This window comes from Lonchura striata, chromosome 20 (assembly GCF_050655825.1).
Source record: "Lonchura striata isolate lonStrDom1 chromosome 20, ASM5065582v1, whole genome shotgun sequence".
Classification (NCBI taxonomy): domain Eukaryota; kingdom Metazoa; phylum Chordata; class Aves; order Passeriformes; family Estrildidae; genus Lonchura; species Lonchura striata.
Genome location: NC_140722.1, coordinates 7,079,101 through 7,216,574, shown reverse-complemented (window position 1 = coordinate 7,216,574; position 137,474 = coordinate 7,079,101). Strand labels below are relative to the sequence as shown.

The 137,474-nt window shown below is 49.3% G+C and overlaps 9 protein-coding genes and 1 long non-coding RNA gene across 22 annotated transcripts in view; 7 read left to right on the top strand and 3 right to left on the bottom strand.

Annotated features, from left to right (window-relative positions):
- Window positions 1-4,304, bottom strand: part of SLC2A10 (solute carrier family 2 member 10) — a 6,517-nt gene extending 2,213 nt beyond the window's left edge. The window contains exons 1-2 of the mRNA XM_021540872.4: window positions 4,189-4,304; window positions 692-2,071 (exon numbers count right to left, since the gene is read on the bottom strand). Coding sequence (XP_021396547.3) covers window positions 692-2,071; window positions 4,189-4,192 — 1,384 coding nt within the window. The 5' untranslated portion in view covers window positions 4,193-4,304. The remainder of the gene's footprint in view (window positions 1-691; window positions 2,072-4,188) is intronic.
- Window positions 4,305-7,336: 3,032 nt separating this feature from the next.
- TP53RK (TP53 regulating kinase) lies at window positions 7,337-11,819 on the top strand. Its single transcript, XM_021540873.3, has 2 exons — window positions 7,337-10,667; window positions 11,201-11,819. The coding sequence occupies exons 1-2, from the start codon at window positions 10,073-10,075 to the stop codon at window positions 11,677-11,679; spliced, it is 1,074 nt and encodes a 357-aa protein (XP_021396548.3). The 5' UTR covers window positions 7,337-10,072; the 3' UTR covers window positions 11,680-11,819.
- Window positions 11,820-16,189: 4,370 nt separating this feature from the next.
- SLC13A3 (solute carrier family 13 member 3) lies at window positions 16,190-43,290 on the top strand. 2 transcript variants are annotated; one of them, XM_077787016.2, is made up of 13 exons: window positions 16,190-16,352; window positions 27,073-27,338; window positions 27,669-27,832; window positions 32,305-32,371; window positions 33,100-33,285; window positions 34,169-34,294; window positions 37,254-37,349; window positions 39,038-39,142; window positions 40,141-40,238; window positions 41,436-41,548; window positions 41,845-42,006; window positions 42,350-42,487; window positions 43,096-43,290. In XM_077787016.2, exons 2-13 carry the CDS (start codon window positions 27,103-27,105, stop codon window positions 43,279-43,281), a joined length of 1,677 nt encoding a protein of 558 aa, XP_077643142.1. In that variant the 5' UTR covers window positions 16,190-16,352; window positions 27,073-27,102; the 3' UTR covers window positions 43,282-43,290. The 2 variants fall into 2 exon arrangements, with proteins under 2 accessions (XP_077643142.1, XP_021396592.1); XM_021540917.4 differs by lacking the exon at window positions 16,190-16,352 and adding an exon at window positions 17,971-18,133.
- LOC110476168 (uncharacterized) lies at window positions 18,144-25,477 on the top strand. Its single transcript, XR_002466376.4, has 2 exons — window positions 18,144-23,760; window positions 25,337-25,477. It is a non-coding gene; the product is annotated as an uncharacterized LOC110476168 (long non-coding RNA).
- A 1,575-nt stretch (window positions 43,291-44,865) lies between the features above and the next one.
- On the top strand, window positions 44,866-57,427 carry OCSTAMP (osteoclast stimulatory transmembrane protein). Its single transcript, XM_085558043.1, has 3 exons — window positions 44,866-49,565; window positions 50,439-51,477; window positions 52,232-57,427. Exons 1-3 carry the CDS (start codon window positions 49,522-49,524, stop codon window positions 52,577-52,579), a joined length of 1,431 nt encoding a protein of 476 aa, XP_085414169.1. The 5' UTR covers window positions 44,866-49,521; the 3' UTR covers window positions 52,580-57,427.
- Window positions 57,428-64,039: 6,612 nt separating this feature from the next.
- On the top strand, window positions 64,040-75,740 carry LOC110476169 (thyrotropin-releasing hormone receptor). Of its 3 annotated transcripts, XR_014949646.1 has the most exons (4): window positions 64,040-64,872; window positions 65,374-65,475; window positions 67,969-69,609; window positions 70,567-75,740. XR_014949646.1 is itself a non-coding variant. In XM_085558044.1 (3 exons), exons 1-3 carry the CDS (start codon window positions 64,090-64,092, stop codon window positions 68,347-68,349), a joined length of 1,266 nt encoding a protein of 421 aa, XP_085414170.1. In that variant the 5' UTR covers window positions 64,040-64,089; the 3' UTR covers window positions 68,350-75,740. The 3 variants fall into 3 exon arrangements, 2 of the variants coding, with proteins under 2 accessions (XP_085414170.1, XP_021396593.1); XM_085558044.1 differs by having other exon boundaries at window positions 67,969-75,740; XM_021540918.3 differs by lacking the exon at window positions 65,374-65,475 and having other exon boundaries at window positions 64,043-64,872; window positions 67,969-75,740.
- Window positions 74,583-105,638, bottom strand: JPH2 (junctophilin 2). The gene is made up of 6 exons (XM_021540926.4): window positions 105,138-105,638; window positions 97,209-97,992; window positions 83,318-83,436; window positions 79,221-80,017; window positions 78,010-78,107; window positions 74,583-77,100 (listed from the first exon to the last, which is right to left on the bottom strand). Exons 1-5 carry the CDS (start codon window positions 105,514-105,516, stop codon window positions 78,027-78,029), a joined length of 2,160 nt encoding a protein of 719 aa, XP_021396601.3. The 5' UTR covers window positions 105,517-105,638; the 3' UTR covers window positions 74,583-77,100; window positions 78,010-78,026.
- Window positions 105,639-109,190: 3,552 nt separating this feature from the next.
- LOC110476152 (oxidative stress-responsive serine-rich protein 1) lies at window positions 109,191-115,256 on the bottom strand. Of its 9 annotated transcripts, none has more exons than XM_085558046.1 (4): window positions 115,026-115,256; window positions 112,654-112,770; window positions 110,749-110,862; window positions 109,191-109,999 (listed from the first exon to the last, which is right to left on the bottom strand). In XM_085558046.1, exons 2-4 carry the CDS (start codon window positions 112,731-112,733, stop codon window positions 109,312-109,314), a joined length of 882 nt encoding a protein of 293 aa, XP_085414172.1. In that variant the 5' UTR covers window positions 112,734-112,770; window positions 115,026-115,256; the 3' UTR covers window positions 109,191-109,311. The 9 variants fall into 9 exon arrangements, with proteins under 9 accessions (XP_085414172.1, XP_021396550.1, XP_085414174.1 ...); XM_021540875.4 differs by having other exon boundaries at window positions 115,199-115,256; XM_085558048.1 differs by lacking the exon at window positions 115,026-115,256 and adding an exon at window positions 114,518-114,825.
- Window positions 115,257-115,287: 31 nt separating this feature from the next.
- LOC110476170 (oxidative stress-responsive serine-rich protein 1) lies at window positions 115,288-120,189 on the top strand. Of its 2 annotated transcripts, XM_021540919.4 has the most exons (4): window positions 115,288-115,348; window positions 116,114-116,234; window positions 117,834-117,944; window positions 118,557-120,189. In XM_021540919.4, exons 2-4 carry the CDS (start codon window positions 116,158-116,160, stop codon window positions 119,239-119,241), a joined length of 873 nt encoding a protein of 290 aa, XP_021396594.3. In that variant the 5' UTR covers window positions 115,288-115,348; window positions 116,114-116,157; the 3' UTR covers window positions 119,242-120,189. The 2 variants fall into 2 exon arrangements, with proteins under 2 accessions (XP_021396594.3, XP_085414178.1); XM_085558052.1 differs by lacking the exon at window positions 117,834-117,944.
- Window positions 120,190-124,268: 4,079 nt separating this feature from the next.
- Window positions 124,269-137,210, top strand: GDAP1L1 (ganglioside induced differentiation associated protein 1 like 1). Its single transcript, XM_021540920.4, has 6 exons — window positions 124,269-124,476; window positions 126,755-126,947; window positions 130,174-130,347; window positions 132,698-132,795; window positions 132,924-133,038; window positions 135,816-137,210. Exons 1-6 carry the CDS (start codon window positions 124,297-124,299, stop codon window positions 136,157-136,159), a joined length of 1,104 nt encoding a protein of 367 aa, XP_021396595.1. The 5' UTR covers window positions 124,269-124,296; the 3' UTR covers window positions 136,160-137,210.
- Window positions 137,211-137,474: the final 264 nt, after the last annotated feature.

Below are 137,474 nucleotides of genomic sequence, written 5' to 3'. Positions count from 1 at the left end.
GGCTAAAATCAGAGTTAAAGCAATATATATCTTTAAGTCTCTCTCATCCAGGGGTTATTTTGCTTGAAATACTTTGCAGGGTGGCTGTCAAACCTATGAGATTTGTTCACCTAACATTCTTTTCCTGAGTTAAATGCAGTTTTCTTACATCAAGGCATTTAAATGCCAGAAAAATGTAGAACTTACATGGAAGCAAGAACTAATCTTTAATCTCATCTGATGAAAAAAATTAATAATAAATAGAATAAAAAAAACAAAAACCAATTTATATTGAGAAATGTCAAAAGAGGTTCAACTTCCAGTTCTGCACGGACTTTGACAATCACCCAGGAGAAGCCCTTCAGTCCCTCTGTCCTCAGCCCTGTATTTTCCTCCTCATCAGGGTGACAGGAAGTTTGTGTAGTGCTTGTAGGGTTTGTAGGATGCTCTGATTTTCCATTGAACTTCAGAGAAAAAAAAACAGCTTTACAAAGGTAGTGAATAGCATGGAAGAGGAAGTTACGCTAGTGCTGTAGCTGACAGAGCTTCAGTACTAGAAAATGATTCAGGGGGCAGGAGGGGACGTATTCCCAGTTCCCAGACAGTGAGCTGCTCAGCACAGCAGATACATAAGGAATGGTTCAAGCAGGCAGCTTGCAATGAGCCCTAGTTTTATTCTCTGCATTAATGCAAGGATAAACACCACACTTACTTGGCCCAAATCCAATTGAGAAGGCACTCACAAAAGCCATCATGCTCAGCAGTGTAATCCAATTTAAGACCGTATGCTGAGCCCAGGGAGCAGCACTGAGGGGAGGGCCCGTGCTTTCCACTGTTCCTTTCTTGGGCTGACCTGCCAAGTCCCTTTTCCAAGCGAGGGAAGGATTAGGAACAATCTCTTTGCTTTGAGTGCTGGCAAAAACTTCCGTAGTAAGGCTCCTTGTGGCAGCAAAAGCGGGGCCTGCCTGACTTTGGGCAGCACCTGGTGCTGGTGGGACGGGTGACACAGCAGCCTTGGGGAGCACAGGGGTCAGGGGGTGCTGGCTGAGGCCGTGGGATGCATTGGGGCCTGCGGCTGCCTTGCAGTCCCTGGCCATGGCCAGCGGAGCCATGCGGCTGGTGAGGCCGATGGCGGTGACAGAGATGGCCATCACCACACAGCCAGCCATGAGCAGCACTCTCCTGCCTGCCTTGTCTGCCAAGGCCATGGCCACCAGCGTGGCCACCACCTTTATTGCTCCCAGCCCAACTGAGGCCAGGATCGCTGAGGAGTTGCTCTGGAACCCCACCGAGTGGAAGATTTTGGAGGCATAGCCCAGCACATTGGGCTGCCCAGTGAACTGCTGGAAGAGCACCAGTCCCAGGCCCACCAGAGTCCGCCTCCTCATGCTGTCTCTGGTCCTAAAAAGATCAAGAAATGAGTAATGCTTCTCCTGATAGGGCTCCCGCTTTGCTGCTGCTCTGTCCTCTGTGTCCTGCAATGGGATGAGGCCCTTCTGGCAGTCTGAGTCCCACGAGCTTAATTTCACAGGGTTCACTGGGAGGAAGAGGATGCTGAGGAACTGCATGGCCGCCGGGGCAATGGCCAGTCCAAACATGTACCTCCACCCCTCATCCACGTCCGCAAAGATGTAATTCAGTGCGTAGGACAGCAAGATGCCCACGGTGATTCCTGCTTCGTAGAGAGACACCAGCAGCCCTCTCTGGTGAGCGGCCACCATTTCTGAGACATAGATGCAGCAGGCCATGGATGAGACAGAGATGGCAAAGCCCACGGTCATTCGCCCAATGACCAGCACAGGGAATGCCCTGGCCAGCGTGAGGATGAGGCTGCCCCCCAGGAGGACCAAGTTGCTGACCAGGATTGCTCTCCTCCGCCCATGGCGGTCGATGAGGATCCCCCCCGCCAGGGAGGCGAGGAGCGCTCCGATGAGGACGGCGCTCACCAGAACTTCCTGCTTGAAGCAGCTGAGCTGAAAGTCTGCCTGCAGCTGCAGCAGCGCTCCAGAGATTATCCCCAGTTCGTATCCAAATATCAGCCCCCCCAGGAGAGACACTGTTCCAGACAAGAGGAGGACCAGCAGTGCACGACCTGGAAAACAAGCAAGCAGTGCCAGGTTCAGTTTTCTGATGCTATAAAACAGGCTATCAGCATGCACAGGCTGGAAAAAGCTCTCCCAGGACAGCTACAATTTTCCATCTACAAGGTCATGATGTGGAGTTCCCCCATAGGTCACTAGATCACATGTATAGAGGCACTTGCACACAGTCACACAACCCACCAGACTTCCACTAACTGCAGGGGTACTCATTTGGGGTGCAGAACTTTGAAATCAGGACTTTTAAACAGAGCTAACACTTGTTTTTAAGTGCAGGACAGTGATTTGTAGTGCCTGGAGTTGTACCGTGGGATCGTCTGTGGTATCTCTTGATTGTAACTACTAAATTTGTTCTGGGCAGGAAATGCAGCTTCTGCTTTCTGGTTCTGCATTATCATTTTCACATTTCAGTGCATGTGGTACGACCAGCTCTCCCTGCAGGTTTTGAATTCTTACTTTCTATCTTGTGGTTAAAAGCCCTGCTCAAAAAAGTTTATTTTTCCTTTATTTTCTCCTTTAATTAATCTTATATCCTCATCATGACTTTGTGGGGTGGCCCTGATTTCTTCATCTCTCCTTCTGCAGCCCACAGTTCCTAGGATCCCCAAGTTAATCCCAATCTCCTCCTCCTGCAGTCCAGGCCCACAGCACAAACTTAATTGAGTTGAAAAATCTATTGTTGCCACCCTCAAACACAAGAAGTGACTTTTTGGCCTTGCCCTTCACACAGGGCTGAGTCTGCCAGTTTCCTAAGCATGTAAATTGAGCTAAAATAAGACACAAACAGCACCAAAAAGCAACTCAAACCAACCCACCCCAAACAACCCTACAAAACCAAGGTGCTGCACGTGCTTCTCACCATGGGGAAGGGATGAAAGGTGAACCATGGACTGCACTGGGGCACGAGCCAGTGCTGATGTCGGGACCTCTGGGGATAGAAGTGACACTGACCTCACCTCCAATTACATTTTTGAAGCATAGGTGAAGTGGATTAGTTTGGGGGTTTGTGCTGTTTTGCAGCACGTAATGCTATCTGCATTCTTTAGTTTAATTAGAAATACTCAGAGTTTTGGTAGACTGCACATGGAAAAATGTGGGCACAACCACCAGACCGTGGAAACTTTTCTCACCCTGCTGAAGGATTTTTTTCCTGTCACAAGCTGTGTTTAATGGGAAGTGTCTCTGCTTGGCCTTTAATCACAGCTATCAATAAAAGCTATTTCTCAGTGATGGCTGTGTACAAATACAACATTTTTTATTTATTCTGCAAACCTCTGTGTTTCATTTGTGCTCCTTATGCCATCCCAGCTATCCCAGTCCCTCCCACCACACTCTGTGTGACCATCTGCGCTGCTTTTAGCACTCCTTGTACATGTTATGCAGATAATTAGAAAAAATTTCTGCTCAGAACAGAAGGCATAAGTGGCCATCCCATTAGCTTCAGGCCACAAATTCTATTAGACACAGCCAGTCCCACTATAAATACCACGGCTGATTTCACCAGGTTTTGCTGCATTTCTTGTTAACTTAATAAGCAGTCATGGCTTATGAACTTTGACTGAAATCCAGTTTGTGCATCGTCTATTCTGACGTAGCTGGAGAATTTGAGGACTCTTCAGATCTCCACACGAGGACAGAAGGTTTGGTGGAGCAAGGAGCTGTGCCAGGCGATTCTCCCCCCGCAGCAAAGCGGTGGAGGGACCGTGCCCAGGACAGGGCAGTGTCCCTGTGTCCGGCCGGGCTGGGCTGGGCTGAGCCCGGACTCTGCTCGCACCAAGGCCAAGGCCAGCGCTGGGCACCGCGCAGCAAACCCAGCCCGCTCCGCACCCGAGCCCCGCTCCCCTCCCGGGACAGCCCCGCACCGAGCCCCGGGAAATCCCTCGGCTCCCGTTCGCTGTGCGCGCTGCTGGGACCGCTAAAAAAAGAACAGAAAGAAAGGAAGGGGCGGCGGATGCACTCCCAACTTTTAGGAAAAGTTGCAAACTTTTTTTTGGGGTTTTTTTTTTTCGGAAATTTCTCGCCAGGGCAGCGCGTGCCCGTTCCTCCCCGGCTGCCCCGTGGCCAGAGAGGGGCTGGCAGCCCCGGCGCCCCCCGCCCGTCCCGCACTCACCCATGGCGGGGCCGAGCCCCGGCGGGCGCGGAGCGGAGCGCGGCGGGGCGGAGCGGGGCCGGCGGCCGGAGCGGGGCCGCGCCACGTCGCTGCTGCCCTGCCCCCGGCCGGGCAGCCTGGGGCTTGTAGTCGCCCTGCCCGCCCCTCCCGGGGGCGGGGGTCCCGGGCGGGGGGCGCTGCACCGGCCGGGAGCGATGCCGGGGAGCGGGGCCGGATCCCGGGGGATGGGTGAGCCCTGCGGAACCGGGACGGGCGTCGGCCGGGGACGCGGTACGGAGGTACGTGGCGATTTGGTCCAGAAATCCAGAAACGGGGATGTGGGTCTGGTGGCTGGAATGTCAGCTCTGTCCCCAGCCTGTCTCACTGGAGGAACAGAAATCTCCTCACTGCCTGCAGAGCTGCTCTTTGCAGAGCTTCATCTCTCTAGGCGAGAAAGCCTCCAGAAAGTGCACGAGATTGACGGTTTGTTCATGGTTTCAGGTAGCCCGGCTGGAAAGCCACAGAAACCTGCTAAGAAAGGGGTGGCCACTTGAAAGCTGAAAACAAGAGCAGCAAGGGAGGTTTAGGTTGGATATCAGGAAAAGGTTCTTCACACAGAGTGGCTGGGCACTGAACAGGCTCCCCAGGTCACAGCACCAAGCCTGACTGAGTTCATAAAGCATTTGGATGATGCTCTGCAGCACCTGATGGGATTGTTGGGGTGTCCTGTGCAGGGCCCGGAGTTGGACTCCATGATCCTGGTGGCCCCCTTCCATCTCAGCATATTGTCTGAGTCTATGATTCTGTGATTCTGTGTCTGAGTTTGCCCTCTTAACTTTCATGGCTGTGGGACAGAAAGAATCAGTCATTCAAGATAATCTCCTTCCCCTGACACAGTGCTCCATCGGACAAAGCATTCTATATTCAACTTCCTTTGCAATTAACATTCTTTATCCGCTGAGTGGAACAGGAACCTTCCTGCTGTCCTGCATAAAAGACACGGGGACTCGCACTTGGATGTGAGATTATTTTTGGAGGCTAATTTCACATGTCCCAAAGTCCAGTTTGTTAGACAAGGATTTTACAAAGCCTTATACACCTGGAAGTGCTTTCAAAACTCTTTAACACAATATGCAAACATTGCCCCTTGGTGCTGTTTGTGTGACTGGCAGCTGCTGGGCGGGTTGTGCTGTGCTGAGGTACATGAGACGTTCAGGAGCTTGCTGTGACCCAGCTGGCGTGGGGACAGCGAGGAGGATGTGGTGTCACAGGTGGGAAGGCATGCACAGCCTCTCCAGAGCCTTGCAGCAGGCATTGCCACTCCAGGGTAAGGGCAGGTGACCACAAATCTGCTTTGTGAGCTGGCATGTGACTGCAGGTAATTTTGCATTAAAAACCTTTGTTGAATTTTAATATTTAGTATGTTGTAACCACACAACCTCCAGAACAGCACTCTGTGGAACCCGTGCTGGTAAAGTTTTTTGCCCCAGTACAGAATTGAACAGTACAGAATTCAGACCTGGGAAAGTCTGAAGTAGTGACCATTGTGTCCCTGAGACAGGCAAAAATTAACAGGCTGGGTGAAAAATAAAGAACATATGAGTACATTATTTTTTTTTAAAAAAGCCTTTGCAGTCATCCCCCATGTTAACTTAATAGGGAATTTGGGAGAAGTATTTAAAAATTGTTATTTTTCCAAGTATGGGGATACATCTCATGTCTCTGCTGTGTAGAGCAGTAGTACCAACTCATTTTATTTCAACTCATAGTTTTGGGATGCTTGAGATGAGCCACATTGGATCATGTATTTGATGATCATTTCAGCTTTAGTCTGTTGGATATCTGGCTGCAGTTGATCAAATGTTTTGGTTTTCTTTCTTCTTAAAATCCCAGAGAATAGGAAAAGTGTGTCAAATCATGTACCTGGTTTAGAGATGAAATAAAAGCTTCCCATTCACATGCTCTAATTTCAGTGGGAATACAGGATGTGATAACACCTTTTCTAAAACCTTGTATCTGATACAGCCTGACAGCTGCAGCAGGGATCACACAATTGGTGAAGAATGGCTTCAGACACCAGCCAACAGAAACCCATGGAGTTCATGGGAAGAGCTTTTCAACAACATTGGCACTTCACATTAGAGAAGTTTAAACAGCTCTGGAATCACAACCAGCTCTCGTGATATGCTGAGGGAGAAATTATTCCAATTTTCTCTCTTCCCCAAGACCCACACGAGACCAGTTCATGGCAGACAAGAAACACTACATGTCTGTGTCTAGGCTAATGTTCCACATTTGGGGAGCTCAGGAGGATGCAGGGGATGCAGTGTGATCTTGCCCATGATCTCTGGCCCCCAGAGCTTAAGCCAAGGATTTTGGGTGAGCTGTATTAGGAACTGGAGGAGATGTCTCCCATGTATTGCTCCCAACCACGCCAGGCAGAGAGCCAAAGAGAACCCAGAGTCCTCATCAGCCTCAGGGCAAACTCACTCTTGGCTACATGATCTTCAATTTGCCTGAACAATTCCTTCCTTCAGAACTTATTTCAGTGTGAAAAAGAAGAAAATATACTTTTCTCTATGGTCACTCAGCATTTATTTTTCTGCCACCTGAACATTTTCTGGAGGCTTCTTGGTCTCTGGCAGGGCAAGAAATATTATTAGCACTGACAATAAGAAGGTGAGGTCTTGGTGAGCACAGGGAAAGCTTTATGGTGTGTTTACCAAAGGAGGACAAAAAGATGACATCAGTGTGTACAGAAATGCAGCTGTCACATTGACACTGTGGAGGCTGTGGGTTATTGTCCTCTGGAAAAAAGGGCAAAAGCCTGCTATGATGTACAGCAGGGATAATTTACGGGGAAAACCAAAAATCATTCTTTGAGGTCCTTAAAGTACAGCTTTCTTATCACACCTTTTGTAGCCAGTGGGTGTTCTGGGCCTGCTGAAAGAATTCACAGAATTCACAGAATTACTGGGTTGGAACAGACCTTCAGGATCATCAAGTCCAACCCAGTTCCAACACCTCAACTAAACCATGGCACCCAGTGTCACATCCAGGCTTTGTTAAACACATCCAGGGATGGTGATTCCACCACCTCCTCGGGCAGGCCATTCCAGAATTTATTATTCTTTCTGTAAAAATCTGTTGGGGTTTTTTTGATTGTTTGTTTGTTTGTTTGTTTGGTTTGGTTTGGTTTTTCACAGCACCTTTGTCCCTGAGCTCCACATGAGAAGGTCTGGGGGGTTGGATCCACCAATGCTTCATGCCTGCAGGCACGTTCCTGTCCTTGCTTCCTCCTGTGATGCCTTCCTCCTTCTCCTCCTCCTCTGCAGTGTCTTGGCAGTGCCATTTCCCCTCCGGTCCTTATCTCGCTCCTGGCTGCCGGGCTTGCGGGGTGTGTTCCTGCCTGGCAGCCGGGCAGCACATCCCCGGGGCTGGCACATCCCCAGGACGGGCACATCCCCAGGACGGGCACATCCCCGGGGCTGGCACATCCCCAGGACAGGCACATCCCCGGGGCTGGCACATCCCCAGGACGGGCACATCCCCGGGGCTGGCACATCCCCAGGACAGGCACATCCCCAGGACGGGCACATCTCCGGGGCTGGGCCACAGGAATGTGCTCCTGAGAGCTCCGCCTCAGGAACAGCAGCCCGTGTTTGGCCACACAACCCGCCTGTGATTACTGGAAATGTTACCTTCTACCTCTGAGCTGGAGCAGCTTCAGCTGTAAAATCACAAATTGAAATACGAATACAAGAGGAGAAAGAAGTCCATCCTGGAAAAAGGAAGACGTGGGGTTCAGGAATCCTCACCACACCCTTAAGAGTATTTTCTTCTATTATGAATGACCCTTAGGAAGGGGCTTGGGGGATCAAGCACGTTCATTTACATCCAGAGAGGTTTGTCCTCCCGATGCCAGGCTGCAGATGTTTTCTCTTATGATGTCCTAACCCAGAGGGGTTCCCTGGCAATGCTGGTCAGCAGTGTTGGTCCTACCAGGAATCTTGTTTCCTTGTACATTTTAGGGATGCCTTCAGCATGGCACACTGCAACAAGTCAAATTCATCCCTTTTCCCATCTGTGCAGCTCTGAGGATGGCAGCCTCCATCCCTAAATAAGCTGGGGGATGGCTGGAGAGCTGCTTCCAGGGCTGCATCCTGCCTGATGCAAGGGATCTGTAGGAGAGCAGGGAGGAGCCCATGAGACCTGCCTTGGTTCCCATTAGTTCGGTTTGCTGGGCTGTAGTTTTTAACTTAATTACATTGTTTGTGAAAGGAGTTTGTAAATGCTTGTCACCAGGAGCACAAAGTTACATAATGAGACCACTTACCAGTTTCAGAGCAGTTCTCTGGGGTTCAATATTACAATAAAAATACTAGGTGATACCATAAATATTGTAAATGGCTCTAGTTGGTTTCCAAGGGCTATGTCAACTATTTATTGCTTTAAAAGAGAAAAGAATAAGTGAAATCACAGGGAAGATAAAATTTAAATAAATAAAATAAAGGGCAAAATAAAGCAAAAATATTTTGTTTCATATTTTGAAAGCTCTGGAGGAGGTTTTTAGCCAGCATGAGAGAAAACCATAATGTTTGCCAGAATAATGAACTGAAGGCTATGTGTGTGCACTTGCTTATAGGTTGTATATGTGTGTCTGTGGGGATATCTGCACAGATACTCTGATAAAATCTATTCACAACACGGGGAAAACCTGCTTTATTTCAGTGTTTGAGGCATTTGCAAATTCCAGCCAGAGAATTCACCCCATTCCCTGGGCAGGCTGTTGGGCTCTTGCAGCCCTGCCACAGCTGCAGCAGGGTGCTATGGGTGGGCAGAATTGCAGGATGGATTATCTGTATCATTGAAAACTTGGGAAGGTTGTTTAAAAGTTGTCACTGAAGCAAGATAAATATTTGGCAGGCATGATCCCACTGTGCAATGGACATGTAAACTGTGTGGAATGTGTTAATAAAATATAAATGTTCTGAAAAGGAAACAAATGCTGTGGGTGAGAAAACAAAGACAAAATGGACTTGTGGCACCTCCAAAAGCAACAGTTGAAAACATATTGACATGGACTGGGCTGGATTCCCTCGTATCTTCTGAGGAACATATTTGCAGCATGCGCAGATCACCCAGTGGGGCAGTGGGTTTTCAGGGTGCCATAAAACCCCAAGCACTGCTCCAATGAGGTTTATGAGGATAATGAGGTCTATCCATCTCTTAATAAGATGGCAATGTGGGACTTGGCTGCTGGAGGAAGGGAGAGTCAGCCCACTCACGGCATGAGTGGCCCATGGCAGACCTGGGCAGAAGCTTTGGTGGTTCCCAGCGTGGGGACCCGAGGGGACAGCACGCCCTGCTGCAGCCTGCTGATGCCCCACATCTTACAGGCAAACCCCTCTCCTTCCCAGCCGCCAGCTGGGCAGCTGCAGTGGGTCTGCACAGGCTCTAGCAGAGGCTTCTGGCACACGAAAGAGCAAGAGCCACTGATGGACCGTGCTGGTGGTGATGTCCCAGAGATGGAGTCCCCACGGTGATGCTCCAAGGTGGGGGTGACGCCGTGGCCGTGGTGTCCCAGGGATGATGGATGCCCCGGAGAGGGGTTCCTCGGTGATGCTGGGAAAACCTGGGGGGAACCAGGAGCTCCCACTTGCCAGCTCGGGAAGAAACGCACCCCACATCTCCCTTGCGAGCCTTGGGCCAGCTGCACGTCTCGCTCTTGCGCCGGCAAACCCACGGGAGGGCGCGGCGGCTCGGGGATGCTCGGGAACAAGTCCCACCGTGCTGCAGTTACCCAGTATCGCCCGGCACGGTAGAGGGCAGCAGGATTCCCGGGGGGAAGCACCGGGAGGGGTTTGGAAGGAGCAGCCCGGAGCAGAGCGGGGCAGGGCTCGTCATGGCGGGGGCGGCGGAGCGCTGCGGCCGCGCGGCGCTCGGCAGTTCGTCGCTTTCCGTCACAACCGAGCGTGGCCGAGCATGGCCGGAGATTACCGAGCATTGCCGAGCAGGCGCTTCGGCAGTTCGTCGCTTTCCGTCACAACCGAGCGTGGCCGAGCATGGCCGGAGATTACCGAGCATTGCCGAGCAGGCGCCCCGCGCGTGCGCCGTGCGTGTCGCGGTGATGGCGGCGGCGCAGGCGGAGGCGGGCGGAGCGCGTTCGGTCATGGCCGGCGCCGCGGGCCCTGCGATGGGCGACGTGGGGCCCGCCGCGGCCGAGCTGGGGGCCGCGGGCCCCGCCGTGGACGGTGCCGAGGGCGGGGCGGGCGATGCCATGGTGGCGGAGGAGGCGCCGGCGCCGCCGGCGCTGCCGGGGCTGCGGCTGGTGCAGCAGGGCGCCGAGGCGCACGTGTACCGCGGGCTGCTGCTGGGGCGGCCGGCGGTGGCCAAGCTCCGCGTCCCGAAGCGGTACCGCCACCCCGCGCTGGAGGAGCGGCTGAGCCGGCGGCGCATGGTGCAGGAGGCGCGGTCCCTGCTGCGGTGCCGGCGGGCAGGTGGGCACGGGGCCGGGCGGGCCGGGGCTGCCCGGCAGTACGGACAGACAGACACACACGCACAGCCCGGGGCGGGGTGAGCGGGCAGCCCCGGCAGGACACACGGACAGACACACCCCAGGGCGGTGGCAGCCCCACCACGCCGGCTCCTCACGTCGCTCAGGGCAGATCTCAGGCCCTCGGCGCCATCCTGAAGGATGCGGGGACTGCTGAGCCCGGGGTGACACGCTCTGCTCTTTCAGAGCGCCCCTGGAGCTCAAGGTGCCCTCGGTGTGTCCCGGAGGCTCCCCCAGGAGGGGCTGGGCTGTCAGGGGGTTTGAGCTGCCAGGTCCCTGTAAGGCTGCGGGGCTGTGCAGATGGCTTGGATTAAGAGTTGGACTATTCCAAGGTGTGCATCATCAGCGGCTGGGTGTGATCTCAGCTGGCATTTCTGTTTAAAGCTTTTATTGGCTTTATTTATTTATTTATTTATTAAAATAAAGCTGGGAATCATGTAAATTAACAGCTGGTATTTGATTTGTTCTTTTAAACAGGGATTCCAGCTCCAGTGGTCTACTTTGTGGATTATGTCACCAACTCCATCTATCTTGAAGATATTGTAGACTCAATTACTGTTCAGGATCATATTTATTCTGTACAAAAGAGTGGAAATGATACCAGTGACCTCCATAAGTTAGCAGAGAAGATGGGTGAGCTGTTAGCAAGGATGCATGATGAGGATATTATCCATGGGGATCTTACAACTGCCAATCTCCTCCTGCGGCCACCCACGGAGAAGCTGGACTTGGTGTTGATAGACTTTGGACTCAGTTTTATTTCAGGTCTTCCAGAAGATAAAGGAGTTGATTTGTATGTTCTGGAGAAAGCCTTCATTAGCACTCATCCAGATACGGAAACGATGTTCCAAGCTCTGCTAAAGACCTATGCAGCCACGTCTAAAAAATCTGGTCCTGTGATTAAAAAGCTGGATGAGGTTCGGCTAAGGGGAAGGAAGAGATCCATGATTGGGTAGAAGAGAGTGGGGTTAGGGATAGAGAAATAGTAGGTTTTGCAAAGAGGGTTATTTATATTTCTAGTTGGTTTTACTTCACAGATCACTATTTTGATAACTGTGTCTTCAAATAAATAAACTTCTAAGAGTTCTAAGTGTCATCAAGTAACCATAGTAATTGTGAGATTGGGGCACAGCCAAGAGAGAAACAGTTAGAGGTCATTTCTGTCCTAGAAGTGAAATATTTCTAATACAAAGTAGTTTACAGTGTCATTCTACTCATCTTTGTGTGGTTAGAATCATTCAGAGCAATCTTTCTTGGCCTCTAGACCATAAATTTATGGGAGGCTCTTACTTCAGAGGCTACAAAACAGCATCTACAAAAGGTAACTGAGAAAAACAAGTGTGTTGTTTTTCTCAGAAGACTTTTCAACAAAGGGTTTAAATCTGTTATAAATGACTGAACACATCCTGAAAATTGCCAGAACTGCATTCTGGAACATGAGCAATGCTGAAATACCACATTAAACATAGACCAGTTTTATTTTCTTCTGGTAGTAAATTGGATTTTTTCACTCTCAGTTAATAGTACTGTCTGGAGAAAATATAAAATTTGTTAATCCAGAGTAGTTTTCTACTGAGAAACTTCTATTTAAGCAAAAAGTCTGTTATAAATTTCCTCTTTTGGAGTTTTACAAGGGCAACTGCTGGTATTGCCATTGCCTCCCCAGGTAGGCAGTTGGCAGAGGCAGGTGGGAATTGTCTTTTGTTGTAATGTTTTCTCTATATTACTTTGATTTTCTGGCTTACTGTATTTAATTGTGTGAATGGAAAGTGTGCTAGAGGAAAATCTTGCCACCGTGGGTGGGTTAGAAGATTATCAGCTTTGTGAGGAGGTTGGGATGTGAGCTGGGTGAATGTGGGAGCATCATTGCCTGCAGGTAATGATAGAAACAGTGAACTTGCTGAGCGATTTGCTGTGCTGAGCAGTCTTTATCCGTCAGGAAGATTCTCTGTTCTCCTGTGCACTGCCTTGTGCTCTGAAACTGCTTGTAAAAGAGTGGGGTCCCTCTCCACTGCACAACCACGTCCTGTAGGGATCAGCGGGGAGAGAAGGGAGCTGTGGAGCTGCTGTGGCAGGCAGGGCAGGAGGGAAGAAGGCTTTTCTCTGCCCTCTTGGAGCAGGAGGAGAGAAGGGAGCTGTGAGGAGCTGCTGTGCCAGGCAGGGCAGGAGGGAAGAAGGCTTTTCTCTGCCCTCCTGGAGCAGAGGGAGAGAAGGGAGCTGTGAGGAGCTGCTGTGCCAGGCAGGGCAGGAGGGAGGAAGGGTTTTCTCTGCCCTCTTGGAGCAGCGGGAGAGAAGGGAGCTGTGAGGAGCAGCTGTGCCAGGCGGGGCAGGAGGGAGGAAGGCTTTTCTCTGCCCTCTTGGAGCAGCGCAGCCCGAGCCGAGGGGCCGGGGCGGTGCCGAGAACCACCAGGCGCCTCGGCCGCCCCAGCCTCACTCCGCGCGGTGGCGCCGGCGCAGCGCCGCCGCTCGCGGGCGCGGAGGTGGCCGGTTCGCGTCCCGCAAGTGTCCTAGCGCGGCGGGCTGCCCGTGCCCGGCGCGCATTCACCTCTTGCCAGAGGAGCCGCCTGGGCGAGTGCCCGGCCCCGGCGTGGGGCCCGGGTTCCACCGCCCAGCCACAGCTTTGGCTGCCGCGCCGGCACCTTGGGTGGATGTGGGGTTTTGTTTTCAGCGCTCCGGGCGCTCTCCCCTCGTGGCTCGGAGCGGGGCTGGAGGAGCTGCTGGTGCTGCACCTGCCCGAGCACACCCGGGCGCTTGGATCGGTGCTCTGCTGGATCTGGTGGCACGGTGGGAGCAGCTGGATGCGGATAACGAGTCTCCTATGGAGGGATCGGAGCCCCAAATTCCCTCCCCGCGGAGGGGAGGCAGCAGCCTGACCCGCCTTGCCCGCCGTCCCCCATCTGTGCAAACAGCGCTCTCAGCGTCTCCCGGTGATGCCAGGACTGAGTTCTGTTTGCAAAGCCCTTTGAAGAAGTGTGTTTCCAGCTATCATGGTGTTTGTTAAAATGCAGCTCTCCCTGCGGGACAGCGGAGCAGAAACAACAGAAACAAGGGCGATCCACGGGAGGTTTTGATGGGCGGTGCGTGCCCTGAGCCGGGGTCGCAGCCTGTGGTCAGGCCAGTCCTCCCGGAGAGCTGCTGCGGGACTGGCCTTCGAGCAGGGACTCCTGAACTCTGCCGAAATCAGCTCTGGGATGGAGCCTCAAAACAAAGCAGGACATTACTGCTGATGGAAAGCAAAATGTTTTGCTTTTTCACCGCATGATAAACCCCTCCTTGTTATATAAGTGTTACTCTCTGCACATCTGTTTTAGGGCTTGTTGATATTTCCTCTTGATCCGCCTGGTGTGTCAGATGGATTGCTGTAGAGAATGCTGAACTGTTGCTGTTTGAAGGTGGAAAAATCTCAGCAGGTTCATGTCCAACAAAAAGGACACTCTGGACATGCAACGTGTCCACCCCACACGTTCTTGCAGCCTCAGCTGAATCAGTCCATCAGGAGCTGGACTCAATGATCCCTGGGGGTCCCTTCCAACTTACTCTAGGATTCTGGCATGACTTGTGTCTGCAGCAGCACCTCCTTGGATGAAAACCACTGGTTCCCTGACTGGTTCACAGGGCAGGTGGAGGTTCCAGTTTTTGTTGGCTGGGAACAGCTTGACATGCTGCTGTGTTAGCTTTCTGTGCATCTCTGTGCATTTGAATTACTATTGTTGTTGTTATTAAAATAATTTGCCATTATCTTACAGCATTATTAATGCTCAGGCTTTATGTCTAGTGCATGTCCATTTTTGTAAGGTAAATAGGACTCCTATGTTGGTTTTTTTGAGGTTTTTTTTTTCCTGAATAGTTTATCTGCTGCAAATCCAGTTTTGAGCCACCAATATTCTTCCAGAGTATGGCCTAACTTTGTAAAAAGTCCTTGCAACCCACAGTGGTGGAAGTGGTGATGTCCTGCCCTGTCCTACTCAGAGGGGCTGTTCTCCCAAGGGCTGTGTCATCCTTCAGCTTCTCCAAAACCTCCTTGCTTGCCTGTTGGGGGGACCCCGAGGTTGTGGGATGTGACAAGTGGTGGCTGGTGGTGCATGAAGCCACTGGGGGTCTCTCTGCCACCACACTAGCACCAGGAAAATCTAAATGTTCAGGGAAAACCTTTGAGCAGAATGTATTTACAGCTGTGTGCTGGGTGTACAGTTGATCACTCTGGATCTTTCTACTGCTTGAATCTTTTTGCTTTTCAAAGTGAATTGTTGTCTCAGGGCATCAACTCCAGGCCTGCTTCATTTCCAGAGGCTTCCCAGCACCTGCTTGACCTGGCTCTACACCTGGATGTCACTCTAAAATACCATGAATACGAGGAGGTGCAGATAAGATGTGGAAAGAGGAATGAAAGGAAAGATGGAAAGACAAATGAAATGGAAATAGAGGAATTTTATCAGCAGAAAGTGCAGTATAGTACTTCTGAGGGACTTGCTGATTACTGATGGAGTTGCCTTTTCTGTTTATTTTGATATCTGACATCATCAGTGGTTTCTGTGGTGGGAGTGGGGAGCTCTTGGCAACCAGCCTGACTTTAGCTTGGCAATAAGACCAAGTTCTGTTTTGCCCACTGATGCCATGAGGGCAGAACTGAACTAAAGGGCATTTTTCGAGATAAATAGGAGTTGGAGACCTAGAAGAGCACTAAGAGGAAAAAGAAACATAAAAAAAAAAAAAAAACCCGTACAAGTAAGGAACAGGGATGGAGACAATGTTGAATAATCTGGGAATGCTGTTGCCATTTCTGGACAATGGCTGCTCTGTGATAGCAGTTACTCTGTGTATGTGTAAAAACTATGCATACAAGATATATGTTGTAGCTTTTTTCAGAGAACTTTTTTATAGTCTAGGCTTTGATGTCTCCAGGAAATCGATATTTTCCAGTTTTGCAAGATGCAGAACACTGACAACCGTTTGCAAGCCTCTTCTCTCATCACTGCTGATAGAAAACCAAGTTAGTGCAATAAAAGCATAAAAGCTCATTTGTAACCCAGGGTCACTACAGATAAATAAAGCCCCTCCGTAGCCCAAGCACAAGCTGTGTCCCGCAGAGGTCCCTTTGGGCACTTCACAGCACCTTTCTCTTGGCAATAAAATAAACTTACTTTAAGTAATAGCCTGGGAGTGGTCTGACCCCAGTGATGGCAAGGAAAGCACAGGCAGGGCAGCTGCAGCTGCTGTTGGCACTGGAAATGAGGGTGATAAAGATGGAGTTTACAAAAAACCAAACTAATTAAACGTTAATTCCCAGCCGAAGGCCGGGAGAACCAGCATGTAGCCCCTGCTGGGAAGCTCTGAAGGCTGAGCCAGCATCTGCCCTGCTGAGCTGACAGGGGCCGGCTGGGGTTGGGGATGGGACTGTCCCAGCGTGAGCCACGACTTGCAGGGGATCGTGCTGCCCGTCCCCTCACCCTGCACACTGCCAGAAATGTGTATCCTTGTAAGAGAAAGAACAAACTGTGCCCGTTGTTATTGTTTTGAAGCTTTTTTTAACTTTCAAGGTTGATTTTGAGAGAAGTTTTGTAGAGCTCCTTTGGTCTGGCATGTGGAACTGAAGCACGGGCTCCCAGTCTCTGGCTGATGGGTATTTTGGGTAAGCTGAACCTGTTTTAAGCAGTTGCATAGTTTTACTGGCGTGAATTTTGCTTTCAGTCATCCCTCTGTCCATCCTCTCCATCATGCACCACTACCCGAGTGATGAAGCAGCTTCTGCTCCCACAGCCCGCTGTAGCATCGAGGCAGCACAGCAACCTCCTAATCATTTCCTTTGGCCATGGTGATTTTGTATTCAGGTTGCTGAGCAGTTAAAGGACAGCAAGATAAAAATCCTCAGGGATTTCTCTCGGCCAGCTCTGTGCTCTCTCCTGGGCCCCGAGAGAAGGTGCTGCTGCCAGCGGGGCTGGGCAGCCGCGGGGCCGGGCGCCAGGCGGATGCCGGATCCTCGCGTTGCCAGCGGCCCCCGGCAGTGCCCGGCAAAAGCTTTTGTGTCCGTTCTGCTGTTTGAAAAGAGCCGCAGTGGTGATGTCGCCACCCTTTAGCCTCGGCCCGGGATGGCTGTGGGCATTAACCGATTTGTTACTATTTGTGCAAAATTACATAGATGCTGTTAAGAAGAGGGAGGGGAACGGAGGAGGTGGATCCAGACCAGGAGCAGCATCCTCCAGATGGGGACACAGTCCTGTCTCTATTGCTGGTTGTTCCTCCACATTCTAATTTCTTGTTCCCTGTGTGCTAGTGATTAATGGTTTGTATAAGGGGGATGAGGCTTTCTCACATCTGCTTTTTAATCCAATGCATTTGACTCCAACTTCTTTGATGATCTAGGAAATGGTATCAAAGGGAAGTAACTCTCCAGATATCTGATTAATTGTGAAATGGAGAGGTTTCTCTGCTGAATGTGAGTTTTATACATCTGTCAATACATGGCACTCAGAGGATGCTCGTGAAGTACTAAGGGTGTTACTTTGCTTTCCCATTTTTCTCCCCACACTCAGCTTTGTTTGGCCTTCAATTGCAAGAACCCAGGCGGTGCAAAAAGCAGCTACCTTGGCTTTGATCTCTTGCTCATCTTGATAGTGGAGCAGCTCGGTTTCCTGGGCTGTTAGCCTCTCACTGTGCTCAGACGAGACCGGCAGCCTCCGCAGCACTTGCTGAGATTCACTGCGGTCAGGAGAGGGGATCCTGTCCTGCCCCACATACTCCCCCATCTTCTTTCTGATGGCCCCGATACAGGGCAGAGCTGGCAAGAAAATCCACCCTCGGTGTTCAAATTGGGCAGCTTCTGTGTTTTCTTTGTGACTCATGAAGCATCCCTAAGGTCCAGCCCGATAGAACACCCAGGGTAGAGTCAAGGCTCGTCGCTTGCTTGCTGGGGCTCACACTTCTGTGAGCCAAGACTTTTCCTCTTGCTTTTCTGCTATTTCCCATGGCTCTATCCCGCTCTGCACCGCTGACCTTTTGTTTGGTTGTGTCTGCTTATTTTTAACAAGGGGGAAAAAAAAGGAAAAGAAGAAAGGGTGGGAAATGGTGAGATGGGAGAAAGGAGGGGGATATAGGGGCCGTCTAAAGGGCGGGTTTGGGGGTGAGAGGCGGTATAGCGGGGCGCAGTGCCGTGGGGCGGTGCGGGGCCCCTCCCGGTGGGCGCGGCGGGGCGGCGAAGGGCGGGGGGTTCCCGGGGGGGTTCCGGGGGGTCCCGCCTACCGGGAGGGCCGTTCCCGGGGGATAAAGCGGGAGCGCGGCGGTGGATGCGGCGATGGGCGCGGGATGGCGGCGCTGGGGGCGCTGGTGAAGAAGGCGTGGAGCGTGCGGAGGTTCGTGGTGCTGCTGTGCGCGCCGCTGGCGCTGGTGCCCGTCCTGCTCAGCCTCCCCGCCAAGGTACCGCCGAGGGACCCCGGGGGGGCACCCCCGCTGCGGGACGAGGGCCGAGGGCACGGAGCGGGGCACGGAGCGGGGCACGGAGCGGGGACGCTGCGCCGGGAGCTCCGGGTGCGTGGAGCGGAGTTCCACCCTGGAGCTGCGGGACGCGGGCCGGCCGCGCAGCCGGGGCGCTCCGCGCCGCCGCTCGCCTCAGCAGCAGCCGCCCTCGGCTCTCGAGAGGGTCACCCCGCTGCCTGCCAGCGTTTGACCACGCAGCAGAGCTGCACAGCTCGCCACACTTTTGCAACAACATAAAGTGCGGATGGAGCGGGCGTCCTGCGGCCATGTCGGGTTTATAGGGGGAAGAAGGGATAGATAACGGGAATTATCTTTAGTGTTTCTTATATAGACATTGGGAGGTGGGAGGATCGTATCAGCTCAAGCTCAGTGGCAATGATCAGTGCTTCTTGCTGATACCCAAGTGCCGTATAGTTTTTATTAGTAGCGCCCAAATGGCATCTGGGGACGCTGAGGCAAGACCAGCACCACCCAGGGCAGGGCTTTGCAGAGCTGGGGTAGAAGGTAAGTGCCGGTGCTGAGGGTCTGCCTGGCACGGCTGGCCCGTGCCCTTAGCGATGGGAGTGGTGGGACAGGGACCTGCGGAGCTGCGCTGCTGTTTGTGCTGCAGGGCTGGGGGTGCCGGGGGTCCCCGAGTGCCGCCGCACCGCGGTGCGGCTCTCAGCGGGACCTGCGGTGCCCATTCTGAAAAGGCTTTGCGAGTAAGATAAGTGGTGCTTTGTAAATGTGGAAACCCGTCTCCTCTTAAGGTTTGTGCTTTAGCATGTGATGAGCTGCACATAAAGCAATCCGCGGCAAGACTTTGGGGGCTGGAGGATTTTTTTGCACAGCTCTTGTGCACCAGGAACCTCTGAGCCTTGGGTGGAAGTCCACGGGGCGGTTAAGACACTGTGGAATTTTGCACCGTTGACTTCAGTGTGAGCAGGATTACACCCTCAGGTTCTGACTCAGATCCATTTGATAATGACTTTTTTTTTACATCAGAAAATAAGTAATGATCAGTATGTAGTAAGTATAGAATAGTTTAGGTGCTGTAAGGACACAAAGTTGGTACTTAGTTCTGCCTGTTCAGTGTTTGTCAGGTGAAACCTTCTCCTTTGAGATATAAAACACACCTCTTAAATTAAAAAATAATATAGATTGACCATTGCTTTATTTAGGGACACCATATATTAAAAGAGACATTTATTTGGATTTAATGTCACTTGTGGGTTTTTTTTTTTTGTTTTGTTTTATATTATTGGCTGAGTTATGACTAGGACTCTGTTGAATGTCTGCCTCAAGGAGCAGAAAATACATTGAACAACAGGTACTAAATTCCCTTGTGGATTCATAACTGAATAGTTACATTTCTACATTAATTTTCAATAGCTGAACAAATGACTTCAAGTGTCTTTAATAGTATCTTGTTTGACTTTGGCACTTGCTAAAATTGTGAGATAGGATTAGAGAGGGAGGAGATGCACTGTATGCCAAGTGCAAGTTCATGTCTGGTCTGCGCAGGGTTAATTGTGAGACCAAATCACAGATGAGCCCAGTGCTGTAGGAAGGGCCTTGATCTAGGTGCTCTGTGTGCTGGTAGAAATGTGTAGTGTCACACAGGCTGTACAAGGATTTGGATGTTCAGGAAAGGGGTTTCTGTATGTGTACAGAACTAAAAAATCTCTATGTGGTGTAACGGTGCTGCTCAGTTCCGCTCAGCTCCTCCAGTGAGCTCGTAGTCCACTCCAGGGTGTAGTCCATGGACGACCTCATGAACAGGGTGGTCTGATCAATGCTGCTTTATTGAAGAAAAAATGGTATTGGGAAAATGGAAATGTTTGCAGCTGAGCGGGCGGCGAAGCAGGGATACAGCTGTGGTAATGGAAGGAGACCCTGGCAGAGCTGGCTGCTCTGCTGCTCTCCTTGGGGTCTGTTCTTCATCCTCCATGGGCTTTAAAGCATCTCAGGTGGTAACAGTGGCACTGGCTGGTACCTGTCAAAACCTGGATGCTCACATGAGTGAGCATTTCAAGCAAGTCCAAACTGCTTGAAGCTTCCCCAAGTTCTCCCAAGGTTTGGCACAGGGGGGAACCTGTAGCTGCTAACTCCTGTACACAGTTGTATCTGTTCATGCTCAAGGGTCAATGATTCATCCAGGGTTTCAACACTAAACTCTCTCACTTGTTCAACAAGAAAAGAAACTTGCTGTTGCATCAACAGGGGATTAAGTTCTGACGTCTGGAGCTTGCCTGACCCCCTGTCTGCAGCCCAAGGTGCGAGGGGCTGTGGGAGAAGAAGGAGCAGGTTATGCTTTTAACCACACTGTGAAAACAGCAGGGGGGAGGAACAGGCGAGGGGTCAGCAGGCAGGGGATCAGGGGTGGCAGAGTGTGGAAGTTGTCCTGGCATGTGATGGCTGCATCGAGGTCAGTGGTCTGCCCTGCCACGGGACTCCAGCCCAGCCTCGGCTCTCCTGGGTCGTGAGAGCTGCTGCAGGTGCTCAGCAAGAACTCAACTGACTGGGCTGCTGCTGGAGTTCCTGGGAGCCTGTCCCAGGCAGGGCATCCAGGGACAGCAGGCTGGGGCAGGAGGAACTCCTGCGTGATGTGCAGTCACTGTAACAGCCGTGATGCTGCCAGGTGCTTGCACATCTGAAACATGAGGGTGTTGGACAAGCTGGAGAACCCTGTGCTCCTGCTGGGATGGTCAGAATGCTGCCTGGCATGGTGCAACAGAAACTGGTAGGAGAGAAGAAGCATTGAGGACCAGCCTCTGCTGGTCTCAGGATGAGCCTTCCCTTGTGAGAATGTATCTTACAGGCACCTCTGCAGTGATTTCCTGCTCTGTCAAAGTTAAAAATCTGTTCTCACACTCAGAATTTTTAATCTCCTGAGGGATTTCCACCATAAGAAGCCACCTCAGCTTTGATTTCAAGGGCAGCATTTCACTTGGATCTGGAGACCAAGAACTCATGACTTAAAGCTGAAGAGAACACAACAGACTGTGGTTCCTTGGATTAGTGTGTCCTTTCCGAGTGATATCCTGTGCTGTGGGTGCAGTGTGTTTTCCAGGGAAATCTACAATTAAGTAACATCCCCCTGGAAACACAAAAAAGAAAAATCATCCATCAGGTCTGCTCTTGCTTACTGGTGATGGACTCCAGCATCCACATCTTCAAGCTGTGATTAGAGCTCTTACCAGCTGTCACTCTGCAGTGGTTTTTCTCTGGATTCCCTGTGTGAGTGCCTTCACAGAGGGATGGTGACAGGGCTGGCACTGCTGCTATGTTAACTGCCCTTGTTTTTTATTGATGGCCTCTGTAGATGGTGGTTGTGTAGAGGGAGACTGGTGTAAATGGTTTTGTCTACAGCCTCCTTTCTGCTTAATAGATAAATGAAATTTCTGCTTTGTGGGTGTGTTTGCTGAGACCTCAGGCTGTGCTCCCCAGGCTGTGTCCAGAACAGTGGTTTGTGTCCATCACATCAGGCAGCAGAAGGAAATGCCCTGTGTGGAGCCACTTCCCAGGAGCCAGCTTTCTGCACAAGGGTCTCTGTGTCACCTCTCGCTCTGGCTGCTGCTGAAATGGCTGAATATTTGTCCTGTGAGTGGAAGTGCCTGCAATCCCCCTGCTCAGAGGGCTGTGAATGATTGCAAAGAGCTGGGGCAGGGCAGGTGGGGCTGGAGGAACTGTTCTGCTGGAAGGGCCATGGGGGCACTTTTAATGAGCTGTGCAAAGAGCTTGTTCCAACAGCTTCTAATGGACTCAATGTCTACAGCCTCTTGGCCTGGTAACAGCTGAGGCAGCCAAGTCTGCTAAAAGGAGCTCTGAGCAGGCAAATAGGGCCCAGTGCCTTCAGAAAACAGACTTGACTTCCTCGGTGGCCATAGAGCAATTTAAAATTAACTTGGATGTGATGGGTCCTCCTGGTTAGAACAAGGAGACTTTAAGATCTTCCAGAGGAAAAATTGCACTGCTTGCACTGGAAAGCAAAGAGCATGAAGGGCTCTTTGTGGGCATAGGGGTGATGCAAATGTAGACAAAGGGGATGGGAGTGGGTTGTCCTGCATGCTGGAGGGGAGCTGGATCCTGGCTGGAGAGCACAGCAGGAGCATGGACAGGCAGGGAGAGCCTAGAGAGCAGCCTGGCAGGAGAAGTAAGTGATTGTAACCTGGTTTTAAATTTCACACACAAAGTCCATCTCTGCAGTGTTTGTCAGTGGTGATTTGGGAAGGTCAGGGAAGCAATGGTCAGTAAAAGATGAGAGAAAGAACTTCAGTGGGGAAAGAGTGGGATAGCTGAAAGTGCAGTGACTACATTTTACCACATCCTCTGTGAGCTTCAGTGCAGAGAGGGCCAGCCTGCCAAAGAGCAAGCTGGCACTGGGAGGATGTGAAAGCAGCAATTCTTGGGTTTTGGGAGAGGGAAGTCTTTATTGACAAGAGTTAATATAATTGGAAACTATGACTGCATATAAAACATGTCTGCCTGATTCCTGTCTGTGTCTCCAATGATTGACTCTATTATTGTAAAGGTCTTTTCCAAACCACTTGTTTCTCTGGTCCTATGAAAAGAGATGAGGAAGAAATTCCTGGGCAGGGAGTTGAGGGTGATGAACACAAATGTTGTAATCTGTTGCCAGATGGACACTGAAGAAAAAGCCACATTCAGTGAAGCATTTTTGTTCTATACTGAGCCAAGTTCTGATAGCGCAATCCTACAGAAAGAAATTGACTGATAATAAATATCTTTACTGTGATAATAACTAAACAGAAATTTAACATTTCATACATCTAACCCTGTTTACTTTAAAATCTACACATACTGACAACTTCTATACAATAATTTTGCAAGAGCTGCCTGAAGAATTTGTTCTGTACCAATTAAGTGGGTGTATTTCTACAAGCCTCAGTACAGATGGAGGTCACCAGGGATGCTGACCACAGCATCAGGTCAGCCAGGCTGATCTGTAACCTCCCTTGCGAAGTATTAAAAAAAATAAAGGTGGGAGATCATAATATGTAATTAGCTCAACACAGCTACATGACTGGCTACCCACAGCCAAGGTGGTTAATGTGGTATTTGTGTGTATGGGATGAGTGAAAGTTGACGAGCAGTGAAGAATCTACCAGGCTGCTCTTTGTTGAGTTGGTGACTTTTTGCCAACACACTCAATTTGCCAACTTCATCTGAGCTTTAGCTGTCTCATTTTAAAACAGATTATTTTTGCCAACTACAAAATACCTCAAGAAGTTTAACTATAAGTGTTTAATAAGCTTTATGTCATTTTAGCAGAGGAAAATAGATGCCCTGAAGCTCTTGCAGCTTTGTAGCCCTGTGTTAATGGCCCCTTTCTAGCCACTCTGCAAATAGCCAGTGGGAGCAAAACGACTCCACTGGCAGGGAGGCTGCTAAACAGGGCTTGGGTTGAGTCCAGATTACATAATGCTTGAGGAGCTGGGTTAGTAGAAATCAGATTCACAGATCCATTCTGCTGGAGAACAGGCAGTGGGGCTGGTAGCACAGTTACAGCTGTGACATGGGAGCACTCAGCACCTTCCTGCTCCAGGTAGTTCTGTACATCACAGGTAGGATGTTTCTTTGTGATAGCAGAGGGACAGAAGGGCTCCAATTCAGCCAAAATCTTTCTTGGTATTGGTATCTAGGTCCTGTCTGCCACTCTTTTACCAGGTTATAGGGTGGTGGGGGAGCCTGTGTGGGCTGATGGGGCTGTGATGACCATGCAGCATTCAGGGGTTGATGGAGAAAACCCAAATTTTGGCAATGCCAAAGTAGAGCTGCTTTGAGCGCTGAGTCTGCTGGGTGGGGAAGCTGTGGGTGCTGGGTCTGATGGGGAACAAGGTCCAGCTGAGGGTCCTGGTGTCCCTTTCAGGCTGGCAGTGGGCACTGGTGGCTGTGCCTGTGTCTCAGTGCTGTGCCTGGGGAGCCAGCTCTCCTTACCTGACCCACATTCCCTGCCAGAGCCTCCTTTCCCTGGGGCACCTCATCTGCCCTTCCCAGACACCGCCAGGTCTCCTGCCCACGGGAGACAACCTCGTGGCTTGGCTTCCTCTGCCACAGCTCAGCAGGTGCCCCAGGGTGGAAAATCCCCAGTGCTTTGAGTGTAGCAAAGACAGGATCTCTGTCTGGAGGGGCAGAGGTCGATCCCAAGGCTCTTGAGCAACAGGAAGAAGAGATGCTGCAGTCCAGAGCCACAAGTGCTTTCCTGGAAATCATTAAATAGCTATAAAATTAACCTGATCACAAGATCCATTTTAAAGTTCATATGTGCCACCATGAACTTTGGTAGAATTCTGTTGAAAATATAAATACACAGCTGCAGGGAGATACAAGAAGTAGAAGGAGCCTTGACAAGGATGCAGCCAAGGGATGGAAGGATAAAAATCATGTGGAGGTGATGGTGCCACACAGAGCAGCGAGCTCAGCTCACCCTGTCCAGGGGCACCCTTGGCCAAATCCCTAAAGGACCATTCTCCTGACATTTGTTAGCATTTATTGTTTGTGTACTAACCAAACATACCAAACACTGGGGACATCAATTTATTAACATTTGCAAAATATCTTGAAATCAAAAAGCTTTCCATTTCATATAGAGTTTGGTTCCATTTTATTGATGATTTTTTTTTCATTCTGGGGAATGCTAGGTTGAAATTGAAGTTATTGTGGATTGGTCTTGTTCCTTTTTTGTTCAATGGTGGTCCTATCTCAAAAACCTTTTCAATATAGCTGCAATTTGTCCTCTTTTAAGGTGGAATAAATTGGATAAACATCACTACTGCTTTCAAGTGATTTCCTGTTGATCCATGTAGGTTTCAAAAATTCAGGGAAGCCTTTCCCATATCAGTTCTTTCTGCCTTGTTTCATTTTTACCCCTTGGCTTTTGATCTTGCAGTGAAGAGGAGTTATTAAATTGATGCTGTGTCTCATTGCAGTGTTTTCTACAACATTTTCCATACACTGGAGAATAAATATCCATTATTTATAATTAGTTTTCTAAATTGTACATCATCTATTTTGTAAAGTCAATAAAAGCCTTCACTGATATGCTCTTGTATCATTGTTAAATGTTTTCAGTTGCTCTACTCCTGTAAGAGCTAAAGTGTCTTTAATTTGAAGTTGACATTGCTGCAACTTTCCTTGCAGGAAACTGAAGAATATTTTGCCAGTGGGAGAAAAAATTATCCATATGGCTTTGGAAATCAAATGGAAAAGAACTTAATGAGAACAAAGCTATTTGTTTGGTGTATAAAAAGAACCACAGTAAAGAGGAATTATCAGTTGGCACAGGAATTAAATTACTAATCTAGTGGCAAACACTTCAAAACATGATTCTTTATTTTTGTAAAGTTTCACACTGCCAGGTTTGCTGCTCTGGTCCTGCTGGTTTGGGGGAAATGAAGCACGGGGAGCCCAGGAGAGCTGCCAGGTGCCAGGGCTGAGCTGAGCCTGAGGGTTTTGCTTCATACACTCTCATATGTCATTTTACTGGCACCTAAAATTAGGTCTGAAAGTGATCTTTAAATCCAGGTCTTGGGCACTTCATGCGAGGCATTGACCCCGCTACAATTAATGTATGAAAAATAAGTCACACTCACTTCTGCTGTGCTCATGTTTCCACGAACACTGAAGTGCTGGGGCCTTGCTAGCAGGACCCCTTGTGAATAAAAGAAAATCAGAAATTCTATCATTTTGTCCACCTTTCAAATCCTGACTTGCAGATGTACTAAACATAAATCCATGTTGGTTTTGACCTCTTTCAGCCCAGGCCTGCAGCAAATTGTTCGTAGGTGAACAGGCAGGTGGTGGCTGTGATGTACCTGCTTTGATGCCTGGTTGAACCCTCAAATGATGGGCTGAGACCACATTATCCCAAAATGGATCTCCCCAGCCCTCGCTGTTCCCAGCCCTGGCAGGGAGCAGAGCCATCATCTCCCCCTCAGAAGCCCAGACTCAATCCAGGGGAGGAAGGTCCCAGCAGAGGGACACAGTGCCTTTGAGTAGCAATTCAACCTGCTCAACAAGCTGGAAAAGTGATAAAATAAATAGTTCTGTGGCTTCCAAGTGATTCTCAGCAGTTATTTATAGTGCTGTGGGCACCCTGCCTGTGCTTGCTGACAATGTCCCTGTTCAGCTCTGCCGTGCCCGGGCCCAGCTCTGTGCTGGGCTCCCCCATCCCGGGCTCGGGGCTGCTCTCCTGACTTCCTTCCACTGCTCATTGTCCTGGCCCTGGCTGTTGTGACAAATGGCTTTGGTCTGGTTTGTGCCTCCTGGGTGGAGGGATGGCACTGGGTTTCTGCCAGCCTTGGCCAAGGCCAGGGTGATGCCGGGCGATGCGGAAGTGCTGTGACACCGGGTCCTTGATTTACTGATTTCCGTAGGGGCTGGGATCAGTTGCCATGGAATGGGTTCTCATAAATCTCTTGGGAGACTCTGATCCAAGAAAAGAAACCTTTCTGAGTGCTGCCTATTGCAAAAGTGGGGAGCGTGCATCTCCCGAGGCTGTTTTTGCATAGCTGTGCAGAGCGTGGTCTGTGGAAATTGGAGGGAAAGCACAAACATCAAATGGGCCAGACACCTGAGCATGTTAGCAGCAGTTGTTGTGGGACAGCTCCTGGTCTCCAAAGATTCCTTGGTTGATGCCTGCAAGCACGTGAGAAGATCATCAAATCAAGGAGGATTTTGGTTTTGCTGTGGTCTCATATCAGTCCTGAACCCCTTACACAATGTAGGGGGGAAGATGTTGTACTTGATGGAAATTATTTGGGAGAAGTACTGTATCCTTAAGGGAGTAACTGGAGCATTTTCCTTCTTTAAGTGTCTCCAAGTGACAAGATGTCTCTATAATGCCACATCTCACTTTTCCTCTCCTCTTTTTGCAGGAAGGAAGATGTCTCTATGTGATCCTGCTGATGGCCCTGTACTGGTGCACCGAGGCCCTGCCCTTGGCTGTGACAGCTCTGCTGCCCATCGTCCTCTTTCCCTTCCTGGGGATCCTCCCATCTAACAAAGTTTGCCCACAATACTTTTTAGACACCAATTTCCTGTTCCTCAGTGGTTTAATCATGGCCTCGGCCATTGAGGAGTGGAATTTACACCGCAGGATTGCTCTCCGGGTGCTGATGTTGGTGGGAGTCCAGCCAGCCAGGTGACTATGGGAGCAGGGGGTTCTCCTTGGGGATGTGAGCTGCAGGGCTTGGGAAGAGGCTCTGCTGAGCTGCTGCTTTAGTGGGGGCTGTCCACTCCTCCTTTTCTCCAGCTTATTGTGTTTGTTCAGCTGTTTGCCCCTGGGCCAGTGCAGCACAGGGAGAATCGTTTGGTTCAGCCCCATACTTGTGCTCCATCCAGTTCCAGGAGAGTCATAGAAATCCTTTTTGGTATTGGTTTTGTTATCTCTGCACATGAGCTTTTCCTCCTAATGTGTCAGAGACCTTGCCAAACGGAAGAAATTCAGCTTTTCCTTTTTTCTCTCTTTCAGACTAATCTTAGGGATGATGTTGACAACGTCTTTCCTGTCCATGTGGTTAAGTAATACTGCCTCCACTGCTATGATGCTTCCAATTGCAAATGCAATTTTAAAAAGCCTCTTTGGGGACAAAGACACATCTAAGGATATGAACAGGGAAAATGAAGAAAACCAAGGTAATTGAGACAGGGCAGTAGTATAAGCCAGCTGAGGTCTGCCCTGCTGCTCTGAAATCTGCCCCATTTTTTTGACTTCACTGGCACAAATACCATGTTCATTAGCTTTCAGCTTGGTCTCAGGGCTGGTCCCACTTTATTGCACACTTTATTCCCATGGTGGAAGAATATTGGCAGAAAATTCCCTTTTATCCTACCCTTTTCTCATGTCATACAGGAGGCAATGCTTGTGAGTGGCCTGGAAAACCAAAAAGAGGTGATGCCCAGCCAGCCTACTCCATAAACCTGCTGCTGTTGAAGTCCAGCTCTGTGGCATGGTGGTGGGGGGATTTGTAGGGATGCTGTGGGGATAGCTGGAGCCAGGGAGGGCTGTAGATAGGGCAGGTGATGAGTTGGGTCCCTCCCTGTGGCACACAGAGCTGTCGTGCACTGGGGGCACATGTTCTTGTTTTCCTGTTTGTTCCATGGAACTGGAGCCTGAGCTGGAGGAGAAAGCAAGGACTCAAGGGAAGGCTAGCAGGTTAAATATCTGTCTATAAAGTGCTTTGTGATTTTTTCCATCTTGATGCTGCTGTTTGGTGTTGCTCCTGAGCAAGCTGAGGATAGGTCAGGGGTATGTGGCCAGGTAAGGGCTTCCTTCAGCCCTCTCTTCATAAGCCATTAACCAAAACTTTGGGCAGTGATGAGAAACAGCAATCCAGAAATGACATCCTGACATTCCCTTTGCAGCTATTGCTGATATCTGGAGCAATAGTCACAGCTGCTTCTTCTGCTGCTGCTTCTTCTTGCACTAATTAGTAATTCATCTGCCTCTGTGATTTAAAAGCAATAGCTTCTTAGTTCCTGATGAGTCCTGAGGAAGATAAAGGAGTCCCCAGAAGAAGGCTCACACATGTGCACATCTAATAAAGATATAGTTAATCATTCATCATTGATGTTTAGCAATTGTGAGATATTTGCACTCCAGGTTGCTTTATCATGTTTGCTTTATGAAGTTTTGACTATTCACATCTGTTAAAATCAACTCCACTGATTTCCTTGCTGTAATTTCCTGTTCTGTGTTTTGTCAGTCTGCTTTTAACCTTTTTGTCCCCAGCCTCTGAAACTGACTGTGCAGTTGTGGCTGTAAATACAGTAGAGCTTGGGAGCACATAAAAAGAAGATTTCCCACCTTGTCCTAGACACTGTTAAGCACAGAATTAACATCCTTGACTCCCACTTGCAGTGGTAAGAGAAACCAGAAAAGGCAAGGGAGGGGCACACAGGTAGAAGAATGAATAAAGTGATGCTTTGCAAATATCATGTGATGGTGTGGTTGTGTTTGGGGTTTTTTGTGTGGTCTTTTGGGTATTTTTGAGATAAAGGCTTTTGAAAGTTCTTTATGATAAAATTGAAGGAGGAATCACCTATAAAATGTACATGTTGTACATCAAAATCTGCATTTTTATGTAGACTTTTTATTTGAACTTCAGTGTCCCAAGGTAGACTCATCCTTTTCTATAATCTTTCTGAATGGATGAGCAAAGCAGAGTTCCATGAAGGAAGCCCTAAACCTGAATTCAGTCAAAAGTGATGAATCTGATGTTACACTTAGGAGTGGAGATGTACAGATGAGAAAAAGGTATATTCATTTCATAGTTTATTAAATGTTTATAATCTATCTGAATTGTGACCTGTACTCCAAAAAAGACAGATTCATTTTTGAAGGGAGATGTATGTGGAAGAAAATTTGTACAATGGCATGTGATAAGATCAGTTTGCCAATTGACTTTGTTTCATAAAACTGTGGTAGAGTCCATGACGCTAAAAAATATTTGGGTGCTTAAAAATAACAATTTAAAATATAATAAGGAATATGTGACATTTCAAAGCATTTGACTCACAGCAAAATATCTCACAAGTGTATGAAACCAGTTTTGGGTAGGCCTTTGCTTACACACACGGTGCATGAAATTAAATTATCTCTGATCAGCTGATGACACTTTTTTCCTGATGAGAGAATCTCAAGATTTTGATCACTTATGTCCATGCTCAACTATGTTATAGATCAGCTAATATTTACGTTCTTCTGTCATTGACAGCTAAAACTGAGTGTAATAATTTGTTCATTTTCACACACTTGGCTTCTGATGCAGGAGAGCAGGTAGTGAGGTTGGGTGGCTGAAGTCCCAGCTGGTTCTGGTGGATTGAAGCAGGGTTATATATTTAACACCAAAAGACATTTTTCAGCTTCTAGAACTTTTGGAGGTGAGCCCTGCAATTCTGTCTGACATCTCCAGCAATAGGTGTGTGACAAGCTGGAAGCTGCTGTGCCCATGAGCCTGACCTCTCTCCTGCTTCTGCCCACTAACCCCTCATTGGCAATATTTCGTTTCTCTGAGCACCTTAAATATCTCCAGGCAAAAATCACAAGAAAATATTTCCATTCTTTTTTTCCTTCATAGAGACTATTCTGCAAATTCAAGATAAACTGCATTCAGTGCTTGAGGTGTAACTGAGTCACAGACCTGGAAATTATGTCTCTAAAGGGGTAGGTGGGAAATGTGCATTTTTGGACAGTGCTGCCTGGTTTGACTGCCTAATCCCAGGCAGTGCTGGCAGGGTGTGGCCACAGCACTGCTGCCTGCATCCCTCAGTGGGTGGAAATAGTCCTTTTCAGGTCTTCTCAACATTTTAGAAACAGTAAAAATGTCATTAAAGCAAAAATTATCTAGAAAAAGCATTTCTGCCTCTAAGGTATACGAGGTATTTTGGTGAAATGGCCACAGAATCCTCATATTGCTCTGTGAGAGGTGTGCACAGCTGGGTCCAACTCTTGTTACCTTTGGTCTTTTCTGGCTTATGGACCTGTAATAATTTTTAATTCCTTTTTTACAAGTTTCATAGGAAAAGTTCTACAGTATGCCTGGCTTTCTTTTGCATGGTTACTTTTGCAATCCTTCCTTGAAAGATTACTCATAGAGGGTCCTGCCCAGATTGGCTGGTAATCTGAGTTTAGCTGGGGAAAAAATTTTAAAATGTTGAAGTAGAATGAAAGGTTTTTGCAGAGCCAGGACTGGGCTTCAGTGGGACAGAAGTGTAAGAGCCTTTGGGCTAAACCCATTGAGGGACAGCAGTCAACCATGGGTTAATGTTCATCCTTCTAATTACATCCCTTCATCGTGGCAAGGTTGGGATGAAAGCTCAGCGTGTGTGTATCCAAGCCAATTAACTCCAATTCAGTAAATTAGCCATGTGTAAAACATGACACTGCAAAAATCCTTGGTTCACTGAGCTGGAATGAGCACAGTGTCTTTGGTGCACACGTGAGTGAGTCCAGAGACTTTGACCCCTGGCTTCTCTCCATGCTTTTGATCTCTAGGTCATATTGGGTGGAATGGGATTGGGTTTTGGGCTAAGAAGGGGTGCAAGGAAATTTGGGGATTGCTTAGGTGGCAGTACCAGGAATTGGGCTCTATATGTAGCTGCCTGCAGAGCGTAGGGAAGTGCAGGCACACAAACCTCTGGACCCAAAACCATGCAGAGAGGACAAGGAAAGGCAGCAGAGCCAGCAGGGGTGGGGAAGGGCCACCTGGGCTGAAGGTGGATAAAACTCACAAGTGCTCCAGTCCTGTGAGGAACATGGAAAATGAAGTTTGGTAGCACATTTCCCAATTTCAGGAGGTCAAGCCATGACCACAAATGCCACGAGCCTTAATGTCAGGTCTGGTAACAGAGAGTGATTGTATTGCATTTCTGTTTTTTGATTTCTGGGTTCTCCCATGGGTTGGTGTGGTCAAGTGGTGTGCAGCTCCCAGTTTACTGGGACTGGCTGCTCAGCCTGCAGGGTCTGGCATTTGTGGAGAGGATGACGGGCTTGGAGTGGTCCTTGCTGTCAGGGTGGCTTCTGGAGAACCTGGTACAAAACCTAATCCCCAAATGTGTCTCACTTGTCTTTAAAGAAGGAATTACAGCCTTATGGTGACCGCACTAGATGTCTGCAGGGTGTAAAATTCTCACCCCATGGGAATGAAGCTCAGTGACAGGAGGTGCTCCTGCTGTGCCTTGGGGAAAATGCCTTACAGATACAACAAAGCCCAACAGTGCTCCTTCCTAAGAATGATTGAGGTTAATCCTCCCCCAAGAAAACCCACCCCCAACCTATGACTTGGTAAGGGACACCCTGGAAATCTGGGCTGTTTTAGAAGATCCAAAGGCCAACTTGTGTCAGAAGCTGTAAAGGGACCAAGTGCCTGGGTGTTGGAGGAGAAGCTGGGTGCTGTGGTGGGGCTGGAGCAGTGGCAGGAGGAGGTGGGCTCCTTCATCCCTGCCAGGTGTGAGCTCCTGACCCCATCCCCTTGGTGTGAGCTCACCCTTCATTCGCACAGCCCCTCCTCTAAGATGGTAGTTGTTTCCTCTGTCCCTCTGTTTGGTTCAAGGAGAATTTTCTAGATGATTTGAACTGTTTTAAAGTCATCATCTTTCTTTTTCAGCATCTTTACAGCAGAATAAACTTTACACTGTACCAACTGAGATGCAGTTTCTGGCAAGTACTGAGGAGTAAGTTAACTATAAAGTTTGTATTAGAGAGTTAAGAGAGAATTATCCCCTGAGCTAGACCAAGTGTAGGAATTTGAAATTTAATCATTGCAATGTTTTGATTATACCGAACATCCCGGTCACTAGCAGCCTGATGATAAAAACCCTCCTCTGTGTGTCCAGCATCCCTCTGCATGTCCAAATCATTACAGAAGTTTTTTTCAGCCATTCTGAAATCATAGTCAGAGGTGTCTCTTGCTGGAGATTTGTGCCTTGGTTTTCTCAGGAACATCAAATGTGTGAAGCTGATGATGTAAAACCCCCCAGGATTTGCACACTGGCCATGGTCCTGCTTTGCTAACAAGGATGGGGAGGAAGTATCTTTTCAGGAATACAGAAACAGATGTTTCTTCCCTCAAATCTATAAAATTTTAGTTCTTTTTCCTTTTGGCAGTCCTGTGGACTTTATGCTCAGTGTTACAAGCTGCTGAGAGTCTGGACAAGGCACAGGCACCCTCAGCTCCTATGGATGGGTCTGAGGGTGCTCTGTCCTCTGCAAGGCTGACAGTCCCATGTGGCATTTCACCAAGCAGACCCCTCTGCAGCACCGAGCTGCTAAGGTGTCCTTGAACACACAGGGAGCTTGGATTTCTAAAAACTGGGAATTTTCTTTCTGTCAAGGCTCTGAAGTAGTTGCACTGTATTTAAACCAGGGCTTTCACCGGATTCTCTTTTGGATTATTTTAAAGCAAAGATCTGGCAGAGGAGAAGGAGCTTTCCAGTGATGCTCTCTCAGACTTAAAGAAGGAGGAGGAATACAAAACAAACATATGGAAAGGTTTCCTCATCTCAATCCCATATGCAGCCAGCATTGGAGGGACAGCAACGCTAACAGGAACTGCACCAAACCTCATCCTTCTGGGACAGCTGAAGAGGTATGGGAGGCTGTCCTGGGGATCCTTGTAAATCCTGCAAGACAGAGATATGTTCTTCATCCCTGCAGAAAATTCCTTTCTGTGCTGAGTGCTGGTTTGGAAAATTCATGCCCTTCCAGAATGTTTTGGGAAATGAAAGCAGGGAGTGCACCAGCCTTAGATTTAGTTAGCAGGTTTCCAGCATAGCCAGGCAGGCAGCCAAACTGGAGCACGTGTGCTTCACCTCACTGATGCTTTTAATCCCATTGAATTTAATGGGACTTGACTCCACGCCTACAATTAACCTGGTAACTGTTTTGATCAAGCAGACTGTGCAGTGCTTTGTGAGCAGTTGTAGCTACTGCTGTATGGGAGAAAGAAAAATAATGAACCCACTACTTCTTAGTCATAAAATATTCCTCCTATGTGCACAGGAGCAGAGATTTGTGCCAGCCCAGGTGCCCACAGGTATTTCTTACTTTTGCTCACCTCTACAAGGAGTACATACAGCCTGTCCTGGGCACTGCAGCATCCCTGCCAGGTTCATGTCCAGACTCTCCAGCAGTTTCTGCAGCAGGATTTGATCCTGGGCATTCAGGAGAATCTTTGCATTGATGGCATTGTCCAGCTGGAGGGAGATTTCCAGATTTTTCCTTTCATGGCTTTCACAGCTGGGCTGGGTGAGATGGGGGTGGCAGGGGGTGCCCTGGGAGTTGTCCCCACGTGATGCTCCTCACATTTCCTTATGTCCAGATAACTCCTGAGGCATGCACCGGGACAGTTTTTAAATGCACAGGGGCAGGTTTGTGGGATATTTCCCTGCTGATTTCAGATGCTTGTTTACCCATGGGTGGAAGGGTTGCTTTCTCATCTTGCATTAACTTGATTTTTCCCGTTTGCTTAGTTATTTTCCAGAATGTGATGTGGTGAACTTTGGTTCTTGGTTTATGTTTGCATTTCCTTTAATGCTGATTTTTCTTCTCATGGGATGGCTATGGATCTCTATCCTGTATGGAGGAATTAACCTGAGGTATGTTGATATTCACTATACATATATGTAGTCTGGTTATATTAGCATTATAAAATGCATATTCGTTATGCTTCTCATCCTAATTTTTCTGATATCACTCAGGATCATCTTATGGAAAGTGGGGAAAATTAGAACTAACTCTAGCAGGCCCATCCCATAACAAGTAATCTATTTTTAAAAAGCTGATATAGAATAGGAAGGTTTTAAAGATATCTCATTATTACATATAGTTTATCCAATTGAAATACGTCTCCACAGTATGCATTATATTCATTCAGTTACATATATAATTTTTAAAGGTTGTTTTACTGCCTGACCTTGGCCTATAGAGGGTAAATGGTGGATTTTTAATGACAGAAGCAAAAGCAGGATCTAGGTTTGAAGACCGTGATAAAATCTTAGTTCCCCATGAACGAGACAGGATTCCTTCTTGGGGCAAAAAACCTGGATTTGGAACAGATTACTTCAGAACAGGGCTTAATTTTACAACAAGGTGTTAATCTGTAACTGAGAATAACATGTTTTTCCGGTAAATTTTTGCTGGACACATGTAACCCCTCAGTGTGCACAGCCTAAAGCGATTGCAGCCCTGCTCTGCTGCTCATGTGGAGAACTTTTTCCCCCTCCATGCTCTCACAAGGGATGGTAACAAAATCAGAGTCTTGCTTCCTCCAGGGACCATACAGAATTCGTGATATTTAGAAAAGTCTTTAATTGTTTTGACTTTAAAATGCAAATGTGGAGAGAGGGGGAAAAGGAGAACAGGTGTCCAAATATTTACATTGTCTCAGACATAGGGAAAAAAAGATCAGTGGGAAAGTTTTAATCCAGAAAATGCCAAAGGCTTGTCCTTGCCTTGCTGGTGGGGTTTCTCAGGGGGCTCTGCGTGCTGCTGTGTGGTGCTTGGCTGTGGGAACTCAGAATGTCTCTCAGACATTTTTAGAGGTTCCAGGCCTTGGTCAGAGGCATTCTAGACCCTGGCAGGCAGCTGGAAACAGCTGAGATTTTGAGTTTGAGCCATGGAATAAATTACCAACTTTGAAGGTGGAACAAGCAGTCACAAAGGGTTAGATAGTATAGTAAAAGTAATTACAAAGTAGAGGGGAAATTTTTTTGGTATTATACAGGGGGGTTTTTACTTTGCACATGGGGGTCAGAAGTTCTAAGATGGAGAAAAGTGGGCTGTTCCTGTTCTTCCTCCTTCTTCTTCCTTACCTCCATGTTCTTGGTGATGTTGGCACTCACAGATTGGTTTAGAGTAGAAAAGCACTTGGTAATATAGGTAGTAGGTATTGGGGAATAATTGTAAACATGTTATACGTAATATATCTTATAAAAGATAGCAGCAGCCCTGGGCGGGGAGAGAGAAGAAGACAGCAGATAGAGAGGATATCAGGAGTGTGTGCGTCTCTGCCTGGGCTGCTGATCAAACAGCCACAGCCCGAGAACATAATCTGTTAGATAACTAGCAATAAACTGCCTTGAGACCGAACAACAAGAGACTGCAGAGTTTTTCTTTGGGAGCACGGGTTGGTGGAGAGACTTTACCACCACACGAGACCCCAAACCAAACCCGGGGTTCTCACACTTGGCCGGCTCCCATGCTGCTCTCACCATGTGCCGGGGCTTGTGCGGGGCTGAGCCTGGATCCCGTGTCCTGGCACAGGCTGGGCACGGCACATCCCAGCCCTGAGGTGAGGGAGAGCCCAAAGCAGAGCTGCTGGGGTGCCCAGGGACGTGGTGCTCCGTGTTTGCTCCGTGTTTGCTCCGTGTTTGCTCCGTGTTTGCTCTGGCTCGTCCCCAGCGCGAGGCTGACTCTGTTGGGATGCCTGGGCCGGCGTGGATGCCGCAATTCCCCCGTGGTGAGACACTGCAAAGCTCAAGTGCAGCCCAGGCTCCACGGGAGCCCTGCTTGGGCTGCAGCTGCCTGGGGATGGTGGCTGGATTTCTCTGTGGGCAGCTCCTGGGTGCCTGCAGCACGGCACGGGCAGGTGGGCTTCTCCTGAATCCAAAAGGCATTAAAAGAATGAGGCATGGGCTGGCTGAGGTGTTAATAACACCTCCCAAAACCCAAGAAATTAAAGAGCCAGGAACTTGAAATGCAGGAGCTTCTGAATGATCAACCATTCATCTCTACAGAACATCCAGCCACCCTTTGAAACAATAAATGAATTAAGGAAGGGCAGGGACCATGGGGATGGGCAGATGCATCTGATACAGAAATTTGGGGTTGTGGTTTTAATCAAGGTCACAGGCAGTGTTAGCAACCAGGTTCAGTGTCATGGAATGTGATGGGAGATGAAGTGCAAGATATGAATATATCATTTGTATGCACATGCTACAAAGGAGCAAACTGTGAGCAGTCAGTGCAGCCAGGCTAAGAGGCTTAGCCAGGAGCACATTAACATTCCTGGCCACTTAGAAATTCCTCACATTTTTTGTTGATCCTCAGCAGCATCCTGGGATCACCCAGGAAATTACAAGTGACTTGAAAAATGAAGGGACAGATTAATTTTCTGTATCACCCTATTCCTAGTCATTCTGCCCAAGTAGGTAACTTGCTTGGAAGGAAGACAAGGAAATCCTGCAATGTTGGGACTGCAATTTGGCAATCACAGCCCATGCTGGAGGAAACAGTTCAGAATATAAATGAGACGAAACTTCCTCACCTCTGCAGGGTCTCTTTTGTATGAATGCAGAGACAAAGTATATATATATATATATAAAAGCTTTATTATCTTTTTCTCAGCAGAGATTTTCATTGTTAGTCTTCATAATCTGAAGGTAACACAAAATGAGCTGCCAGACATGTGCAGCTCTTTGAACCTTGAAGAGCAGGTGCTGGAGAAGGACACTGAGTCCTGCATGTGCTACATAGGAAATACATTATTTCTTATGTGTCACTTAGGTCAAAGGCATGTAAAAATGCATGTAAAAATATAATTGTGTTTCTTGGCAGGGGCTGGAAAACAAAAAAGTCAAATATAAGAGTGGATGCAGAAGCCCGAGCCAAGGAGGTGATAAAGGAGGACTATCAAAAACTGGGCCCAACAAAGTGAGTTGTAAAGCTGGGATAGAAATGAGACAGCAATTACGTGGGTTTGGAAATATCCTGTTATAAGAGTGGAGGACTGTGGGGAATGGAGCCTTTAAAAGAAAATTATACCTATATTTCTACTTATCTGTTTGTAACCTGCTGAACTTGGCTTTCTGCATGCTCCAGCCCCCTCACCTTTGATTGTGTGAATAATTGCAAATAGCAGCTTGCACTCAAATCTTCTGAAGAAACAACATTCCTGTTACAGAGGGAATTAATGCTGGGTTGATTAAATACTATTTATGATTTTTCTACTCCAGGAACAAACCCAGTTCTGTGTGTGTTAAGTGCTAACCAACACAGGCTGGATTTCAAGGGTTTGTGCAAACCTGTCCTGCAAAGCAGGAGGCATTTGCTGGGAAGGCTGATGAATCACATTATGGATATGAATCATATGGGTTATGGATATACTTAAAGAAATCTTAAAGCCCGGAGAAAGTATACAGGAAGAAGTCAGATCCATGCCATGGATCAAATTATTTTTTCTGAATAATTCCCTCAACTATGCTAGTCTAGTGAGGAAAGTAAAAGCTGGTACAAACTGTGGATGGAGATCATGTTTTGGAGTAAGGCACCAGCAGAAAGAAACATGAGTTTTAGACTTCTGAGAAATGCCAAAAAAAAAAGGGAAGCAGGAAAAACTGAGTATCTCCAGAAATCCAACCCTCCATATGTTCAACCATCCACTGATATTCTGGGCAGCCAACTCTACTGTTGAAACTGTAGGGTTTATCCTTAAATGGTCTGTGTTTCCCCATCTGTAAAATAATATTTTCATACTCAGGGCAATGCTGTGAATATCCAGTGGTGTTTGTGTCCTGCTATCGACATTGTAATTATTTCTGTTGTGTGGAACATGGAGTGGTTCTTCAAAGACAGCTCTCTGTGCCTGCGCTGTAAATGAAAGAAATTGGTTTATTTGTTCCATTCAGTACATTATCGAGCAGCCTGCAAAATGTCTCTGAAAGAATCAAAGTCCCACTTTGAGATCTAGGAGTGGGAAAGTCCATTAAGCTGAGCTCTACCAATTTGATTAGCAACCCCATAACTAAAAATCAGCTCAAGCAGCTTCTTCCCAAGGGCTTATGTGCCCTTGCTTGTGCTCAGAGAGATTTTAAATAGAATTTTGAGACATCATCTTAAACCTTGGTTAAACCTTAACTCCACTAGATACTTAGTGAATGCTATTGCCTTTTACCCTGCTGTTTGTCATGTGTCTAAGGGACAGTGCTTAGAATTTGACCTTGGAGGAATTTGTTCCTCTGTCTCATGTATGATTTGAATCTCAATCATCCTTTTGTATTGCTTGAGCTGCAGTGCCACCATCCTGGAGGGACGTGGTCAGAGGAATGACCATGAGGAGCTGCTTGGCCCTTCCCCTCTGCCACACCAGAGGGTCAGCCTTGCATCCCACTGTTGTGGCATTCCTGATCTCCACCTTGCCTCTACTCAGTGTCTTCCAGTGAGAGAGTATTGCTGGCAAACACCAGGATTTGCAAATAGATTTACAATCTGTCCCAATGTTTCACTGTAGCTGTTTTTAGAAAATCAGCCTCACTTCTCAGCCAAGATGCTGCAGCAGCAGTTGGTACTTGTCCTAGCTTGGATCCACCTTAGCATTTTAACCTCATTGCTTTTCATTCCAGGTTTGCAGAACAGGCAATTTTCTTCTTCTTCTGCATGTTTGCAATCATGCTGTTCTCCAGGGATCCCAAATTCATTCCAGGCTGGGCAAGCTTGTTTGCACCAGGGTAAGACTTTATTTTCCTTCTACTCTGCCATTTTGCAGTAACATTTCCAAGTCATTGACATTCCTGAGTTTCTGATCGTGTTGCTTAACACTATTACTCAGATTTCCTGGAATAAATTAACTGAGCATCAAGTAGCAGAGACAGATTTGCATTTTCTCTCTCCTAAAGGAGATGCATGAAGCTAGTGGGAAGTTGTGATGTGTCTGTTTGAGGCCATCTGTAGCATTTAATATTGGGAATGCTGTTTATAGGTATATTTACAGTGAAATATTGAGTTCTTTAGGCAATCCACTGATTTCACCAGTGGTCTGAAGACTGAAGAGAGATGGCAGGAGCTGATTCTGAGTGCTATCTTGTCTGTTTGCCAAGTTCGTGTCCCTTGTGACAATCATACCTTGTGAAGATGAATAGATACAGCAGTAAGGGAATGCTACAGCTCTGAGAAGGTGCTGTTATTTCTTAAAAGAAGGGAGCTTCATAGTTTGATGGGTTTTTTCAAATAAAATCCTAGTTTGATAAATGTTTCCTTAATATAAAAAAGTGGTTATGGACCCTTTCCTCATCAGTTAATAACTCCTTAAACTTAACATGTGCTTAAATTAAGTTTTTTATTGGATGGAGCATGCCTTTCACCTGAGAGTTTGAGCATTTTGCAAAGAGTTCATATGAATAAGATGGTTTGGCCTCTGTCTCTCTTCCTCCCTGCAACAGGCTCAGGAAACTTGTCCTTATAGCTCTGCAATCAGAAAACCAAAACATCAGCGTGGAGGGGATTAGATCTTGGTTTTTACTTTTGTAGGGCAGCTTTTCTGCGGATTCACAGCCCATGGTAGAAATGTAGCTCGACAGGGAATTATAAAAGAAAAGAACTGTGAACAACAAACATTATTCAAACCTGATGGAAACTTGTAATCTTCTTTGGTAAATCCCCGTTCTCATAAACTTTGTAATTCTACAGGCTTGTGCTTCTTACAAGTGTTTCTGCTGCTTTTGGACAGGTTTATCTCGGATGCGGTGACAGGAATCACCATTGTGATTATACTGTTCTTCTTCCCTTCACAAAAACCTTCCTTCAGGTGGTGGTTTGACTTGAAAGGTGAGTAGGAGACCCCTCCAAGCAGGGACTCTGTGCTGGCAGGGCAGGTTTGGGGCAAGAGGCAATGCTATCCCCCTGTGGAGCTGCAGCAGCACTGTCTGTGTGGAGCAGGGTGGCTTGAAGGTGCCATTTGATCCTAGAGAGGCTTTTTTTTTCTTTTTAATCTGAAGTACCAGCTACTGCCCTGCTGCTGGTGGCAGGAATGACTCAGTTGCTCATGAAGCTGTCAGGGTTGATGCCATGGTGGGATGAAGTGACCTGAAATGGGTGTTCATTTACCACAGCAAACCTGGTGGTGGAACAGAGGTTTGGTGTCTGACTTCCCAACAGCTCCTGTCCTTTGAGGGGAACATGGACCTCTGAGAGGGCAGAGCTGGGCTAGTTGTCCATTCTCAGGTATAGGTGCTCTTCCTCAGCTTCTAGAATAATTTAGAATTTGAACTCCTAAAACTCAAACTCTCCAGCAGGTTTTGAAGTCTTGGGTCAATCCTCTCGAGGAGCAATGAAATACAAATTTTAATTCACAAACTTCTTGGAATAAGAGATTATCTGAATGGGGAGAAGTACCTAAGGCCTTTGGATGGATGATGGAGAATCGCCTGGGATCTGTGGGAACAAAATAGCAGCTGCTCTGAGTTATGCACATTTGTTGTGTTGTCCATACACAGGAAGATGTTTTATCAGGCCTCCTGTGGATAAAATATGTGCCCTTTTTCAACTGAAAATTTCAGTTCCGTTAGTGCATCCTTCCATAGAACAGAGCTCACTTTATCACGTATTAAGAAATAGCTTTTAGGGGAAATGAGCTTTCTGCTGTAAAACTCACTGGCTGTTGAATAACAAATGGAAAATGAATAACATCTTTTATTCAAGTGGCAGAAAATTTCATCCTTCTATGGACCTCCGTTTATGTCTGTTACAGAGAGAAGATTAACTTAATATTAAATATTAAATCGAGAAAGCCTCAAAGAAAACTTTACTGCTAGAATGTTTTTGGATTTTTATTTTTACATCTGATACTAAGCTCAATGCTGCTTTAGCTGGCTAACTCAAGACACTCCATGTGTGTATTTGATCAGCAGCCCATGGTCAGTGAACTTGAGCCCTGCTGTCAGACTCACGGTGTTGTTCAGTCAGGCGATGGCTGATGCTCCTCTTTGGGTGGGTGTTTGACACAGGCCTTTCCTCTTTGCCCAGCACCAAACACAGAGACCCAGCCCTTGCTGACTTGGAGGAAGGCCCAGGAGACGGTGCCCTGGAACATCATCCTGCTGCTTGGAGGAGGCTTTGCCATGGCCAAGGGCTGTGAGGTGAGCCCACAGCAGATGCCATGTGGCATCATCCTGCCCAGCAGGGTTGGATCTTATCAGGGAGTCACTTGGTCTTCTCATTTGGCTTTGGAAAGCTTGTATCAATGGAGTTATCACGTTCAAAGGATGTATTTGTTAACTCCAAGTGACAACAATACACAGCAGACAGCTAAGGGGGCTACAACTTCTTGCAAGCTGCTTGCTGTGAGGCACCCTGAGGATGAGTTCTAGGAGAGGACCAGTTCCCCTGCAGGGATGCAGGAGGATGACTCCTGTTTTTACTCTCCTTTCTGCAGGAGTCTGGCTTGTCTGTGTGGATAGGAGGCCGTCTGCATCCCTTGGAGGGTGTGCCACCTCCTGTGGCTGTCATCCTCATCACGGTTGTCATTGCCTTGTTCACGGAATTTGCCAGCAACACTGCCACTATTATCATCTTTCTGCCTGTCTTGGCAGAGCTGGTAAGGCCATCCCATGGCAAGAGCAGGTCCTCCTCTGCCCCCTCCTTTCCCTGCCCCTCGGGTGGGCAGGTTTGTGTTGGGTCTGTGCTGGGACAGGCACTGGGGGATTTTCCTACTCCTGGGTTTCAGGCTCTTCAAAAACCTTGGAAGAAGCAAGTCCAGTAGCATAATGTGGGCACAGAAGGATAATAATCCTTCAGACTTTGTTGTGAGAGATGTGATCAGTTATTACAGAGTGTGGGATAGGGCTGTGCACAGCACACTGGCTATTTGCATCCTTTGGTTCATCTGTTGGCAGCTCAAATCCCCAAGGCTGAATTTCTGTTCCTTTCTGGTTTTCCAGGCCATTCGTCTGAAAGTGAATCCCCTCTATTTAATGATACCAGGAACTATAGGATGCTCCTATGCATTCATGTTGCCAGTCTCAACACCTCCTAACTCAATTGCTTTTTCCTCTGGACATTTGATGGTCAAGGATATGGTAAGTTCCTTTAGATACATAAAATGATGAAGACAATCAGCCTGAGTGTTTAAAGAAGGGTTTTTTTTCTGCATTGTTAGTACTCAATATGTAGTAAAAAGAGAAGACAGAAGTCTGATACTGTTCTCAACAGTATTTGAAGGCACAGTATTTGAAGGCACAGTATTTGAAGGAAGGAACTTGCATGAAGTTGAAATTTGGAGCCACCATGGTTCCAAATGGTGACAAAAGTGGTCTTGAATGTGGTCAGCATTCCCCAGCCCCTTGTCCTGTTTCTCTAGTGTCAACAGCTCAACTTTCATAGGTTTCTGGATGCAGGAAATTTTCCCCAGCTCAGTGAAACAAAGCTTATGAGTAAACTTAGGCTTAGTCCCAGTTCCTGGTCACATTCCTGAGGCAAAACAGATGTTAATGTTTTTGATGGATCAAAGCTTGGTAAGCAGCTGCAGAATGGCCTTTGTGGCTTTAAGCCTGCTTAAAATGTTGCTAATATTAACAGCAATTAAGCCTTCCATTTTTTATTATGTTTGCATTCAAATAGCTTCATGCTTCACATGCTGTAGATGTCCAGCCTAAACTCAACAGCTGTCTTTGTATTTCTTTTGTAGGCAAGAACTGGGTTGCTCATGAATCTTATGGGAGTTCTGCTTCTTAGCTTGGCTATGAACACATGGGCCAAGAGCATCTTCCAGCTGGGGACCTTCCCTGCATGGGCCAACATCCATGCAGAAAATGCCACCTCACTTGTGACAGCTGTAGAAAATGTCACTTTAAGTGCACTAAATAAAATATGAACAAAGCCACCCCCGGGGAAGGACTCACTCACTTAGGACTGGGGCACTGGAATCATCAGAGTTTGCACAGGAGGAAAAACCACGTGGCCACTCACACTGTGTGGGACCTTCTGGTTTAATTTTATTTTTAGAAATTCTGGTCAGTGCCCCAACATCCATTTGTTATTGTCTCTGGAGATCTTTCCCCACCTTTTGCAGGTACAAATCTGACTCTTCCAGAGTCCTTCTGTCACAGGTGGTTGTTAAATGGACAACCTGTAAGCATGGAGCATCTTTGGGTAGATGCCTGTCCCCCCATGAGAGCTGACGAGCTTTGCTGCTCAAGCTTCTGATACCCTACCTCGTTTTGGAAAGCAGCCCTGGCAACAGGGTGGAGGCAACTGGATTATTTATGTGCAACCCAATGTGAGTGAGTGAATCAGAATCTGGCCAGGGAGAAGGCGGCGTGGCTGGGTGCTTCTGGCAGGGTGTGAGGCTGGGGTCTCGTTGCTATCTCATGAGTAATTCTCTCATGGAGGATGAAGACCATTTCTTCACGTTTGTGTGTGAAGGGATGACTCAGGAGATGTGTTGGTAGGACTCAGTGCATTGCTCCATGCTTTGGAAACTGGAAGGCCACAGTTTGTTTCCAAACATGTTCTATGGTTTGAAAACCTGGGACAGCGATTGCTGCCTGGTTCTTTGCACTGAGTACACGGATGGGGGTTTGGGACCAAATGAATTTCTGACGTAACTCTGGACATTGGTGGTGTTTCACCATTGCTAACTGTGGCCAGTCTTAGGCTGTGAGATTTACTCACTCACAAATGACCCGCTGAGTCACAGGTCAGTGGACAAGTTGCATTGGAATATTATTGACATTTCTTAAAAAATAGGCTTTGATTCTTAACGTCTTTTTAAATCAGATTGCTTGGGTTACTTTCAATGAAAGCATTGCAAATTGACTGTGATTTTAATCACCATTTTATCCAATTATTTTTATTTTCTGTAAGAATATAAGATATTAAACTTAAATCGTCAGTCATTGAAATTCATGATTGAATGATAAAAGATCTGATTCCTGTTTTATGGAAGGTGAATGACTGGATCCCTGTGCTGGGACCAGTTTCTCTGACAATGTAAATTGGTGGTGCTGACAAGATGAACTGGCCCAGGGTAGGGATCCAGTGTATCCCCCTGCTCCTGTGCTGCTGATAACCCCCAGGGTCAGGTAGGAGGGCTGGCAGGGAGATGTTCACCAGCTGATGCTGCAGGGGTTACCTTATGGGGGTCACCCTGGGGTGATCTGACAGGTGGGAACTCGAAGGAGTTGATCTGAAATTGCCAAAACCAATTGAATGTGAAACTTTGATCAATCACGCTTTTAAAAAAAAAAATATCCTTAATGTTCAAACAAAATCCTTAATAATTGTGGAAAACTTAAAATAAAGCACGTTGGTTAGCATGTCACATGGTCCTGTTTGCTCTGTAGTTTGAGGGGAGGAAAACAAAGCCCAAGCCTCCCCTTGCTCCAGCTTCATCCTTGATTTGAGCAGTGGATCTCCAGGAGGAGCATGAGAGCAGTGTTAAACAGTGGAGCAATGGGAAAACCCCTGGCCCAGCATCTCAGGGCTGCTCTGCTCATGAGCCTTTGAGCATAGCCCAGATCCCTGTCTGCTGGGCTGGGCTGGGTTTGGGCACTGCCGTTCTGCTTGGATGCTCCTCGTCATGCCTTAGCAAAGGTGGGCTGAATGGGAAGGGAAAATTGCTCCCTGCAGTTTGCTTTCTCAGCCAGCTGTCCGTGAACAGCACAGGATTGCTGTCCCGGGCCAGGGAACAGGGAACAAACAGGGAACAAACAGGGAACAAACGGGGAACAAACGGGGAACAAACAGGGAACAGGGAACAGGCTGTGCCCGCAGGAAGGAGCCCCGCGGTCCCGCTGCCCTGAGCCGCTGCTGCTGCAGGGATGCTCATCATCCACAGGCACAGAGCTGCTCTGTCCCTGCAGCCTGGAGGACAGGCAGCAAGGGCTCTGGGATCACCCAGTTCCAAAGGGTAACACCCAGTCCTGCTCCCTCTCAGGTGTTGGGGCTGCAGGTTTGTTTATGGTCTCAGCTCTGACTTGGTGCATCCTAGGTGATCGAATCCAGGATGGTTTTCTTTGGCTTGAAAGCAGAGCTGAGTTTGTGTAGTAGTCTCCAAAAATCACTTCCAGTGTCCTGGCATGCCTGTGGCATTGTCTATCCAGGGACCAGGAAGTATTGCACAAATGCAGCCAGGGCAGGGTTGTGATCTCTGTGCCAACGTGGGAAACTGAGGCAGAGAGGGGACCAGTGATTTACCAAGGTCCACAATGAGGCCTTGGCACACCTGGGAAAGGTGTAAGAAGCACCTGGATCCTAAACCTCTTTAGTCCAAGACGTGTTTGCCAGCTCTGTCTGAAGCCCCTGTGTTTCCCAGGGCTCCCCAGAGGATCTGATTTAAGGCATGTGGACGATAGCATTACCCAATTCTGCTCTTTTATACCCAGGCCTCTGTGAGAGTAAGACTAGTCTGGCATGCTTGAGTTTTAATGATTTTTTTTAAGCTGAGATTTTAAGATTTATTATATCTGGGGTTCAAAGGTGAACAGGCCTGCATGAATATTTTCTGATTCCATTTGCTGCTGCTAGTCGATTTGCCAAAAGCAGCCTTTAATGGCAAGTCAACCCCATTAGTCTTGAAGGGTCTGTGATATGTGTAGAGATATGAAAATTCCCAGGAAAGGGTATTTCAAGTGCTGTAGTAACCTTCTATAACTTTGACTGTGTTATTTCAATGGAACCTTGTTTGCCTATGCACCATTTCTCTAGGAATGTAAAAATCCAACAACCATCACAAAAGCCATTCACATTAGCAGCCTCCTTGTGAATTTTAATTAACAGGAAATGCCACTCATTGAAATTCAACATCCAGAATATCTCTGCTTTACTCCTTTGATGTTCCCCATCAAGTCCTGGACTAACATCCATATGTTCTCCTGAGACATTTGGAAGAAAATAATGTTAGTTTATTTATAGTAGAAAAGCATTTCATCGTTGTCTTTTATCCCAGAAGCATTTGAGTTGCTTTACAAACTGTTCACACAGAGGAGCTGCTCTGTGGGTCCTTACAGCAGGGAGTGATTCCAGAGCTGTGCTCCTCAGTTTGCACTCAGCAGCGATGCTGGAATTTCAGGAGAGGCAGGAAAAGAGTCGTGAAACAAAGTCCAGCATGATAGGGAATTTAGTTATTACAGGTCAGATAGCCTTGTTTCCCTTACCACATTTATCCCTCATAAAGGATATTGCTGGGATTTTTCTATATTTCTACAGTAGTAACCTAAGAAGACATGATCTGGCTCTGTGTTACTGTCTTTCATTTGCAAGTGATTTTAACAAAAAAAGAGCCACCCCTAATTAGTTAACCTTTCTCACATCATCAAGTTCTTAAATGGGCAGAATAACATGATCAACAGGTGCTGATGATACTGCCATGAAGAATTATCTTCAGACTTAAATAATTATATTTTAGCCCTTCGTTTATTTTCTTTCTCCAGCCATTTTCTGAAGCTGTATAGTTCATTTAGCCTACCCTCTGCCTGGGATACAGCGTTGCACACCCCCCTCATCCCTGTCACCGTGACAAGGTGACACTGTCACCACAGGCTGAACTTGCAGGTGTCTTGGCACCACCCCAAACACTGCAGTCTGCACTCAGAACTGAATTTAAATCCCTGTCCTGGTGAGTACAAGCTCAGTGCTCATCCCTACTCCAGGTAAAGCCAGGCTCTGATTCCTGGCAATGATGCCAAAGGAATTCTCTGCTGTCTCACACTTCCAGCAAGCTGCTCACAGCCATGTGGGGCTCAGGTTCCTCCTGTAGTGTTAAAAGATCAAAATTGGTGATGTTATAAAATTTTAGAGCTTGGGCTCTACAGAGACTGGAGCTCGTCAAGAAAGCAAATTCCTTTTCTACCATCTGGAAACGACACAGGGTGGGAAAAGGCACCTTGGAGCATCCTGGGAGGACAGTGTTCCTCCTTATCTCTGAACTCTCCCAACCACAGAGTATTTTTTTTGCAGAACCAAAATGAGCCAGACCTCAGGGTCCTTGAGCAGAGTGTGACCACAAGATGTCACAGTTGCTTTGCTGCGATGTGTGGTCCTGTCCCTTTCCCACTCCCAGCCTTCATCTCCCAGGTATCCCTATGAACACACATGCTGGTATTCAGGTTTTTTGTTGCTGCTGTGGTTTTTTTGTTTTTTTTTTTTTTGTTTTTTTTTTGGCAAAACAATATTCTTCATTGTATTCTGAGCAAGGTAAGGCATTTAGGTTTCTAGCTCACTTATGGGTTGTTCACAGTATAAACTCAAAGCTTTCACAGATTTATGCCCTTGCTGTAGGTCCAGCTGACAGACAACAATTTTGATAGAGACAGAGGAAAAAAATCTAAGTTCAAACAAACACTTCTTGGGGCTGCCAGAGTTACTGCTCAGTGTCCCACAGACCCCAGGTGCCTTTGCCAGATGGTGTAGCAGACTCGGAAAACACCACAATGTTGCAGACTTGAGAGGCTTTTGTTCTTTATAGCCTATTGCTAAATTTATTTCTTTTTCTGCCCCAGAAAGCTGCCTGCATAGCCTGGATGGGGTCCCAGGGGCTGATGCTAACACCAGTTCACCCTGAAGTAGAACAAGAAAGGAGTTTAGTTGTAGAAGAAGCTGATGAGCCTTGCAGGACCCAACTATGGGTCTTTGGGTTAGTCCCTTCCAGTGTGCACATTGAATTAAAGACCTAATTCATGGCCTGTGCAAGCAATTGCTATGGATGCTCCAAACAAACAGCACTTTCTTTCCTGCCCGCCTGGCTGGTGCCTCTTCCCAGCTGGAGCCAGGCAGAGTTTCCCATCTGGCCCCTGTGCTCCAGGGCACCACGAGGAAAGCTTTGCTCCACCAGGCACACAGGAAAAACAAAACCCTCAGCTATAAAATGGAGCTGCTGAGTGGAGCAGCAAGGGCACAAGGGACCTGCTTCCTGCAGGAAGGGCAGAGGAAGCAGGCAGAGGTTTGCTCTGCCTTCTATGCTCGTCATTCCTTGTCCTCCAGTTCCTGCCACTGCTGTGGGATCCAGCCACGTCCCCAGGGAAGGTGCTGGGACAGGGCTGACCTTGAGCCCTTTGCCCTTTCCCACCCAGGGGAGCATGAGAACACCCCGGGTGGTTCCCAGTTGGTGGGAGGGCTTGGCTTGGGACAGCGGGTCCCCTTAGGGGATGGGCTCCATGGCAGCTGGGTGACTGTGTCACCTTTGCCCACAAGTGGTGGCTTAGCATGGGAGCATCTGGCCAAGGGGCAGGTTTGGTGGGAGCCAGGGAAGGCTCCTGTGACCCCTGAGCTCATCACTGAGGAGCAAACACTGTGGCTGGTCCCCATCTCCAGGTGAGCAGGGTTGGTGGCTGGAGCTCTGCTGGGCACATCCTGGGGGCCAGGCAGGTTGGTCCCTTGGGGACTGCACGTCCTGGCCTGTACATCTGGGAGCTTCTCAACACTTTGGAAATCCTGACTGTGGCTGGGTTTTCTCTGCAGTGGATTTGCTGGCTACTGGGAATTCAGAAAGGTTCAAGACTGAAACTTCCTCTTCCTCTGCTAGGGCTGTGAGAAGAGTCTTGAAGCCATTTGTGAGCCCTGCACACAGTTTCAGCAGGAAGCAGCAGCCTGCCAGAACTGATGAGCAGTTACCAACTGGGTTGCTGAATCCTGCTGTGCCTTTTGTGCCATGACTGATGTCTGAAAGAGGAAAAGGTCCCTTTCACTCTGAGAGAGATGCCAGCCCTGCTTGCTAGTGGGCAGTGTGAGGAGTAGTCATCTGATTTCCCCACATGGAATGATGACACCCCAGGTTCCATATGATCCTTGTTCCATCTTCGTCAGCCCATGTGTCACTGACTAATTTTTTTTCACCTACGTGTCATTAAAATAAGCCTTCTCTGCAATAAGGATAAGACCAGAAAAAGTGTAAAGCCCAAGCAGTGCTGTGCATCCTGGCACTGTTCTGTGGTGCTGTTATTCCCCAGGCTTCACTCTCCAGGTTTTGCACACTTCAGGGATTGCCAGTGCTGCTGATCTCTTAAAACATCCTGGGTTTTGAGCCCTGGTTCTTTGGTGCTGCCTTGGTTTCCTACCCTGCCTCTCCCAACAGCCACATCCAGGATCCTCTCTCAGAGCAAGAAGGCACTGGAACATGGAAAGTTTTCGGGCAAGTCTGGGGCACCTCACTGCCACTGGGTACGTAGAGACAGCTTTATCCCTGTCTGTTCCTCTGTCTTGATAGCTATTGTATGGCTTTTTCACAGAAAACCCTCTTTCCTAGTTAAAATTGTCCCTCAAAGGATAGCTGAGGCTGGTGTCCAGCAGTGGGAGACTAAGATTGCCTGGCTGGGTTTAACCCTCGGGCCAGGCTCTTCTCCCCTACAGGTTTTCTGGTTTATGAAGAGTCACTCCAGATGTGAGACCTGAGAAATGATATTTTTTCCCAAATGTTTGTTTCAATTAGACATTTGCATAGCTTTATGGGACATCTCATCCTATATGTAGTGGCCAAATTCTTTTCCTTGGAGAGTTCCTCTGGCACTGCAGCTTCAGTGTGAAACTGTTTTCTCTGTTTGTCACCCTTAAACATGTAGATTTGTGCTTGGCCTCCTTTTAAGAGGCAGGAAGAGCACCATTCAACTGCTTCTTGTCCATGTAAAACCTTTGAAATACAGAGCTGGTCTAACCATTTCCACAGAAGCCAGTAGCCTCCTCTTTCCTCCAACATCCTCTAAGTAAGCATTAAAGCCTCAACCACTGTCAATGAGGTGACCCCTCAGAATCTGTTATGGTTTTTATAGAATAACACAATGTTTTCCTGTGCTTGCATTAATAGAGGAATAGTTGCATCACACTTAGGATTTATTTTTCAATAAACCTGTCCTGCTGCTTCCAGGGGAGATCTCAGCCCCAGCTACTCAGGGAAGTTAGCAGGGAAGTGGAGAAGGGTGAGACCAGAGGCACCCAGAGGAGGACAATATAAACCCCCCTAAGTGATCATCTCAAGAAAGTCCCCTAATCAGTGTTTAGGAACTTCCTCTGCTAACACACAGGTACTTGTTTTTGCAGGGTGAGAGCTCGTGTTTACTGTGAAGACTTTCTGTTCCCAAAGGTGCACAGAACTATGGCAGACCTGTGGTGGATTTACTCCAAACCTGTCCCAGCAAATGGCAGAGAGCTATGGACCTTGTTTCTGCAGTGTTCCTGCATTACAGCAGTGATAGGAGGCCTCTTTTACAACTGGATGTTTGCTTCCCTGGAGTACTCCTGGCACCTCTCCATTGCCATGGCCATCTCCTTCAGCCTGCTCCTTCTCCTGACTCTCCTTTTGGTGCACCCTGCCCGTTGTGTCTTCAGCATGATCATGCCCACGTTGGGCACCAAGCAGGGCCGGAAGCTTCTCTTCTCGACCTGCATCATGATCGCAGCGGTGAACATAACACCCAACATCATAAGCAACATTAAAACCATACTGCAGGTGATTCAGTGCATCTGCAAAAATTCCTCTGACAGCCTTCTGAACTCAACGGCCTTGCTAGAGAAAGTTTCCTGGGAGTTTGGGGATGCAGTCCAAGAAGCCATTCCTTCCATGCATAAGCCTATGAATGGACATTTTCGCTTTTCATTGCTTCAGAACAGCTCCTTGATTTACCAAAAAATGCACCTTGCTGGTGAAAAAATTAGCAGAGAGTTCTTGTCTGCTGAGGTACTGGTCAAAGACTCTGTACGAGTAGCCAACAGACTTGCTGCTGGTTTCTTCATGCTCTATCTCTGTTTTGAGTCCACCTGGTATTTGAAAAATTATCTCACCAACCTCAGCTTTGACAATTTTTACATCACCAAGAAGCTGGAACGTTTAGCCGTGGACAGAAGAGCAGCTCATCTCCTGGTGGGCTCATCCAAAAAACTCATCCGACCTACAGGCTTGAAGCTGTCCAGGGAAGAAGTGGTGCTGTGCCTCGTGCAAGCCATGCTGGTCACGGTGGCCCTGATGCTGATGCTGGTGGTGGTGGCCATGGACCACTTTGCGTTCAGCGTGGCAGACACGGCAGTGAGAAAGGCAGCTCAGTTCTCTGCCGTGCCCGTCACCCTCAGCATCAAATACAAGGTGAGAGCTGGGGTGTCCTGCCCTGCCCTGCCCTGTGTGGGGACCCCACTCTGAGTCCATTCAATGGTGGGGATTGCAGTCTTTGTACTCTTATTTACACAATCCTGACTTCCCTCCCCAGCAGCCAGTGGGATGAGCAGCAGCCCTTGGGGGAGGAGGCAGTGGCACAACCTCAGCTGCTCAGGGCAGCTGGTGAACGCTGAGAATGTCTCCTCATCCCATTGCGTGGGCATTTCAGTAGAAATCCCTGCTTGCTGGCTTTGTTGTTGCCCTCTGCAATCCCTCCCACAAACTCCCCCTGTTTCTAATTCAATATTCTTTGGTTTGGCGTTTTAACTTTCCTCTTCTGCCACACAGCTTGCCCCCTTCCCTAGCCCAGGATCCTTAGTGCAGATACCTGCTTACAGTGGAATTACAGGAAAACAGTCAGGGCTTAGAAAAAGTCTCTAATATTCAGATATTCAGCCAGTAATCCCATGGTCTGGATGGTGTCTTTCACCATAAATCTCACACAGGGAATGCCTGTTTTGGTGTCTGTTCCAGTGGATGAAGATGACAGATAGGACTGGCTCTCACCTTGCCCAGTGCTCAGTACCTACACATTGCACTGTTACTCCTGAAGTGATCAGACCCTTCAGTGTCCTTCTCTTGTGCTCTAACAGTGACTCCACACCCCCAGGCAGATATTTCTGTAGTAATCAGTTGGTTTTGGTGTCTTCCCTCCCCATTTACATTTTAACCCTCTTTATTTCAGGCTGAAGTAGGGATCATGCCCTTTCTATTCAAAATTTTCTGGCGTCCTTCTGAGGCATTGCTGCTCAGTGACTTCAACAAGACCTACCACCATCATCTGCTCTTCAGCTCTGCCCACTGCAGGATCAGCCCCCCCACGCCTCCCAAGCCCTCTGTGCTGCTCGTGGTGGGGCTGCTCTTCTGCATCCTCTATGGCACCGTGTTCCTGGAAACCTTCGCGCGGCGCCTGTGCCGCAGCATCGCCGCCTCCTTCTTCCAGAGCCAGGAGGAGAAGAGAGCGCTCCACCTGTACAGGAAACTCTCCAGGAGGCACAGGAAGGAGCAAAACTCTCTGAAAGGGGATGTCTGATACCACAGCACAGGCTTCTGCCACAGGAACAAACATTTGTTTTTCCAGAGTTAGAGAAGTGTTTGGAGCTTGGGGAAAAAACACTAAAAAGAAGAAGAAAAAAGTTGAAATATCACATTTTTGCATTAATTTGAGAAAAATGGGCTACATTTCCTTCTTTTGTGTTATTTTAATATCTAGAAGAAGGCATGGAGTCAGCTGTTGCATATCTGCAGCACTAGACAAGGCTAACTGAGAAATAGATAAGAGTTGGGGTCTGGGAGGAGCTCATTTACCTTCTCCACCACATCTGTGCTGGAAGAAGTACAGATGCCTTTCTTTGTTAAGTTATACCTTCATGCAAAAAAAAAGGACAAGTCATTTGACTTGATTAATTTAATTTTCAATGAGTTGTTCATTTCAGGTTTTGTGCACAGAAACCTGGGTAAACCAGATAAATTTAGAATATAGTTTATTCACCAAAGAAAGTGTCACTTCAGCCTGCTGAATTAAATTCAAGATTAATATGACCATGAGGGGCATGTCCTGGGCATGGGTGGTGGAAATCAGCACATGAGGGCTTTACAAAATCTCTTCAAAATTGCTGTTCAAAATGAAATATAAATAAAGTAGCTGCAGGACCTCAGAGAGAATGAGAACAGTCAATAAAGGTCAATTTGGGTGTCAATCTCCTTAACAAAGAAGTGATGAGAGAAAACAGCCTCAAATTGTGTCAGAAGAGGTTTAGATTTGATATTGGAAAAAATTGTTAAAGATTTACCAAGCACTGGCAGAGGCTGCTCAGGGTAGTGGTAGGGTCACCATTTCTGGAGGGATTTAAATGACACATAGATGTGGAGCTGGGGACATGTTTTAATAGTCCCTTGGCAGTGCTGGGCTAATGGTTGGACTTCACATTGGGCTCTTGGGTTGTTTCAAGCTCAGAAACTTTGTTATTGTGTCTGAACTCATAAATGCAACACTTGGACAGCATCTGAAATGTGTTATTTTTGATGGAGAGACAGAGTGGACACCTCTGTAGGAGCCAGAGGAGAGGGAGATAAATCCTGACCAGGTTAAAAACTAAGCAACTTCACAGCTTCATTTCTTCAAAGCATGTCTATTATTATCCTCCCTTCCTCCATTAAAGTCTTCACTAAGGTAATTATTTGACATAATGCACCTCAATGAGATTAAATGACAGAAATTAAGTGGTAGCTGCTTCCAGATGCACTAAATTTTCTCATCTTCTGTGGTACTTGAAACAAGTGTGTTTGAATTGTATTTTTTAAGCATCTGTCTTACAAAACCCTAGTGAATTCATCTCCCTGGGGTTTTTAATGTCCTGTTGTTCTGTTGATTAATCCAAGCACCTTTGTGCCTCTACAGCAACTGTGGACTTTGTCATGGTGTTTCTGTAGAAAATGCCCTGTGCTCTTCTGTTTGGGTGAAAGCAAAAAGATTTCCACTGAGTAGCTAAAATTATCTGGAGCTGAGGGTTCAAATAGCTGGGAGGAGAGAAGCCCTTCAGACAGCAAACCATCCCAGCAGCATGTTGTCTTCCAACAAGAACAGCTTGAAAAGGAGATTTTCCTCAGGAAGACTTATCTTTTTGACATCAGCCATGTTGTCCCTGGTGCCGAATTGGGCTGTCTTGTTTTCCCCAGACAGAGGAGGCAGAGCTGCTGGAAATTGCTCTGCTGCCCTGAGAGGCATTGTTCAGCCAGATAAAGGTGTGACAAAATAGAAAACATTGCCATTATAAAGCTGTATTGCCCACTGGAGGGGTGAGCTGCCTTGCCAAGGTTTGCTTGATGGTACAAGAGAGAAATACTGAGCAAATTATCCAGCAGGAAATGTTAATTTATTCACATATTTTTTATTAAGTAGAACCAATGTACAAGTCTCATTATTTGCTGAGGGATTTTCATCCCTCAGAGCCCCTCCACACTCACACCCTCACTCCTGCTCATTAGGGCTCTTAGTTTTCACACAGCACATCCCTCCCCTCCCACAGGCAGAGGAAATGGGGAGCAAGGCTTTGTCCTGTGTCACTGTCCACCCCTCCTTGGGATCATCCCTGCTGGTCAGTGCTGCTCCTTCCAGCTGTCCTTGGCTGCAGGGAAGTGTTTCAGCACCCCTGGCTCCTGGGTTTGGGTGCTGGTGAAGTTGAAAATTTGGGGTTAGAGGTTGGTGTGGGCTGGGGTGCCCCAAGGGGGCTGGGGAACTTTTGGTGATGGGCTCCAAACTCCCGGCTGTGGTGCCAGTGCCAGGCCCCAGCTTTGCTGATGCCATGGCCCTGCTGCCAGGGAATTGTCACCCACTCACATCTGCTGCAGCTGCCACCAGGAGATGTGGCCCTGGATCTGTGCCCACAGCTGCCATTCTTCCCCGGGGTTACACCATGTCAGGGGCTGTCAGCCTGGAAGGACACACAGTTTTGCTTGCCTGGTTTCTTCTTTGCACTTACTGAGATTTGAGGCTTCATAATTATCTAGATAAAAATTTTAATCACAAGAGTGAAAAGCCCATGGATTGCTTTTTTCTCCACCACTGCAAACCCAGGGACAGAAAGACACTCACACATAGGACAAGTTCTACCTTGAAGCCCTTGATTCCCTTGGAATTTTGTGGTGTATTTTAGTGAAGGGATGGAGCTGAACTGACTCCATTTCCTCAGCCTCAGGTATATTAGGTAAAGCATATACTAAGTTCCTGCTCATGGCTGGCTGGAAGGCAAGAATGAATGGACTTAATATGCTGAGGTGCAAGTAAATAATCCAGCTCAGACAGTCTCTAGGAAAGATCTCATTTGCAGCCACAAATCTGCATCTACCAGAGCAGACAGGCAAGCAAACAAAAACCTTTCTCCAGAAGCATTTTCTGATTTTTAAGCAAACTCCACTTTTATTTCATTTATCCTATCTAGAGTATTTGCACTGTAATTGCAATGGAGAAGAGACAGTTCCATGCACAAATTTTAGAAAAGGAAATATTACTGGACATTAATAAAAGCAAAAACCTACTTCATAGCATTGTGCATATGATTCATAGTGGGAGTTTCTCAAATTCTAGCTCTTTCAGTTGCAGATTGTGTCAGGGTTTCACTCTGAACTCAATGCCTCTATTTTGCAATAGAAAATTTCCGAATTGTTAGTAATTGGCTTTCAGCCTGCAACACAACCAGTGGAAATGAGGTAGAAGCAACACTGGTTATCCCAGAAGGCTGCTAGAAGCTGGAATGTGGGTACAGAAACCAATAATCCTCCAGGCATGTTTCTCAGTCCCCTGATTTCCTGAACTCTGAGCACATCACTGATTCTCAGTGTGCAGGTACTCAGAGAAGCCCTGAGATGTGTAACTTCAAAAAGAAACCCCAGGGGTTCACAGGATAACATTGGCACGTTGAGGAGAAGCTGAGGAAATGGAGTCAGCTCCCCTCCATCCCAAGCCCTTCCCAAGGACTGAGGCAGAGGCAGTTCTCTATTTCTTTGCTGATGAGCAAAGACTAAATTGCCAGAAGAAATGTTTTCAACATACAAACTGAACATGAAGAAGTACCAGGATTTCACACATTTCTTACCTAGGTGCTTTTCCAGTTGAACACTTCGTAATTCCTCATCCCACCTGGAAACCTGGGGAGATGCTGTCATATGTGAGAAGGGAGAGAGACCAATTCTGTGAATTTATTTCCCAAGAGATTTAAAATGAAAAGGCCAGGGGTCTGACTAGCCAGGCGTGATCCATAGCTTGGATGAGAGGTTTTCATTTGAGGTAGATTGAAAAACTGAAGCAGCCAAGTTGAAAGGCTGAAAGCTTCTTCTTTTGCATCAGGAATTAAGCTGTTCCGACAATAAAGTGGGAACTCTGTGAATTATAGGAGGGAGCAGGTCAAGCCAAGGTTGTGACTGGGATGGGATGAATCAGCTTTTCCTTTTACCAGGAGAGGGAAGAAATATTCCCTGTGCTCAATGCTTTGTGCTCTGCACTGCCAGGGCATCAGCAACGCCAGGTTCACAACCCAGTGAGGGAGGGAGGAACTTTGGTCCCATCTAGACCTTTCCTAAAAACAGATGCCTAAAACCATGTGAGTTTTGCTCTCTCAGGAGCAGCTGGTGATGCATGTGTGGTTCTGGGCTCTGCAGGAGGTGACTATGGTGCTCTTGCTGGGGCTGATGGAAGGAAGGAGATTTCTCTGGCATTAGAATAAATTCCTCTAAGAGCAGGGAAAGATTTGCCCTCTGCTTGGACACTGCAATGAGCAATGCACACAGAAAAAACTAAAAACCACAAATTGGGTGGAGGCCCCTGAGCAGTAAGAGCTGCTGCAATTTCACCATCTTTTCCTTCAGACTAACCAGAGCAGCTCTGAGGGGTGAAGGCTGATGGAACAGAGACATTTTGGGGGGAAGATCTGCAGCAGCAGGACCAGAGAGGTCAGCTTTAGTCAGGCTTTTTTCTATCCTTTTATGCCCTAGTCAGCTGTGTACATGCAGGGATGGAGCTCAGTGATTAAGAACTTTACAGACACCATTTCCAACGTTTCCTGGCTGTTTGCACCAGTGCCAACCAAGGACTTGGAGCATTTTGTCCCCTCCATTTTGTCACACCTGCTTGGTGTGACATCCAGCCATGGCATAAGCCCAGACCTTGACACCAAGTGAGAGTGGGCTCGTGTTTCCTCCCTGCTGCATGGCGTGGCTCTGCCTGCATGGATGGGGAGCAGGAGCAGAGCTGGAGGCTGCTGTGCTCTCCCAGGGCTGTGCTCAGGTGTGCAGAGTGTGCTGTACCAAGTGCTTGTTGTTACAGAGTTATGGTGTTGACATTTAGATGTCACAGAATATTAAATAACCCATAATTACAGTCTAATTGTTCTGCCAGAGTTTTCATTCCTTCATAACATTGCATGAAGAGCTTTTATGTCCCCTCAGCATTATTGTGGCTATTATCCCCCCAGGATGCCCCTCCAGCATTCATCCACCCAGATTACTGTTCTGGGAGCTGCCATTCTCTGTCCTGACTCCAGGCACATCCTCCCCTGCATGCTGTCCTCAGGATGAGCACTGGGATGGGTGGTTGAGGTGGGATGTGTCACAGACAGTGCCCCAAAAGCACATCAGAAGAGGTGGCATTTTTCCCAGCACACCTCCAACCTTCTGGCTCTGGCAGAGGCTCAGCTTTGGCTGCCCAAACCACAGTTTCCTCTGACAGACATCAAGACTCCAGAAAGAGTGGAGCTCCCAGTGCTTCCATTTTGTTGTGCTGCCCTGAAAGCCAATGCTTCCACCTGCTTCTCTCTTTTTGCTCATCCAGGCAGATTTCCTGGAGGACTGAGCACACCTGAGCAGGTGTCAGAGTTTATTGGTGGCAGCAAGAGCTGGGAACCCTGACCTGATGCTGCAGCTGATGCCCAGGTGCTGCAGGGGCCATGGGGTGTGCAGGTGATGCCATCCATGGATGCTGGGCTCAGTGGGAGGGAAAGGAACATTTTGGGCCCTTCTCCCATGGCACTTCCAGGCTCCCACAGCCAGCCCAGAGCAGCACTGCTGGTGACACAGCGTGGGGAATCCCCTGGGATGACAATGTTTGATTTCACAGGCTTTGTAAAATACACTTGGCACGCACACTTGGCCTCACTCAAACCTGCACAGAGCATCCTTTTCCATTCTCTGCAGAGCTGGATAAATCCCCAGTGGTTTGGTTCATTGACTTATCAAATCAGTCCAATGCATGTTGCTGCCGAGTTGGTTTTTTGGGTTTTTTTTTGTTTTGGTTTGGTTTTTTTTGGGTTTTTTTGTGTGTTTTTTTTTGTTTGTTTGTTTTTTTGTTTTTGGTTTTGTTTTGGTTTTGGTTTTGGTTTTGTTTTTACTATTCAGGCTGCTCAGCCCTTCCAGGACCTACCTGGAGCAGAGTTTGAAGGATGCACTTATTAAAATTTTAGTGGGGACAGTTCACAAATAAACTATATTCAGAAATGAGAGGCTTGTGAATGGCTGGCCCTGGCCAAGCCCCTCATTTTCAATATCTGTTTTCATCAGTTTGATAATTTTTGGGCCATGAGAGGCTTTTTCCTTGAGGTCTCAGGCTGTGAACACAGCAAGGAAGCAGGAGAAGGGCAAAGGGATAATTTTCCTGTTTGTGAAAGTGGCCTCACTTGACTTTCTTTAAAAGCTAAAATTATAGTTGTTAGCTGAAGAAAAATCGCCAGTTTCTTTGTGTCCTGAAGGCATTTGAAAAACACGGTGCATCAAAGATTTAATAGCAACAGATCTTTAAAAGAGGTTTTTCAAATAAGAGAGGAAGGCACCCAGAAGCCAGGAGGAAACTCTGGCAGTGAGACAGGGAAGAGAGGATCCTGAGATGACCCAAATTGCTGCCTGTGCTCCCTGAACCTGGAATTAACAAATCCCTGGTCTCATATGAGCACAGGGAAGCATCCTTTCCCTGGGACAGCACTACCCAGGCTCGATGTGACAATGAGAGGTTGGAGCTCCTCAGGCCTGGCACCACCAGGTCCCTCCTGGGGCTGCCCCACAGGAAATGCTGCCTGAAGACAGTCTCATCTTCCAGCCTTGAACGGTTTCACCCACAGAAATCCCCATCACTGTCTTCATCTTAATTGTTCTCCATTCCTTCAGTCTTCAACATTTTCCATAGTGCTGCTCCCTTCCACATTTCTGGCACAGATGTGATGCAGCCCAGGTCTGTGAGATGCTTCCTCTAGGGTTGTTCACAGAAATCAGTAAAAAACCACCAGTTTGGTTTTTTTTCCCCCACATTTTGCATTTGTTTAATTCCTTGACAGCTGCCTTCTTTGCTTGATCTCTGAGGGCAATAACCCAGAAAGCCCCAAAGCAATTTACTTATTGGCTGTGACTCCAAAATAGATGAAGGTGATTTTGACAGAACTTCTCTCCTTGGTCTTTCTGATCAAACAATAACTGCTGCTCTGTCAGACTGCCTCATTCCCCATCTCTACTGGCACTTGTCAGCCCCCAGGCTGCTCAGCAGAGCCACCAGCACCTTCCTGCCTGGTCCCTGCTGAGCTGCAGGGCTGCAGAAGTGGGAATCACTTCCCCACCATCACTCACAACTCAAAATTTGGCCATTGCCTAGGGCCCTGTAACCAGTGTCTCGGAACCACTTGTGGTTTTTGTAATTACACTTCTCCACATTCACTGGCACCACATGACACTGCCACCCCTGTGCCCCAGCTCTAGCAGCAGAGGTTTTATGGGTTTAATATTTGTAGCAATGAAGCCCAAGGGAATGGAAAGAAGTTTTTCACAGTTTAAGTAGGAGGATCACTTTCTTTTAGCTTTGTTTTTTAATATATGAAGCCTCACAGTTCTTTTCTGTTCACAGGACTAAGGGAGCTGCCCAGTGAGGCTGTGTGAGAGGGATGAGCTGCAAGAAGATGTCATGGACATCAGCCATGATGTACCCAGCCTGTACTAACCTGGCCATGGAGCTGCACAGACACCCCTTTCCAAAAACCCCTTTCCCTGCCAGCACCCAGGGATATGGCCATTCCCATTTGGGGATGTCAAGAAAATGAAGATTTCTCTTTGCTGATGTTTCAAAGAGTGGGTGGTGGCAGGTATTCATAAAGGATGGTGGTGCCAGGTGATATCAGCAGAGAAGGAAATGCTGATGTGTGCTAAAAGAACAAAACATGGACTTTAAAAAAAAAAAAATCAATGTCTTTGGCCATCAAAACATTTATATTTAAGTCAAGATGGAAGAAAATATTTTTATAAGTGTCAAGCTGGGTAGCCCCTTACACACAAGCCTCAGTCACATCCTGAACATCACAGTTACTGAAGGAGGCTGTAAAGGGAATATTAACCAGTCATCACAGCAAACCTCACAATTTTGACAACCTCACAACTTTGACAACAGAATCCCCCAGTGACTGCATTGGGCATGTGAAAAATATTTTTGTGATTCACGTAAACTGGCAATGGACTCAACATATGCTTGTATCTGCTGTGTTGAAAGAGGACACGTTCCCTGGCATAACTACAAAGAACAGTTTTGAAACTTTCTGACTGAATAGCCAAATAAAGCATTGAAAAAGAAAATAGAAGTATAGTAGAGTCAAGAGATGAGGTGGCAAAAATGACTGATGCTTAGAATAAAATAGAGGAAGCAAAAAAAAAAAAAAAAAAAAAGAGGAAAAAGAAAAATTAAAAATTCTGGGAACCATTAGACAATTTACCCCCTCCCTATCAAGGGCAGGAAACTCCCTCCTCTCCTGAGAGGCCCTGGAGCCTCCACACTATCACACACAGCTCCACCACTATCACCACCATCTTGTAGGACTTGGAGCAACAGAAGAGAACAATGTGCACGGATCAGTTATCCCCTTCCATGGAAGACTCAACAGTACCACAAGGCCCCACAGTTTTATTATCCCTCATTTGCCTACCAGTGCAGAAATGGAATTCCATATTAATTGACCATTGGTGGAATAATTTGTTTGAAGGAGCCTGGTGGAAGAAGTTGGGGTTCACGTTGCTTTGTTCTGCATTAGGCCTGTTGTTTATACCGTGTATGATTCCATGCTTTATTAAGCTAATACATTTAGTAATCCAGGGAATGCAGATTTCAGCAATGCTCACAAACCCTAAAATAACAACCATGGGAAAAAAACCTCACTCCCTTATGATAGTCAAGGCCAAAGCAGAACCAAATATAACTGTGACCCAAAAAGTATTAGCTTGATTTAAAGCAGAGCCACAAATCAATAATATAAAGAAAAAGGGGAGGGATTGTAGAAAATGTTTTTGCGCTTCATGTCAATTGGCAATGGAATCAGCAAATGCTCACATCTGCTGCATCGAAAGTGGATGCATTCCCTGGGATAACTACAAAGAATGGTTTTGAAACTTTCTGTTTCAAGAAATAACCAAAATAAGCATCGAGAAAGAAAACAGAATAAGTATAGTAGAGTCAAGAGATGAGGTGGCAAAAATGACTGATGCTTAGAATAAAATAGAGGAAGCTGTGGTAAAGCTAAAGGATATTGCAACAAAGTGACTAAATGCTTATGTACAACAAAAAGCTTGATGCAATTGCACCAGACTAAAATTATTTATCAGACACTGGTGTAGGACCTCCCTCCAGATCACCACGAGCAGGACAGGGAGCCTACAACCACCTGGAAAGATTATGAAATTGCTGGTCCCAGCTTATTGATATTTACTGATTCAGACTACCACAAGCACTCAAAAATGCTTTGTAGGCTTAAACCAGTATATATACTCTGGTGAACTTGTAGTGGTGTGTGCTGTTAGTGGAGCAGTGACAACACGGCAACCCAGCGCTTCTTGCTTGCTTGCTTTAAAATAAAAGATATAAAAAATAAAATTTGGTTTGGAGATCAAAATTTTATATCAGGCAGACAAACATTCCTCCCCAGCCCAGCCCCAGCCCGGTGATTGACACAGAGCAGCTCAGGAACAGGCAGGAGGAGCTGCTTCAGTGGGGTGCTTTAATGCTGTTGTTATCTGCACTAATAACTGCTGGATTGTCTGTGCCACAGAGCAAAGCAGCCAGGGAAATGATTATCTGCAATTATCCTGCACAGTGTTCCAGGTCTGAACCAAAACAAAGCTTTTTACTGCTTTTTTACTGCAGCAGTCTGTCTTGGCTTCCTGATCCCACAAAGCCAGTTCCAGGAATGGGTTTGAGGAAGCAAATGAACCCCAGCTCCCTTCTCAGGACATTTGTGCCAGATTTGTCCCTTCTCCTTTCCCACACACAGTCCACATCCTGAGGACCTGCAGCATCACTGTGAGACAGAGCACTGGGATGAAGTGCTGGAATTGTGTTTGGGTTACAGTCACTCCAGAACACCGAAATACACAACCCCTTGGATTATGTGAGCAAACACGTGTGCCCACACGCCCAGTCCTCCCCACAGAAGGGCAGTAAGGACAGGAGGGGCCATGCCTCCCAAACCCGGGGCTGCAGAGGGCAGGGGTGTGAGGCTCTCTGAGGACACAGAGGGCCTGGTGCAGGCTGACAGTGGAGCCCTAAGGAAACCAAATGGAAAGAGAAGAAGAGAATAATTGTCCTTTAAAACTGACCCAAAGGTGAATGAAATATCATGGGAAGTAGTGAAAAACTATATGGATTGTTGTCTGCCAAAGAACAGCACGAAGTTTCCCAGAGCAAAGGGGAAAATACTATTTGCCACAGCAAGTGAAAGTCTGGGGACAGAGTGCTGCTCTTTGGGCTGAGGCCAAAGCCATTTTATCCACCCAGATTTTTGCAGCCCAGGTTTAAAAATTTGCCTGTGAAATGCTGGAATTGAATCACTCAGCATCAGAATGGTCCTTCACACTTTGGGTATGCTGCTCAGTGTCTGGGATTAACAGGACATCTCTGCCTTTAATTGAAATCTAATCTAATCAAAAAGAGAGTTCTCCTCTTGTCCTTTCCTCCACTCCACAGGTTAGAGGCCCCTTAGCACAATTGCTCTTTCAATTTGAAAATGCATTTTCCTACAGAGATGTTAGGAGCAAGCATGGAGCTGGCAGCAAATTGTGGCTCCTGCTGACCATCAGGGAGACACTGGATCTCCCAGCCTGACCACCAGGGAGATACGACATACCCCAGCCTCATTGCTGGAAATATCTGGAATCTCCCAATTAAGGCTTCTCCCTCAGGAGTGTCACTGTGCTTGTTTGGGACAGGGATGGCTACAGGAAAGACAGCACGAGGAGGTCACTGCCCCATGCTCAGGGATGCCATTCCTCTGCCCCAGCCCAGGGCAAACGGGAAAAGCTGTGGATCTCACTGGCACCGCTCTGCTCCCATCCTCCTGACGATGAGAAATAAAGGATCCTCACCCTCAGCTCCCCTTGCCCTGGGGGAGCAGTGAAGTCTGTGCCTCGGCTGGGGACAAAGGCACCCACGGTCCGGGGTCCCACTCATGCTGGGGTACGTTCAGCCTCTGCGCCTCCCCACCCTGGCATCTCTCACCTGCACCCCCATCCCCTGCCTGGGCTCCTTTCCCCCTCTTCCCCCTCCTCCTCCTCCTCCTCCTCCTCCTCCTCCTCCTCCCCCGGTCCGGCTCCGCGGCGCGCCGGGACCCGGCGGGCGCAGGCGGCGGATGCCGGCGGAGGCGATGCGGGGTCCCGGGGACCGAGGCAGCCCCGGGGGGCTTTGGGCTGTCCTGGGGGAGGCCTGGTGCTTCCCTGACGTGCTTCCCGGCAGCTGAGGGGAGTCCTGGAGGGCCCCGGGAGCCTGGGGGTTCCGGACAGTCCCGGCTGGCTCCCGGTTGCTCCTGGAGGGTCCCGGGGACTGGGGGGATCCCGGCCGCTCCCTGCACCTCCAGGCGGAGAGTTTGCAGGGGAGAGGGATGCCAGGAGCAGGGAGGCTGCGAGACCTGGGGTGAATCGTGCAGAAAAAGGGGAGGGAGGAGCCGGGGTGGGCGGGAAGGCGGGGAGGGGGTCGGGGCAGCCCCGGCTCCCCGCTGCCGCCGCAGGGTGCGCGGGGCTCCGCCGGCGGCTGCAGGCACGATGGAGAACGGCTCGGCCAGCCCGGGAGCCGCGCTGGGCAGCGGCAACCAGAGCCTGGGCAGGATGCCCCGGCAGCCCCTGGAGCTGCAGGTGGTCACCATCCTGCTGGTGCTGCTCATCTGCGGCGTGGGCATCGCGGGCAACGCCATGGTGGTGCTGGTGGTGCTGCGCACCAAGCACATGGTGACCCCCACCAACTGCTACCTGGTGAGCCTGGCCGTGGCCGACCTCATCGTGCTGCTGGCGGCCGGGCTGCCCAACATCTCCGAAGTGGTGGCTTCTTGGGTGTACGGCTACGCCGGCTGCCTCTGCATCACCTACTTGCAGTACCTGGGCATCAACATCTCCGCCTGGTCCATCGCCGCCTTCACGGTGGAGCGGTACATCGCCATCTGCCACGCCATCAAGGCACAGCTCCTGTGCACCGTGTCCCGCGCCAGGCGCATCATCGCCTCGCTGTGGCTCTTCACCTCCCTCTATTGCCTCATGTGGTTCTTCCTGGTGGACACCACCCAGGTCACCTTCTCGGATGGGGCGCAGGTCACCTGCGGCTACCGTGTCTCCAGAAGCCTTTACATGCCCATTTACTTCTTGGATTTTGCTGTCTTCTATGTCATCCCGCTGGGGCTGGCGGCTGTCCTCTACGGCCTCATTGCCCGCATCCTGTTCGTGAGCCCGCTGCCCGGCACCCCGCAGCGCTCCTTCCTGGGCTCCGTGCACCAGGGCAGCTCCCTCAAGCGCTCCTGCCGGGGCAGCAGGGGCGCCCTGAGCTCCCGCAAGCAGGTAGGGGCTCCCCGCCGGCCGGGCATGCCGGGCTGCAGGCGGCTCTGCCGGCTCGGGGCTTTGAGGGGCATTCTGCCAGGGGCCGAGGTGCCACAGTGCTTTGTTTCCCTTTGTGGAGGGAGTGGGGACTGTTGGTTTGCTGCAAAGGAGCCCCTCAAGCCCAGCTGGGGTCTGGCAGCACAGATGAGCTTCTCCTGCTCTGGTCAGGCTTGGTAGAGCAGGACAGGGCTTCAGGCAGGCAGAGGCAGAAGTGCAGGCACTTTTACTGGCTAATTAATTATTGATTGCCCCCCCGAGGAAGAGAGGGCTGGGTCATGTTGTGCCAGTGGGACTCATCTCTCAGACAATGTCCTGTGCAGGTGAAGTCAGATTTAAAGGAGCAAAGAGAAGGGAGAACTGTCTTCCCTTGGAGCTCAGCCCTGGCTGCAGCCTCCCAGCTGGGTGAGTCACCTCGGAGTCACAGTGATGTGTTTGCATTTTGGTGATTTCTGTGTCTCTCAGCTGCCTGCTGTCTCCCCATGTCCTTCTCCTCCCACCTCCTTCTGGCCTCATTGCTCTGCTCAGATGGACAATCACTGCCTCGTGTCCCACCTCTTTGGACAGGTCAGTATCTAGACATGGGACAGTCCCATTCTGAATAGCCAGGGCCCATTCAGCTTTCCTTTTAAAGGAAAGGGTTGAATCTGGGAGTTGGGCTTTAGTGCTTGAAATCACTAGTTCTGTTGTGATTTCCAGATAGCCCACAGCAGACTTCAGCCTGCCCTGAAGTTCTCCTGTTTCCTGCTCAGGAACCTGTTGCCTGCCTCGCACAGGAACCTCCATTCCCCAGGAGAGACGAGTCAGGGTCACAGAGGGGAAGCAAACAGCTCAGAGAACGTTTATTTCTTCATTAACTTCTAAATCTTTCCAGTCCAGCTTTTCCTCCCTTTTTCTCTGAAAGGTTTAAAGCAAGTGCTGACTTCTTCAAAAGCATTTGCCTGCTCTCCCATGACCACTGGCAGCTGCAGCACCTCAGGTAGGGTGTTTGTTAGTGAAGGCTCTTGACTGGTTGATGGATCTCCCCTTCCAGAGCTGCTGGAGGGGCTGGAGGGGCTGTGCTGCTCCCCCTGCACTGCTGTGCTGTGGACTGGCACAGCTTGCTTCACACCAGTGGGTCAAGTGGCTCCTGGGGCATTCCAGCTCCTGGAAACATCTTGTGCTCTCTTTAGTGTGCAGCAGGAGTTTACTGGAGATTATCATTACTTCCCAAAATATCCTAGCATGCACAGACTTCCCCTGAATGGCCTGACATCACAGTGCTGCCATCATAAGCAATAAAGATGGCACTAAGTTTTTAAACTGTAAAGCAATTTTCCAGGGCTTCAGCTGGTGGGGGTGTGTAGCTCTGGAGGTGCCTCTGAACAGAGGACAGGCACTCACATCAGCATTCCTCCTCTGGCCTCTCTTTATAGGGGAACTGGCTCTTCCAGGCCCCATGCCCAGAGTTCCCTGGGAAAGGTCCTAAAGGGGCTCTCTCAGAGACCATTTTCTCCTGGATGGCTGAAGGAGATTTTCTGTGGCTGTGCTCCTACACAGCCCCAGAACTGCACTGCTTTCGGGGTATGAGGATGCTGCTGTTCTCTCACTGGGCCTTCAAAAGCACCTAAATCCTGAGCAGGACATCACAAGGTGTGAGCTTTGCTGTATTTTATCACTTGTACGAACACCTCGAAGTCCGTATTTCTCCTCCCGGAGAGGGACCACTAGAGGGAGTGAGATTCCTAAAAAAAAAGGATGTACAACTCAGAATGATGGAGCAGAAACAAGGAGGGAGGATGCTGGCTGGGGAGAAGCATCTGTGGCTGCCTGGACAGGGGCAGAGGCTGGACACAGTTTTGTGAGACACCACTTGTACATTCTCTCATATCTTTCCCAAAAGGCAACACACTGTAGCAGCAAACAAGCTTCAGTCTTAGCAACAGCCCCAGCACTCACTGTATCACTGTGAGATCTTATTTTTGGAAGTGTCCTCACATTTCCATTAAACCATACATAGCAAACCCTTCTATTTTGGCCACAGCTTGGTAATAGTCCCTTTCTTGTAGAGAAAGTTTTGTTGCCACAAGAAATGACTCCCAGTTTCTACTCATGGCATTACAGGAAGACATAGTTTCTTTTGATGAAGTAAAAAAGCACTCCAAGAAAAGCTGAGAGACTCTAAATGTCATCCTAGTGCTTATGTCCATACTAAGAACTGGATTATTGCACAACTCCCCTTCTGACGTTTGAAACACCACTGCCTAGACATGCATGTGGCATCATGTCATACTTTAATCATATTTTCCTCTTTGGGGACGTGTCTATTTTGTTAGTATTTGTTTGAGGAGGATTGTCATCATAAATAGCTGTTGAAATTATTAGGATGACTGGTGTTCCAGCACAAACCCCCAGTTTCCTAAAAAAAGCCTATGTTGAGCTGAGGGCAATTACTGCTCACTTCTGAGTTCTCAGTTTCTTTTTGTTCTCAATATGTTTATGTAGTACTCCCCAGTGTGCTGAAGACTAAAGTAACCCATGGTAAGTAGCTAAGTAAGCCCAATATCAGCACAAGTAATGTAAGATTCCTTACAGTCTCCTCTGCTTCCAGGGTTGCTCTGTACCAGGAAACTATTCCCTGGAATTATATAGGTGGTGTAGGAAACCAAGAAACCCTAGGGAAGGAGATTAAATGTATCCCATGACACCCCTAAAACTGAGGTCCCCACCTTTAGACAAGTATTTTCCCCATTGATTTACTGTTACGTACAATTTTCAAATTTGCTTTCTGGTACAGACATTGTCATGGTTATCCTAGCCTATTTCCAGGAGAGTGAATACTATTTCTAAAGAGATTTAGAGGCTCTTCAATGATAGATGAAAACCTATAGTTTCTGGGTTTATTTATGCAAGATTATTTCCTGATTAAAATGGTTTCAGTGAGAAATAACCCCACAGCTTGGGTGTTTCTCTTAAATGCTTAGAGAGAGAAACCATCTCCACCAGTGCTCCAGGTGGAAAAGTTCTGCTGGAGGTTTAGCACCATCTGGATGTTTTTATTTTGCATCTCCCCCCACCCAGGTGACCAAGATGCTGGCTGTCGTGGTGGCCCTCTTCGCCGTGCTGTGGCTGCCCTACCGCACGCTGGTGGTAGTGAACTCCTTCGTGGACCCTCCATACCTGAACACCTGGTTCCTCCTCTTCTGCCGCCTCTGCATCTACCTGAACAGCGCCATCAACCCCATCATCTACAACCTCATGTCACAGAAGTTCAGGGCTGCCTTTAGGAAGTTGTACAAGTGCCAGGAGAAGAGTGCTGAGCACCCTGCCCCGTCCTCCACCCCGGTGTACTACAGTGCAGTGAAGGACTGTTCCCACGACAGCTCTGAGCACAACCTCACCGAGCAGGAGGATCTGAGCAGGCTCCCTGCACCTGCAAAGAAGAGTAAACAAATCCTGTGAGCATGAAGCAATGCAGGCAGTGGGAGTTGTGTGGCTGCACACACTGTGCTGGGAGAGTGCCAAGAGGAATTGCTTTGACATTGCAGCGAGCTTCATTCAATACTTCTTCAGGGCATTTAACAGAACCGATTGTTATAGGCAATTTAATTTGCTTTTCCTTAGCACTAATTTATTCTTGTTTGGTGAAGTGTTAGGCAAGTGTCAATATTTAGCATCTCTAAAGCATCTGTTGTTACATATAGCCACCTCATTTTGTGTTATGTGCAAGTGCTGAGCTGGGCCAAAGCATTGAAAGGAGTCCCCGGAACAGAAGTGCATTCAAGGAAAAAATACACCTCTTTTTTAGAGTGAGTGTCTCCTACCCAGATTGACACAGACACCCCATGGAAACTACTCCTCGAGAGTCCTTTTGAAGTTAATGGGGGCAATTAGGCACTTCGATGTGTCTCCTCTCATCTCCACTCTCCTGTGAGGAATACAAATCCCTACAGAGAAGATGAATGTCACAAGATACGAGGCCATTTGCTGTAAATGGACTCTCAGGGGGAGACTCCTGCATTAGGAAAAACAAAGTTGGGTGTCATGAGCCTCTGTCATGCCTCTGGAAACACCGCAGTGCTGGTAGCACAGAAACCCAAGGTCCAGACCAGATGGATTTGCCACAATGAACAAACTAATAATGAGTGTTCCCTAATTTCTTTTGGATAATTTTACCTTTCCTGTTGAAATTCCTCTGGTTGCTTCAACTGGAAACTGTACTCTTGTCCTTTAAGCCCCAGTGTGGTATAGTCATTACCACAGAGCAGTGTTGCTCTCTGCCCCAGCTACAGGTGCATTTCAATGGCAGGTGAAGAAATTCTCTTATTTCCTGGGAATAACTTGTGAAGTCCATGAAGTGTTTTGTGATTAGTGACACAAATGCTTATTGCTGCTGTCATCTTGAAAGCAAAGTAGATATTCATACCCTGCAGCATCCAGGAGACCAGTCCAAGGGCACTTGCCCCAGACTTGCAAAAGACTATCTGGACTATGAGTAAAATCAAAAAGATTACACATGAGCCAAACCCTTGGGCTCTTGCCAAATAAAACAAGTGTCTGCCACCAGTAAACCTCAAGTGACTGTGAACTATTACTTGAACAGCCTCGCTAGTCAACACTGGATAGAATTTTGCATCCACTTAGGAAAATATGTGTATGGTATTTTCAAGGCCACAAGACATTAATTAACCAATCTGAATCTACAGGAAATCACTTCACTGGGTGAGTCAGGAAAATACCTCAAATCTCTTCAGTGTGTTGGAGCTGTCCAAGACCTATTTTGTTGTGTGTAGAGAGGTTTTGCATGTATGATTATTATATTGCATGTTATTAAACCATCTATGTTACCCCTAAAATAGATACAGGATGAGGGAAGAAAACATTGGCTTTTTGAAATTATTTTAAACATAATGCATTTGGAATTTAAGGATTTGTGTTATTTTGCACTGTTTTGTGTATATTGTATAATGTGAATTTATTGTTGTTGAGAAAGTTCTGCACACAGATTTGGGATTTATTTCTTGAAGAACATGGAGGAGTTTTTACTAACATGAGGATTTGCTTTTAACAATCTTTTTTATAGCACAGACTTCTTTTCCCTCCTTAGAACGGATTTTTCCTCAGGAGCTCAGAAGAAGCCATTGATAAAAGCATGTGCAGACAAACCAGGGCAGTAAGGACCAGGGGAAGGTGGAGGAGGGGGAAGGGGATGCCTGTGTGACTGCTGGTGTCTCCCTGGGACCTTTAGCACAGGCAGCATCCTCTCAGGGCTGGGCTGTCCTGTGTCCTCCACCCTCCACCCTGAGGCTGCGAGTGCAGAGAGCTCGATGTGGGAAGAGGATTTACTGCCAGAGCTTGGAAACCCACCTGCATCCTGACCTAAGGCATTTCTCAGGCATGGGATGTGCAGTTTGACAGACAGCCTTGATGTCTGCAAACACAAGGAGCACCATCATTCTGAAGTATCCCCAGCAGGATGTTTTCCACCTTCTCATCACATTTCCTATCTTCACTCTCCCCCTTTCTGCATCTCCCCCAGATGGAGACACCCTCAAAGCATTATTTTCTTAATTCAATTTCAGCCTCAGGCCAACAGCTAATTGATAGTTCTGAAATACTTGTTCAACATACTTGAGATTTAATTAAAACCTGGTTCTTTTCTCCCCTTTCTGCTTTTAGCTGCCAAGTACTGCATGACCCTTTGCTATTTTTTGAGAAGTAATTGGCAGATAAATCCTCCTGGAACCACAAGATCTCCAACAAATGCACCAGAGCATTAAACTGTAGATGAGGAATGAGTTCCTGGTCCTTCCCCCTGCATGTATTCTGACACTTTAGGAGGAGCTGAGAGACTTTTAGGTGGAAGTGGAGGCAGAAGGTCACCACTCTGCTTGCTACGGAGATGCCACTTGAGAGATACATGCTGCTGGGAAATAAATCACTAGCAGAAAGGAATTAAAATAAATAACTCATCACTGTAACTTCCTTTGGATATTCAGGGTCTGAATAAAAACCTAAATTCCTTATAAGAAATCAGAGAGCTCCCTTGAAGCTTTAGCCTGCATTACCTTATATCTTGCAACATCCCACCCTGCTTGTAAAGTCTCAAGCTGTATTTTACCCTCAGCATTTATTTGTCTCAACAGTGTGAGTGTGGGCTGTGAGTTTATAAACATGCCAGGAAATAAAGAATCTATTGCTCCTAAGTAATTTATTGCATAGAAGTGCGATTCAACATGATCTAACCTTCTACTCTCCTACTAAAGCTCATTATTTCTAACCCTTGCCCTTTCAGGGGCTGTTAACCTGGTAAAACACCATCTGGTTTCTTCAATTACAAACAAGCAAGTCCCTTGGCAGGAGAGGAGGGACCTGGCAGTGCTGCAGAGCCCTGGGGTGAGGGGAAAAAGTTGTGAGCAGTGCAGAGAGGAGGTTGGAGGAGGCAAAGCCTTGGAGAAGAGCTGATGGCAGAGCAGTGAGTGAGGTTTCTGTGCCTGAAGAACCATAGATTGGCTGAAGCTCCTGGCATTCATCAGGGAGTTTCAGTTTAGGAGACACCACATCCAGCACATTTACCTGAATTTGGCTGCTCCCAGTGGTAGAGGCCACGCAGTGACTGCCTGTATGCAGGGCATGGATGGGACCTCAGCAAGGATTATTTACCCTGGCAAAACACACAGGTTTAAGTAATTTATCAAAATCTGTAGTTCAAGCTCCTATCAGGTTGTTTTCTTTGTCTCTAAATTTGGGTAGTGGGAAATTGGGCAAATAGGGCATCTGTGAGAGCCTGTGTCACAGGAGAATGGCCATGCAGGTGGTTTTTTGAGAGAGCCTTTCACCTATGATGCTGGCCAGTGTTCTGAAAGCCAGCCTGCTCTAGGGCCAAATTACAGAGTAACCAACAAAATACCAGCAGTCCCCTAAAAAAGTGATGTAAAGATCATGAGGGCATCCAGTATCTCCCTGCAACCAGAACAGGCTTCTCTGTGGTACCCAACCATGTTTCTAAGATAAAATAGAGATACCTTTAAATTAATAATATTCAGATCACCAAAAATATGATCTGAATGGGCAATTGCTTAAATTTTTAAGAGCCACAAGAAAGAGGGGACCACACATTAGGGAAAGATTTGGATGCAGTCCTTTTTCAATCTGTTCTGGCCCCAGCTGCTTCTTTGAACTAATTAGTTCAAGCAGATTACAATTAAAGAGCTGCTAATAAAACCTGGGGATAGTCCTACAGCAATATTAATGTAATCACTCACAGTTACTTGTTTATATTGCAGGTACTGTTTCCCAAGGCTTCTGGACAGCTCGTAGGCCAGCTCTGCCTCCAGGCTTGCACTCACTGAGGGGTGGCTCCTCAGGACTCTTCAAACCAAGGCAGGAGTTCCAGAACTGCCTTGCGACACACAGTGGATCAAAGCTTGCCAGTCCTGTGTGACTGACTTTAATTGACTAAAATACCCTCAGTTTAGCAGTTAGCCAGCCAGCCCTGCACATTTCTGTCCTGCCAGGGTCTCAAGGAAGATTTCAATGGGAGGGCATTGCCTGTGTCCCAAATCCAGGGTGCTTTCCCAGATACTGCCTGAGGGAGGGAACATCACAGCCACACCACAGGTCCCTGCCATGGGTGATGGGCAGAAGTAATAAGGACAATTTGTGCTTTATAATTGATGAATTTCCTTTAATAGCCACCCTATTAATTGGGCTCTGAGTGTGCTGTTTCTATAGAGACAGGGGATGCTGTGAGTGCACCAGTGGCTGCTCACTGCTCTTCCAATAGGGAATTAATGCCTGAAAACACAAGCTGTGAAGCCTATAAAAACTTTAGCTTCTCAAGGAGAAGGCCCTGGGGTGGTCCTGGTACTAACATGGTTTTGAGGTCCTCAGCAAGGGCCTACTGGGCTCCCAAGTTGGCTGATCCTGTCCTTACAGGCACAGTGTGGGTGGCGGCTCAGAGGAAATAAATTTAAAGCATCTTTTTCCAGCTGTGCAGTGCCAGCATTTCTGACAGAAGAGCAGAGGAAAGGGTTCCACAGTAAGGCCCCTTGTTGCCAGCCCCAAGCTGGGCATGGGATGCCCTTGCTGGTGGTGCCTGGTGCTGGTTCCCTGATGTATTAATGCTCAAGCTAACTTGAGGCTCAAGCTAGCTTCCTCCAGGAAGGGTCCTGAAGCAAAGGCAGTGGTGTGGAGCCAGACCCATTCCTGGCTCCTGGGCCAGAGAGGACCACAGGAACTCTTCTGTACATTTTGGCACCTTCTCAGTGTCAGGGTCACCTTCAACCATCTCTGACCCTTCCTCTTGTGCAAAGATGAAGAGCAAAAGAGAGGGTGGCTCCTGAGAGCCCCCATGCCCCACAGGAACAGTGGAGTACATCGTGGCTGTCCCCAGGCAGGTCACTGTCAGAGGACACTGAGGCTCAGATTGCACCTTCCCTCCCACCAGTGGAGGGTAAGGCTCCTGCCCTTCGACACAGGATCAGGGCAGTGCCTTTAGACTGGTTCTCACATATCAGACACCTCCCTGCCTGCCCTTGGGGACACTTGGCTGGACACTGTGGGGACATTATCCCTGAAACCAGCAGCTATTGAGGCAGAGAGCCCAGCACTGTCCCCCCTACCCTGGGGAAGCTGCAGACTTTTTGTTCTGCCTTTATTAATACTTTAAAAGCAATGTGTCATTGCTTTAGCAGCAGACCCACCTCCCTCCCTGCTGCCTCTGTAACACATGAGCCAAGGACCTGCTCCATTCATCAGCCTGAGATTTATGAGGTGCACAAGGCTCCAGTTACCCTGCTGCCCTGACTGATGAATGAGATGTAGTTCCTTCCATACCAGAAGCAAAGCAAGCCCAGAGGAGAGTAAAGCCATAATTTCATCAAACTCAGCCCCTTCAGTCTCTACTAGGACATGAAATCTTCTGCCTTCAGACCCCTCGCACCCACAGAAGCCAGGGGCAGCACTCCACCCCATGGAGGCTGAGCCTGTGTCCCCCCAGCCTCTCTGCACAGTCCGGCTTTGCTCATGTGAGACACTCCAGAAATAGAAAAAGGATTGAAGGTTCCAGCTACTCTGGATTCCTCAGGCCCAGGGGCCCTGCTGCCCTGGGCTGGTGCTGGGCTCTGCTCATCCATCCTCCCCCATAAATCACCCTGCTGCCATTTCCCTCCACCTCGTGCCTGGCTTTCCTCTCACCCGGGCTGTCTCCAGAGGCTGAGCGAGAGGATGGGGCTCAGGCAGTGGAGAATCACTCCTCCCCAAAGCCAGGGGCAGCAGCCAGTGGCACACGGCTCAGAATGAGCCTGGCAGCAGCCCTGGGGTCGGGAGGCAGCAGAGGGACCTGGCAGCAGCCATCTGCAAGGCCTGGGCAGGCTCTGGGCCAGCGAGCTGCCTTTCCTCCTCGCCCTGTGCAGCCCCTGCCAGAGGCCAGCACGATGGGAGCACATAGAGTGTTCTCAGAGAGTTGCAGAGTCCTTAAAGGCTGCCTAAAAGCATTTAGTGAAAACAACTCTCTTTGAAAAGTACCCCCATCAATTAAAAAAATGCAAATTTTCGAAACAGAGAATTAAGAAAAAGCTAAAAAACATCCAGACGCCACCAGTGAAATTCTGCATTACTCTCTGCTTTAAACTGGCGTGAATGTGCCACCATGGAAAGAAACTTGGAGAGTCCCCTGCAAAAATCCACATGGATAGAGTGAGCAGATAACTGTTTATTATTGCACATAATCCAGCAGAACAACCAACAGAAAATTCTGGACAGTAGTACACAGATTGTAGTAAACAGCTAGCAAAATCTGTGATGAAGGTACTTTTGTGTGAAGAGTGAAAGGTATCTGCATCTTTGTAAGACCTGAAAAGTATAACACAAAATTCTAGTCATTTTTGAAAGCATGCAGTTTGAGGTAAATCTGGTATTTTGCATCTAAGAAAATGAAATCCCTAAGGGGCTCCCTCTCTATGTAAGTATATCCATATCTCAGTGCAATATGGATAGTTATACGTCACATAAAAGCAAATCTACCTACTTTTCTCAGGTTACTAGGAGGAAAGCACATTAGTGAGTGCATATTGCATGCATAAAAAAAGGGGGGGGGGGTGGAAAGGAATTACCTTAGCACTGTTGAAAAAGATCCATTTTTGTGGTTAGTGATAAATAAAAGCCCCTCAGGTCTCTCAATGGAAATAGTCTTGGTGGTGAATAAAAGCAGTTGGCATATTGAAACTGCAGAGTTGGCAAGTGAATGCCAGCAAATGGAGACAAAACGTTAAAGGCAGCAGAGCCTGGGGTTTGCAATACATTTATAATTAAGGAAAGAAAAAAAAAAGAAAATAAGCAAATTGCTACAAAACTATGCTCTGTAGAAGTGTAGATGATGCTGCACAGCTTTCTCAGGACTGGTACAGCCACATGGCTCTTAGGAAAGGATCACATTCACTTCTCCCACACTTAATATCACAAATTTGCTACTGTGGCAATGTTCCTGAGCTCAATAAGGTTAAAAAATAGACTTGGTTCACAAAGAAAAGTACTGAATTATTCTCACTCTCTTATGCCATAACTAGAGTAGATAAATTAGGTAGGTTTTGCCCTGTGCCTCCAATGAGTGTAAACCCCTGTGTGTCTGCCACTCCATCTCTGAAATCCTTTCGGATTGACCTTTGAAGCAGACCAGGCATATGTTTTTTTTCCTTAACTATCATTTCCCCAATCTTTCCAGTCCAACAAGGTTTTCCCACCCAGTCCTGTGCTGCGGGACTTCAGGATACACAGAGGTGCACAACCAACTATAAATAACATTTCTGATTATCTTAAGAAGGGATAGAAAATACACTTTGCTCTTAAAAGAAGGAAGAAACATGTCCAAGCACTCAGCCTCACACTAAACTGTAACTTCATCTGTGCCGACTTTCTAAGCTTACACTGCTAAGGATCAGAGCAGATCATGGTGGAAAAATCTCCTTCCAAAGGTCACTCCCTGTCACAGCTTTGGGAAAATGGGTACAAATTGCCCAGACCTCTCAGCCTCACACACGAGCAACAGCTACACTGCCCCACTGTACTCTGCCACTGCTGAAAGCCTGGCTGCTGCATATTTCTGAGCCCAACACCCAAATACACTTCAGTCACTCACATCTCTGTACCTTTTTTCTTTCAGGAATAAGGTAACCTCTCCCACAATAGCCACCCTGCATCCTCTGGCTGGAAAGTCTGTTTGTTGGGTGCAATGAGAGGCCAGGACCCCCTGCAGCCCGGCACACCAAGGGGAGGAGCCTGCAGGTGTACAGAGGCATTTCAGCAAGATCCTCCTTTTCACTGTAACTCACAACATTTTCATAGAAAAAAAGGGTAAAGGGACAAATTCAGCACATCTACTGCCTTTCCCATTACAGTGGGAAGCCACTCACTGCAAGCTGCTTCTGTGCAGAGCATCATTGGTGGCAGGAGAGCGCTTGGATGGTGCCTGGTCCCAAAAGAGGCCCATCTCCACCCAGAGCACCCCACAGGCACCAGCAGCCTTGGATCCACCAGTCCCTCACACCCCACCCTGCAGCCCCATCCATGGTGCATCGGCCGCCATGGGCAGGACTCGGGTCACACTTCAACAAGCCCAATTTCAACTTGCTCCCCCTCTCAGTCCTCCATCCATGGAAAATGATGCCAGGTGACAGGGGAAAGGAAAGACTTTTTGTTCATCCCTTTGGATGACTTCCAAGCACGGAGAGCAGCGCCGTCCACCCCGAGCCACGGCGCGGCTCCCATGAGTCATTCCGGCTGCTGTATTGCTTCATCTCCATGCCATGGATGACAATCTTTGGAAAATCTCTGACACTAAGTCAACCAAGGGAGTTACAAAACACATCAGTGTGCACGCATGAGACCTTCTCACTCATTTTCCTACAGCTATAGATAAATCCTTCATCCCTGGCATGGCAGGACAGTTGATGGCTTTGGTGAGAATAATTTAAGGCAACTGCTATTTTATACAAAGAAGAGGAGACCACAGTGCAGAAACCCTGGCTTTTCTTAGGTAGATTGCAGAGGCCAGCCACAGACTGAGAGCAGGAAATTGAACTGATCTTCAGACACTCTCATTTAAGGTTGATGTTTGCAGTGCAAACTTGGGATCTCAAGTCCTCCTCTGAGGTGTTTCCAGGTGGCTGAGCTTTAATCCCCGCCAAGGTCTGAGGTCTCCACCAGCAGCGACACCTGTCCCAGACACAAATAAATGGGAAAGTCAAGGGAGAGCAAAACACATGACCACAGCTGTCTGCAAGGCTTTCACCTGTGACGGCTGAGTGAGACTAAAAACATGACAGAAAGCAGTGTCCAGCAGAGCAGTTTTGTCCCCCAGGAGGTCTGGGAAAGCACCCCAATATCCTCACAGGGGCTGAGAGGTGTCTCTTGTGTTTTGTTCACATGAGGCTCAAGGGTCAGGTTCAGCCTTGATGGCAGATTTTATTTGAAATATCTGAGCCCAAGACAGAAGTCTTGTGAAAGCTCAGGACACCTTCCTGTCTGTAGGAGTACCCCAGGCATGAGAAACCTCACAAGATTTTATTGCCACCAAATCCAAATGTAAACCCTTATCCCAATTCAAGTGGAAGACCTGAGAAGGCTCCAGTCTTACAAACATCTTGATTAATATTTATCTACAGTAAAACAATTAAGTAACTACAACTGCAGAACTAGTACTAGTGCAATTAGAGCTGCAGTTTTCACAGTTTCACATTTTTATGTGTTCTTGCATCTTGCTGGTGTGAGTGCCAAGAAATACTATAATGCACAAGTTACTTCGGAGCAGCCACGTTGAAACAGCAAATTGAAAGTGTTTGAAGCATTTGCAGCACTTGCAGTAAACAAATTTCAAATTTACCATCACACAGTCTTGCAATGGAATTCTCACTCCATGAAACATGCCCATGGTACTGGGAAGGCAAAACTATATGGTGAGACTGTATCCCACCAACACAATCTATGTTCCTAATTTTGGGAAAATGTATGAAATTATGACATAATTTCATGCAACAATTTTATGACATTTTTGAAAAGTGAGTCAACCTTAAAACATCCAGTGACATCTACAAATTGAGGATAAAATCTCATTCTGCTTCTTACCTTGTTCAAGAGGCTCATCATGTCAAAAAATGTACAAATAGGATGGCCAGACCAATGTTCAGTAAGATGACCATACAGATCACAATTGTGTTAGGTCCCTGCAGGAAAAACAGAGTATTACACACCACAGCTCCAGACAGACATAGCTTGATTCTGCTATTCAAAAATACCACAATCACCCCCTCCCAATGCACTGAAATCTGGCACGTAACAACCAGCCTGAATTTCAAACTAGTGGAATGTTTATCCTGTCCTATTCCTACTTCTTCTCTGCAAATTCATTAGAAGGAGGATAAATCAGGCTTCTTTTGCAGCTAAATTAGATTAAAGGAGACCCTGACCACAGGAACATGAACTCCTGATTCCATGTCAGGCTGCTCCTCCCAACTCCCTTCCGCATACGCATTGCCTGTGTTCGTAAACTTGCCATTTTTAATAATATAGAATCATAGAATGCTTTGGTTTGGAAGGGGATCTTGAAGATCATCTATTTCCAAACCCCAACAAATGAACCCATGTGAAGATTGATGTAATTTCAGACCAAAGTATTTCCAAGCTGTGATTTTCTAAAGTCACATTGGAATCATTCACGTCCAAAGGACTGCAAGATGGGACTCAGAGGGCTAATAAAATGTCTGGGTTTCCAGCTGTATTTGCTAAGAGCAAAATTGAATTTCAGTGACTATATTTTAAACCTGGGAAATTGGCTGGTGATTCAACACCACAGTTCAGCTCATGAGATGCCCCTACAGCAAAAAAAGTAATGGGTAAAAGAGCAACACACTTGAGTTTTTAGTGTTTTCTTTCCCCCCAGCTTTCACATCCAAGTTGGTTGGTAATGAGGTGGGAAAATAAGGTGAGAAAAGTGGATAAAATTAATTGGAAGATGCCTGGTTTTGCACAAATTTTGAAATACCACATGTCTGAAAGCCTATCTGCCCAGGTAAAGAGAGGAGGTGAAAACAGGAGGGTTACGAATGTCAGGGCAAGCATCCAGGCAGGGCAGGCTGGGAAGGCGGCAGGAGAGGGAGGTACCAACACTCCTCCAGCGTGCTCTAGGATCCCAAAAAGAGCCTCTGGGCACCACTTGGTGCCCGCTGCAGCCAGGCCCGGGGGGTCTGCATCCCTCAGGGTCCTGCCAGACCTCATGGGGAGCAATAAAGAAAGGCCAAGGTGGCTCCCAGGAAGCTCCCAGGGATGCCCCACATCACCTCTTCACACTCCTCCGCTTTCTGTGCTGCCACCACTGCCGCCGCCGGTGCCGGGCCGCGCTTGGCCCCTGCCTTGGGCTCCGTCCGGCCGGGCGCCCTGGCCTCAGTCTTCCTGTCGGCCGCGGGCTCGGCCCGGCCGCCGGCCCTGCGCTCGGGGCTGGGGCGCTGCTGCGGCTCCTTGGGGCGCTGCTGCGGCTCCTTGGGGCGCGCCGCCTCCGCCTTGGCCTCCGCCGGCTTCTCCTCCCGCGGCAGGCCGGGGGTGCCCGCCCGGCGCTGGGGCTCGCCCCGCGGCTCCGGGGAGGGCGGCTCATTCTCGGGGAACTGCTCCTCCTCATAGTCCGTGGCGGGGGTGACCGGCGATGTCCGCACGGCGTAGCTGTGGTAGCCCTTGAAGAGCTCGACGTCGGGCTCGCGCGCCATGCGCTGCAGCGGCCCGATCTCCATCTGCTCGGCGGCGCGGCCGCGGCCCCGCGAGCCCGGCCGGCCCTCGCCCTCCGAGGGTGCCGGGCTCCCGCCGCCCGCCTGCCCGCCCGCCTCGGCCCAGCTGCCCGGACGGAGGGGCCTGTCCTGCCGGGGGGCCGCCTTGGCCCGCTTGGCCTCGGGAGGGCTGGCGGCCGGGCTGGGCGCCGGGCTGGCCCGGGGCCGCGGCTCCTCCTGCTCATGGAGCTGGGGGCTCTCGGGCGGCGTGGGGGGCGGCGGGGCGGCCTCGGGCCGCGGCGCCTCGTCCTCCGTGTTGACCGCGTGCTCCGCGTTCTCGATGATCTCCTGCAGCAGCTTCCGCTTCTGGTACTCGGGGCCTGCGGAGAGAAGGGCTGCTGTGAGGAGCCACCCTGGCACAGGGACAGCAGGGTGCCCCAATGCCATGGCACCGGCGTGGCTTCGCAGCTCTGCCCCCAGCACAAATGGGTTTGGGAGACCATGCTGCGAGGGTCCAGGCTGGAGTCTGGGAGAGGAGGAACTCCCAAATCAGACCCTGCTGCCAGAAGGAATTTCCTCTAGGAACTCCTGAAGGCTCCAATAGATAAGGTTAAAGAAAACAATGAAAATCTGCAGCCTAGCTTCATGTGGTCACACATATGGGTCATGCTGGGGCTAAGGAGGGTACAGCTCCCAATGAAGTTGGTTTATTTTTCTATTTAATGTCTGGGAAACTCTTCCATGTGGCTTTCTTGGTGTCAAATAGCATGGTAACTTCACAGTATACACAGGATGACTAGTGTCACCGGCAAAGGCAGGGTTCCCAGATTATCTATGTGCCATCCATCATGATAGGAAAAACATGTTTCTTATATGTGGAACAGGGTTGGAAGTTATAAAGCCCTCTTGTCTGCCCTGAGCTCCACAACAGCAGCAAAATTGCCTGGCACCATCATGAAAGGTGACTCAGGGCTTCAGATTTCGCTTTGGCCTCCTCTCCCACACTGGCCTGTGAGTTCCAAGCAACATTGCCTCACTTCAATTTTGCACCTATCATTAAATCTTTACTTCTTATTAACCCTACTGCAAATTGCAGCCCAGCCTGGACCAGGGAAATTAAGACAGAGCCTGACACTGAAGATACCCACCAAAATGCATCACCAAAGAACTGGGAATATCCAGTGGAATAACAAACCTCCACAGTGCTTCACATGCTGAGATGTGCTCAGAGAAGCATCCCCACACATCACTGTGATGCTTATAGCAAGTGAGAACAAGAAGAGCATCACACTCGTCCTGTGCAGTGTGAGGTCTCAGAGCAGCTTCTTTGAAAGCAAAGCACCTGCTCTGGCCTCATGCTGCTGAACCCCAGTGATGCTCATGAGGGCTTGCTCTGTGCTCCTGAGCAACACTGTAGATCCTGGAGCCACACTATCTCTGGCTGCTTTAAGGTCCCTCCCCTCATCTCCTTCATCTCAAGGACTGATGCAGGTCTGAGTCTGGTTGGGAAATTTGGCTTGGTGCTCCTTTTGCTCTCATAAGTCAGTGGTATGATTTGCTACCTCCTGTCCATTCAGGCAATGCCTCCACTTGGAGGGGCAGTGGGGAAAGGGAAGGCACTGATTTCATCTGCTCTGCTCTGCCTGCACACTCCTGCCAATCAGCAGATGACCCATTCAGGGCCATTTATTTCTGGCTGCAACTGAGTTATTTGGAAGCCATTTCAACAGTTGTTCAGACTCCTCAAAATAGGCTGCCTGCAGCTCCAGGCTCCTTGCTCTCTCTTGCTGCTTTCTTCTCCTCCTGAATAATTTACAACACAAAAACCCCCAGCTGCCTGGAGGGCACACATTCAGCTCCCCACCTTCATCTTCCAGCACATTTCAGCAATGGTTTTGGCTTACAACCTTCTCTAATTTACCAGGGACTATACCCTGAAATTCAGGGCTCAACAGTTAAGGATATGGGGCTTGCTGAGCAGGATTGCCTGTGCCAGACACAACATGGTCGATCTGCCAGGATAGCAGGGAGAAATACAGCTACCAAACACAGCTGGGCTCTTCTGGCTGTAAGAACAGCAGCTCTCAGTCCTAGCAAAATCCAAGGCTGTACTACTGTCTGTTTGTTCCTGGATGGTGCAACCCTGCGAGGAGAGATAACTTCTTGTGCACTTTGGGAATTCAGATGTTTAAAAGAATCATAGAAGAATAACATGCATCAGGAGCTTGGAAGGCCATTGAGAGAAGCCAAACCCAAGTGAGGCCCTACATAACAGCAGCAAGAGGATCCAGCACCTGAGGAGCCAAGAGTGGAGGTCAGGCTGCCCCAGGTGTTTTACAGAGACTGTTTCAATTGTCTCATTCAATTGCCATGGGTGGAAAAAATAATCTAGCTAGATGTCCAAAACCTCCCCATAGGGATTCCAGTTTCCTTTGTTACTATAAATACCCCAGAGTGCAAAGGCTGAATGCAGAGCTGTGAGTGGCAGCTGGGGGGCTTATGTGAGGATCAAGTGACATTTAGCCATTGTTAAATGAAGTGCCATGGGCTGGCTCAAGCCCATGCCTGGGTGCTCTGGTGTTTCCCCACTCAGAGTCAGCTCCAACAGGCCTTTCTGGGCACTGGGGAGGAAGAGGCAGCCCTCCAGCGCAGTGTTTCCCCAGCTCATAGGTGCAGGACAAGGGCAAAAGTACAGGGAATTTTGGAAAATCTCTCAGCATGACTCCCCCAACCAGGCACCAGCTCTGAGCTGTTCCCATTCCCCACTGTGTGCTCTGTGCTGGGAGTGGTACAGGAGATGCAGAGACACCAAAATCAGAGCAGAGGCAGGTGTCAGCTTTTGCTGAGCACAAGTCAACTTTTGGCTTCTATCCCCAGTTTTACCACTGTGATAGTCCCTTGTGATCTTGCCTCAGTAACCATGGGACACTCACTCCAGGCAATAAATCCAGATAATAAGCAAGACAGGATGAAAATGTAGGCACGTGGAATTTTATTTTCTGCTCCGTTATTACCTTCCCTCTCTGTAAAGGAAAGTTTTCCAGGAAGAACATATCTCTAGCTAACTCAGTCTAGGGAAAAGTAATGGCATTCAAAATGCTGATTTTAATATTACACTTCTCATCTACTAATCCTCAGTGCTTGGTCTCAGGGAAGGAACCTCCCAAGTGTTTACGCAGCCAAATAATTAGCAGTGATACTAACAAATTAATAGAGAATCAGAAAAAATTGTATTTTGTATTAGCTGCTTTCTTATAGGATATTACAGCCCCTAATTAGCAGAGTCTGATTGCTCAGAGGCCCCACAGGATATGGGTTTGTGAGTCAATGTGCAAGACTGTTCTAAGAAAAATCCACAAGGGATGTTTCTACAGGAGAGCTGCAGATAGACCTGAGCTTGCTGCCTGTCCTGCTTGGTTCTGAAGGCTTCGGTGTGTGGAAAAACATGAGAAGCTGAGAAACTCTGGGGTTTTCCTCCAGGCTGTGGTAACATAGTGAGTAAAACAGTGGTGTCAGGAGGACAGCAAATCAGCCAGGACAAGGGGCTGGATGCAACTGAGCAAAAGAGGATTTAGGATAGACAGGAGAGCATTTTGTGCAGTTATTAAGTGGGTGAAGCACTTGAACGGATTCTCCATGGAAATTGCAAGACCCCTCTTGGAAGATGCCTCTGATCCTACCTGGCTGGTAGAAGTCTGGGGAGAGCTCCCTGGCCATCATTCTGGCTATGCCTGATTCGTTGTTGGCTGCCTGAGCTGCCTGCTCAGACCCTTCAGCCTTGGCTTTGGCATGAGCCGTCCTGCAGAGAGAAGAGGGGAGAACAGTGAGCGTCCTCTGAGCCAAGGTCATCCCACTCACACAGCAAACCCTGCCTGCCACCAAAACTGAATCAGCCCACCTGGCATAACAGCACTCAGAATTTGCCCACATGACCCAAAACTCTACACTCAGGGTGTAGGGTTTTGAGAAGAGAAGAGCAAATTTTCAACATGGAAGGGGCCCAGATACTCAAAGGTAAGGTGGAAAGGCTGCACATAGGGAATAGGGCAGGTGTCTTTGCAAATGTGAGCATGTTCACATGATGCAGTGATGCAGCAGGCACTGCAGAATGGGCTCATTGCTGTGCTGCTCAGAGGAATGACCAAGGCATTACACAAGCATCACTGGTGGCTGAACTCCTGTTTGTGTCACCAGCCCTGAGCTGCTGTGCCTTGACAGAGACAGTGTGCCCCTGCTCAGCACACAAGATGGGTTTTCCTGGAAATTTCTCTCTAGTAGCTCTCCAGCAAATAACATGACTTGTCCAGGGACTCCTTTACTCCCTGCAGGTTGACAGGCTGATCTCACTTAGAGCTATTGTCTCCCTCTCAGCTTGGCTCTCTGAGTCCTTTCCATTCCTGCCCAGCACATCTCCTCTTTGCTCCACAGGGCTACAGGCTGTGGGAGCTATTCTACTGGCCGGCTGTTATATTCCTCACATGCCTCATGCTCAGGGCCCTGTGATCTTCTTGCTAAAAGCAGGGATGGCTTTACAGCCCAGCTGCTCACAGTCTGGGAAGGAGCTGACTTCAAACAGCAATGTTGCACCTTAAAAATAAGGCCGGGTGAAGAACAGTATATTCAGCTGCTTTGTTGCACTCAGGTCTCCCCGAGAGTTGCCTTCCCCATGCTCTCACTGTCAGATTTAACAAGGCTCCCCATATTCCCTATTTCATGTATAAATCCACATATTTTTGTGTGATAAGCAGTTAGCATTCCTCAAACTCCAATTCACCCTAAATTACAACCTTTAATTAGGGTCTTAGGGTATCTGATGAGCCCTTTTCAGATGTAGGTTGGTATCTGGTCATGCTTTAGGACAAAAAAGGAGGAAAGATGCAGTTCTCATTCCTGCAGTGAAAACACTCCAGAGGAATTTTTGGCTGTTAGTCATGAAATGAGGATTGATTCCTTCCCATTAAACTGAGATGCAGTAGGCAGACCAGACAAGCTGAAGTCTGAATACTCAACAGGTGCAATGAAAAGATGATAGAAATGCTTTTCTGAGACCCTCACAAAGGAGAAGATACACACATATGCCACTCTGAGTAGCTGCAGGGAAAGAACTGAAAGTAGGGCATCAATCCCAACTGATACAGGCAACAGTGTGACTTGACAAGGGGCCAAAAGCACTGCTCAGGGCCCTGTGATAGAGAAGAAGGTGCAGAGGTGCTGTGGCTCAGCCTGTCCCTCCTTGGGATGACATTCCATTCTGCTGGGAGCCATGATTTACCTCCCTGCCCACACTCACACGTTATCTCTGCAGGTTGAGCTGCCTGGGATTGCAGTCATTCTTGTCTTTTTATCCAAAATTATTACAGCTCCTGAAAAACCCAGAGACACGATGAGGCAGAAAACCAGGATTTTTAGGCCGCTGCTTGCAAGCAGGGGTTCTGAGCCAGTTCTGAACAGAGAAAGCACCTCCTTTTTTGGTAGCATATAATCAGCGTGATTAATTCCACTATAATCTGGCAGGGGCCAAGGGGAATGTGTCTGTGCTCTCCATGCCTGGGGGATCAGAGTGGGCTGGGTTGCTGTGCCTGGGGCACACAGCCTGCCTGGCGCCGGCCCCAGGGAAGAGGCTTTCGAAGGGAGGATCCAGCTCTTGATCCTGGCAGGACATGCTCCAGGTCCTGCCTTTGCTCCTGGAGGATGAGATTCACCATCAAGAGATAAAATTCTCCCTTTCAGTTGCTCTCTGAGCCAGGCAGATGCTATCCTGACCAATTCCCAGCCAGACAATCAGCCAGCTGGCCCCAGCTGGGGGAGCAGCAGGCAGCTCCTGGCAAGTGCTTTCCTCAGAGTAGCTCCCAAAGAAGTAATCTGGAAGTGCACTAGATGTGGGGTCTGCTCTCACTAGTAAGGGCAGAGCTGGACATGTCACCAAGTGGTGCAGATAGCTCCTGCATGCGCAGCTCTCTCCCAGCACCTGGCAACAACACAAGAGAACAGGGCTGTCTTGTGAAGGGCTGCAAACAGCACTCCATCCCTTGGTGCCTGGGGATGCTGGAGGATGAGGTAGCTCCCAGTTATGCTTTTCTTCTGCAGGAGTTTTGCTTTCCTCCAGAGTAGCTGCTGGATGCTATTTGACTGCTATTCCTTCAGATGGAGAGATGGCAAGACTAAGAAGATCCGGCCTGGGCTGCAGAGGCTGCAGTGAGGATGCTGTGCATGGTGAGGAGCTGAGCCATTGCTGTGAGACACCACAGCCCCAAGGATAGCAGGGATCTACAATGAGGGGTGTGAGGGCAGGGACACTCTGGGGCAGCTCCCAGGCTGCACACACGGAGCACTGACAAGAACCTGAGTAGCACAATTCTGGCATCCTGCACTGCCCCACGACAGCTCTCACGCTGTGGGACACAGCTGACCTCAGCTCCTGTCCCCATGCTTGCAAAGTCATCCAGAGGTGTTTGATTTGGGGGGACTATTGTCAACACAGCTGCACTTTCAAATCTGGCACCTCCAGCAGACCGCAGTCGGCCCTGTCAGCATCCCAGGAGAGCACTGCTCTCAAAGCCAGCCTGGCCCCAGCAGGGATGCTGATGCCCTGTGCTGGGTCCCCCCAGTTGCTAAGATTATTTATCTGGCTTTCAGAGACATGGCACGGTGTCTGAAGTTCATCTTCCCTGGCTGAGCCACGCATCCCCAGGGCACCAAGGGATGCAGTGCTGCACGCAGCTCTCCAAAAAACCATGCTGAGGGTTTAGCAGCACTGTGACAAAGCCCAGCCTAGAGGAAAGGGTCCAGCCATAACAATAACATCTAACTGGCCTCGAATATCCCTGAATTTATTATTTATCTGCGTGGCTGGCAGAGCCTGTGAGCTCATACAGAGGAACTCTTGGCCCTGGCAGCAAAGTAGGAGACAAACACCAGCCACCCTGGGAGAGCCCAGTGCATGCAGCACAACAGCCTGTCCCATCCCACAGCCTGGGGTCTGCCAGGAGCAGGAGCTAAGGAAAGAAAAAGCCCAGGGAGGTTTGAAGGTGTCAGGAATGGGATTTTCAAACCCCAGAAGTAAAATGTGCAAGAAGAAAAATTTCTTCCAAGGTTAAGATCTCAAAAAGCAAAACGAGCTTTTGCAAAAAGGAAATACCAGCCTTGATAAATTTGGTGCTATTCAGGCACACTTTAATCAGGGCCACACTTATATATTTATTGCTGTTGCATTGTCAGCTCCCAGTAACTCTGCAGTAAACTCTGCCCTGCAAAAACCAGCGGAGGAGAAAGTCTGGAGATAGAGGAGCTCAGCGGGACCTGAAACACAGACCCAGGGGCTTCAGAGCAGCCAGCAGCAGAATCCAAAAGACCCTTTTCAAGGCAGCAGTGGAAAATGACCCATGAACAATAACACATCCAGCTGGAGGAAATAAACATAAAGGGGGACCTTTACAAACCCACACCAGTGTTCCCTGTCCCAAAAGGCAGCGCTGCCAGGATGAGCAATTCCCATCTGCACCCTGAGCCATCTCCCTGGGCAGTGCTGTTAAAAATAGCTCCAGTGAATTCTTTGCAAGGAGGAGCAGCAACTCAGAGCCGAGCTGAGGGGAGGCATGTGGGCAATGTCTGCAGCCCCTGTCCCAGCCCTGCTGCCACTGGATCACAGCAGCTGCCGCGCTTCACACCCCAGCAGCATGGGATGGTTAAATGCATCTGCTGCTTTATTTGCTCCTTTGGCATGGCTCTAATGCTCTAATCGTTTTTGTACTAGTGCAGGACAGAGCACCACTCCTGTCCTTCCTGGCCATCTCCCAGAAACACTGCCTGAACCATTCCTCCAACTGCTGCTAAAATCCCCATGGACACTCGAGCCGCAGCTGAGCACCGCGCTAACAGGTGAGGCCCAGCCCAGCCCGCCCGCCCGTCTCTTCGCACAGTTCATGTGGTTTTGCACATCCACATTGGATTAGACTGCAAATGAAATTGGAATTAGCTGGGAATACTGCAAATACCAGACAGGGCTGGGGTGCCTGAAGATGCAGCAGTGACCTTGCAGCTAGAAATAGGGGAAGAGTTCAGCTCTCTGCCCTCACATTTGCTTATTGGGGGAATGTCAGACCTGTCCAGTGCTGTCCTTCCTTCTCCACTGTTCCCCTTCTCCTGTTGATTCAGCAAAACCTGAGCAAAGACCAACTGAACACCCATCCAGACCAACCCATTCTATGATTCTTGCCATTCTTGATACTAGGAGCTGTTTAGAAGACCATTAAGCAAAAGTAATTAATGAGTCAGTTCTACGAAGAGAGTCTTCTGCTGAACTCCCCTCTCCTGGAAACTGTCTTTTCCACTTCCAGACAAATCCCTGCTCCAGCATCCAGCAGGAATCATTTTGTTCTTCTGAAGAAACTTAAAATAATTGTTTGGCAGGAATATTTGCAGCACTCAGAAGGAATCAAAGGAAAACTGAGTAACTGTTTTTGTTAATGGCTCATCACGAAGAGCAAGAGGACACAGACCTGGCCAGCACACACCTGGGCTCGGGATGGGACTGGATGACATTTAAAGGTCCCTTCCAGAACTATTATTCTATATCCTGACTAGGACAGAACTTTTTGGCTTCTCCATTTGACACACCATCTTCATATTTGTGTCACCTCTCTAGCTGGAGCATCCCTTTCTTTCTGCTCAGTCCCAATCCATCTTCTTTGTGTCTCTCCCTCTGCCTCCACATGCACGCAGATACCAGCAAAACTCTGCTACCCTCATTTGCCTGTAACCAGCCCACAGGACTGAATATTCCTCTTCAGTCCACTTCTCATACCATTTTCACTGCCCTCAGTCAAACCCATCCACCCCATCTCATGGGTGTCCTGCCCTGACAGACAGCTGTACCATTCATGTTCCCTTTGCTCTTTTTGCTTCATCACTATATCACATGGAGTGCACGTACCCACTCCACTTCCTCTCTGACACCCCTGGGGTGTATGAGCCTTTGCTGCTTTATAATATGGGCTCTGTACCTGCAAGGTGTGATCTAAATTGTAAAATAAGCATAAATCAACACAATTTGCATCCTAAAGGAAACACTTCCATACTACTGAAGCAGAAAGCCAAAAAGAGAAACCATCATGACTTTGCAGAGCAGCTCATGAGATGCCCCAGGCTTTTCCTTCTCAGTACCAGCACTTACACAGAAGTGGTAGCACTTTGTACATGCCCAGCCTACTCGGTTGGATAAATCAGACCTTTTCTCCTCCTTCCACAGAAAGGGCATGACCAGGCCATTTAGACCAGAGAAAAACATCCTTTTCTGTGCAGTGCTTTAGGAGCACAGGCCTGGCAAAACTCCTGCCACCTAACGAGCTCAGCCTTTATGATTACTTGGTGCATTTTTAAAATACCGAAATGTTATCCTTAGCTCTAAATAGCTCTGAATTACTTGCATCTTTCACTGAGGGACACTTCCCTTTGGAACAGTTAAAGTGATATTAATCTTTCAGCAGACAGATCTGCAGCTGTCTTCAGTAAGAGGAAAACCTGCCCACCCCAGCCCCATGTACGGGAGGATCTGCTCCATCAGTCGCTGCCAGCCCGAGTGCCCTGGGAGCTGAGCAGGACTGGGTGGCCATGGAGCCCATGGGCTGTGAGGAGCCCGTGGGGCTGGCACAGCCCACAGATGCTCTCTGTTTCCCCCACAGCCCCAGGATGCAGCCAGCAGCTGCCCAGAGCCAGCTGCAAAGGGAGCAGAGCAAGCCAGGGCCTGCCAGCTCAAAGGGCTGCTGGCCCCAGGATGACACCATGACCCAGGGACACTGCACCCTGGGCAGGACAGAGAGCTCCTGGACCTGCTGGAGCCTGTCCTGCCAGCACAGCCAGGCTGGGAGCAGCTTGTGACAGCATCCACAGAGATATTTTTGGAAAAAAGGGGGATTTGCAGCTGCCAGCTAGAGACCCTCTCCTTCTCCCCCTGGTTTTCAGGGCCACTCTGCTGCTCTGGGTGCAGACTGAGTAGAGCCCTGAGGAGCAGGAGCAGCACAGCCTTGGGGCTATGCCCAAATGCCAGTGATTTATTCCAGCTTCCAGGACACCATTACCAAAGGTGCTCCCTGGGGACCCTCATTTAATTAGGTACTACTGCAAGATGAAAGGAGCTGGGTTATCCCACTGACTAGTGCATCAAAACATCTTTACAGCACATATGCAATCAGGGTCCTTCAGCCTTTCCATCCATAAGAGCAGTGTGCTTTACCAGACTGCTGGATCCACCAGCATTAAAATGGGTGAAAAAGTCTGTGTTTTCACTGTAAGATTGTTGTTTTTATCAACCAAAAGTTTTAGCACCTTCTAAATCAAATGTTTTTCAGATTTCAGTAATCCAAACCAAAAGAGTGAGGAACTGCTGTATCTGTTTTGTGGTTTGTTTTTTTTTTTAGCAGTCAAAAAAAGAAAAGTGGATAATTTTTTAGGAAATGAAGGCATATTTCTTAAAATATTGCATTTGCCCAAACCCCAAATTACTTATCAAAATTTAAAGTAGGAGCCTTTTTCTCCGAGTCCTGTAGGTCTCTTGAGTTGATGTTCACAGATCTGAGTCCAGGAAAAAGAAGAGATGGAGCTGGGAGCTGTGAGGTCACCCAGTCCATGTCCCAGGCTTCAGTGCCTGCAGCTCCCGTGCACCTGTACCCAAGGCTGCTGAGAGCACCCAGGCACATGGGACACCAGGTCCCTGCCAGCCCCCAGTGAAGAATCACCAGGCTTTGCAGGAGCAAAATGAATAAACTTGGACTAAGAAAGCCAAAGGACTCTGGCTCAGCACCAGGATAAGCTGAAAAAAATGCCCCTCCTCCAGGAGAAGGGAGGGTTTCTGCATCGCAGGCTTTCTATTTAAATTGGACGTTTTACTTAAATATTAATTCTTTTTCAAGATAAGGCTATTTCACATTCCACTGAAATGAGGATAATCTCTGAGCAAAGCATGGTTGAATTCAATGATTTCAAAGCCCAGCTCCCTGCTGGCTGATTACAAGCATTTGGATGGGAGTCAGAGCCTTCTTGTTCCACACAGCAGCAGATCAATTGAACAAGATGCCATCATTTTCCACAGTCATTTTTGCAGATTAAAATCACACTTCATTTTTCCCTTTCTGTGTTTGTAAGCCATTGAGATAAGGATTTCCCACAAGGTCAAAATGAACAGCCCACTAATTCCACTTTCCCTGCCTGGCTGGCTATCTGAATTGTACCCATCCCTAGGGCTGACATCCTGCCATCCTCTCTGCTGCTCTTGAGGGGATCCCTGCAAGACAGAGCCTCACTTGCCTCAACCCTGATAACTCAGGAAGCCCTGGAGAAAGCTGTGTGCTGTCCAGCAGATGCCTTCTCCTTGGAGCTACTGAAAATGCATGTTCCCTCTTACCCTAATAAGGAATGAAAGTGCCTGAGGAAATTCATGTGAGGTGGGTGGAAAGCAGATAAAGCCGTGCACCCTCCTCTGGAGTCGGAGTACATCCCGTGTAAGGAGCACCGTGGGCCAAAAATGTGTCAGTGCTGGAGCTGCAGCCAGCCTGGATGAGGCTGTTCTGGGAGAGGGCTGGAAGAAGGGGGTGAAGGCATCACACCACCACTCACCCAGTGACACAGAATCCCTCCAGCCCAAAAAGCCTCACACACAGCCCCCCTTTGTGTGGGGACACACTGTGGGTGTCCTGCAGCTGGGGTGGGTGTCTGATCCTGGCTCTGGACCCCTGCACTGGGGTTTGCTGTCCAGTCCAGAGAAGCCCTACAGCCCTCTCCCTGCATGGCTCCTGTGGATGGGTGGAATGAGGATTGGGTAGAGGTTTGAAATCAGCAGTACTTCTGCAGAGCTGAAGACTGCTGTGCCACACAGAAAGTGGGGGAGTCCCAGCCCTGGGCTTTGGCTGGTGCAGAAATAGATGCCAGCAACTGGGTTTCTATTCAGCAAGGGTGATGAAACAGGATTATCCTCTTTATAAACATACTGAGCTCTGTGAGAAACATCTTCACTGGGACAGCAGGACTGAGGAGCATCCCCTCAATGCTGTGTCCTGGCACTCAGCAATAGCAGGGAGCCATGTGGCTGCCCTTGTTTCTCTCTGTCCATGTGCACACTGACTCTCTGAACCCTGTCCATGGAAGTACCAAGCTGCAGGTTCCCATTATGGGGGCTGTGAGGCAATCAGAACTGCTGGAGCAGCCAGAATTCCCAGCCATCCAGGAGCTGTGCTCAGCTCAGGCCACTCCACTGTCTCCAGGTGTGGCTGTACATTGCTAGAAGTGACCCTTCCACTGCAACCCATGGGGAAGTGAGGGGTAGTCCTTGGTCCCCTTGCACCTCCATGCACTTGTCATTTAAGCCCCATAAGAGCTCAGGCTGTGACATCTGTGATCTTTGGTGTCTGCAGAAATACTGCTCCCAACTCTTGTCCCTCCCTGGCAAATAACAGTCAGTAACCCACCCGGGGCTGGGAAGAGCTTTGCCCATCTCCTGCCTGCTGCTGGCTCCTAATTACACACCTTCCACCCACACTTGGAGCTGTGGAGTCCTGGAGCAGAGATTGTGAGGCTGGAAGAGCACAGGAGGATCAGCTGCTTCCTCCTGTCCTGGCAGGAGCTGTCCTGAGCCACAGATGCTGCTGCTGCCCACTCTCACAGGGTGGCCATGAGCATCCTGCCCTCCTCTGGCTTTAGACCTAAAGGTCTGGGAATGTGCTGAACTCCTGAGGTGTCTAATGCCTGTGCCTCTGGCTAAAAGCACATTAAAAAAAAAAAAATCTCTTGCCTTTTTAGAGAAAACCCCAAGTCTGATTCAACAGACCTAAAATCCCAGGTCTGAAATCTGGTCTCAGGGGAAGCTGAGCTGTGCTGTCAGCCCCAGGAGCGCCGAGGCCACTGTGGCCACCAGCCCAGCGCTGCACTGGACACACACTACCCCTCACCAAAGAGGTGTCTGGGGAAGATCTCCCTTTGGTTGCCCACTTTCCCCACCAGCAGCCTAAAGCCCCAAGAGCAGTGGGGAAAGGGCAGAGCCGTGCCAAATAAAGCACCTTCCGAGTGGGAGCGCGCAGCCGAGCCCCAGCGGCGTGGGCTGCCCCAGCCCCAGCTCTCAGCTGTCACACAGGCCATGCTGATAAAGCCCTGCTCTGCCTGCCCTTATTTAGTCAGGAGCCTCTGCTGACTCCAGCGATTTTGGGACGTCATTTGCACCACACAGCCGCGTTCCCCAAGGAGACGCTCGCTGCTGCCCGGCCACGCAGCCTGGAAATGCTGAGCACAGGGAGACAGCGGCGACGCTGCTGGGAATGCAGCCAGGCAGAAGAGGCTTGGAAAGTGATACAGGAGCTGCCAAGTGCTCTTGTTATTTGAAGGGAGAGCTAAGATGTGCCCCAAAGTCATGGGTATGGATAGAAAACCAACTTGGGTTTCAAAACCAGGCAACAGCTCATACTGAGCAACGCCTGAGGGTTGGTGGTGGGGAAGCCACATCAATGTCATGCCTGACACTGGAGCTCTGTTGTGCTTTCACAGAGCCCAGGCTCACCCTAATGAGCGAACCCCACTAAATCAGGAACTGATGTCCCACACTTCAGAACACAATCTAGCAATGCCTACAGATATCTATTGATATTACATTAAAACAAAAATAAATCCAAAATGTATTCACTCGTAGTTGTACTCTCCAGGTACAAACTACACAGGGGCTACAGGGCCAGCACACGAGTACAAACTGGTGAAGCACAGCAGCCATTGTAGCCTCGAATATTTTGCTTTCCTGTTGATCCCGTGACATCCAGCAGATTTATCGGAAGTGTTCCTGCCAGGACATCACCCTTCAAAGGATCTCAGAGCTTGGCCAGACCCGTGCCTTGCAGGACACGTGGCCAAGTCCCTCCATTGATTTTGGTCCAAGTCACTGGGAAACACAATCATGTGCAAGAGCAGACCATATCAGATACTGCTGCAATGGGACAGAGGTGGGATTTGCAGTATTTACACTCATTTTGCCCTCAAAAAGCACCAGAGAGAAGAAAAACCCCTGTAAAAGCTGCCCAGCTACTGAGCACACGCATTTCAAAAAATCAAAGGTTTCCCCTGCAGACAGTACTGCTCTTCCTCTTACTTTATTTTATTTAATTTTATTTTCATCTATTCTGAAGAGATGAAAGCTAACCATTTCCATGCTCTATTCTGTGGAAAATTCTCACCACTTGACAGGCAAACACTCTCTGCTCCCCAGGACAAGGAGCTTCAAGTACCCAGGGTACAAAGCACCCTATTCTGTACGAACCCACGAGCCCAGAAAGCTGCAGGGCAGCTGTTTCACACCTCAGCATGGCTTTGAACCAGCTCACTCATGGTCTGGTGGTGGCTGTTCCCTCCTCACAGTCCTCCAGCCAGTTTGTCTGCTTCAGCTCCCAGGAGGTGAAGCCCCAGCTGCCATCCCAGGCTCTCCCCATGCTTGCCATCCACCCCAATTCTTTTCCAAAGGAATTCCCATTGAGGATGGAGGGTGGGAGAGGGGAGGTAGGAGGGACACAGCAGGTGCCTTCACCTGGCACCATAGGAAGAGATGTGTCCTGGCTCTGACAGGAGTCCCTTGGGACCACAGCAGAACAAGTCCTGGACTTCCAGCAGTACAGGGCAGGGCTAATGAACACCTCGTGGTGTGTTCAGTGTGTTAAGCCCACATCCATCCGTGGCTACCCTTGGGCAGGGGTAAAGCTGTGTCTGCCAGCTGCCACAGAGGATGCATTCCAAGATGGTTTTCTCCTGGGTGAGGATTCATGCTCCAGCTTCCATCAACTCCATCCCTCCAGATCCGCAGAGCTGCTGAGGGACGTGCCCAGGGTTTTTGCCCAACATCTGAGCAGCACCAATGGGCTTGGCATGGGGTGAAGCTGGCTGACCTGGATGGGCTGCTCAGGAGAGCTTGGCCCCATGCCAAAGGATTTCCACTGAAATAATGAAAAACAGAGCTGTTCTCTCAGCTGACAGTGAGATGATGTCCTCAGCTTCTTGCACAACTGGGAAAGCAGCTGGATTGCCAACCCAGGAGGATTCAGGAGGGAGCTGAGGAGGCCAGGGCAGTGCTGCAGGGGCAGCAGAGGCAGCAGGACAGGCAGTAGCTGGCACTGCCCACAGCCCTGGCTGGAACACCCAAAGTGAAACAGCACTGTTTCACTGGGACAGGAGCTGTGAAGCAGCCTGGTGCCTCAGACACCCTCAGAGCAGAGCATGGGGCAGGGGAGGTTTGGTGACTGCACTGACCATCGTCCCTGGCTGTCACTGCTCTCCTGCCCAGAGCTCCCAGGCAGGGCACCCCTCAGTGCACCCCAGGGCTCAGCACGTGCCTGGGATTCCTGCAGTGCAACTGGTCCAGGCAACTTCCAGTGCTCGTTTTCCTCGGAATTTCTATCCCTAAAGAGCCTTTTATGGTGCAAAAGGGAGAAATCTGGCATTTCACCTCCAGACAGCAGGAGGCTGGATGCTACAGCAGTTTAGTTGTGCAAGGGGCTCCCCCGAGTGCCACAAGCAAGAGAAACTCAAACATCCGTGTACAACAGCACAGGTGTGCAGAGGTAGCTGGGAATTTGCACAGCTCACCTGCTGTGTCCTGGTAATTAGTGCCTAGTAATAATCTTACATACAGAAATATCGTATCTTCCCCCAGGAATGGATGGATGTAGCCTCAAAGGCATTTTTTTGGGTAAGGGACACTGCCAGCTGAGAAACATGAATGCTCCATCTAGAAATATTCACCTCACAGTTATGAGCTCAGGCAATGCTAATGATAGTGCAGACCTTCTATAAACTGTAATAATCCATTTTCACAATCTGTTTGCAATTACTCTGCCCTGGGTGTGGAAATTGAGGCAAGGTTCAAGGCCAAAGCAAAAGTTGTGGCAGAGCTGGGGTTTAAGCTAAGGACCTTCTCCAGGAAAAATTATGGAGATTTACTGTCTACCCCAAATCGGAGGTGAAAGGAGGAGGGAGGAGTTGGATTTACAAAAGGCATCAGATAGAGAGAGCAGCTCTGCCCTGAGCAAGATACACCAGGAATAAACACTGACGGCAATGCTGAGTTACAGTTTACAGGACAGGCATCCTGAATTCCCTCTCCCAGCGGAGAGGCTGAGAAGCTGAGGAGCAGGACTGGGGTTTCACACTGCCAGCAAGCACAACAACCCCTTCCCTGCCCAGCAGCCACACCACTGCAGGGTCTGCTGCCTGAGGGCTCCCTGGAGGAAACCAGCTTCCACATCTTATTTCCTCCAGCTCCAAGGTTTCCTTAATAGGAAATTATTCCCTGGCTGCACTGGGGAGGGATGCAGTCCCCCGCCAGGGCAGCGGGCGCATTCCAGCCCCTGATTGAAAACACTGCAGAGCCGCTTTTGATCCAAAGTGTAAATAGTGTATAATAAAAAGAGGTTTGTGTAAACCAGCCAAGCTCTTGGGGAGCAGTGTTTGCAGCTCCAGCTCCTTATTCACGCCGTAGCCACACGCTTTTCCCGGGCACGGCAAAGCTGGTGTTGGACTGAGTCTGCCCTGCCAGAAGCATCCAAGGCCCCACGCCACCCCAGCCTGTTATTTTTATCCTAGCTGGCCCTGCATGGAGCTTCACTTGCAATCCTGCTGGGTTTTCTCCACCAGTCCCTGAGGCAACTGGGTTTTGTTAAAAAAAATCAATTGTGCTCCCCACAAAAGTTTGGAGAAGAAATGGCAGCCAGGAGAGTAAAGTGGGGGTTTCTCCAAGGAGTAGAATGGGGTTTGGGAATAGATGTCCTCCTTGCCTATTTCCCTCCTCTGGTTGATAATGAAGTAACTGATAACTAAACAGGAATTAAAAGGAGTGAGACAGGACAGCCATGGAGTCACAGCCACTGCCCCGCAGCAGAGCAAAGCCTGTGCAGGGTGAGGTTTTCTTGGTGAGGTCAGGTGAAACCTCAAGGACTGTTACAACCACATTTCCCCAAGGCAGAGGAAGGCTCCCAGATCTCTGTTCTCTGCCAGGTCAGCTCTGAGACTGGCAGGAATGCTGCAGGAGGAGTGTACTGCCAACACAGCTCGGACACAGGCAGGGATGTGAGCTGGAGGAGGAGAATTTCCCGTGCCCTTTCCAGGCAGACCCTGAAGCCACTCTTATTTCCTCTCTCTTCTATCCCAGCAGGGACAGCAGAGCAATTACACTCAGCTGCTAAAATTGACAACCCTAATGCATCCCACAAACTTTCCCCAAAGCCACACTGAGGGCTCCAGGGCCAAACTGTGTTCTGCTGCAGCCCCAGTTTGCCTGGGACACGTCTTACTGCTCATGAGCCTGCTGGATTATCATCATCAAACCCTCTGTTTCTCAGGCTGCCCCATCAATGCCCAGCACTTCTGACAGCCTGGCATAGCATCAGGATGCTGCATGCCAGGGCTGGTAACAATTTCTGCTGTCCAGGGCTGGTAACAATTCCTAGACCAGGGCTGCAGGGGGACATAAGAGGGGATGAGAAAAGGGACATCTCCCGAACACATGGGAGGGGATCATCCCCACGGGAACCTGCGTGCTGAGCTCCAAGCACCCACCTGGACGCCGCAATCTCTGACTTCTGCCGGGCAATGGCCGCGGCCCTCTGAGCCCCCTCCACGCTCCTGTCCACCTTCTGCCGGATCTTGGCGCTCTTGAGGGGTATTACACGCTTCTTCATGCCCTTGACCAGGACGTTGTGGCGGTACTTGCCCTCCTCCTTCTTGCCGTCGGGCAGCGTGGTGCAGCCGTAGCCGTGCCGCAGGTTGTCCAGCCACTCACCCTCGTACTTGAGGCCGCTGGAGCGCTCGCTGACGCCGAAGCCGGCGCGTTTGTCGTTCTTCCACTCGCCCATGTAGGTCTCCGTGGTGGTGGCATCGATGTCGGACTCGAAGGGGGTGTACTCCTCGCCCTCGGCGCCCTCGCCCAGGCTGACGGTGGAGGTGGCATCGCTGGCGGCTGAGCTGATGCCGCTCTCGCTCTTGAGGAAGCTGACGCGGCTCTTCTGGCTGGCCAAGGACGACTTGGACTCGGACTTCTTCAGCTTGCCCAGCAAGGAGCCCCTGCGGAAGAGCCCCCCTTTCTTGGCCTTGCCGGCCTCCGCGTCCGCGTAGAGGCTGAGGGCGAAGCCGCCGCGGGTGATGGTGGGCGAGAGGGGCAGGCTCTCGGGGTGGGCAGCGGGCGAGTCCTGCTGCGGCAGCGTGCCGTTGCTGTGCTCGCTGCGCAGGGAGGACAGCGAGGTGCGCAGCGGGGAGCGCACCACCGAGGCCATGCCGTAGGGCACGCTCTGCCGCACGCCGTAGCCGTGCCGCATGCCGTTGGTGAACTGGCCCTGGTACGTGCCTGAGGGAGACAAGACGGGCAGCGTGAGAAAGCAGCTTGGTCCTGGGAGAGCGAAGGGAGCGGGGCTGCACTCAGCTCCACCGGTGCTCACCCGCGTGCGAAAGCATCGGCGCCCAGGGAGCAGAGGACACCAGCCCAAGAGCCTCTGCTGGCAGGGGACAGCTCGTTTCAAAGGGATTGAGGCACAAAGGGACACTTTGCAAACCCAAAGCCACGTACTGTACGGGATCTGGATTTTCATCCAGAGAATGGAGCGGGAAGCAGCCCCCAGGGGTGGAGTTTGGGCTGTGCGGAGGATGGCAGCAGCCCCAGCGGGCATGTGAGCTGCAGTGGCACATCTGACCTTGGCTTGGTGACAGTCCCTTTCAGCCTGTCCTGCAGTCTGTCACTTGCAGGCTGCCAGGACCAGCTCTAGGCCCCTGAGTCAGGATCCCACATGTGCGTGGACTGCCCTGGTGCCTGAAGCACATCCCCTTGGCTCTGACTTATGGCTTCTCTGAGTTGCCAAGATCAAGGTTTGGGCCACACTGCACAAAGCAAGAGATGGGCAAAAAAGGGAGGAGAAAAGCAGCTCTGTGTGGGGCTCCTTCAGCTCTGCCCCAGAAAGCAGCACCCCTCCCCACTCCTCCAGACCCAGCTGGAGTGGGAAGATGGTGTCATATGATGGGAGACACAGAAAGGACAATGACCAGGGCTGCACCTTGGGTACAGAACCCTGCTAAGAACCAGCAGGACTTTGGCAGCGACACCTTGAAGGACTGGGACACTTCTCCTTTCCAGATCCCCTGATCCCAAAGGTGAGCACATTTACAGGCTCCAGCAGATTGGAGACTTCCAGCTTGACTTTTCTCACCAGGATGTCAAGAGACTTAAATCAGCTGCATCAGGGACCCCACATAAAGAGCTCCTGGGAAAGGAAGGGGGCTGGTGGGGCAGCAGGCAGCCTTCAGCCACAGCAACCACCATGCCAGCACAGGGGAGGTCAGAGCATCCCTGAGCCCTGTGGGGTGGGATGGGATGGGATGGGATGGGATGGGATGGGATGGGATGGGATGGGATGGGATGGGATGGGATGGGATGGGATGGGATGAGCCATCTTTCCAGCCTGGCTCTCACCAGTCTCTAGAAGCAGTTGCCTCAGAAACCAGCAAACCACCCAAAACAAAGGCAGCATTCTGTTCTGCTCCTGGCATTGCAGGACCTGGAATGGGCCACCCCAGACCAGCACCCTGTGGAACAGAGGCTGCCAGCAGCTCCCTCAGCCTGGAGCACAGGCAGGGGATAATGGGGGAGCACAAATGCTTTTGGAAAGGCCACTCTATTCCTTTACTCTCCCAAGTGCTGCTTCATGTAAGGGTCAGCTGTGCTGGGGGTATTTTCACAGACATCTGTCCTAAACCTGGTTGGCAAAAAACAGTCACCTACCTGAAGACACATAATTTTGGGAGAGCAGGCACTCCCACGGTTCTGGGGAGACTCAGCTGGGCTGGGCTGAGATAGAAGGGGGTGACCCATCTTTGAGGCATTAATCTCCCCCCTCAGGCACTATTACTGAGCCCAGGGATGACCCTGCTCCCCAAGGAGCAAATCCAGTTCCTTCTTTGGCGATCGTGGGAGTGCATATTTTACAGTCTCCCAGGCCACTTCTGCAGCATAATCTCTCCTCCCAAGCTTCAGGTTTCGTTGAAATCCTCTTTGGACCTGCCTGTGGAGTGTTAACTTACAGTGCTGAGGGCCAGGAAAGACAAGAAGTGCCCAAGTGAGCAGCAGCTGCTGCCCTGGGTGAGCTGCTCCCAGCCAGCCCCTGCCCACCCTGTGACACAGGGGATTATGGGGTCCCTGTAAACAGTTGGTCTCCCCTACAGAAATGTAGGGGTTCAGGTTGTATGTGGCATCTGCAGACTGCAGGCAGCCATGGGGAGCCATCTGTCAGAGCAAGAGGCCATTTTCAATTTTCTTGGATGAGTTTAAAGCTCTTCTGGGGAAAAATAAGTAAAAATAAGCATGGGTTTGGGCACAAGTCAGGAGTCAAGGACCATCACTGGAGATCCCAGGCATCTGGGAATTTCCTCACCATGCTCCCAAATCCCTCTCCATGAAATGATGATGAGTCTTCCTAGTGCAAACTGAAGTTACAGAGACCCCCACAGTGCCCCCATGTCCCTCCCTGGTGAGGTCAGTGCTCCATCCCACCCGCCCAGCCAGCAAGCAGGGCTGACACATGATCAGGGTGACACTGGAGACCTTCTCCTAGATGGGAACAACTTCACACGTATCAGGCTGCAGCTGGTAATGCCGCCATGTTAATTCCCTGGAAAAGGAACTCTGGAAAATCTTGCAGGTTAAGGGGGTTCAGTCACTCCTCAGGGGTCAGCTCAGAGCAGCTGCTGCACTCCAGCAAATCCCCCTCTGTCCCCCTCAACTGCACCGGAGCCAGCTGGGTGGGAAAGCCACATGGCACAATGGATCCCCGGGCAGCAGGGATGGAGTGCCACCCTCAATGCAGCGTTCAGCTCTGCAGGCTGCTCTCTGCTCCCCGATTTCAGCCCCTACAGCGCCAGTGTTGTCCTGCGACCAGCGCTGCCAGCCCCGCCCGGGTGAACGCAGGGCACCGACACGGCGCTGCCACAGCTGCCCAGCCAAGGCGGGGGCGAGCAGGCGCTGCCACGGCCCTTGGTGCTGCCATTCCCTGCCCGGCTGAGGCTCCTGCCAGGGCAGGGCCATCAGGCATCCCTGGAGAGGAGCCAGGGGCTGCAGGGAGCGGCTGGCGGCGGCCGTGCCGTGCGTCAGGGCACGCAAGGCTTGAGCAGAGCCAAGCCCTGCCTCACCAACACGGCCCAGTGCGGGCACTTCACAGAAAATGGGGCTCTGCAAATCCCTCTGCAGCAGGGCTGCACATCCCCCAGCCCCCTGCACACCCCAGTTCTGACACAGCCTGGGCAAGGGCAGCACGCAGAGCTGCCAGCCAGGCTGCCACGGGCCCATGCACTGCTGAGGTTCTGTAAAAAATAATTTAAAAGCAATGGATGTGGAACAAATCAATCTTTCTTTAGGATAGGGAGCCTACTTCCCTGTCTCCCTCATCAGCGCTGGTGATTCATCAAGGCAGCGGGACAGAGACACCTCATCTCATCAGGGTGTGATTAGTGAGGGACAGGGGCCCAGTAATCCTTTATTGGCTGCATTTTTACTCGTCCTAATGATGAAAACTGCTCCTCTGCAACCCCCAGGAATATGATTCATCACCTCTGCACAGCCCCAGCCAAAAGCAGGTGATGCTGCCTGGGTAACTTCATAGGATGGGAAGGATTAAATTGTGGGATCAGTGGAAATTACATCCCTGCAGCCTTCAACTCCAAGCACTCCAAAGGGGTGTCAGCACCCTCTGCTTCACCCCAGCAGCATCCAAGGCAAAAGCTTCAGCTCCCAGTGCCCTCCAGCCCAGCAGCAAGATGCCATCACCAGCAGTGACACACTTCCCCTTCCCAGCCTGTCTCAAGGCTCCCATATAATTAGTGATGAATGTAAATAATACAAACAACCATGTGAATAATGCAAACAGCTCAAATCGCTTCCCTGCCCTACAGTCCCCTGCTGTCACCCGGATACTGCGATGACAGGCAGGGCAGAACTCAGCGTGAATGGCCAGGGACATTTAAATGATGCACAGCACCATGTGCAGGACAGGCCAGCACAAACAGAGTGCTGCCTTTTGGTGCCAGCAGTACTGTCTGGTGGGTTCTGCTGGAAAAGAGAGGCAAAGAAAACCACATAGAGGGGTAAAAAATTCACTATATTAATTCATGGGTCACACTCAGCTTTGCTACAGAGGCAGCAGATGAAAGCCAGCACCATCGTGGCTCTCCCAGGCTCCTTTCCTCCTTTCTCAGCCACAATCCCATGGATGCTCCTTCTGTCCTGGTCCAGGCCCCTTTCCAGTGCACTTGCCCTGCCACAGGAAAGAGTTGTACTGCTCCCTATCATCCATTTCCTCTCCCCAGTAAAGCACTTCTGCATTTCTTTTCCCCTCTTCTGTGGTCTTGTGATCACTGACTGGTCTAATTGTTTCCTTGTGGTTAATTGACACCACTGTTTCCTTAGCACCGTTGAGAACAAATTGCAGTATCAAAAATAAGTTGGTTTTAGGCTGCACTAATTGCAAGTGATGTTTTTTTCCCCTCCACACATATAAGCAGTTATTTGTACAGCAAAGCCAGGCTTTGGGCTGGACCATGGGTATGCAGCATGATTCAGTGAGCATTTTTTCTGCAGTAAGACTTGACTCAGAGTTTTGACTCACAGTCAAATGCGCAAAAGTATCCAAAAAATGAGGCCTTCCTTACAGCATGGACAAAACTCACCGGGCAAAGCCAAATAACTACATGTTTACTCATAGCTTATGTTGCAGAACAATGAGTTCCTTCATGCTATGCCTTCCACAACCCCACTCACTGTCTGCTTCAGCCAGAGCATTCTGCCCCTCTAAAGGGCTCTGAGCTCTCCCCTGGTGACAGCAGCACACGCGAGTATATCCAGCTTGGATACAGAGAGATATATCAGAATGTCACTGTATCTGCAAGCCACACCAGGAGCTCTGAGCCCCTTGGCTGATTTCAATCCCCTTAAAGCCATCAGTCTCTTACAACTTTCACAAAAATAGGCTTTTGGTAGTGGGGAGAAAAGAAAATAACTCACACAGTGCCTGGACTAAACTGTACCATGACCCTGGTTCTTATTAGACACTAAAAATCTATATGGGATTAAAAAAAGCTTCACTCCAGATTTAGGCTTTTTTTGAAATCTTGGCCAGACACAAGATTCAAACACAGACAACCCTATACACAGACAACCCTATAAGTATATTTTAAGTGTATTTTGAAATGTAAATTTTTATGTATGTCTATATATATATATATATATATATATATATATATATATAAAGTCTATTTTAAAACATCAGAATCAGCTACATTTCCCTGAAATCTGCAAACACTCCAACCATGACCTAAAGTTTCTGACGACCTGGCAAGGGCTGCACATTCCCAGAGCCCTTTTCCTCGTGTGGCTGGCTTCCAAGGGGCTTGGGAATCGTGTCCCCTACTCAAGGGACAGCAGATATCCAAAGCCTTTCCAGATGTCTATCTTGGCAACCTCAAATTCAAACATGAATGGGTCCCATTAGCAGTCTGGCCACATCTGGATCTTGCAGGTGGTTGCTGTGTGCAGGTGAGAACAATCAGGAAAAGGTCTCGCAGGTCAGTGAGACCATTCCACCCCTGTCCTTGAGATGTGATGGTGGATGGTGATCCCTGGCTTTGGCTGCAGTTTTATCCACGTTGCTGTGCCACAGAGAAGCTCATGTGTTGAATGAGCAGCTCAGACCAGCCAGGGTGTGATGACCCAGCACATGGAGCAGCCACTGGGCACCCCAGCACAACCCTCGTGAGCTCAGTGTTTTGGCAGGGCACATCTTCAGGGATCAGGGCTAAACTGCCAGCCTCCAGTGGCACCAGGGACCAAGCAGCTGGCACGTTCTTGGGTGAGGGACAAACACCCTGTGGAGCACTGTGCTGACAGAGCAGGATGTTCCATATCCCTGCAGGAGAGAGCACTGGCTCATCTCTCCCTCTCTTCTGTCCCATAGCTAATCAAACCCCTGTGTCAAGTCTTGCTACTCAAAATTCTCCCCCAGAACATTAACTGGAATTCCAGTAGCCCTTCACCCTTAGAAGGATTTGCATTTTAGGAAGCAGCAAGGAAGCAACCATGCAAATTCAAAGGAGACCTTGACATCTCCAGAATGAAATTCCCAATGGCAGCTGCTGCTGACAGTTACCTGATTGCTGCTCTTTACTCATTAGAGCACATCTTCCATGTCACCTACTCCTCTTATGGCCTCACATGAAGGCCACAACCTGCACACAACCTGCACCCATTAAACAATTCCATGGCCACAGGACAGAAGGGGCAAAAATTTAAGGAGCTGGAGGGATGTGTCAGTTCGTTTCTGTACCTACAACATCTAAGGGCACTAGGAAAATGGGCCAACTTCAAGACTGTGTTCTCAATCTTAAAGTTAGCCACAAACCCAGACAACTCATTGAGAAATATTTATGAAAAACATAGCTCTGAAAGCCAGTCTTAAATTAGTCAATTTTTCTAATGTCTATAAATGTGATGCTTTTCATTCTGAGGATTTATATTAATTTTGCTTTATAAACTAACTCCAGTGCCTGTCCTAGACAAATATAGATACAATTTTCATCCATATTTTGAAGGGTATTTCTTTCAAATCACCCTCTCTATTTAGCTATCCTAAATGTGGCAGCCTGGAACATTACAATGCTGAAGAGCTACTAAATTACTTGCACAGAAATTCTTGCCATGTTTCTAACCCCCAGAATTGCCACTAATGCAGGAACACAATTAGACCAAGCATTTACACAGCACAACAAATATCTGACTACGTGGTGCAGTTGCATAGTGGTGAAGGTTGAAACCTTCAACATAACCAGAGGGATTTATTTTGGGGAATATGTGTGGCTACATATTCTAAACAGCTTAGACAGACTCAATCAAAAGTCTTTGGCAAAGCAGATGTGCAGGCAGCTCATCAGAGGCATGCAGGCAGTGTTTGATGCATAGGGAAGGTGTGCTGGGATGCTGTGGGTGGCTTATATCCGACACGAGAACATTCACAACTCGCTGCCTGATGAGCGAGCACACAGATCACTGCTGTGGTGCACCAGCTGGGAATTCCTGGGGTGGTTCAGCCAGAAGCTGCAGTAATCAGTCCCTGTGGAACCAGGAGTCAAAGACTACGCAAAATCGAGTTGGTTGGCATTAACTGCCAAAAGAGACACTTAAGGGCAGCTTGGGGCGATCCTCCCTCAGGTCTGCAGACAGTGAGCTGCACATTCTGTGCCCAGCTGGGAAAATCAGGGCACGCACATGGACGAGATGGCTGCAGCCCAAGCTCCCCTTTTGACTGAAGCACCCCAATGGCTCATTGTAGAACACTGTGCCTGTCTAGTGGGAACAGGACCAGGTCAGCCCTTCAGCAGAGACAACATGCAACCTCTGTTGTCGCAGGCTGGGTGTGGCACTGTTCATCCCCCTCCCATTCTGTCTGGAGCCACCCTTACCTCCGTCAGCGTAGGTCTCGGTGCCGTAGCCATCCTGCAGGCCATTGTTCCATGTGCCCTCGTACTTGGCTCCGCTGCTCATGCTCTGCCTGGCGCCGTACCGTCCCTTAAAGCCATGGGTCCACTCGCCTCTGTAAACCCACCGTCCTTTGGTCTCGATTCCCAGCCCGTGCCTCTTGCCTTGGGACCAGTAGCCTTCGTAGGTGTTGCCACTGGGCCACGTGTATATGCCCACCACCTCGAAGCCGTAGTTCCAGGAGCCCGAGTACTCGCCCTGGCCCTTGGGGCCGGTGCAGATGCCGTGCCCGTGGGCTTTGCCCCCCTCCCAGCCCCCGCAATAGGCGCCTCCATCATCGAAATCAAACCTGCCGCCGCTCATGGTGCCCTCCGGTGCCCCTCAGCCGGGCAGCGTTCCCAGGGGCAGCGCTCCGGGGCTCCCGCATCCCCGGAGGGAACGGGCTGGGCGCCGAGAGCCGCCGCTCCTGCCTCGCCTGGCCCGGCCGAGGGGCTGGGGCACGGGAGGAGAGAGAAATTGGACGAGAGGGAGGGGAGAAGGGCGGGCCGAGCTCCAGCCCCCCCGTAGGGGCAGCCGCTCCGCGCCGGTACCTGCCCCGCGGGCACGGGCATGGGCCGCCCGGGGAGCCGCCCCGCGGCAGAGGCAGGGATGGGGTCCCGATCCCCGCGGCGGAGAAGGGATGGGATCCCGATCCCCGCGGCAGAGGCAGGGATGGTGTCCCGATCCCCGCGGCGGAGAAGGGATTGGGTCCCGATCCCCGCGGCGGAGAAGGGATGGGGGTCCCGAGCCGGCCGCTCTCCCCCGCCCGGCCGCTGCCGCCCGCCCCGTCCCGCTCTCCTCCCCCGCCGGGAGAAAGGTCAGCGCTGCCCTAACAAGGCCATCGGATCCCAGGAGCTGCTCCCAAAAATAACCCCCCTGGAGCCCGGCCCCCGCCTCGGGGCCCTTTTATGAAGGAGGGGAGAGACACATCCCACCCCACCCCCCCCTCCGCCGTCCCCCGCCCCGGGCAGGGATCCAGGCGGAGAAGAGGCTGGGAAAGTAAATGTCTGCTTAAAATAGAGCCTGGGAAGGGGCCGCCGCTCCCCCGGGCCCGCAGCCGCTGTCCCGCTCCGCCGGAGCAACGCGGGATGCGGGGACGGAGCGCCCGGGGCCAGGTCACTCACACCGTGGGTAACTGGGCAGAGGTAGAACAGGGAGTGAGAGCACAGCAAACAGCTCGCTCTGCCCCTCTGCTACTTCCCAAAGTGACCTTCCAGAGCTGCTTTAGGGCAGTCAAAGAAGTTCAGTAGTAGTCATTTACCCCTCTCTCCCAAACAACGAACTTCCCAAATTTCCTTCTGTTTAATAGCCAGCGGCATAAGTCAGTCTGTGTGTGAAGATGGTAGACAGTTGCAGACACACGGAGTGTGACAGACACCTTGTGTGTAATAATGCCATCAAATACAGATGGCAGAGGACAAGGACTGAAAGACCAAGCTGATCCAAGCCCTCTCTTCTTCCAGCACACCCATCCCACTCCTAGACACTGTCCCAGCAAGACCACGGAGAAATGCCCCTCCCTTACTGACCACCACACTGAGAAGCTGCAGGAGCTGTGGGGTGTTATCAGCCCTTCCAGGGGAGATCCCAAAACCCCACCAAACTCTGGGGCAAAGCTGCCACAGACAGCGGTGGGTTCGGACTCAGTTTTTCAACTTTCAATCTCCACATTGGCATTTCTAGGAAGGAAAGGCACAGAGGAAGCACACAATATGTAACTGCAAGAGCTCTGTGTATGGACAGCACATAAACACAGAACACTGGCAGACACAGGTGAGGACCAAGTTAGAAAGTTAATTACAATGGGCTTCACTTTTATTCAGCCACAGGAAGAAATGAGCTCTTTGGTAACGGACTCCAACATGACTCAGAAGTGCCACTTGGCAGAACCAGCCCTCCAAAGCCTTCTTTAAAAAAAAAGATTTTGAAATTGGTTCAAGTTAAATTTTTTTCTTATTTTAAACTAAGTTTTTAGACAACTTAGGCAAGTTTTCAAGGTTCTTACTGCATGATTAAGGGCCATAAATTCACATTTTTTCAAAGCAAAACCAGAAGGTTTTGCTTTACGGTTTCTGCGAAGACCAAAACATCTGAAAACAACTTGTGGTAACAGAAGAGAAAGCGTTAAGGCAGCGGTTGCAGCAACTCATGGTCTTCTATTCCACGGTGTTCCAGCACTTACAAGCCCAAAGATGTTGTAACTGTCCCAAGAGGATGCCAAGTTCAGGACTATGTAATTATTTACTTAGCAACTTTTCCTAATTACACAGCACAGTTGTGAACTGATTGCACACTTTGTCTAAACATTAATAACTTATGCAGATTTTGGCATTTAAAGAGCTTTTGTTGACCACCAACAAACCCAAACAAACTTCAGAAAGCACTGACAGTCAGTATGCACAAAGGCACCACACAGAAATAAGAGGCACCAAAGAAATAAGAGCTGCTCTTATTTCTTTGTTTTGGCAGAAAAATTCCCATTCTCCCCAAAGACTGAGCCTGCTGCAGCAGCCAGCTCCAGCCTGGGGCTGACCTCTAGTGGCACTGCTTGTGTCCCTTCTCAGTCAGCACCAGCTCACATTTTTCTACTATTTTTACATCTCCTGGATTTCAGTCCACTTTAACACAGTACTGAGCAGTGGACAGTGCAATCCTAAACCCTGCAGTACAGGTCTGTGGTCACTAAAGAATGAAATGGTAAAAGCAGTGCAGTCTTGAAAGGCACTTTCAGCCCCATGACAGTGCTGTGGTTGGAATTTGCATTTGAGAACTGTTAAGAATAATTATTTGAGAAATAGTCATTCTGCACTTTGTAGCCCAGTTTTGTAGACAAAAGTTACCCAAAAATTGCCTTGAATTCAGAACACAGGTGGCAGAAATGCAGCTATTTGAGAGCACAGAAAGGGATGTGGACACAGGTAAATTCTGCATGGTGTAGGTGACACTTCAGGACTGGCAAAACAGGTGAACTTACATGGACACTTGTTCTGAGACACCAGGTGCTGCCACAGAAATTGCAAAAAAACCCCAAATGACTTTGCAGGAAAATGTTTGTCTCCATTCCTTCTCCACATCTTGTACGTCAGAAAATTGTGGTACCACAAATAGTAAAGACAAGCCAAAATGCAACTTTTCTCACCCTCAACCAATTATGTTATTTGATGGGATGCTCCTTTGCTAGATACTCATAAAAGAGACACTGTGTTGATGCACACTGTGTATGGAGAGCTGCCTGCTTCTGAAGCAGTAAATTCCAGGAGAATGCAAAGCTGGGCAGGGCAGCTAAAGTGATGATGGCTTAGCAAGACTGGAGTGGAGACAGTGCTCAAGACTTCCCTACAAGTGACAACTGTTCACTGCAGTCGATGCGTTTTAATGCCTGAAGGAAGGATAATACTTGCTCCTATAGAATAGGATAAAAAGAAGCTAAAAACCCCCAAAAATGACAGACAGTGTATGAATTAAGACCACTGAAATGAGCAAATTCTGGTTTGGTCACCATAACAAGTACAGTGAGCACAGCCCTTGCCCTCACTTTTCCTTTGGTTAACCACAGCAGCAGCTCGCCTGAGGAAGCAGGGTGTTTCTCTTGCAACACAAGTCTCTAAGGCCTGTTGGAAATTCAGTGAAAGGTTTGCTTTCCACTTTTCCAGTAATAGTACCTAGGGGAGGTTAGGAGATGGCCACACTCCTTTATGAAATAAAATCAGAGGCACAAGCATCCAAAACCACAAGCCTGAGTCTTACAACTTGAGGTCAAAGTGATTTCAAAGGAGCTGAGTGACACCAGGTGTCTCACAAGAAGAGCTCTTATCACCAAGCAATCTAGGGACTCCAACAAAGCAACAAGAGGATTTTGGAAACAAAGTAGAATTAGTGTTGGGTCTCTTAAGTACAGGCAGATACACTCTAGGTTCATTTACCACATTATCTATTCCAAGCTTAAATTATAATGCTGAAACTAAACTGTTTGTCCAGCCTAAATAATCAACATCAGCTGAGATGCAAAGAAGTGTTTTTATTGCAAGCACAGTGAGCAGGGAGTGGGTTGCATATTCACATGATGTGCCTGAGGGCAGATTTAAATCAGCCACTCTTCTGGTTTTAGTGCTGCTGCTGTCAGGTGTACATCATTTCTGCCATGTGAGACATTTTCTTTGGAATATACAAGTAATACTCCATGTATCCCGAAAGATCTTCAATTGTCACATCATCCACAAAGGCCCTGGCTTGCTCAGAGCAAGAGCGTGGAGAACTTGAGGGAGTTCTTGATGGCAAAAGCTGGGAGTGATCCTCAGAAACCGTTCTATCAGGTGCCAGTGGGAGGGTGTTCTGCAAGCCAGAGAATTTGTACACTTCCATATCTTGCCACAGTTTGCACTGACAGGTTTTATCTGCACATGCACACGGCTCACTCGTGTTCAGCTTGGACATAGACTGGAAGTCAGAAAGCTCTGTAGTCTTTAGGCTTGTTCTGGATACTGGAGAAGCTGCAGCTGGAGAGTTCTCCTGTGTGTTCTCCGCTGTCAACTGTGCAACAGAAACTCCCAAAGACTCCTCAGCTCCCTTCTGGCCAACATCCAGAGCAACGCTGCAGTGTTCGTGTGCACAAGCTTCCTTTGGGACTGGCATCCCAAACCCACTGCTGTCCTCCTGGGCATCAGCCTGGCTCTTCTGCACCAGCTGGCTGCACGTGGAATGTGACTTTGTGCTGCAATGGATGAACTTTGGAGGATGAAGAATTGGAGACTTGGAACGCCTGCGACGCTGGGTTCTCACAACTCCTCTCGAGGGCTTCTTCACAGACCTGCAAGGGAAAGACAAAAAGGGAATGAAGATTTACCAAAATACTTACTGTTGGGCAATAAGTAACACCGGGCAAAATCTCTCCTCCATTTATATTGCATGCACAAGCTTTAGGTTTGGAGTGTTTGCTTATATTAAGCTGCTGTCTTGGAATTTGACTTAGCTCTAGACAAGCAGTTGTATAAAATATAAAAGGAATACTAAAAAAACATGCACCCCAGAGAGTGTGCTTTAAAGGTGAGAAAATGAGTAAAGCATGTGAGACATGACAAAATAATCACTACAAGAAGGACAAAGCACAAGAAAAGAGCACAACACCAATGAATTAAGGGCAAAGGATGGTTTTGTTTCATATGAGCATGAAGTTCTGCAAAGATACTCTAGAAACCAATTCTTTATTTTAATCTAGTTTTCAAGGCACAACGACACCTTCTGCAGTGTCAAACAATGATTGAAAGAGATGCATTCATGATTGTCTGATTCAAAACCAGCAGCTCACATTTGCATTGAGAAATATCTACAACGTTTAGCCACCTATGAGTGACCAGCATCTCCTTTCACTTCACCTAACTTAAAGAACAGCAGTCATATATGAAGAGAAAAAGCTGGTGTGAGTATTTTATAAAGTTCTTTGCTAAAGGCAGCTCAGGTCTCTTGTTTAGAGGGGCACCAACTAGAAACTGTCTACTTAAAATTCCTTTTCAAGGCAGTATCATTGGAAATAGTCTGATAATCCCAAGCTTCTCTTACCCATGCCAGGTTTCCTTAGAAGCACACACATTCTTAGGTTTGGTTTCATCTGCCACTGTTCTAACTATTGCTCTGGGACTTGTCCCATCACCCACAGAGAGAGAAGTGGTACATCTGTGAGAGACAGAATGAAGAGTTAACAACCTACACTGGTTAACATTATGATTATGAAAATAAACCTTTGTGCATCTTATTTCCCAGAAAATACTGCTCCAAATCATTAAGAATACAGTTTCAAAGACCTGCCCACAAAGACCCAAATCAGCAGGATGAGTGTTGACACACTCCTATGCCCAGGGTTTGTGTAACAGACTCTTTGACCAAGAGATGCCATTCACAGCTCCGCTGCAGAGCCAGCCCCACGTGTCAGTGACAAACCCACACAATGGCCAAATTTCAGCTTCCCAGGAGAGGGGAAGGCAGAAACACCATCACTGAAGAAACAAGTCTCTTTTTCCAGAGACAAATAAGCCATTCTTTCCTAAAAATAAATGTTCTTTGGACATAAATAGACTTTGTTTAGCTGAAGAACACTTAAGCCTCTGTCTAACATAGCCTGTCAACATAAGCTAAAACTCTTCATACTCCTGCAAGTTGAATTATTTGAGCCACAGAGTTGTGTCAGACCTTCAGCTTCTATTCAAGGCAGGGGCCTTAGTAGATTTACTATTTTTTTTGGTGCTATGAATTAATTCCACACTCCCATTCTGAAGGGCCCACAATAACCCAAGAACAATTCTTTCAAGTTGTGACTTCACATATTAGAGTGGAAGTCCCAAGAAAATTATTTTCCAAATCCTATGCTAAATCAGTTTGTACACAGGACAGATTCCCTGGAAAGTGAAAATGAGTCCCCACACACTGATCTAGGGTGGGGTTAAGAGAATCCAAACTATTAATAAAACTAATTTCCATTTAAAGGACAACTAATACAGAACATAAGATCAAAAGGCACCAGTAACAACTCCAAAGTAATCAACTCTGCCCAGCTGAAGGATGGTACTAAAGATACTGAAGGAATGAGAGGTAATTCATTACTAATGAGTTTAATTATTTAAACAAAAGATAACTTTAGAAGCCCATCTACTTGCAATCTCAGCTCTGTGCTAATTCTAGTTATCACCTTGATGCTGCCTTATCTACCCTTTCATTCCAGTGACAGTGTAATTGCATCACTGACAACAGCTTATGGGATCCCAGATTCTACAATGGTGCACATTTGTCAGCAGAAAAAAAATTGTTATATGGAAGCCTTCCTTTACTTAATTTCAGGTAAAAATTATCATTACCAACAGAAGACATGTGGTACTTGTGTTCTGTCACCTGGGACAGTGAAGGTAGGTGCCATGTGTCAGATCTCCACAAACCAAGACAACACAAAAACCATTCTTTCCCATTTAGTGATTCTGGTTATAAATAGAAATTTTGTGACAGCAATGAAAATAGTTTGTGTGGGAATCAGGCACTGAATCTAACGCTCTCCCTTACTGACATGGAAAGAAAGTTTCTCTCCTGGGAAAATATGTGATTTTATTCCCATGACAGGCCTTCAGGACCATGGTAATATCCTAATTTTAACAGCAGAGTTCTAGTCCTATGGACTCTAGTACTGGTAACCTCTGGCAGCCAGATTAATGCCAAAATTCATTTCAAGCACATTGTCAGCTGATCACGATTGTGAGGTTTCTTTCAAACCTACTGCAAGCTGACAACAATCAATTTACAATTCCTTAAGAAGTGCAGTCTGCAGGTAGTGAATTTATTTCAGTCTGTTTAACTACAATGAAAGCTTTCTGTCCCTAACCTTTTGCAATTACCTCATTCCCTCAAATTTCACAGCATGGGTGTTCCCTTTGAGTCCATTTGTAAGATGTTAGGTCTGTGCCTCCCTGTGGTGTTACTCACCCAGCTGTGTCAACTCTCAGCTTTTTGAATGCTGTCTGCAGGCTTTCCTCTTCTCCATCCTTAGCTTCTGATTTCATCATTTGGATGGCCAGGAGGTGATGGAATTACCATGTACTGCTACAATCAGAAAAAAAGACACATGAAAATAAGGGCCAAATCCTTGTTAAAAACATTAGTTGCCCAGCAGCACCATAATGCGTGAAAATAAACTCAAAATAGCACACTGAGCACACAAAGCTGAGGTCATTCTAGTAGAACATTTTTGAAAGCTGACTCAGAACAAGCTTTAATATACCCAAGAATGAAATGAACAGTCTCTTGTACAACTCTAGGTGAACTAACAATTCAAAGTCAAATTTAGTGTCAACAGCATTTTGCACATACATTACAGCCCAGCCAAACTCTTCCACTTGTCTTACAGTGCTACCAGAACAATTGTAGAAGTGAAAGTGAGAAGGAACAACACTATTGAAAACAATCAACCTTCTACAACTCTTCTTTCCAAATTTGGGACTCAGTGCTACACATACACTTTAAAAAAAACCAAACCAAGAGTTTTTTCTTAAAGCAAGATAAAGTTTTAAGCCAAGCAAAAGTTTTTGACCTTAGGTCTAGGTCCCAGCAATAGTTAAACAGTCCTATCAGAACATGGTGTTATGGTTACAAATAGTTGTTAAAATTTACCAGTATCAGCTTGTGAACAAGTACAAATGCAAACAAATACCAAAAGCAATCAGAAAGCCTTGCTTTAAATTAAAAAAAAAAAATTGGCTGTTGTATTTTTTTTTAATCTACCCTGAACATCATTTAATCTAGCTGCAAAGGACCTCAAATCTTTCTAAATTTCATGCTCTTTGGGTTTGCTGGAGGTCAGGCCCCAGCGATGTATCCCAGGGACAGGACTGTCCAGTCCTGTTTAATATCTTCATTAATGGTCTGGAAGATGTGGCAGGGTACCCTCACCGTGTCTGCTGACGTCACCAAACTGGGATGAATGGCTGAAACACCAGTGGGACCTCAACAGGAACCTCATGAACTTCAGCAAAAGGAAGTGCAAAGCCCTGCACAAACTGTTTTTGCAGCAAGGAAAAGAACTCTCTCCTCACTGAGACCTTTTCTGCCAGCCGCTGTGCAGCTCAGTCACTCATGCAGAGGGATGGGGATAATCTCTGTCTCCTTGTCCTCTCCTTGCAGCTGGAGGTGGCAGCTCTCCCTGTCACTGCTGCTCTGTGCTGTGATTTCACCTGGCTGCCCTGGATTGCACACAGCTATTATGACACACACAAAAGGATAATGTATCATAACAATTTCAAGGCACATGGTGTCCAGTGAGTCAGCCAGGGAGTAAACAGGAGAGGAAGCTTAAACGCTGACAACATTATGCTCATCTGAGCAAGTTACTATTTCATATTTTTCCTTAGCCAAATATTATTGCTCTGGTGAAACAGATGGTCTCTACTTCACTTTTACCCCTTGGCTCCCAAATCATCCTCAGATGATTCTTTGAAATGAAAAAAAAAAAAAAAATCAGGCTATGTAAGTTCAGGGTTTTTTTAACAGCAAACTCCTGTATTACACAGCCGTACCAGAAAGATAAAACTAAAAGTTTTAAAGTCACTGTACATTACTCCAAGCAGAGTACCAGCTTTTAGACTAAATATTTTATCGTGCTGCCCTTCATCACCAACACTGCAAACCTTCAAAACAATGCAGAATTTATTTAGATAAAAGTCTCACTGGGTGATAACAAAGTATAAGCTTAGGCACTTAGAGGCACGCGCCAACGAGCACACACGTAAAGAAAAAACAATTACTGTGAAAGCCAGCTAAAGTTTACCGTGTTAAAAAGCACACTGAAACTTACGGTTTTTACCTCCCAGGAAAACACACACCTTTCCTTTTCCATTTTATTTTCGGCTACTTCCCAGCACCACCGCCACTACGAGCCCGGCCGAGCGCGGTGCGATGGGACAAGGCACGGGCACCTCCATCCCCGCGGGCTACCGACGGGCACGGGAAGGGCCGCTCACAACCGGGCGTTCCGGGCCACGGCCCACGGGACACGAACTCGCGAATGCTCCAGTTTTGTCTGACATTGTTTTAACTCTGCGCTTCTAACCGCTCGGAGCTCCCTCCCCAGCCCCTCCCGCGTCCCCGCCGCCGCCCCGGGGCTCGGCCGTGACCCAGCCCCGCCGGGGCTCGGCCGTGCCCCAGCCCCGCCGGGGCTCGGCCGTGACCCAGCTCCGCCGGGGCTCGGCCGTGCCCCAGCCCCGCCGGGGCTCGGCCGTGACCCAGCCCCGCCGGGGCTCGGCCGTGCCCCAGCCCCGCCGCCCCGCGCCCGCCGAGCCTCCCGCGGCGCCCTCCGCCCTCACCACGGCGCCGGCGGCGGGAACCGCGCGGGAAGGGCTCGCCGCGGGGACAGGACGGCGCTCCCCGGCCCGCGGCGGCAGCACGGAGGACCCGCGCAGGGGGCTGGGAGGAGGACGGGGCTGGGAGGAGGCCGGGCAGGGACGGGAGCGGCACTCGCGGTACCCGCGGCACTCACCGCGCTCCGCGGGCCGGGCCCGCCGCCGCCGCCCGGAACCGCCGCCGCTCGCGCACGCGCACCCGGCGGGGCGGGCGGGGCCGGGGCGCGCCCCCGCGGGCGGTGACGTCACGTCCTGTTGTGCTGCGCGCCCCGGGCCGGCGGCGGTGGGTGAGTGGCGGCCCCGCGGCCCGGGACAGCCCGGGACAGCGGGGACAGCCCGGGACAGCGGGGACAGCGGGGACAGCGGGGACAGCGGGGGGGCCGTGCGGGTCTTCCCGGCGGGGCGGCGACGGGAGGTGCCGGGGCAGGTGGCGGAGCGGGCCCGGCTCCGCGGCTGTCCCGCCGGCAGTGCCCGGCCGCCCCCGCGCTGCTGCCGCGGGGAAAGGGCTCGGGAGGGATCGCAGCGAGGCGCGAAGTGCCTGAGAGTCCGGCTGTGCTCGCTGCTGCCCGGGGACCGGAGCAGAGGCCGCGGGCACGCACTGAAACGCTCGCTTTTCTCTGAGGGTGGCTCTGGAGTCTTCCTTCTTGGGGTTATTCAAAGGCTACCTGGATATCGTCCTGGGAAACCAGTGTGGGATGGCCCTGCCTGAGCAAGAGAACGGGATGGTCCCTGCCAACCTAAACCATCCTGTGACTCCTGAAACCTTTCTGAAGCTTTGCTGCAGGTGCCATGCTCGCAGCTCAGAGTTACACAGGTTGCCGGGATCTGTGTTCACACATTGATAAAAAGACACTTTGATATTTTTGACACTAGCTGTGCTTGTTCTGAAAAACTCAGACTTTGGCGTTCACAGTGAAAAGCCCAGGGCAGTTCTGGTCAGAAGGCAGTGACACTGCCCACAGAAAAATGAGCACCCATCACACTGTCAGTCAGTTTTGTGCGCAGCATCTGTGTTCAGACCTCAGTATAAAATCCCAATGTCTATGTTTCAGTTTATTCTATATGGCACAGTTGGTTACCCACTGAGAGCACATCAATGGACTTGGAAGCTAAAGATGAAGAAGAGGAGAGTCTACAAACAGCATTCAAAAAGCTGAGAGTGGATGCAGCAGGGTAAGTGAGCAACAAAAAAGGCAATGTAATTTGTCAGGTTTTTATTACATCTTTGTATTTTTTCTATTATTTTGCATTTCAAAAAGAAAAAGCCATTTGTTGAAAGGTTCTTTGCTCTCTCTGAACTGCATCACTTCAGATGAAATACAGTCATTATAACTGTCTAATATGCAAACCAGTACTTTATTACAGAGTAATTTTGACTAATATCCAACTGAAATCACACAGTGACTGCATGGAAGCATGAAAAGACTCACCTAAAGCAGTGAACCCAGTTTTAACTGTTGTAGCTGTAGTCACAAACAGAATTTGTTTGTCTGTCCCTCTGAACACTGGTGTCTGCAGCCACATTATAAGCGTTTGTTTAGTGCACAAAATTTTGCTTGGACGGCATCTGGACAGCAGCACCAGCACCTCAGAGTGTGCTGGGGTGCCCAGTCTTACCGGGAAGGGTCAGGATAAATATGAGCTCTGAACATTCCTGATTTCAGGGGGTTTTGTGGAATAAAATGTCTGCAGACATTCTTACAATAAAAACTTACTCAGTGAGATACTGGGTGTGTTAATAATATGTAGTGTTAGAGTTGATAAAATTATGCAGTCTAACACTCGGAGACAGTTCACTTGAAGTCTTTTGGGAATTTACAAACACAAGTGGAACTTTTGTGTTGACAGTGTTACATTGTGAATTCATCCCCACTACCATCAACACTGTGAATTCAGGCCTTCCTCTGCATGTGGAAATTATTTTGCTTTGCTACTCCTTCCCTCTACTTCAGGAAGTCTTCTGAGCACTGTGGAAAAAATAGATGTTCTCCATCAAGGAACTGTGATTATTAATCATAACGCTTTTGATGTAGTACCACTGGCAGACTGTGTGGCATAAAAAGATCTTGTTTTGCAGGCATGTGTTATGAACAGCTCAAATCTTGTGACTAATCTGTTAAGATCAACTTTGGGCAGAGTATTAGGGCTCTGTGCTAGAATTTCAGCCTCATTTCTTACAATTTCCCATGTTCCAAATCACACCTGCAGCCATCATAACTAAAAATACACATGCATGTGCTGAGGTGTTTATGTTTGTCATCCAGACCTCCAAGGTCAGATGCTTTTTTCATTCCATGCTTATCTCAAAAATTTAATGAGAACTAAATAAATCAGCAATCTGTCCTTGCCTGTTGTACTTCCTCCACTTCTACACTGATTCCTCCTCAGCCTGCTGCTCCAGGTGCCTGACTTTGCATTTCAGAGGAGTAGAAGGCTATCTTTAATGACTATTGTCTGACAAGAACGTTTGGAACCTGAGTTTACATTCCTTTAATGTGTCATTTTAGTACAAATAGGGCATGACATCAACCTCTGGGCATTCTGACTGCCTTTCATTGCATCTCACCTATCTTTAGCCACTTGACGAGGCCAGTATAGTAAGTGGGGTTGTATAAATCTCTCTTAAGGCCCTGTTTCTGAGTGACTACAGAGGGAGTCAATGCAGCAAATTTGATGGGCTTAGCAGAGCATCCGAAGCACACAGGCTGAATGTGGGCCTCTGGAGCCATCTGTTCAGGCATTTCTGTGATGTGACATTCCCTTTTTACCCAGATGTATTGCAGCTCTGTCCGTGGGCGACGGGACGATTCTCAGAACAACGACAAGAGCAGCCGTGGATGGAGCCAAGCAGCAGACTGTCAGCTCCAAGGAAGCATGGCATGGGTAAAACATGACACATTGGACAGTTGCAGGCTGCTTTCAGTGCGAGTTGTTGTCAATTTGTTGCTTGAAGATATTCTTCCTTTCTGTCACAGAATGTTTCCATAACTGATATGTTCTTTGATTTCATCAAAGTCTTTAAAAACAATATTGCATCTTCTCTTAGAGAGGGTTCCCAAAACTTTATTTTCTGTTGATATCATCAGTAGTATTTTTCTGCAAGTCTTAAACCTTTTCATCCCCCTCTCATCTCACTCTTGGGTTCTTTTATTACTTTTGAAGTACCTGGATATTCAGTGTGACTCTGCCAGCAGCTCCAACTGACCCAGGTTCTGCACTACAGTTCAATTTGGGATGAGTATCATTTGCTTAAGGCGGAAGACTTGGGGGGAAGCACCTTGGATAAGGGTTCCTTGTATGTATCTTTCCTCTGGGGGAACCCGAATTTCTTCAGAGTCCTCCACGGTTTCTGTCAGAGATTGTAAGTGTCCAGTCATCTGGTATTTCCAAGCAGAAAAATAATCTTGTAAAATGTTTTCAATCACATTTTAGAGCTTACTGAGCTGTTGTGTAGATTCTGGAGTTACCCACTTGCTCACCTGTTGAACCCTGCAGGTGTGTGAGGAAGCCTTCCCGAGGATCGGCGAGGGTCCCACGTCGCCGGCGCTCCAAGTCTCCGGTCCTGCACCCTCCCAAGTTCACCTACTGCAACATGAAAGCCAACAGCCAGCTGAAACACAAACCCCAGGCAGACACTTCGAAGGGTGTCATCAGCTCAGATGTTTTTGTCCCAGCAGAACGTGGTACGAAGGACGGGCAGGATTCTCACCTTGAGGCCAGTAACGACAGAACTGAACCGTTGGAAGCTTTCACCGCCGAAGAGCCTTTGCAGAAGCTGGAGGAGAATTGCCCTGCTCTCTGCTCATCCTTTGAGAACAGCTTGTGTTCTAAGCAAACCTCAGATTTCCAGTCCTTATCCATGCTTAGCAACGGCAGGCAGTGCCCTTGTACGGACAGGAAGTGCCAGTGCAAGCAGTGGCGCACCATGGAGGTGTACTCCTTCTCCGGCCTGCGGAGCGTCCTGTCCGAGTGCGAGAAGGCAGTCCTGGGGGTCCATGCCCACTCCCTGCACAACAGATCTCCCTCTGGGACAGCCTCAGCAAGCTCTCCCAGGTCTTGTTCTGAGCAAGCTCGAGCCTTTGTGGATGACGTGACTATTGAAGATCTTTCGGGATACATGGAATACTACTTATATATTCCCAAGAAAATGTCTCACATGGCAGAGATGATGTATACCTGACTGTAAGCAATAGAGAATCCTGAAGCAGAATTTGTTACAATGGTTGGGCTAATTGCCTTGTCAGTGCCATGTTTTCACTGTTGTGTGTTTGATTAAATGTTTCTTTGCCTCATACAGTTTAGTTTTCTAATAAAATGAAAAATTAAATATAGTTTCTGAGCTTAGTTCTAAAAAGAATGCACTAAAGTCTCTGAATACCTTAACAAAAGCACTCTAGATCAAATGAGCTCTGTTTGGTTTTTGGTTTGTGCTGTGGATATTGAAGCTCTGTATGCTGTTTTCACTATGTTTTGGAAAAAAACAGACAAAACCAAAAAAACATCTAGTTTTTTTTCTGATATTTTGATGTGTTTGGAATGTTCATTCTTAATGTATCTCTGTACTTAGAGAAAAGTTTCACAGCTACAGCTCCATCCTCTTTATCCTGTTCTAGAGAGAAGGATGAGAAGACATTCAGCATTTTGGATAGGATGAATGTCCTTTCCTTGAACACTGGCTGGCTCCTTTTTTAGTTGGATCAAGTTGTGAATGCTTCTTCCTTACAGTTTTTTTGGAAGGTCCAGAACGTGCGAGTGTATACTTGGACACTTCCTTAATCTAATTCGCTCACCCTTAAGCAGTTCTATTTTTCTGCAGATAAGTGAAGCTCTTAGAGGTAAAAATATATTTTGTTATTTGTGCTTTACAGGTGGAATAATTTAGGGGGGAGTGAAGCAGGCTACCAGTTTTTTTGGGCTGTGCGGTCTCAGAAGTGGAGAGGGTGGAACCATCTATACAGGATGTTTCTGAGCACATCTGATACATAAAGTGGTGTGGAAAGGGGGTGAACAAGACCTGTGTATCATCCTAGCTTTGTGCTGTAGAGCTATAACATTCCTGCTGGTTGAAAATACTGCAATAAAAATTATTTTGCCGAGACTTGCATTAATAAATGTTTGTCAAAACCCAGCAACTTAAAAGTCTGAATAATTTGGCACATATTCATCTTCCCTCAAGACGTTTTTAGTTAAACCTAATGAAACTCTGGTTTCACTGTCAGCTGTACATCCTCAACAACCATGTCTGAATAACGTACTGTAATTTTTACTTACATGGTGAAAAATGAGTGGTCAGCAAGCCAAGGAGTCACAAGCAGTTGTGTAAAAATAGATGAAAAGCAGATGTGGACAGTTGGCCTTGTATTCTGTGCTGAAGAAGGCTCAGGCATTCTAGATGATAATCGCTGTAGATTTTCTTCTCACTATTCCTAAAATTTACAAGTCTGGGAAGCTGAGATTTAAAATCCAAATAAATCAAAAAACAAGAATACAACTAAAACTAATTTTGCTCTTTAGGTTTCATGTGTATATTTAGCATGTAGTATTTGCTCTTACTCAAATGTAACTAATTTCTACATTTTCTCATGTCACTTCCCTCTTCCAGCTCTATCCTGCAATACCCACACACGCTTCAGGTTTTCTCCACTTTCTCTTCTTTCTCCCTACAGAAAATCTGGTATCATGTGTATTTTGCTTGTAAACATAAATATTTAGTACCAGCTATGTTTGCTGCTGCTATTTTTCAGAGGGTGTTTCTGCTTCAGCAGAGGGTATCTGCTCCTATTTTTATTCATGTTTTGGTTCTGTGCCCTCTTTAACACCATGGGAATTGTTGCTAGACAGAGGGTTGTTGGTGAGCACTGATCCAGAGTCCATGTGTGTGAAGCTGAGGCACGGCTCTTCACGTGCATAGAAATGCTTATTTAAGCCTGGTATTGCTTGTCTCCACTCCTCCCTGCACCTGGAGCCAATGAAGGGGCACAGCAAGGCCCTTCTGTAGAAGTGTGGAGTGGCCCCTGGTCAAGGTCACCTTGGGGCAGTTTCTGCTGTGCTGCTCTTTAATAAAGCGTGCAGAACCCCCAGAGGTGCCTGGACTGGTGTTACATAAACCCAGTATGGATGGACAGTGCTGGAAGGGCACATTTTCACTTGTGGAGCAGGACAATGTGCCACAGACCTGCTGTGCCCGGGGGGAGAGAGGAACTGGGGAAATCTTGGGGGTTAAACTAGTCCAAGATTATACCCTGAAATTGAGGCATGAGAAGTGAATTTAGGTTGCCAGAACACCAGATGGGAGGGAAAAGCCTGAGAGCAGGTTCTGAGGGCACACCTCCATTGTGTCTGTCCTGTGGAGACTGGAGTAACTGCTAGTGAAGGAGGAAGGAAAAGCGGAAAAAAGACAGTAACTCAGTCATTTTGTTTCCTTCCTGAACTCTGTTTTTTTGCTAGTGTTTAAGCACATCTAGTGCTGCCTGCGGCAGAGCAAGGACAGATATTTTGGTTCTTGAGTGCAATTGTAAGGTTTGCAGCAAATGTACTGGAACATTGCTGGTGACAATTGCACAGCACAGACCAACCCCTGGGGGTGAATGATGGGCCCTAAGAGAGGCCCAAACTTATTGTTTCCATCAAAACCTTCTCAATTCAGCTCATCCATATCACTTTGATAATGCAGTGACTTATTTTTGCTGCCTGCCTGAAACCTCAGGATTTATTGGAAAACTGCATCTTCTTTGGGAATGCCTGCACAGCACCTTTAGCTTGATTGATGAGTAGAGATGCCCTGGTACAAACAGTGCTGAATGCAGCCCTACTGCTCCCAGCTGCTGCTGTACCTGCCTCAACAAGCCTGGGGGATTTTTTTTTTTCTGTGTGTTCATGCTCTAGGATCTGTTCCCAGTCAACCTAGAGAATATGTCTGAAATATTCTGAGAAAGCACCAGTGGACTTGCAGTGCTCCCAGGATTTAATCAGATCCCAGCTCTCTACTTTCTATCTCAGCAGACCCAGCCTGGGTGCTTTCCAGTAGCACAAGTCCTTGTCCCTCTAGTTTCAGGACTAGTTAAACCGAAGCAGGAAACAGAAGGGCATCCTGGATCAATGACATTTCTTTCTTGCCTTTCAGAAGCCAAATCAAATCTGAGCTGAGCTTTACATTGGCAGACACTGAATCAGGCCACTGGGAAAAAAAATCAATGGAGCTGTTTCTAGAGCCTGTTTTCCACCCTCTCCTTCTAAACCAGGGAGGGTTCTTCTGTGCCTGCAAAGTCCCAGGACCAACTCCATCCTCCTGTTCCCTCATCTCTCTAACCTTTATATCAGCTCTGAGGCGAGACCCTCCGCTGGATTTAGCATTCCCAAACTGCCAGCAGCCACAGTCCTGCTCCGATGGCACCTTCTGCAGGGCTCTGCCAGTGCAGAGCATCCCACGGGGCAGCCCCACGCCGACCCCCGGGCAGTCAGGGAGGCCGTGTTGAAGAGCTGGCGATGATCTCAAGGTCACACAAGGTCAGGGCACCCCTGAAGGGGGCTGGCACCCCTCGTGCCCTTCGAGTCTCGCTCAGTTTAGCAAGCCAAAACCCAGCTAAATAAGCGGGCCCCTGCAGAGGCACGACGTACCTGCAGGACCCAGAGGGATGCAGCAACCTGTCATGCTTTACTCCCCACGGCGCAGCTCTAATTCATCACAAACTGTACCACTAGATGGGGCCTTCTGGACAGCGATCCAGGGAGAGCAGCCGCTGCCTGGCCAGCCTGCTCCCTGCTTATCTACACCCACCCTGTCCCCTTCCAGGGCAAGGAGCCCCCAAAGATGCCTGCAACGAGGGGAGGCTGTGGAGCAGAGGGCAGGGTGGTGCTACATGGGGTGCCAGCTCTTCAAAGCTCAGTTTTCCCTCTTTTTTGCAGCCCCAAAGCAGAGGCCAAGCAAGAAGAGCCTGTCCCTGTGGGTGACCCCGAGGCCAGTTGAGGGACTTGGGAAGACCTGGGCTGGGGAGAGAGGTTGTTATTGGGGGCAGTTGCCTATGAGGGGAAGAGAACAGGGAGGAGCCAGGGCAGAGCTCAGCACTTCCCAGCTTCACCCCTCTGCACACCCTGAGGAGCAGAACATCACAACAGCCAAATAATTTGTTTCATCTCTCAGTCCCTAGGAAACTGCTCCTTGCACTGTATTTATGCAGCTGGGTACCAGTTTGGCCCTGCTCCCTCCCAGTGCTCCTGGGTGAAGTATGCCTCAGTTTCCCCACTTGAACAAGCTCTTCCAAACCTTCCTGTTTCTATCTTCACCAGCTCACAGTGAGAGCTCTCACACAGCCCTGAGACACAAGCTGGCTCCTTATGCCTGCAGGGCCTGTCCCCCATCCCCACCAGAACCTGCCCCTACAACACCCCTAACTGGACTGGCTTTATCCCCTGGCACTGGCAGTAGTTCCAAGGGTGGGAAATTGTCTCCAGGCTCCCAGATTGCTGGAGATGGAGCATGACAAAGCCAAGTGTCATAAAGCACAAGTCCAGATGTCCAGGTCACTGTAACCAGCTGCCTGCATGCCTGTGCTGCAAACCTCTGTGTGATGCTCACAGGCCTTGGGGAGCAGCAGCAGCTCTAGAAGCCCCAATACTTCTGAGTCTCCCGGCCAGTTTGGAATTGTGACACACCTTGCTAATTCTGGAAGTGATGACCAGCTGTGCCTACTGTGTCCAGTTTGGGCAGGCACCTCAGGCTCTGCTACGCACCTAAGGCTCCTGTATGGGCTACATAACACCCAATAGGCAGAAATTAATTTGTGCACTCCTAAAATAATTGAATACCTTTAAAGAGCCATTGCTGCTTCTTTCCATGAAGGTTGCAAGGCAGACACACGACACCTTCTAGGCATTTTAAAGCCAGTGTCCATCACTGTGGCTATTTACTACACATCCGCCATTATCTAAAGCAGTAAAAAAAATTATATATATATATATATATATCTTAATCTCTGCTGAAAAATGTTCCTGGGGAGCCGCAGGGGTTGGAGCTGCCGCGGATTGCCGGGCTGGCGGGTAGCAGGCAGGCAGCGTGTCGCGGCGATGCGCGGCGTTTCCGCGGGAGCCCCGCCAGGCTGCGGGCGCAGGCACGGCCCCCGCCCGCGCTCCGAGCCCGCGGGCCGAGGGCTGCCCGGGCCGCGGGCCGCAGCAGCCCATGTGATGCTGGGCTAGCGCCGCTCGCTCCCCGGCCCTTCCCGCTCGCTCGCTCGCTGTCATGGCGACTCCCAATAATGTTACTCCCACCAACTGCAGCTGGTGGCCCATCTCGGCGCTGGAGAACAACGCGGGGAAATCCACGGAAGGGCAGGAGAATCACGACCCGACAGACCCCGCTCTCAAATCGCAGGACAGATTGGTTTTGTACCACTGGACCCAGTCTTTCAGCTCACAAAAGGTAAAGGAAACGATCGCTCGGCCGGGCTCCCGGGCGAGAATCACCTCCAGGTTCCGGAGCATCCCTTTGCCTCGGGAGGATGGATGGAGGGATGGATGCACTCAGGGGAGAACGAGGGGCTCAGCCCCGTGGCTGGTGCGGCCAGGCAGATCTTTGTGCCTTTTAACAGCATCTGTCCGCGGAGGGGATGGGGATGGCATGGGGATGAGGATGGGGGGGGGGCTCAGCCAAATCTTGCCTTTGCTTTGGTATCACGGCTTGCACCGGGAGCCGCCTCGGTGCTTTTGTGCTCGCTCCCAGCCCCACACTGGCGTGGCCGGGAGCGCACACAAAGGCAGAGCCGGGCCGGGACCACCCTGCTGCTGCGGGAGGAGAGGCAGCCCCGAGCCGGGCTGGTGCCCCGGAGAGGATCCCGGACCCCAGCACGCAGCGATGATTCACCCCTCACACTGCAGCAGTGCCCTGGAAATTCTATTCACGGCTTGCCCCAGCAAGAAATCCCGTTTTCCAGACAATAGTAAATGCTCATTTCGCAGCACGGCAGCTGTGTAGCAAACCCAACCTTCTCCCCCGGCCGCAAGCTCCCCATCGTTCCTAAGCCATTAGCACCATATGGAGAAGGGGCTGTTCGGAGGGGTGGGCGGTGGAACACCAAGTTCCCCGGTGCCAGGGCCTCCCCGAGCTCCCCAGCCGGGGGAGGGCCGGGGCAGAGGTGCCCGCTCCTGCGAGCAGACACAAAGGAGGGAGGATGCCCAATGCAGCAGGGTGGCTGCACATGGTCGGCACCGCCACCGTCGGCAGCACGGGAGCGACGGGCTCGGGATCCGCACTGGCGGGGGATGCTCGTGCCCGGCTCCCCGCGGAATTCCCCAGGAATGTTTTGTCACCCCAGCCTGGGATCCCCCTTTGGGGTGCTGGCAGGTACCCCGGGAGCCCGGGATGCCTCATGCCCAGCAGCTCCCTCCTGTCAGTCCTTCATCTCCTGAAAGCAGCACAGGGAGCTCAGGGCTGGACACCCCAGGTGGTACTGGCTGAGGTTTATTTATCAGCTGGGAGGAAAAGGCCAGGAGCGAGTTGCAGTTGAGGAATCCAGGCTTTCTCTTGTTTGACTTTAAAAGAAAAAATTAACTTGCCAGTCCTGTGAATAATTAATGACTAATACCCTGAGAACTCTGAAGTAGTCACAGAAATGCTTATATATGTTAAATTGTATTTTTAGCTGCTGCTAGTTGGATGAAAACATGTACTTTTGCCTCATTCAGTGGTTCTGTAAATCATGGCTTTCTCACATCCCCCATGGGTTTTTTTTTTCGTGTTTGACATACTTAGTTCATCATAGTCAGGTTTTATAACCCAGAAGCCTAAAATGCCATCCCTGAGTGCATATTCAACACTGTCTCATGGACAGAGCAGAGCAGCAGGATTGGGGTGGGGATGGTGGTGGTGTCCCACATCCAGCCTCCCTCCTGCCTCCTCCTGCCCCTCTGCAAGGCTGGACTCACCTTTCCCACCCCTGAGATGTGTTGGTGTCACCCCCGCAGTGCTGCTGGCGGTTCCAGGGCTGGAGGAGGGCAGGGGAAGGGGAAGGGGGAGGCAGCAGGTTTGACACAAGAGGTGTGAAGGTGCTGGGTGATGCCCTCAAGCTAATGTCAGCATGGAGGAAGAGGAGGAATGCTGTGCAGGGTGACAGGGGCTGCCTGGAACTTCCCAAAGAACAGAGCCTTCACCTGGTAAAGGCAGAGTCCACTCCTAGGAGTGGGACATACCTGAGTCAGCATCCAGGTCTCTTTCAGCTAGACAGCAGCACTCACTGGGTGCACGTGTAAGGCATTGCTGCAGCCCTGCTTCCTCATCTTCCTCCTCCTTTTCTTCTTCACATATATGCTGGGACATTCTGGGATCCACAGCAGCATCACCCTCCCAGCTGGAGAGCTCCTGCCTCCCTCCACCCACTGCTGAGGGATTGGCTCTCAGCCCTCCAGCTCCTCTGCCTGTCACACAGGCCACCAGGACCAGGGAGGATGGTCCATGGTTCTGAGAAGACAGGATGGTTTTGGGTATCCCCTCTTTGCCAGGAAAACAAATTCTTTCCTGGCTGCCTGGGTTTTGCAGCTGTCCCATGGCAACAGCTGCTTGGCTTCTTGCAGGGCAAGCCCGTGATCCTGGCATGTCACTGTGTTGAAGTTTTAGGGAAGGGTGTGGGGGTGTAATGGGGTAGGGGGACTGGAGACCAGCTTGGTACGTGGCTGAGCCCTCTCTCCCTGGCCCCTTGGCCCAGGTGCGGCTGGTGATCGCAGAGAAGGGGCTGCCCTGCGAGGAGAGGGACGTCAGCATGCCCCTGATGGAGCACAAGGAGCCCTGGTTCATGCGGCTCAACCTGGGCGAGGAGGTGCCCGTCATCATCCACAGGGACAACATCATCAGCGACTACAACCAGATCATCGACTACATGGAGAAGAACTTCACGGGAGGTAATGCAAGGCCGGGCTGTGCCTCAGAGGAAATTCGTGTCTACTCCACATTCTGTGTGTTAAACAAATCTGCTTTATTCCTTTAAAGTTTCATCTTCACCCCAGAAGATCAGCAAGCCAGCAGCCCTCCCCAGACTTTTATGTTTTCCCATGAAATTGAAGAACTTCCAGCAGAAACCCTCTGCTGGAGGGCTCTGAGGGGTGTGGTAGTGAAGTCCCCCTTTTTTTGTCCTGGAAGTCACACTTCCAAACCAGAGAATTTCTCTCAGTCCCACGGTGCATGGTGGCATTTCACCAGAGTCCCCACTGGGGCACAGCCCATGGAGCACTTCTGACTTTAGGCACATCTGTGCTTCGTCCCTGGGTAATTGTGAAAAGGGGCCATAGGGGCCTCTGCTGAGAGAACGTGGGTGTAAGACACGTGCTGCTGCTCCTCTCCCTGCTTCCTCCAGGATTCCTAGGCCATTCCATGGGCAGGGGACCCTGCTGTCCCTGCTGCTGCTGTGCCTCAGAGAAAACAGCCTTTTTAAAGTCAAAAACAGCTGGCGGTGCTGAGGCCCATGAGAGGATGATGTGACACAAACCCAGAGGAAGGGACAGTCAGGAGAGGGAAGCTCATATTCCCTTGGAGCAGGGCTGCAGGCCTGCTGAGCCCAGCACACCAGGATGCTGAGACAGAGCTCAAAGTCAGCTTTGCTCAGCAGCTGGGTTGAGCAGCCTCTCCCTGGCATCTCACACCCCTTCACCCTCATTCCCCAATCCTGGGGGCTGCTGGGCTGGGACACCCACCAGGCAGGCTTCAAAGCTGAGCAGGGATCTCAGGCTTTGCCATCACGATGTTTGCCCCAGCATCCATCCCCTTGCAACAGAGACATCAAAAAACATCTCAAAATAGCTCCCGAAGCAAGGGCGCCTTGCCAGCTCAGCTGCTGTCCTCTCCTGGCCCTGCCACTGTGCTGCTGCTCTGTGGAGGCACACAGCTCACTCCCCAGTGGGGCAGCAGGGATGGGTCCATCAGGAGGATCCCACAGCAGCAGCACGTCCTAGGGAATGGCAGCCCCAGCACCAAGGGACATCAGGGGGTGTCAGACCCTGCACCACTTCCCTTGGTCTCTGCAAAGGGCAGGTGGTCTGGCATATGTGACAACAGGCTGTCCCCAGCAGGAGGGGGACACAGAGCTGGCGAGCGCTGGGAAACTCCTGTCGTTGAGATTTTCCAGCCAGGTGCAGTTTCTTACCTTTTTGCTGGGAAATGGAGAGGGCCCAGAGCATCACTCCCTGCTCCATGCTCTGCTCCATCCTATCACCCAGCAGTGCAGCTGCCAAAAGCATTACCAGGATGTGGCAGTGCTGATCTGAGGGGGAATCAGCCACCTTGCAGAAAGTTTGAAAAGGCCTTTACAAAGTATTTTTACTAAACTATGTTTTCCCCTGGGCTAAGGGCATGGCCTTTATCAGCTGCTTACACACACTGGGGGCCAGCTATCAGTGAAGGGTAGTGTGTGGAGAAACATTTTTCTTCCCCCTAAAATAGCAGTGAATAGTGCCAATAAGCCACATTTGAGGATGCTTCTCATTAGTACACTGCCCAGCAGTGCCCAGAAACCACAGATCAAGGCAATATTTCTTCCAGGCAAGAGTGTCCTCTAAGGTCTGCACCCCCTTGCACAGCCATGGAGTGCATCAGCAGCCCCTGTGTGCAGGTTGCTGTGGCATGTAAAGGCAAGTCAGGGCATCCCAATAAAAAACCTCTCTGGAACGTGCTGAAGGACGTGGGCTGGTGGCCAGCACACTGCTATTTCATTGTGGTTGCTCCATCTTCCTGCGGGATGGAGCAGTCCCCCTGGTTGTGCTGTTCCCAGCCTCAGCCCCAGCACATCAGCTGCTGGCCAGGAGTCCTGTGGAAGGAGCACACAAGCTACAGGTCAGTTATTGTTTCACTCATCTGGCCACTTTTCTTACTTTTCTTGATTTTCCACCAAGTGGGTGGAAAATCCCCTCTTGGAGAGCTGGAGCCCTGGCAGTGCAGGCAGCGAGCAGTCCATGGCAGGGAGGAGCCACCAAAATATTTGCTCAGGGGACAGTGACACTAATGACTATCAGTGGGAACAACTCTGTGGAGCCTTCCAGCAGGGACACTCTGGGTCAGAGCCACAAGGAGATTTCCAATACAGGAGGTACCAAAATCTGCCTGGTTCTCATCCAGCCACGGCACAATAATGGTAAGGCCAGATCCCTGCCAGGCTGCATTGCCTGCAGCCCAGCTCCTGCCACCAGCAGCAGGGCTGGGCAGAGCACAGCTGTCACTTCAGGCCCTGAAACAAGGGGCTGCCCTGCCCACATCTGCCAAAGTCCTTCTGGCAGAGTGGCCCAGCTCAGGTGGGGGAGCGGCACGGGGAGAGCCCAGTGCTGCAGACAGGATGTGGGCAACAGAGTCCTGGTGGTGGATTTACTCACTGCCTCTGAACTGCTTTCTGCAGACACTATAAATATTTATGATCCCTTAAAAAACTATGAGAGTTAAAAATCTTGGGGCAGACAAGAGCAAGGTTTTGCTTCTTCTGGTGTCACCTGCCATGTGTTTTGAGCTGACAGTTAATAAAAGGCACAATGCAAACCGCCATCCATGGAAAGTGAATAAACCCAACAAGGCAGGGAGGAGCAGAGCCAGCCAGGGCAAGGGATGGTCCTGCAGCTGAGACCTAGCTGAGCATGGAGGGAAGATACACTGGGCTTCTTTGGTCATCTACTCCAATTGCCCATTTTTGGGATTTTCAAACAAGCCCAAGAGAATGAGGTACCTCACTGCCACTGGAGTGAAGAACATGTAACTCAGGAGATCCTAAACTCAAATCCCCATCTTTTAGCTCTTTTCTGCAGACCAGGAAGATTTTTCTCCCATTCTAAGAGACGTGAAATTAGAGTGTGGAGACTCAGGGCTGGCTGCAGTGACCCCAGGGCACACGAGGGCTCTGGGGCTGGGGAATGACATCCGCACACTCCCCTGCGATCCCGCGGGTTTGCCCACCTCGGGGCACGGGCTGGCTGCTCTCCTGGCCGGGATGGGCAGCAGGGAGGGCGAGGGCAGAGCGTGGCAGGTTTGAGTGGCAGCTGTGCCCCAGGCAGCCCCGCTGGCTCAGCAGGATCGTGCCCTGCTGTCGGAGGGGCCGCTGAGGAGAGCTTGAGCCCTGCCAGGAGCCGCTAACAGCTTTCCTTGGCCCTGCAGAGAACGTGCCGCAGCTGATCCCCGAGCCGGGCAGCCTGCTGCACTCACGGGTGCTGCAGTACCGGGAGCTGCTGGACTCGCTGCCCATGGACGCCTACACGCACGGCTGCATCCTGCACCCCGAGCTCACCACCGACTCCATGATCCCCAAGTACGCCACCACGGAGATCCGCAGTAAGTCGCCTTCCCAGCCGGGCTGCCCAGGGCTCCCCAGCTCCCTCAGGCTCCGCAGCCCAGCCAGCCACCGTGCCCCTGCTCATCTCCCCTTTCTGCCAAAGGACAGGAGCAGAGCTGGGAAATGGCAAAGCACAGCTCATCTGGGAGTTACAGGCATCCTAGAGAGACTTGCTAACTCAGGGGGTGTCTGTGCTTCCATGGGCCGTGCATGCTTCTCCTCAGCTCTTTCTGGGGCACAGGAATTTGCCCCTTTCCCTCCAATAACTCTAAGGGCAAAGGCAGGAGAGAGCAGCCAGACTGAGTTGCAGGCAGTGGATGAATCGGCATAAGTCTGTGTACCTGACCTTCAAGTGCTCATGAAACATTGACGATGCTTAATATAACTCAATGGCAGGGATTGCTCCTGGAGAGAATTCCCTGCCAGAAAAGTGACCTTGTCAGGAGGGTATGGGCATGTCCCAGGTCTCTCCCTTCCTTTAGGCTCTGGCCCCAGGCTGAACCCATAGAAAACAGTGTTCCCACCCCCATCCGTTTGGTGTCCTGGGTCCCAGATGGTCCTGCTGAAGTGGGATGCACTTGTGCACAGAGAGAAACAGGCAGTTCCTGAGGTGTAGCTTGTGGTCTGCCCTGCTGACACCCGTCACAGACAAGTGTCACCAATTGTCACCTCCACCCCCAGACCTTGGGCTGACACAGGCCAGAGCCCATCCCTTCCCCAAAGGGTGCTGCTGTGATGGCTTCAGCCCCCATCTGCCTCACATCACCTCCCCAGCACTTTTCTGAGGTCTCTGAACACATCTCCTTGTCCAAACCTCGGCACTGATGGCATTTTTCCCAAGCCACGGGAGGGGTAGGAGCAAGTCCATGGGCTGATGGTGTCCTTCCTCCCCAGCTCACCTTCTGCTCTCAGGCAATGGCTCAGCTGCCATTGTCCAGTGGGTGCTGAGGGGAATCGATGTCGTCGTGTCCCACGGAGAGGGTGAACTGAGGTTCCAGGCTCTCCCAAGGGGAAGGAAATCAGGATGATATCCAGATCTCCACCTGAGTTGCAGCCCCAGGAGAGCTGGTTGGCAGCCTTAACAGGCACAAGCTCATGGCAGAAAACAGGGAATTTCAGCGTTTTATGGCAGTGCACAGCCTGCTGCTGGCTCCCACCCGAGCCAGCCCTGCCTCAGCACACTGGCAGAGCCAAGGCCTCCCTTGTGGGAGGGAACAAGGAGGGAAAGACAGATGGTCCCTGGCAGGAAGACATTAGCCCAACTTCGGGTAATTCATGCTATCCATTAGGTGTTACTCTGCCTCTAGGACTCCTTTCTTCCTTTCACTCTGCTCCTTTACCTGCTTTACACAAAGCCCTTCCCATCCTCCCTATGCCCAGAGAGGCAGAAGGGTGAGCATCTCTCCATGCTCATGATGGGCTCCACACCGTGGAATTGCAGCCTCAAACCAAGCCAGGGAGGAGCAGCTTCAGCCAGGAGGGAGCACTCCCCCCGTGCCCTCCCTGCCCACTGCTCTGAGTGTACACCCGAGTGTGGGCAGCCAGCTCGGACATCCCAAAGGCTCAGCCTGCTGGGGATGGAGCTGCAGGAGCCCAGGGCTGTCCTTAAAACAGCAAGCAGCAGATGGATTTTCCAGCAGCTCTAGTATGAATCCAGCAGGGGAAATGAGCTGAAACTCCTCTGAAACTCCCAGGCTGGGACTCACCCCAGGGAGGGGGATTGGCCATACCTTGGAGCCAGCACTGCCCTGTGAGCTCCCTGTGTGCAGGGACAGCTGACAGAGCCACAAGCCCTCAGACGTGGGAGCACAGCAGCACTAAGCCATGAATTTGGCTCATTTTAGCTCTCTGGGATGTTTCTTCTTGGTGCTACAGCTATATTATGTGGCAAGCACATTTCTCTCCCTCTCAGGATTTTTCATAGAGGTGCACAGAGAGAAATGAAGGAGAAAACAATTTCTATTTCTGCTCCTTGTTTTTCCTATGTGGAATGTGTTTGGAGAATTGTTTACTTGGAGTGAGTGCTTGATTGGATTCTGGTGAGGATTGTTTGAGCCTGATGGCCAATCCAACCCACCTGGGGCTGGACTCTCAGAGAGGGTCACGAGTTGTGTTAGAGCTAGAGTCAGAGAAAGTAGTATGTAGTTTTAGTATTCTCCTTTTATAAAGTATATTAATGTATTTTAGCACAGTTATAATAAAGAAATAATTCAGCCTTCTGAATTGAGTCAGACATGGTCATTTCTTCCCATTGGGTTCGCCTGCATTTACAATAATATTCTGGCTGCAGGATGAGGTGATTTGCTATCAGACACTGCTCATCCCAGCCTCTCTGTCTGTCCCCCCCAGGACATTTAGCTAATGCCACCACGGATCTGATGAAGTTGGACCATGAAGAGGAGCCACAGTTATCTGAGCCTTACCTCTCCAAGCAGAAGAAGCTCATGGTGAGTGGGTCAAAGCCACACACATCCTTGGTGCTGGGGGAACATGACTCACAGACCTGCCATGGGCACCTGATGCCCTGTGTCCCTGCATCCATTTATTCCACATTCTAACCCTGCTCTTCACCCAGGCCAAGATCCTGGAGCACGATAATGTGAACTACTTGAAGAAGATCCTTGGAGAACTTGGGATGGTGCTCGACCAGATTGAGGCTGAGCTGGAGAAGAGGAAATTGGAGTACCAAGGTAGGCACTGGGCTGTGTTTATGGGGTGTTTTTCCACACGAGGCTGAGGTGCACCTGATGAACAACTCCCGTGGAGCAACCACTGGTGGGTCTGGGGCTGCCTCTGGGCTCTCCTGGTTTTAGGTACACTGATGTTTTTGCAGCCATGGTCTTACTAACCTCTGGCAAACCACCCCTGCACCCCTTGCCACAGGGAATAGCAGGACCCCTGTCCTCATGGATGCTCTTTGGGAGCCCCAGAGTCATCACAGGGTGATGGCAGGTGGACTCTACCCCAGCAAGGGACTGACAGTGACTGTTGCTCTGGTTTAGGAAGGAGCAGGCTGGCCCCAGGCACTTGGCCACGAGGAGCACTGGCTGCTGAAAGAGCAGAGATGGGACATGTGCCACAGCCAAGCCCTCACCTCACCAGGCTTTGGCACATCCCAGCCGAGCTTGGGCAGGGAAACCCAGGACTCTGAGGGGCCCTGGGGGGAGAACCTTTACAGAACTTGCGTCACACGCCAGCAGGTGGGAGAGAGGGACACCAGCTGTCCCTGCCAGCAAAGACACGGTGCTGGGAGCCTGCCCAGAGCAGCCCTGGCACTCAGGGCTGCCTGGGCACAGCTGGGCAGCACTTGTCCTGCCATCACCCCTGGATGACGCCATCCTTCCTCTTTTCCTCACTGCTGGCAGGTCTCAGAGCCCCAGCCCCAGCCCCGGGAGGGCTGCCAGCACCACGGTGCAGAGCAGAGCCCAGGCACATTAATGGGGCTGGTCCCACAGCTGCCCCTGCCCTGGCGAGCCTTGCGTCACTCTCGGGCCACACTGGAGGGCCCTGGGGGTGCCAGGGTCAGGCCCTGCAGGGCATCGGGCTGGGGATTTACCAAGAGCCTTGGTGTGCTCACAGTGGCATCCTGCCTTGCCCTAATTTCCTCAAAAACCCTCATTAACCAGTGTGAGGGCTAGGACAGCAGAATTCAGCCTAATGAGGGGCCCTGGGAGGACATCCCAGGTGCCTGGAGCAGAGGGATTGCTGCTGCTCTTGCCAGCACCCAGGTTCTCCAATGCCTTCAGTCCTTGTGTGCCTCTCCTGCCCTCTGCTCCAGAAGCCCAGACTCCCACCATGGCCTGGTGAGGATCTCAGCAGTGGGCATGATCACCACTTTGGCAACTTCCCAGGAGCTGCAGTGCAGCAGCTCCACTCCCACGCAGCCCAGGCTGCCGGCGATGCAGGCGGGAGGAGGGTGGGAGGTGCTGCAGGAGCACCAGGAGACCCCTGCCACAGGCTCCCCCTCCAGCTGGGACAGGCTGATCCCTGCTGGGGATGCAAAGGGAAGAGTTGCCTTTGCCTGTGCTTCTACCCCACTCAGTGCTGGGCAGGGGTGCAAGGGGCTGGAGCAGCCACATTGGGCTCCAGACCTCAGCAGAGGCGCCAGCCCAGAGCCAGGAGGGCCAGGGATGGATCACAGCTCTCTCCTGAAGTCACCATCCTCACATGTGCTGTCTCCTTCACCTGCAGCAGTGCCTGGAGTGAGGCAGTGCCTCAGCCCTGCTCCCCTCACCACTGAGCAGAAGCACCCACAAGGTCCCCACCACTCCCAAGAAGCTCTGGCTGCAGCACCCCCACAAGCCATTAGTCACTGGAAATATTTATTGATTAATTAGGCACAGGCAATCTGTCCACTTGGGCAGTGCCTCCAGCAGGATTAGGCAGGCTGCCAAGCAGCTACGAATGAGGGTTGCTAATTACCCATAATTGCCCCAGCCTGGTCCCGCAGGCAGCCCTGCAGCAGCAGTGCCTGCCTGGGGTGCTACACTGGAGCCTCTCTTCTCTTTCCTGGTACAACAGCCACAGGACAATGAAGAGCTCCACAACCAGGAATCTGGAGCAAAGCTGACTGAAGGTGGATTTTTGTGCTCCTTCTGATGTTCTTTACCTGCACCTTCTTTCATCTCCCTCAGCTCCATCCCAGCTCCTCAGTATTGAAAGGGCAGTGAGAGAGTGCTTAACAATATCCTGGACTGAAACTGCTTTTTCCAGCCTAACAGCAGCTGGGTTTATTTTTGGATGTCTCTCTAGTGGGGTTATTTCTGGGATCACCCATTATCAGGGGCTCTCAACCCTTCAGTGTCTTTCTTCATGTCCTGCATTCACACTGAGCTCTGTCTCCCCAAAAGCCTGGCTCTGGCCACAGAGGTGCTGCCAGGTTTGGTGTCCTGGAGCAGGGTCCCTGGCACAGGAGAGAGAACAAAGGCAGAACCTCCCCAGCAGCACACAAGGGAGAGCAGCCAGGCCATCCAGCAAATGGTTTTGATTCCTGAGGATTTCTCGCATCCCTAAAATAGGCCAAGCTGACGTGACACTCCTGAAACAGCTCCTGGTGCAGCCAAGGGCAGACACTGCTGCTCTCTCTGCATTGACACAGCAGAAGGGGTCAGTGCTCGGCATCTTCCTTCAAGGGGGGCAAAGGGCTCTTTTCCAGGGACCTCTGGGTACAGGAGGATGCCATTTCCTGCTGCTCTTGATTTGGGGGAGAGGCAGCAGAGCTGCTTTGCAGCCAGCAATTTGTATATTCACAAAGGCTAAAAATCATCATCTCATATTCCCAGCTTTTGGCAGCCCCAGACTCTCCATCATCAACCTGGTAGATGGGCTCTGAGCTCCGGGCCCATCAAAGAGCTGGGAAAAAACACCCCAGATTTACAAATGCTCCTGCCAATGTGGACCTTTTGAGCAAGATTTTAGGCGCCCACCCAAGGGATTCTTACCTTTGTTCTGTCTCTTCTCTCTCCAGGGCAGAAGTGTGAACTTTGGCTCTGCGGATGCGTCTTTACTTTGGCTGATGTCTTGTTAGGAGCCACCCTGCACCGCCTCAAGTTTCTGGGACTCTCTAAGAAATACTGGGAAGATGGCAGCAGACCTAACCTACAGTCCTTCTTTGACAGGATACAGAAACGCTTCGCCTTCAGGAAAGTTTTGGGAGACATCCACACCACGCTCCTCTCTGCAGTGGTACCCAATGCCTTCAGGCTGGTCAAGCGGAAACCTCCCTCCTTCCTTGGAGCCTCCTTCCTGATGGGATCTCTGGGGGGAATGGGATACTTTGCTTATTGGTACTTAAAGAAAAAATACATCTAGTGCTGACTGCTTGGTGTTTAGTTTGGTGTCTCTGTGCTGTGTGAAATTATGATGAAGCCTCAGTAACTGTAATGAAATTTGAAGCAAGGTAATGAATAATTATATTGTTTAATGTAACATTCCATAGTCTAGAAGTAGAAACCTATACTGCAAGGAAATAAGACAACAACAACAACAAAAAAGCGTCAACTTGTAAATGCCTTTTTTAGGTTTAGGTATTCAACTCCAGTGAGAGGCTCAAGGGTTCACGGGCTCAGCCGTGCCCACCGGGAAGTGGCACTGCCTCCAGCACCAGCCAGCTCCAGTGGGAGAGAGAATCCCAGGAGGCTTCCCAACACCCAAGTTGACTACTGGGACTTGGATACTTGGTCCTGTACGTTTGTGTTTCCAAATTGTTCACTGGCCACATTTCACACATGCAGGTAGTGGGGACTTTCTTCTTCTAGAAGGCGTTGTGTTGTCGTGCTCAGAGGCTTTCCTGGGAGCAGGGTGCAGTAGCTGGTCACAGTCAAGGTGGATTTCTGTTCTTCAAGTATCCATTTTAAAAATTATTTTCATTAAAAGGAATATTTTTTATTGAGCTGCTCTTAGATTGTATCCACTTTCTACGTCTGGTTTTGGTGAGCTTTTTTGTAAAGAATGTAATGTCTGTCTTTAACTGCCGCACTTCTTTTCTTGAGATAAATCATTTTGACTTTGATCCTGAATTCTGGCACATGAAGGAGATTATTGTTTTAAGCCTTTTGGCTCTGTCTCTTGAGTTTTCTTTCATGGATTTGCAAAGCATCTTTCACCAACTGAGCATATTTGGACTCTGAAAAAATACAACCATTTTCAGAACTTTTCAGCACTTTCCTGAAGGCGCTTTGGCTTTCTTCCATCGGGGGCTCTTTTCTGTCATTTCCTCGCTGTGTGTTTTCTTAGGGACACTTTGCACAGAATCACATTGATGACTTTCTTGTGCCTTTTGCATGCTGGAAAGAATAACAGGCCTCACTGCTACTCATGCTTTGGAAACTGAGATCTTCAATAAACCATATGGGAGGAGTAATGGCTTCGCATCTCTAAATGTGTTCCACATCCTTCTGGTCCCAGTGCAAGGCATGCCCGAAGGCAGTGGGATGTGCAGGTGGTTTGTGCTTTGCCTCATGTACTGCACTGGTATAAAACTTGCATGGAAATTATATATATTCCTCTTCCAATCACTAATTTCTGTCAGCACTCAGCCTGCTGGCTTTCCAGGCACTCCAGTGATCCCTGGGAGCCATGCTGCATCTCGGGTCTTGGGAACAAATGTCAAGTGTGGCTGAAATAA

Bases quoted from the DNA above. Each gene is read 5' to 3' on its own strand.
- TP53RK (XM_021540873.3), top strand. From the start codon at position 10,073: ATGGCGGGGGCGGCGGAGCGCTGCGGCCGCGCGGCGCTCGGCAGTTCG. The intron at 10,668-11,200 runs GTGGGCACGGGG...TCTTTTAAACAG, and splicing joins GCTGCGGTGCCGGCGGGCAG to GGATTCCAGCTCCAGTGGTC.
- SLC13A3 (XM_021540917.4), top strand. From the start codon at position 18,023: ATGGCGGCGCTGGGGGCGCTGGTGAAGAAGGCGTGGAGCGTGCGGAGG. The intron at 39,143-40,140 runs GTAAGACTTTAT...GCTTTTGGACAG, and splicing joins GCAAGCTTGTTTGCACCAGG to GTTTATCTCGGATGCGGTGA. The intron at 42,488-43,095 runs GTAAGTTCCTTT...TTTCTTTTGTAG, and splicing joins ATTTGATGGTCAAGGATATG to GCAAGAACTGGGTTGCTCAT.
- OCSTAMP (XM_085558043.1), top strand. From the start codon at position 49,522: ATGGAAAGTTTTCGGGCAAGTCTGGGGCACCTCACTGCCACTGG. The intron at 49,566-50,438 runs GTACGTAGAGAC...TTGTTTTTGCAG, and splicing joins GGGCACCTCACTGCCACTGG to GGTGAGAGCTCGTGTTTACT. The intron at 51,478-52,231 runs GTGAGAGCTGGG...TCTTTATTTCAG, and splicing joins CCCTCAGCATCAAATACAAG to GCTGAAGTAGGGATCATGCC.
- LOC110476169 (XM_085558044.1), top strand. From the start codon at position 64,090: ATGGAGAACGGCTCGGCCAGCCCGGGAGCCGCGCTGGGCAGCGGCAAC. The intron at 64,873-65,373 runs GTAGGGGCTCCC...TGTGTCTCTCAG, and splicing joins CCCTGAGCTCCCGCAAGCAG to CTGCCTGCTGTCTCCCCATG. The intron at 65,476-67,968 runs GTCAGTATCTAG...CCCCCCACCCAG, and splicing joins TGTCCCACCTCTTTGGACAG to GTGACCAAGATGCTGGCTGT.
- JPH2 (XM_021540926.4), bottom strand. From the start codon at position 105,516: ATGAGCGGCGGCAGGTTTGATTTCGATGATGGAGGCGCCTATTGCGGG. The intron at 83,437-97,208 runs GTGGGTGCTTGG...TTCTCTCTGCAG, and splicing joins TCAGAGATTGCGGCGTCCAG to GACGGCTCATGCCAAAGCCA. The intron at 80,018-83,317 runs GTAGGATCAGAG...TTCTCTCCGCAG, and splicing joins CCCAGACTTCTACCAGCCAG to GCCCCGAGTACCAGAAGCGG.
- LOC110476152 (XM_085558046.1), bottom strand. From the start codon at position 112,733: ATGATGAAATCAGAAGCTAAGGATGGAGAAGAGGAAAGCCTGCAGACA. The intron at 110,863-112,653 runs GTGAGTAACACC...TGTCTCTCACAG, and splicing joins CTGAGAGTTGACACAGCTGG to ATGTACCACTTCTCTCTCTG. The intron at 110,000-110,748 runs GTAAGAGAAGCT...TTTCCCTTGCAG, and splicing joins TCTAAGGAAACCTGGCATGG to GTCTGTGAAGAAGCCCTCGA.
- LOC110476170 (XM_021540919.4), top strand. From the start codon at position 116,158: ATGGACTTGGAAGCTAAAGATGAAGAAGAGGAGAGTCTACAAACAGCA. The intron at 116,235-117,833 runs GTAAGTGAGCAA...CTTTTTACCCAG, and splicing joins CTGAGAGTGGATGCAGCAGG to ATGTATTGCAGCTCTGTCCG. The intron at 117,945-118,556 runs GTAAAACATGAC...TGAACCCTGCAG, and splicing joins TCCAAGGAAGCATGGCATGG to GTGTGTGAGGAAGCCTTCCC.
- GDAP1L1 (XM_021540920.4), top strand. From the start codon at position 124,297: ATGGCGACTCCCAATAATGTTACTCCCACCAACTGCAGCTGGTGGCCC. The intron at 132,796-132,923 runs GTGAGTGGGTCA...CTCTTCACCCAG, and splicing joins CCAAGCAGAAGAAGCTCATG to GCCAAGATCCTGGAGCACGA. The intron at 133,039-135,815 runs GTAGGCACTGGG...TTCTCTCTCCAG, and splicing joins GAGGAAATTGGAGTACCAAG to GGCAGAAGTGTGAACTTTGG.